The 121896-nt window shown below is 39.7% G+C and overlaps 12 protein-coding genes across 16 annotated transcripts; 3 read left to right on the top strand and 9 right to left on the bottom strand.

Annotated features, from left to right (window-relative positions):
- Nucleotides 1–1867: 1867 nt before the first annotated feature.
- On the bottom strand, nt 1868–10779 carry LOC306761873 (clathrin interactor 1-like). The gene is made up of 12 exons (XM_079248200.1): nt 10641–10779; nt 7822–7926; nt 7617–7713; nt 7224–7332; nt 6819–6995; nt 6174–6342; nt 5368–5584; nt 5198–5279; nt 5036–5113; nt 4595–4917; nt 4145–4328; nt 1868–3781 (listed from the first exon to the last, which is right to left on the bottom strand). The coding sequence occupies exons 1-12, from the start codon at nt 10679–10681 to the stop codon at nt 3381–3383; spliced, it is 1983 nt and encodes a 660-aa protein (XP_079104326.1). The 5' UTR covers nt 10682–10779; the 3' UTR covers nt 1868–3380.
- Nucleotides 10780–12513: 1734 nt separating this feature from the next.
- Nucleotides 12514–26297, bottom strand: LOC306761028 (protein-tyrosine sulfotransferase 1-like). Its single transcript, XM_079247104.1, has 6 exons — nt 26134–26297; nt 21534–22239; nt 18054–18212; nt 17501–17754; nt 13989–14190; nt 12514–12904 (listed from the first exon to the last, which is right to left on the bottom strand). The coding sequence occupies exons 2-6, from the start codon at nt 21942–21944 to the stop codon at nt 12869–12871; spliced, it is 1062 nt and encodes a 353-aa protein (XP_079103230.1). The 5' UTR covers nt 21945–22239; nt 26134–26297; the 3' UTR covers nt 12514–12868.
- A 1627-nt stretch (nt 26298–27924) lies between these two features.
- crcp (calcitonin gene-related peptide-receptor component protein) lies at nt 27925–33527 on the bottom strand. 2 transcript variants are annotated; one of them, XM_079248029.1, is made up of 6 exons: nt 33422–33527; nt 32810–32846; nt 32626–32724; nt 32443–32537; nt 32277–32334; nt 27925–30006 (listed from the first exon to the last, which is right to left on the bottom strand). In XM_079248029.1, the coding sequence occupies exons 1-6, from the start codon at nt 33427–33429 to the stop codon at nt 29860–29862; spliced, it is 444 nt and encodes a 147-aa protein (XP_079104155.1). In that variant the 5' UTR covers nt 33430–33527; the 3' UTR covers nt 27925–29859. The 2 variants fall into 2 exon arrangements, with proteins under 2 accessions (XP_079104155.1, XP_079104156.1); XM_079248030.1 differs by lacking the exon at nt 33422–33527 and adding an exon at nt 32967–32994.
- Nucleotides 33528–34817: 1290 nt separating this feature from the next.
- LOC306761231 (serine protease FAM111A-like) lies at nt 34818–37432 on the bottom strand (the record flags this gene model as incomplete). The annotated part of the gene is made up of 3 exons (XM_079247340.1): nt 34818–36656; nt 37068–37077; nt 37389–37432. The coding sequence occupies 3 exons, from the start codon at nt 37430–37432 to the stop codon at nt 34818–34820; spliced, it is 1893 nt and encodes a 630-aa protein (XP_079103466.1).
- Nucleotides 36635–55852, bottom strand: ca4c (carbonic anhydrase IV c; the record flags this gene model as incomplete). The annotated part of the gene is made up of 10 exons (XM_079248089.1): nt 36635–36656; nt 37389–37457; nt 50242–50350; nt 50667–50830; nt 51115–51181; nt 51284–51376; nt 52121–52266; nt 52370–52531; nt 53286–53330; nt 55798–55852. The coding sequence occupies 9 exons, from the start codon at nt 55850–55852 to the stop codon at nt 37435–37437; spliced, it is 864 nt and encodes a 287-aa protein (XP_079104215.1). The 3' UTR covers nt 36635–36656; nt 37389–37434.
- On the top strand, nt 38022–45332 carry asl (argininosuccinate lyase). The gene is made up of 17 exons (XM_079247298.1): nt 38022–38157; nt 38428–38666; nt 38830–39024; nt 39436–39519; nt 39900–39956; nt 40229–40326; nt 40429–40506; nt 40595–40672; nt 40753–40805; nt 40911–40973; nt 41039–41153; nt 42487–42571; nt 43680–43739; nt 43825–43908; nt 44217–44297; nt 44662–44768; nt 44922–45332. The coding sequence occupies exons 2-17, from the start codon at nt 38613–38615 to the stop codon at nt 45064–45066; spliced, it is 1437 nt and encodes a 478-aa protein (XP_079103424.1). The 5' UTR covers nt 38022–38157; nt 38428–38612; the 3' UTR covers nt 45067–45332.
- Nucleotides 55853–63796: 7944 nt separating the features above from the next.
- LOC306761632 (uncharacterized protein) lies at nt 63797–76092 on the bottom strand. 2 transcript variants are annotated; one of them, XM_079247882.1, is made up of 6 exons: nt 74692–76092; nt 74299–74451; nt 66965–67015; nt 66107–66251; nt 65587–65704; nt 63797–64617 (listed from the first exon to the last, which is right to left on the bottom strand). In XM_079247882.1, exons 1-6 carry the CDS (start codon nt 76070–76072, stop codon nt 63847–63849), a joined length of 2619 nt encoding a protein of 872 aa, XP_079104008.1. In that variant the 5' UTR covers nt 76073–76092; the 3' UTR covers nt 63797–63846. The 2 variants fall into 2 exon arrangements, with proteins under 2 accessions (XP_079104008.1, XP_079104007.1); XM_079247881.1 differs by having other exon boundaries at nt 74266–74451.
- Nucleotides 76093–77343: 1251 nt separating this feature from the next.
- On the bottom strand, nt 77344–88141 carry LOC306761232 (histone-lysine N-methyltransferase set-1-like; the record flags this gene model as incomplete). The annotated part of the gene is made up of 7 exons (XM_079247341.1): nt 88032–88141; nt 87616–87726; nt 84138–84279; nt 79144–79336; nt 77752–77811; nt 77393–77464; nt 77344–77349 (listed from the first exon to the last, which is right to left on the bottom strand). Exons 2-7 carry the CDS (start codon nt 87719–87721, stop codon nt 77344–77346), a joined length of 579 nt encoding a protein of 192 aa, XP_079103467.1. The 5' UTR covers nt 87722–87726; nt 88032–88141.
- A 1583-nt stretch (nt 88142–89724) lies between these two features.
- Nucleotides 89725–104931, bottom strand: LOC306761134 (aldehyde dehydrogenase family 3 member A2-like). 3 transcript variants are annotated; one of them, XM_079247230.1, is made up of 11 exons: nt 104798–104931; nt 97383–97545; nt 95853–96084; nt 94136–94221; nt 93630–93838; nt 93367–93484; nt 93076–93217; nt 92800–92966; nt 92617–92716; nt 91772–92010; nt 89725–90611 (listed from the first exon to the last, which is right to left on the bottom strand). In XM_079247230.1, exons 2-11 carry the CDS (start codon nt 97542–97544, stop codon nt 90597–90599), a joined length of 1470 nt encoding a protein of 489 aa, XP_079103356.1. In that variant the 5' UTR covers nt 97545; nt 104798–104931; the 3' UTR covers nt 89725–90596. The 3 variants fall into 3 exon arrangements, with proteins under 3 accessions (XP_079103356.1, XP_079103354.1, XP_079103355.1); XM_079247228.1 differs by lacking the exon at nt 104798–104931 and adding an exon at nt 99434–99555; XM_079247229.1 differs by lacking the exon at nt 104798–104931 and adding an exon at nt 99434–99544 and having other exon boundaries at nt 97383–97548.
- LOC306761233 (uncharacterized protein) lies at nt 104104–105286 on the top strand (the record flags this gene model as incomplete). The annotated part of the gene is made up of 3 exons (XM_079247342.1): nt 104104–104233; nt 104421–104596; nt 104696–105286. The coding sequence occupies 3 exons, from the start codon at nt 104104–104106 to the stop codon at nt 105284–105286; spliced, it is 897 nt and encodes a 298-aa protein (XP_079103468.1).
- Nucleotides 105287–106486: 1200 nt separating this feature from the next.
- On the bottom strand, nt 106487–110798 carry vtnb (vitronectin b; the record flags this gene model as incomplete). Its single annotated transcript, XM_079248164.1, has 8 exons — nt 106487–106623; nt 106778–107107; nt 107203–107361; nt 107781–107937; nt 109019–109158; nt 109640–109879; nt 109973–110089; nt 110735–110798. 8 exons carry the CDS (start codon nt 110796–110798, stop codon nt 106487–106489), a joined length of 1344 nt encoding a protein of 447 aa, XP_079104290.1.
- A 2952-nt stretch (nt 110799–113750) lies between these two features.
- slc13a2 (solute carrier family 13 member 2) lies at nt 113751–121592 on the top strand (the record flags this gene model as incomplete). Its single annotated transcript, XM_079248195.1, has 12 exons — nt 113751–113852; nt 116272–116400; nt 116814–116950; nt 117181–117437; nt 117516–117693; nt 117791–117913; nt 119159–119362; nt 120051–120151; nt 120297–120412; nt 120941–121102; nt 121194–121331; nt 121461–121592. 12 exons carry the CDS (start codon nt 113751–113753, stop codon nt 121590–121592), a joined length of 1779 nt encoding a protein of 592 aa, XP_079104321.1.
- Between the last annotated feature and the right edge of the window lie 304 nt (nt 121593–121896).

Genomic DNA, 121896 nt, shown 5'->3' on the forward strand with positions numbered 1-121896 from the left:
TGTCAGTAGAAGTAGTTATAGTAGTATATATAGTGATTAGGTGGGTTGTGTCATAATACTGACATTTGAAAAAGTTATAATTTTAACAGTGATTTATAATAATAGAAATAATAACTGCTTAATTTCTACGGTATTAAATGTACCTTCCTCTTTGGGAGGAATGGTAAAATTGATGAATGGATCGTGGTCTCTCTGAATGGTAAAGGGATGAGCTTGTATTTCACATGGCTTCCCAGGTTCCTCAGCAGCACTGTACTGTGGTATTTTAACCACATGTTGACCTGGAAAGAGACTAAATTTAGGCCAGTTTGTAGGACTTTTATCCCAAAGAAAGAGGGTCATTCGACACTCACCTTCACTTTTTGACTCTGAACATATATTTTTCGAGGTAGGAAACTCCTCGACTTTAGGCCACGTAGTTTTCTTAAAAGCGTTGTAATCATTTTCGGTCCCGAAAAGCCACCCAACACGGGCCTCGTCCACAGTACCACGGTACCCATCCACTGGGTTGGGTACATGTTGCCCCAGTTCTTTGTTTGGCATACAGTCTTTAGGAGCGTTTTCTACTTTAACCTTTTTTATTTGCATGTGGTCCATTGCAATCCCAGTTATTTAGGTGTGATGAATAGGATTACTTGAATTTGGCCGCATTTAAAATACGCTGAATTGAAAACTGTTGCTAGGCAACAGAAAACGTTCAGTAAGTCATCAGAACGTTCAAGTTAACGACTCTGAACAAAATTTGGTTTCATAACAGAATAGATAATTGCGAGACTGATGCATCACGGTATATTTCAATCAGCAGATAAATAATTAATTAAAATCTCTTCAAAACTTTACCGACACGCAGCACGTCATATGCTCCAGATGATAGACACAGTTGTGAAAAAAAATTACATCCTCTTTCATTAATGATTTTTTTTGTTTAAAAGAAAATCTTGTGGTCCACTGTGTCCGTACCAGTTCTTAAAATTTGACAAATATGCCCCTCGATACGCAGTACTATAACATTGCGTCAATTGTTCAACAAAATGTAAACCAGAATGCACAAGCAGTACATAGAAAAAAATTTGGTGCAACCATATTTCTTGCACAATTAAGAGGGCAAATTTGCTCATCAAATGAACCTAAATAACTGATCAGCAACAAGGAGCGCCCACAAAACAAACAAACAGAAAAAACTGAGGCTTTGGCAATTTGAAGCTTTAAAGTGTGTCACTACAATGCTCAAGACGAAAGATGACAATGATCAGGGTGCTGTCCATCAGTTTGAGAAGGGTAATGAGACCTCTAAGACATAAAGGTTATAAGGCCATTTCCAGTAAGTTTGTAGTAAATCACTACTGCCAAAGTTCAGTTCTGCAGTTGTAAGACCTGGTAAGCACAAAATGACCTTTAATTATGTTGTGATATAGGCCTATAACAGCTAGGTTTAACTCTAAGACAAAGAAAAAAACACTATTTGAGAGGATCATGGACAACCAGTTCAGCAAACATGTCTAATATAATTAGCTTTTTAGATTTTAAATACATGTTTTAAATTATGTCAAATGTTTTCATTCCCTAGAGTGCCATTTTTTCCAGCATACCTCAAGCCGTTCACTTTACTACCACTCAGATTCAACTATAAGCTGGTACGTAGAGGAAAAAATGAACTAACCAGAAGTTCAATGTTATAATTTAATTTAATGTTGAATGAAGTACAGAAAATATAGAGTATAATCAAATCAAAAGGTCTGTACTAAAGAAAAAAAAAAGATGATTCAAGTAAACTACTGTTAGCTGTAACTCTCCCATATGAACATAACCTTCCAAGTAAACTAATAAAATATTAAACTAAAAGCTATGGAATTATCCTTCTGAGAGTAACAAAATAAAGATTTGGTCATTTGGAGGGCAGTGCCTCAGAAAATGACAAGAGGCTCTGCTTAGCTGTGTTTGCACATCAAACAGAGAAAACTATACCCATACAGAAAGTCACACGCGCACACACACACACACACACACACACACACACACACACACACACACACACTCATTTGCTTATTTCACACTCAAAACCCCCCAAACCCTTTGGATTGGTATTGAATAACCCAAGCAATGATCTTTGTAAACTTAATAAATGAAATTTGTTTTTTTTTGGATATAATCTATGGGAAATGAAGGGGAAGTTGAGTAGGTTGAGGTGCAGGTATGCAACCTGTGTTTCAAGTGACCACCAAGTGAGGTGTTCAGGTGAAAAATGTTTGCTTGGAACAAAAACACAATACCACAAGGACTTCAGGTTAACAGCCGAGTTATCCAAACACATTCTACAGTCATGGCTGCAGACATGAAATTTAGCAGCTTGTGAGTTTAGGTTATGTGGGATGTGACTCTTTCCCTTGCAGCTAGTAGGAAAACACTGTCTTTACCTCCATTCACAAGCAGTTTACATATTGAAAAGCCAACAGTACTCTAAATAAAATACTGACCAGCCTTTTAATCGGGCAGAAATCCGGCAAGTGCATCCAGAATGTCCAGCAGAGGATGGGTATCTCTTAACAGTAAATGTCTAAAGAGCCCAACACATTTTTAGGTGCATCTACAAATAATTCTTTTTAAATAACTACATTTTATTGATCTACTGACTATTACTTTGTAGAGAAAAGTCACAACCTGTCAGAAAAAGTAGAGGGCAGACCAATAACACGAAAATGAAAAAATTTAATCAAAATTAAATAAGAAAAAAAAAGCATTTAATTTGACCTGTTATGGCTCAAGTAGAAAAGCAACTATCCAGTTCTGTTGAAACGTGTATACTCATTCAGCTCTCTGCTGGAGGACCACAGTACACACGCTTCACATTGTTATGGAGTCATAGTAATAATTGAATGGCTTAAATATGCTTTTTGAATTCCACTAAAAACAAGTCACGCTACAACGGAAAATTAAGGCAGTAGTGCCATTTTTCACTGAACTGAATGCATTCTTTGTGCAGTTATAGAGACAAACTGAATGAAGTGGGATATACTGAAGTTATATCGAACGTGAAGGCATAGATTCTTCCCCTGGGGGGAAGTAATGACTACACGCTGTGTGTTGACATCTTGACAGCACTTCTGGTTTTGTTTGTGTGATAATATATCAAATTACCACTGAGTGAGGAGCATCGGTAAGTGCTCCTCTACCTTACTGATCATGTCTGCAGATTGGGATGGTGAAAAGTCACTGGTGCCAGCTCACTAAAGAGAGCAAAAGCAGAGAGTGAAACATGCAAGGTTGTCTTCAAGTACAGCAGTCCTTCTGTTGTTCACACTCTCACAGCATCAGACGTGCTCTCTCACTCATTCACAAGCACACATGTTCACACACACACAAATACTCATATTTCCACACCTTTATTTCCCAAAGTTGCCAAAGTTAGCAAAGGCATCTTGTTTAGGAGGGACCACTGCTGGGGCAATGGAGTGATTTAGGCCCATTCCTACTCCAGGCATCCCCATGCCTGCCATACCTCCCATCATCATAGGAGCAGCCATGCCCATATTCATGCTCATGTTCATTCCCATCATGCCTTGATTTACAGGGATTCCGCCCTGTAAACCTGTGGTCATTGAAGGTGGCATACCCGCTGCTAGGGAAGCAGGCATGCCAGTTGCCATTGATGTTGGCATGCCCACTGTCATGGCATTGCTGGTCATCATAGGATTGGCTGGTGGTCTTATGGATGTCACATGGGGTGGTGAGGTGAGGTTGATTCCTCCAAAATTCTGGGCCAAGAGGTTGACGGGAGGTACTCCTGTGAAAATGCATATGAGTACAACTGAATCCAATTTGTTAATGATTAAGAGTCTTCAGAATTTGTAATAAGGGGACCAAATTTGACACAAACAACTATGTTATCTGCTCAAATTATCATAAAGCAAAGAAAATCTAGGCTTCTAGTTCAAAATTAACCCTGAAATTTGACAACATTCCCCAAAAATCATGACAAAGGGCATCTCTACCTAAATGTGCACAATATGCCACATTCTCGCCAAATCGATAAAAACAAATGAACTAAAATTCACACTAGTCCCAGTAAAAATAGTTTTAACACTATAACAGTTCAACGTTATGTTGCATTTATGCAGAAAATAATATTTATCCTAGAATACAGTACCTTGCTGCTGGATAATGTTGTTGAGGGTGGGTGGCGTCTTCGTGGGGTTAAGACCCGCTGAAAGGAAGTCCAGGCTGATGTTGACAGAGGGATCAGACCAAGTTGACCCCAACGATCCCTGTCCCCCCACACCGACCTTCTGCTGTTGTCCTACTGGTTGCTGAGAAACCATGCTACCCAAATTCTGAGAAAAATGACAAAAAATTTTCACATGGTGTAGTTAAGTTCATGGTGAATGCGAACTGAACTTATAAATATGAAGTCTAACAGGAGAGCAAAAGTAACATACTGTCAGGATTGTTTACTTAAACTAAATACTTGATATATCTGGCAATTCAACATATATTTACTGAACATAATTATTATTTTCTGAGCTGCATTATTAATTAACCTGAGAACACCATGGATGTTTATATAATTCAAATGAAACTTTTCTTCTGTGATGTGTACCTGTTGAGAACGAGATATGGGCATTGTAGGCATGGCAACAGATGCTCCTGGCGTCACCCCTCCCAGAGAGAAAGTCATGCTCTGTGAGGCACTGAGTGTTGTGTGTGGATTGTTTAGTTGATGGTTAACGCCACCCATCAGGTCAAAGAGCTCAGCAGATGGTGGGACAGGGGTGGGGTTAGAGGCTGGTGTAGTGGGAGACTGAGCATTGCCAAAGAGGTCATTGACAGGCTGGGAAGGAGCAGAGCTAGAAGAAGCTGGAGGATTTCCAGAAAAGGCATTCCAGTCCCCGAATTCCCCGTTTCCATGAGATGATGCTGTAGCTGGTCACAAGACAAAAGAGACATTTTTAATTGTAAGTAAAACAGTCACCCTTATAACGATCATATTAAACCAACAGAGGTTCACTACAATGTGTTGTGAGAAAGAAAATAAGCTTACCAGTAGAGGTGGGGAGGCTGGCAGAGGCTGCAGGTGATGAGAAGTCAGCGAAGCCACCGATGAGGTCTGAACTGCCTCCTATGAAGATGAAACAAACATAAATGTGTGCATCCATAATGTTGAAGTTTCTTATGTAACAGTGACAAAAGGTACAGTAGTTACCTGTTGTATCACTATGACTGGATGAAGGGTCAATCACTAGCAGGTCAGCTAAACCACTACTTGAAGACTGTCTGACTGAAGGCTGAATAGAGTAGGGGCACAGCGATTTAGCACACGAACAAGATGAAATTGTGTGTAGATAAGAAAAGAAAGCAAAATTCTGTAGATACCTTTTCCTCCAGACTCTTGTCTCCAGTGTAGTGGGCTGCGGCGCCCAGGTCCAGTGTCTTGCTGCTCACTCCTCCGCTGCGTTTCCGTGTGGTGGTGGTTGTGGTTTCTGTTGCTTGTGTGATCTGGATGCTCTTTGTTGTGACAGTTTCCTCCTCATCTTTAAACTCAAGTGTTTCCTGCCTCCCGTTTCTTGATGCTCGGTCCTCCTCGTTGTCACTACAGCAACCAGACACAGGATGGATAAGCACTCTAGAGGTTGTGCTGTTGTTTGGTTGCTCTACTGTTTTTGTATATCTAAGAGCAGTGATCTGTGTATATTACAGTTTGGTTATACAATGGATAATCCAAGTTTTACACACACACACACACACACACACACACACACACACACACACACACACACACACACACACACACACACACACACACACACACACACACACAAATCAATGGCATACAAGTTATAGGTCAGGGGGCATCTGATGTGCAATAAGTGGGTGTCTCTTTTCCCCCATTTTTTCTTTACTACAGTCTGAATCGTCAGTTAGCTGCATCATTTTAAATACAATTTTGAGCATAATTTGTTTATAATACAGGAGTGTCCAAAGTCAATCCTCAAAGACCGCTGTCCTGCAGGTTTTCAGAGTTTCCCGCCTTCAACACACCTGACTAAAATTAAATGGATCAACTGCTTGGGCAGTGAACCATTGAAAACCTGCAGGATTATAGCTCTTGAGGACTGCTGGAGCTGCTGTAATCTCCTCCTCCTCCTCCTCCACTCTCTTGCTATAATATAAATGCTCACCTGATTCTGTCAGGTGAGTCGTCTCGTTCTTTTTTTCTGAACTTGTTGAGTGTGTCGTCGATGGTGCTGCCTATTTTATCACTTATTTCTCCCAGCTTTTCACTGAAGGGGAAAGCTCCTCTGCTCTTGTCCCAGTCTTCGTCCCACTTACTCCGATCCAACTCATTAGCTGTAAAGGAGTTATCAGAAATGATGTTTTTGGTTACACTTGAATTTATCAAAAATGAAAATAAACTTCAAAATTCAACATATTGTGTAATATCTATAATCTTATGTAAAATAACTATGTATGATTAGATCAGAGCTACAATTTTTTAAATTGTTTTTTCTCATCAAATCTAAAAGGAAAGGATTTAAAATTCCCAAATATATTTAAGTGTAACTAAATGAGCAGATAAGGAAAAATACTTAGTTTTACTGGAATAACATTTATGAATTGAAGTAAAAATATGTGAAGCTAAGAGAAACTTAGTTACCTACAATACTGTCTTGAAATAATTTAACTCACGATTCTCAAACTCATTATTTAAGTTAACAAGCTTCAAGAACATAGAAAGCCCTGAATAATAAATTTCCAAATGGGAAGTATCATTACTCTTTTAATCAACGTTTAAGTGTCAAAAAAAAACTTAATTGGTTACTTACAGCCCTTAAAGTTTCCCCCTCCTCCACCCATACTGTCTGATGAAACTCCAATGTATTTATCTTTGTTCTTCTTGGCTTTTTTTCTCTCCTCTCTCAGTCTGTCATCGTCCTGGATGAACTCCACCATCTCTTTAACCTTTTGACGCACATTGATACCCTGATCCTTACCATTTTCATCTGGATATAGACAGAAAAAAATATCGCACAATAACAATGAAAGTTTTCAACAACAGGTGTACTGTCCAGACTGTAGGCTCATTTTTAGTAAATAGTAGTTCTTGTGACATACCATTTTTTTTCCTCTGTCATCCACACTAGTTACTGGCAAAATTCCCTGATCTGAATGCTGTATTTCTAGTCGGATGTAAGCATAAATGTACATGTATATTTCAATGAGTCTCTTACCAATGAAGTGGTAGTTTTCTAGAGAACGCAGGTCATAGATATGTTCTCTGGCGCTGGTCACAACTCTCTCTGAGCCATTCCTGATCAGATAGGCCAGTAGGAGCAAGGCCTGTGTGGGGGAGATGGATACTAAAGAATGAGAAAGCTGAAGGGGAAAAAAAAGAGAGATCTATAGGGAGATTAGTATAGTGAGCACTGGCTAGTCTTAGTAATATTCTTCCTGTGAACTCCATCTAAAAGTTCTCTAAATACTCTTGGATTATTTTGCATCTTTGTTAATGTGTGCCTGACACCAAGATACACTGGAAAATTGCAACCAAACATACAGAAACAAGGATTCCAGCCCAACACATCCCACACAGGCACAACCATTGAAAACCAGCGGAATTGTACCTTATATACTCGTCTCCAGTTCTTCTTGTTGTCCTTCAGCATCCTGGTCCATAACATGTTCATTACCTCTGGGAACTGCTCATACATAAAGGTAGATCTGCACATACACATGCATGTGAAGTATGTCAAGAGGACAAAGCCAAACTGCATTGGGTTTATTCAGAAGTGTAAATAAAGTAGCCGTGTGTGAGTGTCTTACACCTACTTAGCTATCTCTCCCATTAATTGACCAGATGGTCCCCAGGGGTCGTCATTGGTGGCTTCTCGAACCTTGGACTCTATCTCTGAGTAGTTCATCACCACATTGGTGCTGTGGAAGCAAATATTATCTTAATAAAATTACAAGGAAAAGCACACAAATTATTAGTAGAATAAGAATAATACAAATGTAAAGTTATTATTATTTGTCATATATATCACAATTAATTTGTGTCAGTTTGGCCAAATGTTTTCTGGACAGTTTGACAATCCACTTGTCAGGTTTCTAGAGCCTAACTATACCATAAGGCATGTAGTATAACATTCATACACATACACAAAAAATCAAAAAAGACAAAACAAAATTTCTGTGAGGTTTAACTGTCACATCAGCTCTGTTAAAATCTTAATTATGAACAAATAAAAGTAATTTAAAAAATACTATATTAATCCCAGAGTGAAATTGCAAATTATGCAATCAATGTTACGATTATCATATTTAATCAGCTCTTGTGTTATATTCACCACACAAAACAAAAACTAAATAATGGAAAATGAATGTTTTTCTGGTAACAAGAAGAGACAAAAATCCTGTTTGGTATCTGCAGTATTTTAAAAGATAGATGTACATCATGTAGTATGATATGCAAACGTTTCAGGGCATAAAGGGAGAAGAGGTAATGCGTGCATAAAAAGTGAGATTAACCAGGGCTGTGTGTTAGGAGTGTGTGTGGAGAAGAATGAGGAACACACAACCAGACCTCTCCGTCAGCTATGCCTGCTTCCTGCCCTCTTTGTTTCTGTGGCTCAGCTGCTGCTGTTTGTTTTTATCTCCTGGTGAACAGTGTTTGATCTACAGGCAACTGAGACTATACAAACCAAAGCCATAGTATTGATACTTAAAAAACATCTTTTCTCAAATATCTTCTACTATTTCATTTTTTTTTTCAATTTCCTTTTGTCTCCTTTCTCCTTCTTTATTCCAACTTCCCCTGATCTTCAATCTAATCAATGCTCTTTTAGAGTAAAACGTGCGTCATCCCCCTGACTTTCCATCTCTTTGTCAAAGATACGGTATACTCCCAGCTAAAAGGAATAACAGGCATCTGTATATGAGAGTGACTGCCTTTGACCACATTAATACCAGTGGCTACAGCAGGAGCGATATATCAGTGTGACTCAATCTGCGAAAAAAGAAATGGTGTTGATGCCAGCTCGGTGGAGTCAGATCAATGAGAGTTTATTCATCGTGCTCAGCCAGACACAATCAGCAGCTGACAAAAGCTGTTGTCTGTTATTCCCGGTTAGGCTCCATGCTTCATGATGCTCCCGCTTCTTATCACCAGTGGCTTGCCTATACCATTATCCTTTTCCATCAATACTATTTTCACTGTACTACAGGCTCAACCTTTTAAAGAATAACCAAGCTTATATGCGATTGCAGCATCTTAAACGGTAAAACAAGCAATAGTGTCTTTTGCTAGAACAATTTCACTCAAAAACCTAATTGTCCTTATTAAAACACTTTACTCTAAGTTAGTGAATTTATGCTTTTCAATTACAAATATCAAAATATAGTATTACTATTGTTTTAAGGATAAATAAAAAATTTTAACATCATAGTACAACATATTTTATGTCTTCTAACCTGATGAGAAGAACAAAATGGTGTTAAACACCACTCAGTTATAGCTAGTTCTTTATGGTAATTGGAAATGAAGCTGAGCTTTAGTTCATAAAGTTGTGCCACATGTTACTAAGGCCAGTAGTCAAACTACATTATATAAGAAGTCAGCAAAACTTTATGAATGCGTTTAATTTTTGTTTGGAAATCATTTTTCCAAACTGTACTCAAAACTTTTTTTTCTCACCTGTTTTGTTTTACATGGAGGAGATTATTCTAATAAACACATTTATTTATCAAGATTTAATCTTGTGGGACCTGGTTTTGGGTTTTACTGAACAAATGTGCTGTGCAATCCTGTTTGCCTGTGGAAGCAAACAGAACAGGAAGAGTCTCTTCTCCCCCTTGTTTCTAGACGACACAACAATGACTGTGTAAATTATGCAGCATCATAAAGACATCACAATGAGGCAAGCTTGGTCCACTACATAAAAAACAACGTAATGTAGGAGTGTTACATCACTAGTTCGGACTATATTACAGCTTGATGTAGTTGTGGCTAAGCAGCTTCGTTGTTTGCGACCAGGGGGTATGGGCCTCGACAGACCGGTGCTGCTGTTGCAAATCATTGAAAGCTGCTGTGAAGGATATGGATCACAGCAGTCAATTCATTTGCCACCTTCCCCATCAACCCACTATTGATGGTTAACCTTCTTTTCGGTGTATAATAATGGTTGATTACACAGTAGAGGTAGTGGGCATCCTCATCAGGGTGGGACGGGGCGTGAATCTGCTGCAGCACTTACAGGAACAGTACACACACATAACAGACCTGACCTGGGCTTAGCGTTGCTAACGGAATTAGCTAACTGGATAGCATCCGTAATATATCCTCTACAAATTCAAAATTTCCAGTTAGATATTCCTATTAAATTAGGGGTGTAAAAATACCATAGAAAGAAGAACAGTGGGAGACACCGCAACGAGATACACAATCTTATTTCTAAACAAGGTTAAGGATTGGCAAATAGCCAGCTAGCTAAAGCTAACAGCTGAAGGCTACGGCCGTGACGTCACAGCCCGTTTCCGCTCCGCCATCAGCGGTAAATGCTGCTGATGCTGCCCCGCTGATGCCGCACGGCTGGTCGGTGAGCTCTGCAGCCACTTAGCGCTTTAGCTTCCGCTAACGCATCAGTACTCACGCTTTGTCCACTAGCTCCCTGACTTTCCACATGTTCAGCATCTCCGCACGGAACTGCGGGCTTGCCGCCTCAACACCGCGTCGTCCTCGTGCCTGTAAGCCCCACAAGCCAGAGGTTGTATCCGGTAACCGAACCACAATCCCTTCACCTCTCGATGAGCTCCGGTAGCGCGGCTGCTGCTGCTGCGCGAAACCGACCGGAGTTGCTACGGAGACGTCGTCCTTTGCCGACGTCACTGAAGCGTCGTGATGTACCCTCACTGACTGAATCATAGTAAATTCAAATGAATGAGAAATGCATGATGCTTTATTTTACTCGCACCGAGTGGTGTAAACTTTACTGGGCAAAGTGAGTGATGGAGCTATTCAATCGAGATGGACAACATGAAAAGACAACCATTTTTGCATCTTCAGTTGGGCTTTAGGGACAATTGGATGGAAACATCACAGGATAAAAGCTGACTAATCAAAGGTTGAATACCTTTAGAAATAGTTCAGCAACTATGTCTGGTTAATATTAAACATTCAGTCCCATTCCCTTTTTTTCTGTTGTCATCCCTACATTGGAGCATGATGGTGGCAGCATCATGACTTGGAACTAAATATTTTTAAGGATGAAAAAAAAATGCAGATAAATTCAATTCACATCTGGTCAACTTGAGAACAGCTAAGCCAGTCAAGTCAGATTTTCTAAACAGGAAACAGCTGTAGGCCGCCCCCCCCCCCAAAAGGGTTGAAGTTTTTTGGGTTTTTTTTTAGCCAGCCAGTTTGTGTTAAGTTTCTTCATTTCACTCCTGAAGTTTACTAAAATGGCAAAACTGACGTTTTAGTAACAAGAGAAAAAAAATTAACTACACTAGTAGCATGGTGATTAGCTTGAATGCCTTTACCTGGCAGGGGTTTCTGTAGAAGTCAGCTTTTGAGGGCAAAATTTTACTGTTTAATTGTTACATTCAAGATATTAAAAAAGTCAAGAGAGAGACAGAACAAAAAAACTTAACTTTGGTTTGATTGATAAAATTCAAAGTAATCAGCCAGAATGCATCATTTGTGGCAGGAAGCTAGTTAATGAAGGCATAAAACCAAGCATGGTCTCAGAACACAGCACACGGTGGTCCTCAAGAAAAATAGGTTGGAAACCAAAACAGATCAGTGTTTCTCATTCTTTGTCATCAGGACCCATTGAACTGCGTTTTATGTTACCCTACTTTGTAACACCAAGTGGAAATAAGGCATTGTTAAAAAGCCTCTGCAGAACTTGATAAGCATCAGGGGTGATCCTTCTTTTGAATAACTTTTTATTCATTAAGGGAATGCAAAACTATGATATATATTATTTCACTTGTACAATAATTTACTTTGTACGCACATCTTGACAGTTGCCTTACCCCATACAGACAAAACAGTCCAGTTCTGATTAAAATGTCACGTGACCTCTGTTGAACACCTAATGATTTTTCATGGTTGGGAAAGCACCACTGCTGTGAAATCTGTCTGATGCATTTTCGTCTGGCTGAGGCCCAATTACAACTCCTCTGAGCATATTTACACTTTATAATGTATTAATCCCAACAGTACACATCTTTAACATCTTCAATATGATGAATTCACGTTTTAGTGCAACTCTTAATTCTCCAGGTTCTCTACTTGTATCTTTGCTCAATCAGGTGCGAGTGTCACGCTATCAAGCCACCACTGGAGGGCGCTGCGGACTGTGTAACTGAATTCGCTGGTAACACGTTAACAGTTTAGCCAACAATAAAAATTCTTCAATGAATGGACGACACCAAAATAATTTATTAAGAAAATAAACGCACATCTTAAAAAATATGCAGTCACAATGCTTCATGAACACTGAACTTTCAGTGGGAAATTGCCTGAAGACACATTCACATTGTAATGAAGTCAAAACAACTTACAGACATGTTGAAATACTCTCTGGTAGGAGGTAACAGGATGTGTCAAAATGAAATATGGTACTGATCACCATTGAGATGATGAAGCATGAGAATAGGTCAACTTCTCAGAGCAGGAGGTCTGCTCGAGATAAAAGTATCAAGACGTAAACCTTAAACAGTTTGATGAGTCCATAATTTCAACACTCCACCAGTGTGGATTCATGGACACTGCACACAATTCTTGTGAAGAAATATTTAATGCACAACGCTCTCTTGTGAGATTAATTACTGCTGAACCAGAAGTTCACGTTGCAGAAGACCACCTGAGAATTTAACTGGTGGGAGGAGCATCTGCTGCTTTCACTCTCTGTGGAAAGAAAAGGCAGTGTTCACTGATGGCAGGAGACATTATCAAGGCTGAAAGAAGAAACCAGGAGGATTTATGGGAATAAGGGAGATTGTCTTCCCAGTGACATATCACTAAAAGGGGGAATGATTTTTTTTTTCTTCTTGAAAAAGTGATTAAAACAGCTTTAATACAATCTTCTTTTGTCAAAAATTGCAGCCTCCCAAGTTGATGTGCACCTTTAATTACCACAGATTACATAGAACAGATTTATGATGCATCACTATTGTGGAAAAGTGAATTGAAAATATGTTGGAGATAAGTGCAACCAGAGTCCACACAATAATAACTGGGAGAAGTATATAAGGACACAGTAGCAGAGGAGATACAATATCTTCCCTGCAAGAACTGTGACTTATCAGTGCTTGCAATCAGTGGTGAGGCTAAAAACAGTTTTTCCTTAATCCTGGTCCTTGTGAACGACCACCCTGCATGTTTTAGATGTTTCAATATTTTTACAAACCTGACTTGAATAAATAGCATATCAGCAGGCCTGCAGAGAATTTGAACAGTTCAATAAGGTGTGCTAGAGTTGGAAAGGGCAGTGGACCAGGACTGAAAAACACTGGGCTGAAGGAAGGAACTTAGGGAAGTTTACATATGATATTTACAAATAGTGATCTTTAGACATTGAACATCTTCATGTTATTAATTTTAATATTGATCATGTTTCATATTGTTCACATAGGAGTAAAACCTTTTGTTACCAATGATAGCAACTGCATGTGACTACCAATAAAAAGTTTTGACACAATTTTGAATTTAATAGAAAAATATGTCCAGTCTATAAAATATGTCTTTTGACTGGTGGTGTATGTGGGGAAACATGTTAAATGAAGGGGTCAAATAATACAATTTCCTTTCATGAGGACAAATCACAAATGTAATGTGATAGAATAGTTAATATATTACATTCAAACCTTTGATTAATATAACAAAAATAAAGAAAAAGCAACACAAACAAATGAAATGAATAAGATCATCTTCTATTGTAAGAGAACAAATGTAAACAACGAGAAATTATTCTCAGCTTGTTCCAACTTACCTGCGAGTAATTGAGTGGAGACGGCATGGGCTCTGCTTTCGTGTAGTCGGGAGGGTTGGCGTGGGGGTCATAGCCCAGCCGAGCCAGCATGGGGGCAATTTCATCCATGTAGCTGATCACATCAGAAGGAATGTGTCCCACCCACTTCGAGAGGGCTTCTGTGTTGACTGGCTTCATCACCTGGTCTGTCGAACGCTCAACCCTGAACAAAGATGAACACTGAGCTGATGTGTGTGTAATTTTGATCATAACAATTATATTATTTAGAAGATGCAATGTCCCTCAATAAATAATACTCAAAGTAACTGACTAGAAATTTAAAAAAAATTTGTTTTGTTTTTATCATAGCTTTAAACATGTAAATCTCACTGTGGCAGAAAGTCTAATTTCCAAGACCAAGCTGTACTAGTGCACCATTATCTGATGAAATGTGGGAATCGAGATCTATTCATAGCTTTTTATTTGTTATGGTTAAAAGCAAAATCTATTTTTCCATTCAAAAAAACATTTAATAACTACTAGATTAAAACAAAGTTCAACAAAATCTTATTACATTAGACAAGGAACTTTGATAGAATTACATGAAAAAAAGAAAAATGTAAATGAAAAAATATAATTTCTATTAAGGCAAAAATATAAATAAAAAGCAGAAATCCAAAAGACTGCCATTTATAGGTTTGTTGGATGAAAGGTACTGAAAGGAAAAAGTTAAAAAGCATAAAAATATCAGGGAGGACTAAACAAAGAAATACCTCCTGGGCATAGATCTAAAAATATGCCTTTCAGAAAATAGTATTTTCAGAAAAGAAAAAAAATGTAAGCATTTATATTCACGTTTCAGATGGGCACCATGCCATAATGAGGGATAATATATTTCTGAAGTGGTTATAAAACATCTGTGTGACTAACACTGCACCAGTTGTTGCATAACTAATAAAAAAATAAGGGTGCTAATTCTTACAAAATCCGGCCTAAATCCTTCAAATACACACCGGGTTTGGGTTTAGCAGTGTACAGCCACTGGATCCCCACCAAATCCCCCTGAGCTGCGCAAAGGGATGCTCTGCTTAAATCACGACAAACAAGCAGATCAACGTAAATTAATAATCTGCTGCTGGAGGTCCGTAAGCTCTGCCTGACCTTGAGAGCTTTGCTGCTTTAGAAGCAAACTGGATTCTCAGCGACTTAGTCAGCTCAAGTACACGAGTATAACTGTATTTAAATCTTCCTCAAAACTTGTGATGCGTTTTACTTTTAATGAGGGGGAGGAGCCGAGTTTGGTACAATTAATGAAATTGGGTCAAAACAAAACAAATGAAAACAAAACCATTTACAGTCCTAAAGGCCGCTGATCTCTCAGTGCTGCCATTTAAGTTGTCTTGTGGGTGAATGCACAACCCCCAAGCTGCATCTTTTATCAAGTTTGTGGGAATCAAGATTTGCATCCTCACATTGCTACATCATCATGAGGTAATCCCTCTAAGATGTTGACTAAAACAATTAAAATTAAAAAAAGCGACATATTCATTTCCCTATTAAAAAAGAAATGTGTAACTTAAACTGGTCTAATACAGTAAGAGTTATCAGATGGGACTGCAGGGGAAAATCGTGCAGTCCTGTGTCACTTTGAAGTTTTTAGTTGCCACTTTCAGGATATGGCTGTTTTCAGTGAGCAACTTGTCATGATCTGTTCTTGAGAACAGTGGATCAAAAATGTCATCAAATTCAAATGTAAAGTAAGCCATCGGGTCACTCTGTGGGTCACTCTTTATCATATGGCCTGAGGAAGTGGAACTGGTTTTATTTTATATCAATCAATGCAGCTTTAAATTACACGTCACCTTTCTTTCATCTGCACACAGTACTGTCATTTACAGAGGACAAATGACATTTAGATTACAAACCCATACAGACATTTCCGACCATACGGATTTTCTCTGATGAAGAACGGTTAAACGTTATTTACTAACTCCAAAGCAGCACAGAAAAGGTTCAGGATACATTTTCCTGCAGACAGAGGTGTGCAAGTTGTGACAATCGCAGCTGCCCTTCAGAAGCCTGTATAACAGAGCACATTTAACCCTGAAATCAAAGTATTAATGCCAGCAGAGTGGTATTTAAGTAGACAGATTAATAATTCTGTAATGGTCAATCACGTGGAAAACTGTATGCTGAGCCCCTAAAAAGTTTGAGTCGATTTAAAAACCCATTCAGAACAGAAAGGGACCGTTTACAGATTTTCTGTTTGGTCTTTGACGTTGATGCTGATGGCTACTTACAAAAGCAGAACAGGACAGAACTTATATCATCGTCTGGTTTTAAGTATTAACCCATAACACTGACCTGAACAAACACACAAATATTCTAAACTATAAAGTCAGCTGCCTCGGCATAAAGCGCCGTTTCTCCACAGTCTCAGTCTCTACAGTCAATTCTCAGATACTAATAGATAACAAAATTTAGTATCACGTTAGATCAACAAGCACATGTATTCTCATTTGCACCTTGGAGCCTGCTGGTTCACATGAAGTATACCTCTACCCATTTTCAACAGGCACCGCGGCACACAGCTGCTACCTGGTGGGCCTGTTGTTCGGTGTTACCAACTTAGTGACTTAGTTGCCATGTTTAATAAGTTTTCTAAGCCCGACTAGCAACTCATTTTCAAAAAAACAACTAGTGAATGTACACGGTTGTAGGTCTACTTAATTTAAAACCTTATCATTTCTACTGCAGACTACCCAGTGAAGCTGATGGAAAAATCTTGTAGTTATGATCTTGTTGAGCCTCTGTAGAGGACAGACAGAATGACTTAAGCAGAATACTGGTTGTAGAAGTCCTTATCTCCTACTTCAAAGTATCTCTGAAATGAGAACAACTACATAAGAACATTATAACCCCCTGTTGTTGTTGTAAACCTCACTCTGGGGGTTCTTACAACAAGGACTGAGATAACAATGTTCCCAGATGGAGTTGGGGGAAGGAAAGTATATAAGGGGGTCATTCTAAGTGTACCTTCTCACTGATCTGAGCGTCTGTCGTTCATTGAGAGATTTTTTGTTCTCCAACAGAAACATTAAAATTCCCCTGGAGAAACTAAATGAAAATATGTCCATTATCTCTTTCTACACAATATTGTGTCTCCACCCACTGTGTGATGGTCTATGCTTCATATCACTTTACATGAAAGTATATGATGATGATGAATTTTTTTATTTGTTCACTTCAATATTTGGAATATCTAAAAGTGTTTTTAAGAGTAAAAAGTTTCCTTGCAGTATGGAAATGAAAAATAGTTCAGTAAAATAATAATTTGGCCCTTTATTTATTTTAGAACTTTTATATTAAGCAGATTTAGACAACTTATTTTAACCAGAAATTTAAAAAATGTTGGAATTAAAGGATCTCAAAATACCTCAAATCAGTCTAAAACTGAAAACATCTGGATTGCTTAAAATCACAAAAGATAAGTAGTAAGCTTGGTACAGCCCCATTTCATTGCACATACTCACTTTGACAGTGACACACCACCAGCCTTTCCAATCAGCTCTTCATGGTGCAACACTGATGGATCCCATTGCAGCTCTAGGAAGTTGAGCAACTTCCTCATTTCCTGTTCTGGGTGGAGAACGAGCTGTTCATAGCGAACAGGCATACATCTGGTTTCCCCAGCTGCCTGGCACTGGGTGAACATGGTCTCTACTGCACTGCTCCACTTGGTCAGACAGTCCCTGTAGCTGCTCAGGTCAAAACCTGATATAGTCACCTGTGAGGATAGATATGGGAAGCCTGTCATCCATCCATTTTCCATGTTTGCTTTATCCCGTACAGGGTGATAATGAGCTGGAGAGGATCTCAGCTCTTAAAGGGTGAGAGTATTTAAATGTTGTCCTCTCTGCACAGGACAATATATAAGTACAAACAACCAGCCAATCAATCACCAACATGCAACAACTTTTAAAACACTTATTCATCAAAGACTATGCAGGAATTTGTTCCTGCTTGAAAGGATAAGCTGGAAAGGAAATTTTGACTGCTTGAAAGAAAACGAGAGAGAGAGCTTACTTTGCGTGATATCATAGAGTGGACTGTTGCCCGTCCATCTCGTAGCATGAGCACAAATTTTGCTTTCGGGAAGATGCGAGCCAAATAGGACAGAGACTTGAGTGCAAATGGGTCCTTGTTGCAAAGACGAGGAGCAGGCTCCCCATGACCAACTATCACCTGAAATACACGCATAAAAAAGTGTATATTAACATCACATTATTCACAGTGTTAAATTAACTCAGGTTTTTCAAATAATAAGTTAATCCTTCAAAAAAAATTGTGCAGTGGGACCGTCATAAAGGCAAGTAGAAAAAAAAAAAAAACCCTGGCTATTGGGCGATAAATATAAACAATGTGAAGGGAATCCTGGTGGATGCTGAGAAGTTTGAGGGCACACACAAAAAAATGGAAGATTATATTTGTGGTATACAGAGGTAAAACGGCATGTGAATGTCTTTTGCTTAAGAAGCAAAGAAATTAACTGATGAAGTGAACTGGGATATGCAGAATGTGATGGGCCTCACTTCCAGTTGTTGTCTTTAGTTTGCTTTGCCAGAGCTGCAAGACGATTATCATGCATTCCACGTGTCTTTCGGAGCTCTTTTTCAGAAGGCATTTTTGGCAGAAATGACAAAATGACCTTTTTTGATTAGAGAACTCGTAATTCGCAGAGGACCCAGAGACTCCAGATTTAAAGATGGCTGTCCCCTGTTGGCCCCTAAAATGTTTTGTGTTCTATTAATTTTTTGTGGTCATATATGTGGTTTATTGATCAATATCGCTAAAATTGACTTGTGTTCTAATGGTGAACATGGTCACGAGGCAAATAGGTGGACCATTAGTGACATGAGCTACACCTGAGCAAGCGCTCATGTCATTCTCACACCAGAACAGACAGGCTCTGACTGGGGATTCAGTTCATGTGGGGTGTGCATAGGGCTGGGCGATATGACCAAAATCTCATATCACGATATCGCTCATTTTAAATATACATAACAATATAAAATTGTGCAATTTTGTGTCAGTCATCAGTTATGTGTCAGATGTGCGTCGCAGCAGTGATCTCCTTTCATCTGCGGGAACTATGGCTGTATGCAGTGGTATAGTGGTTCCTCAAGAAGTGGTATAGAAGTATACTCAGAGTATACTCAAGAAGTATACTCTCAATGATTCATCCTTTCTTTAAAAACAGAAAAAAGTAGCCCATAAAAACTGTTTCAGAAAAAGTGACATGTAAGACTACCCTAGTTGTGTATATATATATATACACATATATCTTTATTACGTCACTGTTCAGGCTAAAGTTAACACAGCTGATGGCTAACGGCACCAGTGTAGCTTAAATAACTTTAGCTGAGCTGCTGGGCGACGTAGGTGCATATGAAGGGATGCTTGTAAAAGCAGCATCATAGTGGGTTTAGAAGTGGATATACTCAATGCTTACGGAAAAAGAAGTGGCTATACTGTGCATACCTGCGTACACCCAGGACTAAATGGTAAATGGACTTGTACTTCTATAGCGCTTTTCTAGTCATACAGACCACTCAAAGCGCTTTACACTACTTGTCACATTTGCGCACACACTCACTCAACACACTCATACCCCGATAGGCACATTGGGGGGCAGTTTGGGGTTCAGTGTCTTGCCCTAGGACACTTCGGCATTTCAGGGGAAGCCTGGAATCGATCCCCCAACTTACCAGTTGAAGGACAACTGCTCTTCCTCCTGAGCTACAGCCGCCCCAACAGACTACAACACTGGCCGTGTGACATTTCACGGGTAAATGCTTGTTGCAGTGTTCAGTTTATTATGAGCGCTTTCGCCACCACTTGACGTTGCATTTTGTGGCTTTTGCTCTTTGACTATTTTTTTTTATTCTGTATTCTTTATCCAAATTCTTGCTAAAATGAGTTACTGGTAGTTGTGTCAGGGTTTGTTGTTGGGACTGTGAGCTAGTCTTGTCGGTTCCACGTCGGTCTTTTTATATCCAAACCGAATCCATGTAACAGAAATTTCCCCTCTTTTATGAACCAGCTCATCAGTTTTTGGTTGGCTGGTCATTTTTTAGCAAATTATCCTGCTCTGAAACACGTCTGCTACAGTCTTTCTCCATGTTTGTTTATATATTGCAGCGTGCATGCTGTAAAGCGCATCTTGACAGAAAATACTGCAGTAAAGCGCCTTAATGTGGCGTAAACAATAGAGCCTCATATTGAACGATAGACATTTTCGATCGTCCAAACGATATATATCGTCATATCGCCCAGCCCTAGGTGAGCAATATTCTTCAGGACCGAGACTTTGCACTTCTCAAACTAATCCAACCTTTTAAATGACATGTTCCACTCTGTCATATGCAGTGCTGCACCAAGAATTAGTGAGAGAAGATAAGAAACACAATGAAGAAGAAAACTTGTTCATCTATTGGTTAATGCAGGACAACTTTGGTTTGTAGTACATAGCAGCTAAATATGGAACTGCACCAGATGCTAATGGTCTTGGGTTGATCAGATTTCTATCAGAACATTTGCAGAATTCTTCCACATCTGACTACAAGCTATTTCTCCTGTCCAGAGTTGCCTCCTGCTCTACACGTGCAAATATTCTGGTTGCGTCTACCTATGATGCAATGCACTTAGTTTTACCCTGCATTTGCAGGCAGAATAAGTTTGCTTCTTTGATACAAATCAGTTCATTTGTGCATTCACAGTACCCCAAATGAAATTAAGTTTTCTGAACAACCACGCTAAGATTCAAATAAAAAAGGCACCCTTAGGATCCTCTCCAGTCTGTGGTCCATGTGTCTCTTTCTGGTTAATCATTCTGGAAGATCACCCTGCTTCTGACGGCTCAGCATGTCGTTTCGCACTCCATCCATCCATGCCTCCCTTTACTGATACAGACATCTACATGTTTAATATTTTCTTTGAGAATAAACTACATTTTTTTGTCAAGCTTCGCACTTGTGCTTGTCTTCTGTCTTTGTTGCAGTTTTGAGCCAAGTTGTAACAAAACGTAGAAAACAATACACACTGGTATGGTTTTTAATAGATACAAAATTTTTTTTTGCTGAAGATGCTTAGTGATTCATTCCACTAATAAAGACGTGTTTAATTGCTACATAAAGGCAAAGACAGCATTCATGATGCTGTAACTCTGATATCTTATAGTGGCAGTGGTTGCAACCATGTTGAGAACATTTACACTGAATATTTGTGGCCAGAAGAGTTGTACACCAGCTGCCACAGGTTTCAGAGTGGTTAAATAAATGCGGTCAACATGACTGCCATCTCCAGCTTTATGGCTACGTACCAGTAACTGACACTCTCTCGACAGTGTTTTCATATTTAATTGACAAATAGTGGATTAGCTCTTTGCTATGTGTACTTAACTATGTGAAACTATCTGTGATAACTGCGTGTGTAAACACATCACACTTCAACAGGCAAGCATGCTACAGACATCGAAGGTGTCCAAAGCAGGGCGGATCAACTCACTTCTAACAGGAATGCTCGCACAGCTGAGTCCAACACCTGGTCAGTGACCCCGGCCTCGTCCAATCGTATTCTCTCCTTAACAGACCGGCTCCAAGTGGCTCTCATGGCCAAGAGACGAGGAATCACTCGAGTCTCCTCTCCACACCGCACAGCATTGTGGGCATCCACCATGACACGCATCAGAGTGGTGCCACTCCTCGGAAAGCCACCAATGAAGATGATGGGCGTGTCTTCAGGGAAGTGTTCAGTCAGGGACGTGCTCTGATTGCCGGAGCCAAGGTTGAGCTCCATCCATCGGTAGCGATGACTTTTTGGGGGGCAGTCTATCCCACTCATTCCCAAGTAGAGGAGGGAGGCGGAGCAGAGAAGCACACATCCCAGCAGCAGGTTTGTTCTGGAGCTTCTCATCATTGTTGGGCGTGTTTGGGAGTCAGCAAGACATAAAATAGGGAACTGAACTGAAGCCGGTGGCTGGAATCAGATGTAACTGTAGCCACATCAAAAATTTCAGTGAAGTTGGCTTAGATGCAACCTGACAGTTAGGGAAATAATGAATCCAAGAGGGACAATCTGAAATGAGGCTGAAGAAGTTGTGGACTGGTACACCTTCTCACTCCTCTGCAGCTCCTACATTTTGTTGCTGAAGAGTCGGATCTAAGCCTACCACGCTCCACCGCCAGCCATGTGTTGTACCCATGACGTTCACCTAAACAAAACAAAAAAGTTAAGACATATTACACACCCACTGAACACTTCAGAGACTTAAGATGTTAAAGCAGGCCAGACTAGCCACTAAGCTTACAGGTGAACTTCTACAGGAGCACAACAGATAACATCTTCGGTCAGGGTGTTACAGTGTGGTTTACCAGATACTCAGCAGAAGACATAAAACAGCTGACATGTGTGGCTAGAATGGCAAAGGATTTAGGGATTTACACTTTCAGACTTTCATGCTAGGTATGTTAACTATTTAATTAACATAAGCAGAGACTAGGCACACACAGGTCACCAACTGTCTACCCCCTTCCCTTAAGAGAGATACCAGAACATCAAAACCCAGATAAACAGGTTAAGGACCAACTTCTTAGGCAGGTCTATAGCCTTTATTAGCCCTTTCATTCCCCCAACATAAACACACACACATATATGTGAATAAATTATAAGAACTGATGTAAAAGATTAACAAATGCATAAGTCTGGAAATTTTGCACTAAAATAAAGTAGTTTCTCATTTTCATACTTTAATGCTTTTAATAGGTCTCTTAACTCTCCTTCATCCTCTTTTATCTCCAGCTACTCGTTGATTAAGAGTCATCAGATAAAATTTTGTTGTATCCTTTTAAAATGACAAAGATTCTTATCTTGTCTTGTCTTACAATTTAGAAAGAGCTGCACCAGAATCACTTCCTTTTACTGGTTATGAAACAAATAGTGCTTTTTTCCCCCCCCTTCATAGATGTTGTGGTAAAAGAGGGATAATTTCCCTAATTTCGTAACTTCCTGAGAAATAAAAAGCAGAAATTATGATAATTTAAATTTCTATTTGAAAACTCCAAATATTAGCCACTGTCTGGTATGGGTGAGCCATCACAGCTGGGAGTGATGGTAAATGTTGCTTTGCCAGGAGCATTTGTGCAGACTTTCACAAGGGCTGAAATGCATCCAGTTTGAGATCACAAAGCAGCTATTTAGCATTTTTCCTCTGGGGAGCCACTGACTGTTGAGCCATATCAAAGTTCACTGTGGCATGCCGCACAGGCACACATTTAGGCAACATATATGGAGCCACTAATTACAGCTCCCTCATGTTTTTATTCTCACTGACAGTTTCTGTCACACCGAAATGCAATTTAATACTTGTTAAAGCTCATATTACTATTGACCAAATGAGACATTCGACAACTTCCACATTTCTCTTCTGAGATATTAACGGTTTCAGCCGTTTACATCCTACACTTCCTCTTATGAACATGTATACTTAAAAAGGCTTGTAAAAGATAGCAAATCAGCTGAAAATGTTGATTAAACAAGCAGCTGAGTGAAGTTGTAAGCTTCATTTTGCAACAACATATTATGCTTTTCTTTTTGAAAGGGTAAATTTGAATGTTGACTCCATTTTCTTGGTTTTCTGCCAATTCTTTTGTTCATACTGATTATGGATAGAAACCTCACATATGGTGGCCATGTGGGGAGCCCTACCCAGCTCGGGTAAGGCTGGTATAGTCTGCCTGAAAAACCTCTGATGATTAGAGTAAAAAGAAAAATTCCTTCATATAAAGAAATCTGGACCTGGCTAAGACACAAGGTCATGCCTTAAGCTATGCTACTACTTAAGTCTACCTTCATCCACAAGCTTTACACGTAAAATAATTTTTATGTTTTTGTTGGGGGGTTGGGCCACTTGGAATTTGCTGTCAATTGCAAAACCAACTTTTCAATTTCAATAACCTCTATGCAGTTTAAATTAAACATATTTAATTGACGACCAAGTATAAAGAAACAGGAGATGTTTAACATGTTTTGCAAGATATATTACTTACAGAGATAGTTGTAGATCATATTTCTTTCATTACCTGCTGCTGTTTCATTTTACTTATGGCGTCAACTGCTAATGAAACTAGTTGTGGAGTCATTTGTCCAGATAGAATTTGATATTTCATTCAATAGTGTTATTTTTTGCACCACAATAGAACAATAGACTGAGTTGTTTGAAACACATAACACTGAAAATTTGGAAATCAAAAAACTGCTCTGAAACACTTTCAGAGACAATTTTACCATATAAAGTACAACAGTATTTTCCAAAAGGAGAGCTGAATTTGTTTTTTGTTTTTTTATTATGCAAGGGCAACAAAACACTCCAACTTCATTACAACATAAAAACCTTTGAGAAATCCATCTGAAAACAGAGGCAGGCAAGTAAAAACCTATCTGCGCTACTGGGCAACATTACAAGTAAATATTGAAAAAAAGGAGGTTTCAGGGCAGATAATCAATGCGTGCCTTCTCAGATAAATCTACAAACTAACCTTGAAAAGACCAAAATGTTCACTCACACAAGCTGACAAACAAGTTGATAATGAGCACAAAATTATGACCTTTGATCAGTCTCCCAGTGTTTGATATAGCTGTGGGACATGAAAATAAGGTTGTCAAGGAACACAAATTCTTTTTTTTACCTGTGTCCAGCTTTGTTAAAGAGAAAAGAAACACAACAAATGCACTTCCTGCCAAACTTATGGGGTGAAAAGTGAAACAAGATTATCATCTTAGCAGTTTCCATGAATGTGGCTTTTCTTCTCCAGAAAAAGATAATGAGAGCACTTAATAAATACATACGCATACAAAACTGAAATAATTGAAATTCAAAGACCTAATCAATTTCAATTGTCCAAATCATGTACAATTTAAAAATAGTCAATTGTCAAACACTCACCAAATGTGTGTAACATTTAGGGAGAGTAATTTTTGTTATATATGTTTAAAAAAAAAAAAAAAAAAAAAAAAAAAAAAGATTCAGAACAAACTCAAGAGTTACATCCCCACAAGAAAGGTTGAGTTGTGTAACTGCTGCAGCAAGGATATACAACTGGAATTTTTAAATGAAATAATTAATATCTAAAACAAAAACAATATTACACAATTAATTAGACTTATTGACAGCAATGTATATTGTGTATCATGATTTATTGTGAGACGATATTAGTATCATTGTGCATTTTTTTTGTGACGTACTTTAACATCCTTATGAAATGCTGGGAAAGTGTAAATATTCAAGTTCTTTTTAACAAACGTGTTTTGTTCTATTTAAGTATTTAACTTCATCCTATACCCTTTTATAACTTAATTTTGTGTTTTTAATGTTCATCTTTTTTTATTTTTTACTTTTAAATAAAATAAAAGCTACGTACTGATATACATTTATGCAATAACCATCTCTCTTTTTTTTTTTATGGTGCATGCCAATACACGTGGCATAAAAGCTAATTTACTATAAAGCTACAAGCAGTCCTGAGTTTCCACCAGGTGAAATGAGCTTCTCGTTGTATTTCAACTATGACTAATTATTACAGTCTCTTCTCCAGCTTTAACCAATTCATTAGAAGTCTTATATCGTGTTATTGTACAAGCCATTTCCCTCCTCTGATGCATGTTTCCCCATTATATTAATACTCGTGAAGTGGACATTTTCCAACAGCTTCATACTAATTTATTTCCTCTTTATGGCGCTGTGCGTAGGTGGGATTTTTTTTTTTTTTTTTTAAAGGTCAACCCTATCATCGTCGTTTATCTGTATAAATAGGATTAACATAAGATTGCAGAACACAGGCCCAGCCGCCAGGAACATCTGGCATGGCTGACGCTGCTTCCCGTCTGTAGAGAAAAATTCACCCTGAAGGAGGCGACCAGCAGGTAAATGATCTGCTAGCAAATATACCGTGACAGCCCAGCAGCTACCTATGGCTCAGATTTACCGCGAGACAGCAGGTCACGGCACTATTTAACCATGTTTACCTGGTAAGAGTGGACTCACTTTGCGTTTAATTGGCTAACAGCGTTGTGGGTTTTTGCTATTTGAATACAAATGGTTTTAACTTACCAGCGGAGGTAGCCGATATGCAAAAGAAAAACAAAACACATTCACAAGAACCTTGACTGAAAAGACCGAAACGTGCTGCTCCTGACTTATCACACACGCATCGTTTCCTTTTTCCCGCTAGTCGGAAGGGAGTACATATCAGTTACGTCCACAAGTTGTCATAGAAAAATAACACACGCAGTCACACGACGTTTATCTGGAGATTCAGGCGTAAACTTCAGACCGAGAAGTGAAGGAGCCTCTGCCGCTGAGAGTGAGAGAGAGAGAGAGAGAGAGAGGTAGAGAGGTGGACACGAGCGCTAAACCTGGCTGCTGATTGGTCAACAGACGGACTGACTTCTGCTTGTGCAGCTTCTATTGGTGGAAGTGTTAAAGGGCAATTCAACTGATATGCTGGACCACCCCCCTTCTTAAAACACTCAAGGCTAAATTACTTTACCACATCGATTGGTATGCTCTCAGTAAAAGCCCACCGGGAAAATTTAATCACAGTGTGGGATTTAGTGGGGGTTAAAGCCGCCTCATTTAATTTACCCATCTTTTCATTAGCAAAGGATTTTGGTTGCTCTTTTCGAGTTACAAGGATCCACATCATAGATTAAGACCTCTGAGGAAGACCAAGTGTGACCAAAGTACACGAATAAGCCTGTCCAAATGCAATGAATTAAACATTAATTGCTACTGAAGTTCATGGATAAGTAATGAAAAGTATAAATAATGTAATACGTTAGTTAAAAATACAAGTGCTTACATGAGGAAATAGTGGCTTTTTATTTACATTAACAGTAATATCGTACCCCTATCATCCATAATATAATATGGATGTATTTCTTAGTACAATTTACAGGTATCCTCTTTTCTAGATTAATGTCATGTTGTCAGTCCTGTTAAAAAGCAGAGTAATTGTATACCATGAGCCCAAAGTATATCTTTGGATCTGTATGTTAAAGCAATCTGAAACGGTGTTCCACCAGTGTAGCCACAGGAGTAAAAATGAGCTGCAAGTCTTCTCTTAACTCTGTGATGGACTGACAACCTGTGTGCACCCTGCCTCTTGCCCAATGATCGCTGCGATAAGCTTCCATTTCTCTGCAACCCTTAATTGGACTAAGTGGTTAAGAAAATGGATGGATGGATGGCTTCTTTTAACCCTGTTATAGCCTGAGTACTTATTCTTTGGATTTCTATTGGATTTTGCAACATTTTCACAGAAAACTTTTGCAAGTTTGGGTAAAAATTCGCACTATTATAACCTCTGTGGCCTAGTGCAACTGACAACCATGCATTTCAACTGATGTGCAAAACACAAAATAAAATTACATTTTGTTAAACATGAATTTAAAAACTACGGTAGATCATTTTAATATTTCTTTAAATATTGTACTCTGATATGCATCTTACTTTGCAATGTGACTTCTTTTGTTAGCTGTACTTTCTTAAATGTGTTTTCTGAACCCATGCTATGAAGCAGGATTAAGGCTTAGTAAGGTGACGTCAGGTTGAACTCTGGGTTTTAAATGTCACAAAGGCTGTTCACATTTTTACTCTGCACATGTAAGGGCATGGCCTATTGAGCAATAAATGACAATCAAATAAATAAAAAATCCAAAGTGGGCGGCTATTTTCATTTTGCCATCTCAGCCACCATACTAGACCTTTGGCCTTCTGATGAGTAACTTTCTACACATCATCTACTGAACAGAGCATACCATCCACTTATAACTGATGAAAGGTTCACAAGGTTAGCAAATAATGTTGAAATACCTTTATTCAAAGTACCCTACATGACACTTGAAAGTAAACTTTACTTACATTTTCTTGCCCTTTTTAAAATGTACTTTTGCATTTCCAAACAAAAGCACTGATAAGATGCTGAGCTCCACACCTCTAGCCTCTGGCTTTAAATAATGAGCAAAAATCCCAAACTGCTTCAGCCTCTTCAAGTCAGATGGATTCTGCTCAGTCATGAAGTCATGCCACAGATTTCCAGTTTGATTGAAGACAAGGTTTTGAATAAATTGAACACATTTAATCAGTTTCCCTAAACGCTTAAACACATTGTCCAACTAAATGATGAACCTCAGTTGAATTGTCTAATCTATGAAAGACAAAAAGAAGATTTTCCTCAAGAATTTCCCCTTAGCTTTGTCCACCATCACATTACACCTGATAAGCTCCAGATGAACACACATCACATCAGCATGTTGCCACTATGCCCCACTGTGGGGAAGTTTGAACTCATTCCCATATGTTGGTGAAGTCTCCCACTTGACTTATTGAGAACTCTTTATGATCTTTCTTATTTTCTTTTTGTAAGCAATGACTTTTGTTACCACTTCTCCTAAATGCCCAGCTCTGTAGAGTGTACACCTTATAATGTCTGCTGCAGTGATTCAGTTCTTTTGGAGTCACTTTTTTAAAAGCTTTTCTTCTTTTATTAATGACTTTCTTGCCTAGTCTGAGTTTAGCCAACCCTGTTCAGGCAAATTTGTTGTCAAACAATTGTTTTAATGCTACTCCACTGGGATTTTTAAAGTTTCAGAAAGTTTTTTCAAACCCAACCTGATTTCTACTCATCTTTGTCCCTGAAAATTTTGGGGAACTACTTGATGTTCATAGAGTCACTTCCTTGGTGGTGCCGCTTGACCATTTAGTAGAGTTGCTGACTCAGAACAGGTTTGTGTAGTGTATATTGACCCCCTGAATTGTGCACATGGGGCCTTATTTAACTAATTATGTAACTTCTGAAGGTAAGTGGTAGCATCAGAGATTATTGGGGAGCTTCACAGCAAAGGAAGGGAATAAATATGGACACATTTTTCTGGGAGAAAAAATTGTTTCATTTGGATTAAATAACATTAAAACATTAAATATGTGTGCAAAAAAACAATTAAAAAAAACCCCCACTACAGGCTGTATTGGTCATTAAGCAGATTTGTTTAGTCAAGTCTTTATGTTATAGTTTATACTCTTAACAAAATACCATTTAAAAAGATTTCAGAGGCACAGCAGTTCCTGTGTTTACTTCAAGCACAAGCAATTTCATTTTACTGGTCCAAAACCAGTCGACCAGTCCATGTGACTTTCACTTTGCTCTGGTATCCCAATTATACAATATGATCAGTAAGCACAGGAAACCCATTGATATTCTAACAGGAAGCCCAAAACAGAAAGGTATACGCAGTCTAACCAGCACATCCTTCCTCTTCTGTGACACAGCAGCTCAAAAAACAAATCCTGATCTGGCAGCTGAAGATTGTGTGCATATAAAACCTGCTGGGTGTGATCTGTGTTAACGTCTGAGTGCTGTTAGAAATAAATCAGCGTGGACAGTTTTGCCTTACAATACTGACTATGGTTAAGTATTCTCCTAAAATAATCAGGGAAAAAATGACACAGTTAAAGAAAACAAAATGAGTAATGTGGTATTTTCATGAACATAGTCAGAAACCATCTGCATCCCTTCCTGAAAGCAGATGTTGAGCTGTTAACTGCCCTCATGGCTGATCACATCATTTAAAGTGAGACGCAATTCAGCTACTTGTTTCTAAATCAACCCAGGTTCAACCTATTTATTAACATATCAGATCAATAAGTGACTAGAAACAATTTTGTCCTCATAGCAGACATCTAATAGTCCACATACTTTCCATCTGTCCATATTTGCACCAAGTTACCACCTTATCTCCAGTGCTCTACATTGAGTTTTGGCCTTGTGTCGCTGTGTTACGACTGTTCACCCTCTTCATCCATTTGTGCATCTGCTGTGACAGCGTTTTCTTGCTCTGGGTCACCTGGAAGGACACCTGCAACTGTCTGAATGAGCTCCTCAATCTGCTCCTCTGAAAGGCGCTCTTCGCTTTCTTCTACCATCTGAACACAAAAAGGAGAAAAAAAAGCCACAATTAAAAATTTCCCGAAGGGTCAAGTTATTCTTAAAGTGGTCATGAAAACTGGAAATTCCAACACGCAAACTTTTTCTAAGCTTACAAAACTCAAGAGAGCTATCAAGTATCAGTACTGAAGGTCAAACTGGCCTGGATATGAAATATTGTATTCTTTATTTCCCAATAAAATGTTTTGTTTGTAGATCCATTGTGATCTGTAAGCTGCAACGTGCATGTAAATGATAAACTGAAGCAAAATATTGTTGAAATTACATGTTTTTTTCCTCAAGAAATTTCAGATTGTCCATTTGAATTATAAAATTCAGTTAAATTGAAACATCTTAATAGTGAAATTGTGCTTCTCTGCACTAAAAAAGGAAGAAATTTGTAATTCTCATTATTTCTAGATTATCATGCAATCATTTTACTGGCTTGTTCCACTTGAGATCAGATTGTATGTGGTCCCTGAGTCTCACATCTCTACACTATAGGTTTTAAATTGCCGTTTCCACAATCAACAATAAATGCATTTACTTAACAGAGCACTGTAAAAGTTTACTGTGGCAAAGAGACACTGAAATGATACTTTTAAGAAATATACATAGGGATGTTGTCTATATAGACATTCTGAATGATGAAAGATTGACAGTCTGTGACCTAAATTCAGCATTTATTCTGAATCTGAGCTGCAGCAGAGATACTTTTGCATTTCCAACACTGATGTTACTGGGACTAAAAACAACCAAATTCTTCATCAACAATCAGTACAGTGCATTTTTTGCAGGGAGCTGCAGCTTAGTGTTGTGAAATTGTGATGTGAATTGTTACGTTGCAAGAGCCTCAGCAGGGTTGATGTCATATTGATCTCCCTTTAAAAATGGAATCAGTGCAGCCACGTTAACTTAAAAAATGTCATAATCACCGATTTGACACTTTAGTTGACTTAAAAAAAAGTGCCTGTGAGTTGTAGCTTAGATTTATCAAAGGACAGGAATGGTACTATCTTTGTCTTATACAGTGATTATTATCTTACATCCACGCCATAAAATGAGAGCGAGAAAAACATTTATTCTCTGTACAATGTTATCAGTGGTGCCTAAAGCAAATCCATTCTTACCAAAAAGGAATTCAGCTAGGCATTATAGTTTTTAGTAAGCAGAAGGAAAACAGAGAAAGTAGTGCATCTGGAACATCCAAGTTCATCTACAGATACAAAAGATTTTCTTCCATAAAACATGCAGCTTAGAAAATACAACTATGTTAAAAATAATGAGGTATAATTTCAGCCAGTTCATGTTAGGAGCTCACTTTTGAATTTAGACACTTCATAGAATTAACTGAAACACACACACACACACACACACACACACACACATATATATATATATATATATATATATATATATATATATATATATATATATATATATATATATATGTATGTATATGTATATATGTGTGTGTATGTATGTATATATGTATATATATATATATATATATATTATATATGTGTGTGTGTAAAGCGAATGAAAATGCATATTAACAAGTTTCTTTGAACATTACTGCAAAAAAAACAACAACAACACAACAAAATAAAAAGGAAACAGGGGTGAATAGCACAGGCAACAGCAGTATTTGAAAGTTCAACTATAAACAAAATCTGTTCCTTATTTAACATTTAAGCCATGTCCACAGTGGACGGGTAATTTGACTAACGCTGATTTTTCTCTACGTCTGGAAATACAAAACACAACTGCGGTGTTTCAGCGCTGAAAGCAAACTTTTACACTTTTCTGGGTGAAAATTTCTAGATAACCCATGATCATCATGTCTTCAGAAGCAGGAGCTAGATCCCAACTTTTTTATTTGACTTGCTCCTGACAAGATTTCAATTCTGGCCGGAGGGAAAACAATTTAGTAACCTGCCCATGTTTGTGTGAACACAGCCGCAGTTTAACCCCCAAAGCAAAAGATCTTTGTCCACCTTGACTTCTTAATCCCCTGCAGCAATGATAAAAGATTCTATAGCAGCACCAACACAACCAGGAGCGGCCGAGTGCTCAAACTGTTCCACATATTTCTGTTTCTACTTTCAAGCTGCACCAAAATGCTATAATATATCAGCATTCATCTATAAAGTCACAATGCAGAGAGGGTGCAATGGTATGTTCAGACCATTACAGTCAGTATGTAATGTCTACTTAATAATTCAGATAAGTAAAAGTCGATAACACAAATTAAAATGAAAAGACTCACTAGCTGAATTTCCACTGCAGTCTGTGGCCGGTGATTCAGTAGCTGCAGTTTTTCTGCCCTAAGTTAGAAGAGATTAAAGTGTATATGTTTACAGTGCTTATTGACAGGATGATTAGTTGGTGCATTCCACAAAATGAAAACCGGAAAATAGTCGAATTGTACTGACTTTGTGAGCTTGTGAGGCATCATAGTGGTAAGAAACTCTTTGACGATCTCAGGGCTCTGTCTGCTACACGGCATCTTTGACAGATAATTCAGCGTCTGAGAGAAAATGCAGAAGAGGATGTTGTCATACATTTCCAATGAGTGAAACAAAAGAAGATGGAGAAGAAGACAGCTTTGTGCCCACCTCATAGATGATGGTGTTGAGATTCTGCTGTCCAATGCTGTGTTTGCTCTTACCACTGTCTTTCCTCTGTTCCTTCAGGTCTGAGAGGAGTCTGAACACCTGAGAAACACATAGAGAGAAACAAATAAATCTCTCTTAAATAAACAGCAAAAAGACAGAATAAAGAAGAAACACATTAGCTTACCTCATAGTTACTGAGCATTGCAGCGTTTCCATTTTTCCTGAGGAAAAGAATCAAATAAGGTTTCAGATGAAAAGTTCATTATGTATCAAATCAATCTGAGCTGCTCCGAACTTAGGAGTTAAGAGTTTTTACAGAAATCTCAGCGTGCAACATTCACCTGGTTAAATAGGTTACATTGTGATTCATGAAGACTGTTGGGCAGAAATAACATTTCTAATGTGAGAAGTAAAATAAAGGGTAGAAATGAACATAGAAGTAATATAAAGGGTAGAAATAAGCATAGTTTCATCGATCACTAACTATATAGATTATGTTTTCTGTCGATAATTGACTGATTTATTATTGGCACTGCCAGATTTTCTTTTCTCTTACAGTCGTGTACTCGTGGATCTTGATCAGAAACTAAAACAGCAGCGCAGTTGTTACGTTTTTAAAAACATTTATGCGCATCTCATATAAACTGTTTAACATATTCTCTTTTGAATATATATATATATATATATATATATATATATATATATATATATATATATATATATATATATATATATATATATATATATATATATATATATATAATGTACTTTTTTTAAAAAATCGGGAGATTCTCACACTTCCATTGCTCCAGGCGGCTTGGTCCGTTGCTACACTTCCCGTGTAGAAACTGTAAACCGTGCCACATGTTCCACTAACAAAAACCTGACATAAAAAAATAAACATATACCCTGCCGCTCTACTTATGTTGCCTTCTTCTTTTTAATCTTTAGTCTGCTTAATCATTAAAATTTTTTTCAAATAATAAAAAAAAGTAAAGAAAGGCAGCTTCAGAGTGATAAAACAGCGCCTCCTTGTGTGCGATCAGAGTCACTGCAGAAAAGTCCAAGCAGTTGCAGGATGAATAAATGAATCGACTTAAAATTAACCCATTAACTACTCGGCTACTTAGATCGGCCGAATAATAAACGCCAATTTCTAGGTGTCAATAAGAGATGGTCAGTCTAATCACTTTACAGCAAAAACTTTACTATATTTAGGATCAAGAACCTTATCATCGTATAATGTAAATTTTCTACAATCAGTTAAATAGTTTTGTACTCTGTTCAATGTTTCCTTTTTCTTCACTGCTCTTATACACTATTTTTTTTTTTTATCCGAGTTTAGAGATATGATTCATAAAACAAAAAAAAAAAAAAAACATAAAACAAAAAAACACACACACACACAAAACACATCCAGCTTTATATTGTGTGGTGAATATTTAATTAGACATGTTTTCCAGTTACCAAGCAGTAGTTTTTAATGTAACCATATAAAAAACCTTTTGGAAATTCCAGTATTTTAGAACATTACACATTAGAACAACAATATGACATTTCTGCATTATTCAATTATGATCGATGGCTTTAAAAAGAGTCATACTTTGAAAACACAATGTTCCAAATGCAGGAAAGTAAAAAATATGTAAAATATTTTTTTTTAAAAATAAATAAAAAGAATCAGAAACAGGTGACCTCTGGTACCCAAAACATATTCCTAGGGCTGTTATCAGTGCAAATAATCCACAGGCTTCGAACGCCCCAAGTTTTAAAGGACTGTAAATGTCTTGGTAAGACACATTTAACATTAAATATGATCACTTATTAAAACTGACTTTTGTTCTGTTCAGATATATTTTACAGTCTTATTTCTCCAAACCTGTTCTCCCATTTACAGTGTATCAGATACGACAGAACTTTGATGGACAGTTTTCTTGTTTTCAACATCAAAACCAAGATTGAAAGTATTTTTAATGATAGAAAGTCAACATATGACAGCAGATCAAATAAAAACAGATAAACTAAAAATATGTTCAAATGGTTATAAGTGAACCCTTATTCTACAACTAAAACTAAAAATGAGAACAGAATAACAAGGTGATCAGATATTTACCATGAAAAAGAAAAAAAGACATTTGATGCATCCCCAAAAGGGACATTGCCATTTTTCTATAAAATCAAGTTTATCATTTTCACACTTCAATCTCCATGGGGACAGGTTCCTCTTTTAGTAAGAAAAACTCAAAGAACAACTTTAAACTGTTATCTATGTTCTCTAGACGGCTGACGTCTTTTACCACACTTTTAAAAGTTATGAAATTTCTGCTCTCAACCAGCTTCTTCACACCATCCATAATGGTTTTGTGCTGAGTGTAACTGCAAGCAAGATATTCTTTTAAGACATCCAACATGTTTCTTTCCACCAGCTGGATGATGATTTGTTCCATTATGTCATGCAAAGGCTGACCAAACTCGATCACACTCTGGTTTTCACCTGTTTTTCCAGGGTAGACATATCCACCGGTATGCATTGCAACAACCTTGCAATCTGCATCAAAAACAGGAGAGCCAGAGGAGCCGAAATAAAAACAAGACTCGTAAGTCAAAGCCTTGTTTTGTTCAACAGATCTTTCCACGTGCTTAAAGAACGAGGAAGTAACCAACTGAACATGCCCCAGATTTTCACTGTAATGTCTCTCCACAACCATGTTGCGGTTTGGAGGGAGAACAATCAAACATGGATCTATTTTTTTCACACCGCCATTAGGATGCCCAATAATGCAGATCCCCCCATGTTGGGGAAGGAAGCCAAAGTGTTTCAACAGACCAACAGGTAATGTCTCATTCTCATCAGCACTGAACCTCAACAAAGCCCAGTCGCGGCCAGAAACATCAGGATAGTAATCGGCACAAACAACGTCTTCCACGTCAAAGCCTCTATCAGGCTGCTCAATGCTTTCATATGAGAAATGAACAGAAACCTTCCCCAAAAGCTGACTCCTTTTCTCATCATAAATATCTTTAATAACATGGAAGTTTGTCAGGGCGTATTCGAAAAACAAGAGAAAGCCACTGCCCCGGGGACTCCCATTTACTCTCACCTGACAAACAGAACTACTAAGATCCATCAACTTCTTCATGGTTTTCACTTCTCTGCACATCTGAGTGTTCTGACCAAACTCCACACGGAGCACATTCTGGACACGAGACAGCCTACGGGCTTGGGGTTTTAGCTTTTCCACACAATGTGTAAACTGTGAGGACAAAAGGCCCAGTGTCGTTTTTGAACAAGGCATTTCCTGAAGTCCTTTGTCTGGTTTCATGTTACCATTAAGGTCTGGTCCAGTTTTCTGTGTGCTGCCATTTTCTGACTCCAGCTGACTCTCCGTTTCATTTCTCACAATATAGGCATCGTCAAGACTGCCAGGCTGACTGTCTGGTGGATCTGACTTATTGAGCAGTACAATCTGGAAAGTTTCACCATCAAGGTCATCAACAAGACTGGACAGTTCAGTTTTCACTTCAGTGCTTTTGTGAGAGAGCGCGCAGTTCTTTTTAAATATGGTCTTTTGAAAACGTCCATCTCTTCTGAGAGCTTGCTTCACCTTTTCACCTTTATACGCATAAACAGTAGCTTCATGTATTTGTGTTAGAGCTGGATTTTCCATGATTTTAACAATGTTTTTACCCCCCTTTGCCAACACATGAAACATCACCAGCTCACAAGGTGTATTTTTCCTGTCACAAACTATTTGAGCTCTAGGCTGTTTCTTTGGACGTACAGCTTTCACAAACTTCACAGTCAGAAACTCCTTGTTTTTGAGTAAAAAACATGGAAAGTGTGGACTGATAGCTTTTCCATCTCTTATAATAACAAGCTCTTTGTCTTTATTCTTCTTCGCAAGATTGCTAAACTGTAGGCTTTTCCTCAGCGAGTTCTCAACAGTTCCAGCTTCATTACATGTTGCAGTAATGATTCCCTGGTTAGCCCAGCGCCACTGAAAAGAATGGACCGGATGCAGCTTGCTTTCCTAGGAAAGAGAGAGACAAGAAACATTTAGTCAGCTTTTTAAAATCCTAACAAAACACTGAGTAAATATCTTAAAATGTGTATTATGTATAAATAAATGCTGTGTCAATAAAATGAAGTGGTGCTATACAAATAAAGCTGAACTGAATTAAGTTCAGGTCATGAATTTTTGTTGTCAATATCCAAGCCGCTGAAGTAATAGGAGCACTTCCGGTTTGGCGAGTGAGGGAGGAGAGCAGAAAGGTGAGCAGCTTCGTAAGAAACGAAACAAAAAGCAAAAAAAACAACAGAGGACAGGTAACTTTTTGTAATGCAAAATAACTAAAGCCTTTGGAGATGATTCTTTTATTTTATTGTTTTTATTTTATTTATTTATGCTGTTTTGAATAAATGTTTATTTTACAGAATTTACCGGGACCTGACTGGAGGAGATAGAAAAAGGATATAAAGAGAAAGGAAAGTAGACAGAAAACAAGACGAGCCCGTGATACACTTCATAGGAAACAGAGCCCACACTAAAAGGTAAAAGGAATTTTTTTTTTTTTTTTTGTTTACATAAAGTTTAAAATGTAAAAACCCATGGCTAAAAAGCTGTATTTAAAAATGAAGCAAACAAACAAAAAACTCTGATTATTATTCAAAGCACAGAATGTATAAAAACTACTATGACTGAAATGTTTATTGAAATGGCTTTTTAACTTCCCAACAAAGATTTAAATAAAATGTAACAAACCTGTTGTGCTTGTTGCAGATTAGTAGGTGGATTGTTATCCTCATTCTTAGCCATTTTTTCCATTGAGCACTAGACAGAAATGTTACCAACAGTTATAAACATACATTATAAAGATCACAAATCAGGCTTTAAAAATCTACAATGCTTCACCAATTGGTATTACTAAAAGGTGAGAAATAATAGACCAAACACAGATTCCCTTCACAAGTGCATGCTAGATTTACTTTTTACTCGTTTCCTCAATTCTAGATGTTTGAATTGAAGTGATTAAAAAGTTATTTCTGGCACGAGTTTTACAAATGTGTCAAAGTAAAACAGTTTTTTTTAATCCTTAAAATCACCTGTAGATCACGTCTTGGTGCAGGTTTCGCTGATAGTAGGCTAGGCCATAAGCTGGGTCGGACCAAATAAATTTAAAACTTACAGTATCTGGAGAAAATTACCTCTGATGGACACGATCATATAAAAACTTAATGGTGGCGTGACTCCTTTCGCTTCTAGCAAATTCACATTCCGCGCGCCTTTTTTTTTTTTTTTTTCCCTCTGCTTCTTCTTCTTCTTTTGTTTTAGTTTCCTGAAGCTCTTCAACAAGGTTATATGGGCAACACTGTCACCTGTCCGCCGGAGTGGTGAACAACATCAAGATTTTACCTTGTCCACAACCCACACCGACACAAACTCTCTTTATAACCTACAAACTGGACAGCAGCAGCTAAATTAATGTATGTAAAATCCTTACATTAAATCACGAAGGGGAAAAAAAGTGATGGTGAGTTCATTATGATTTCAAATTTCTTTTGAGATTAGGAAAGAAGCGCTTTAGACAAAATGCTGTTTTAGTTTCCATTTTAAAAACTGTGCCAAAAATAAAATGACCAGGCACGTGCTAAAAATAAGAGACTGACCAACATATCAGGTGGTGGTAAAACAGAGACAGGGGGTGTAAACTGAACGGCTAGCATTTTCTGATCTACTTTGGGTTTTCACTCGCAAACCAGTAATAATTCATGCATTTACTGGCAGTTCTGTGTGTCTGCAGCATTCATAGACCAGCAGCCATCCTGGCCGGCAGCCTGCGGTCCCTTGCAGCCTCGCTGACGGACTGCTACGTAGCAGCAGAAGAAGCGGGACGTCTCCGCTGACGCTTTTTAAAGCGACACCAGTAGTTCAAATAAAACCTGCCTCGTTCCCACCGCTCTCTCTGCTGGTTTCCAGTCATCTCTCATGCAGACTATCCAACCAGGCAAAGAAATATCAAGTATTATGGCAAACGTGGAGGTAAGAGAAGACAACGATCGCCTGGTGATCTGGTGGTTTTGTTGTTTTTAGCTTCCAGCTGAAGGCTGTCAAAGCTCAGGACAAACTCAGGACAGCAATAGCTAACCTCTGGTTGAGTGTTTCACATAGTTATTAGAGTTCATGTTTTCTCTCTTTGTCTTAGGGGAGTAAACTTTGGGGAGGTCGATTTGTGGGCGACACGGATCCCATCATGGAGAAGTTCAATGCATCCATCGCATATGATCAGAGGATGTGGGATGCAGACATCCGAGGGAGCAAAGCTTATGTTAGAGCTCTTGAAAAGGCCAAGCTGGTCAACAGGGATGAAATGGAGCAAATCTTACACGGGATGGATCAGGTAAGGACAGTTCAGCAGGAGCCACACAAGTCCAAGCTGACACATTAAAGCTGTTTGACTTAGTATGAAACTTGCACGTGTGTTTATGCACACAAATGGTTTTTTGTGGTTAATAAATGGCAGCTGAAAATGTGCCATGGTGCAGAATTCCTGTATTCTGCTGAGTGTGTTGTGAACAATAGTATCATCATGTGATATGTGTCGGCTGCCAGACAGCTCTGTCATTAGGTATGTCCTCTCTGCCCTGATATTTTCCTGATGAACAATACACATAATGATTACAGTTTTTTTGGAAATAAAAATAGTTGGCAAATTCTGCCAAGGATTAAAGAAAAAAAATGAAGCACCTGCTGAATCACAGTGTATGAATTAAAGCCCATCAGCTGACTGAGTCCTCATTTTCTGCCGCAGATTTCTGAGGAGTGGTCTAAAGGTGTTTTTGTGATCAAACCTGGAGATGAAGATATTCATACCGCCAATGAGCGCAGGCTAAAGGTGATATACGCTGATAATCCATACATCCATGTGGTTTTTGTGTTTAAGGAGCTAGAATATTGTTTTCTCTATCAGTGAAACATAATCAAGTGCATTTATTCTAATCCTTTTACTTAACACATTAAAACCTGATACAGAATGCATATATCGTCTCCCTCTCTCCCCTTTTCTACCCTGATGTTACCTGTGCAAGTTTTTAAAAGTGTAATTATTCTTGAAATGCAAGAATATTTGGGCAATTTCAGTAAGTTACCATGGCCATAAAGAGAAGTTGAACATATATGGAGTATTTGATAAAGGAATGTAGTTACATTGTTTAACTTAATTTCTGTCCTATGAAAAGGTGGAATCAGAGATGTCACTGTCATTTGTTTTCTCAGGAACTGATTGGTGCTCCTGCAGGGAAGCTGCACACTGGCAGGAGCAGAAATGATCAGGTGTGTATTTACAACAGGGGTGTCCAAAGTCAGTCTTCAAGGGCCGCTGTCCTGCAGGTATTCGGTATTCGATGAATTCCTGCTTCAACGCACCTCACTCAAATGAAATGGATCAAACACTTCAGCATGACTCAATAATTTGAGTTAGACAGGAATTTATCGGAAACCTGCAGGATTGTGGGCCTCCAGGACCAGAGCTGGACTCCCCTTATATACAAGATAAAAAAAAAAAAGATTGATGGTGTATTTTGCTGTGTATGTTGCTTGGCCAGGTGGTTACTGACATGAGGCTGTGGCTACGAGATGCTATCACAACTCTGACAGATAATTCCCTGCAGCTCATATCTACCATGGTGGAGCGAGCAGCTGTGTAAGAAACACACACAAACACATGAAAATAAAGTTGTATCTATAATGCTGCTCTATAAAACTGTGTCTCTTGTGTTTTCTGTCATGTCTTTTATGACCACAGAGAAATTGATGTTCTTTTTCCTGGTTACACCCATATGCAGAGGGCTCAACCAATCAGGTGGAGCCACTGGATTCTAAGGTGATCCTCCAGAGGGAAAATGTAAAGGACTTGGCTCTCGTTTTTACTGTTAGATGGTCATGTCAGTCTTCTCCCTCTCTTTTCCCAGTCATGCTGTTGCTTTGAGCAGAGATGTAGACAGGCTTCTGGAGATCAAGAAACGAGTTAATATCTTACCTCTCGGCAGGTACGCTGGGAAACACCCATTGACTGATACGGACTTTCATTTACAGACATGATAATAATAACAAGTAATACTGGTTTCAGTGGTGCCATAGCTGGGACCCCATTTGACATTGACAGGGAGCTGCTGCGGAAAGGTAAGGCCAGTCACGCTGTGGCTGTCTTTTACCTGGGACTTGCTTATGAAATATATATGTTTCTACAAATTTAGTCACACAGTTTCTCCCGCTCTTTATTTGTAGAGTTGGGATTTGATGGCATTAGTCTAAATAGCATGGACGCCACAGGCCAAAGAGACTTTGTTGGTATGTAAATCATACACATTTAGTCCATTTTCTCCCTTCTTATTAATTAATTAATGTGTTTCCAGTGGAGTTCTTGTTCTGGGCTTCCTTGTGTTTGACTCACCTCAGTAAGATGGCAGAGGACCTCATGCTGTACAGCACAAAGGAGTTCTCGTTTGTCACACTCTCTGATGCCTACAGGTCAGTTTGTGTTCCTATGCTGAGGCTGAATAACATTTTGTCATGTTCACAGAACGGCAAACCTGTAGATTAAACTTGTGCTAAACTCCAAATGTGAGACAAAGAAGTGAATTAATACACTGAATGAAATGAAAACATCTCGACCACTCGCAGATGAATCATATAGATGCAGATTGTCTCGTAACAGGAATGCGTGTCATGATCTGTACGATCAATATTCGGTGAACAATCAGGTCTGTTACCTTTTCTTTGTGAGGTGATGTTTTGAAGATGGATAAGAGGAGAACTCCTATTGTGGCTTTGAGTCGGCAGCAGTAATAAAGAGGCATGAGTGAAAGGAGAGCTAGTATGTTGGAGGGCACCACTGTAGACATCAGCACCATCGGGTTTCACAGCTATGCATCTAGTTGCACAACGGCAGTGTGCTAATTGAAAGCTCTCATACTGGGATGATATGACACAACCTCTGGTTCAGTGAGAATATTAATGTGGCATGGTGATGCAGTCTTATGACTGGCAAACCACTGCAGATTGAATCCGTTCAGTTTCTGTAGTTCTGTCAGATCCCTGCTGGTAACCAGTGGTTTCAGTAAACTAAAAATGTTGAACTCAGAGCTGAAAACTGCTGCTTAAGGTTTAATTTACTTTATGTTCTGTTGTATAATGAAATCTGTAGGTCTACTTATTTATGTACATGTTTAAACAGGAACAAATGTGTACATGATCGCTTCATAAAAACATATTAAGTAAATGTGTACAAGTTTCTAGTCAGGGCTAATTTGCATCCCTTGTCCCTGGTTTGACTTCCAGAATTAAATCAAACATTAAAACAATACTGGACTAAAAATACTACAACCATTAAAAAAAATACAAAAGGTTAATGTTTAAAATAAAGTATAAGCTGCATAAAGTGAGAAGCAGCACATATATAGAGATGGGAGTGTGTGTGTGTGTGCTTGCATGTATTCAGTTGTGTGTGTACATGCATGTATGAGTGTGATCTGTTACCTGTCAATATTCTTAGTTTTACATCTCTTACTGAAAATAGTTGATTGAAGGTTTGTCCGACGTCCTGCCATCAGACAGTTTCCACTATCTGCACCTCTAGTTCTAAATCCATGTATCTGTTCGATATTTGAGATCATATTTCTGGTGAATAAATAATTGTAAACCTCACCATGTAAAAGTAAATAATAAGGTGTAAGAATTGCTTTACAAAACTTCATGCTCCACACTTTGTGACCCCATCTGGTAAATTTTTTTCCAGGTTAACTATGCTGGCATTCTGCTCTGGTGTATTTTTCATGTCCCTCTCCTGTGTTTGTGTGTGTAGTACGGGCAGCAGTCTGATGCCCCAGAAGAAGAATGCTGACAGTCTGGAGCTGATCAGGAGTAAAGCAGGTCGTGTCTTCGGCAGAGTAAGACTCATTGTTATAGATTGACCACCCTCCACCTTTAGTAATTTTTGTATCATGTTTGTAAAAAGTCTCCTTGAATTTAATGTCTTCCTGTGTATATATTGTCCACACTTTCTACGGCTGCTTTTCCTGGCCACATATAAACATTTCAACAAGAATGACAAAAAAGCTTTTTGCAATCTTTGAAATGAAGTTTAACCATTAAGACATAATGACCAAAACGGTCCCGTTTATGCCTCTAGTGTCTATTATTTTAAATTTATGAACAAAAGTTTGTGTTTGGAGGACTTTTAATGAATATTTCTCTGTTTCTACAATTAGCAAAATGTTTTTCTCTGCAGAACCAGCACTCCCATTTGTCTTAAATAAAATAAAATGGGAACAAAATTTCTACAATAAGTATACATATAAACTTAACTTCCCTGCTTTACACATTATAGTATATTACAAGTTTAAGTCATTGTAGTGCAAACGTTCTGCTAGAATGTGACGGTGTTAAATACTTCTAGCTGACATTTAGTTAAATGTCTCTGTAACGTCAAAGTTTTATGATGAATTAACTTAAACAGTTTGATATTTGTATTGTTTGAAGATCTCAGGACGCTGCAGCACCATCCTACACGTCCAGACTGATTCTGTTAACCTTTAAGGTGTGATAATATATGATATCAAGCATTTAGTTTAAAAGTTTTTTTAGCCATACGTTTCATGACAGGGATTCCCAAAAGATTAAAAGGCAGAGTCATATTCCGTTTGTTTTGTTTTTTTTTCTTCATCTGTCTAAAACTGGTTAAAGTGATTAATACTTTGATTCGGATATATAAAATGTTTAAGCATCTTTCTGATTCCCTTAAACCCATAAAACCATTACAATTGATCATGCTGAAGGTAGGGAGGTGTTCATATCAGTGGAAGAGACAAACAAAACCCAGTATTATCAAAGTGTTCACTGAAGGCATGGTGAGTAGTCCTGACACAATAAACCTTTCTGTATCCCAGATTTTTATGCTTTTACCTTTCAGAGGCAGAAAGGAACAGTTTTGCTCCAACACAGTTTAAATTCTTCTTCTGCATTTATGTCTCTTCTCAGTTCTCCTTGTTTTTCCAGTGTGCAGGGTTCATGATGACACTGAAAGGCCTTCCCAGCACTTATAACAAAGACTTGCAGGTTTCAAATTTAATCTGTGCATCATTACATTTTATGAGACGTCTTCAGGATAACTTTTAACATGCTGCTGTTTGTTACTTTGCAGGAGGATAAGGAGGCCATGTTTGACTGCTATGATACTGTTCATGCTGTGCTGCAGGTGACAACTGGAGTCATGTCAACTCTAAAGGTTAGAGATCTATCTGATCCACTGCTCTTTGTTTTAAAAACTTAAATTACAGAGAAACTTCAGGACTGTTGTTCCTGGATGCCTTCATCTTTTTACGTGCACTGATACATGTCTTGATTTAGTTTAATGAACATTACATTAACTATTTGCAACACAGTGACGTTCTTTATTTAACATCATTAGATGATAACAAAGAAAGGGAAAGTGAGATTTTGGGTTCATTTTTATTGGCAAAATGCAAATTTAACAAATCAGCTGTGGCCACACAAAGTTTGTTTGTTTTTAAGTTAGTTTGGACTGTGTTTCAGATTAACCAGAGTGAGATGGAAGCTGCCCTGAGTCCTGACATGTTGGCAACTGATCTGGCCTACTTTCTTGTGAGGAAGGGGGTGAGCAGAAGTTATTACTGAGACAACTATTTTATTAAAGTTGTGTGTGGTTTCAGAGGTAAAGGACTCGGTTGGGATTTGCTTAAAAAGCTGAATTTGCACAGGTTCACATAATGGGTCTAAATATGGCAGTATTCACCGTGTACTAACTGTATTATTTATTTTGTGTAAGCTGTCTGATCAGGAGCAGACATGTCTTCTTTGCTTTGCAAAATAGAAATGGAAGTAGGCAGCTATAGTGAAATGGGGAAAAAATCTTTCAATAAAGGACAATGAATAACTATTCATTTGTGGTATAGCTAATCTGCACAAAAAGGAGCTTTGTGTGTGTGTTGGAGTGTAACTTTTGTGTTTTGTGTTGCAGGTGCCGTTCAGAGAGGCTCACAGTTTGTCTGGTAAAGCTGTGTTTACAGCTGAATGCAAAAACATTGCCCTGAATCAACTCACTGCAGCAGACCTCACTTCTGTTAGGTGACCGGCTTCTTCTCATACTTTCCAACAAAGCACACTGATTTATGCTTCATTGTAATTTACCTTTGCCTTTTATTTGCCTATTTAATTTGCCTTTTTTATGATTTATAATCTCTTCCTTTTCTCCTCTTTGTTCATGTTATTTAACTCCAGTCCTCTGTTCGCAAACGACGTATCCTCAGTGTGGGACTACAGGAGCAGTGTGGAGCAGTACAGCGCTGCTGGAGGCACAGCTAAGAGCAGCATTGTTGAACAAGTGGAGCACCTGAGGAACTGGCTAAAGAATCAGGCACAGTGAACCACACCCTTCCCAAATACCGCCTTGAAATTCTGAATCAGGTTTACTGTAACAAATTAGATGAGTATAAACCATCAGACTGACATCCAAGTCACTTATTTATCAACGAAAAAACCTACTTTGCCTCTCAAACAATCTACTTTTTCCATTGTAATTACTCAAAGTGGCCTGTTGGATGGTATAAAATCTCAGGATGTTTTTATTGATCATGTATAAGTCTTACCTGACCACTGGCTGGCAAAATGAAAAGTTATTAAAGTCTGCACTATGAACACTGACTGACTGATTTCACTGTGGACCACTGGAAGAGACTAATCTTCCTTATTTCCCAGATATACCTCTCTTTGTGGGCTCAAAGTTACAGTCTTAACAGTGGCTTTATTTAATAATAACATACAGAATACAGAAATCGTCTCCAAACTTTGTTGGTACTGTAAAAACCTTCACAGTTTATTTTCAGCGAGCTGTTAGGATTAAAGCTTATTATAAAAATAAGAAGGCAGAGTTTAATTTAGGTAAATTTTGACTCTATCTTTCATTTTAACACAACTTTAAAAAAAACAAAACAAAAAACTTTAATGGCAAAGAAAGCCAAATTAGGGCAAGATTAGTGTGCAGTTCATTTCAAAGGTAAATTTCTGAAGACACAATGCATGAAGTGGTTTAACTGTTCATTTATTGTTTATTATAAATCTGGTGTCACATTTCTCTTCAATTAAATTTTATGGTTATGAATTACATTTAAAATAGTGCAATACAGAGTTTAAATGACATGTCAAATAAACAGTGGAAAAGAAACTTGCTTTGCACTGGGAAGAGCCGTATGCATTTACATCTAGAACCTATTTCATCTTCCAAGACAGAAAGAGAACTACATTACATTTAGTAAGGGACCTAATGATCTGAAACTTAGTTGAAATATATTATTTATATAAAGTGATACCAGCTGTTGATTAGATGTTTTATGGTAGCAGTAAATATTTCATATTTAAGTCCCTTAACATGTAAATAAAAGGAAAGGACAAAACAATATCAACACCTACATTTATAGTTAAACTCATGAAGTGTCTGAAAAGACACATCTAGCAAAGCAGATTAAAATTCATTTAAAGCCTTAATGAGTGAATATAAAATTTAAAGAGCAAAGAATGAAAGAATTTTAACAAACACGCTGCTAAGAAATTAAAACTTGGGTTGTGATCATTTACTTACTGTTACTCATACATGTTATTCATACTGTTTAGTATGAATAATTTTATTACACTACCCATAAAACATTAGCATTCTAACAATATTTCATTGATACTAAACATAGGGTACATCTGAGGCTGATACAAAACCCATTACATACCTGATAATGACCTAATAATGTCAACATCAACATTGATTTTAAGTAAGAAGAGTAATTTATGGGACTTTCTCCTCAGGGGCAGGGGAGGGTTGGGCAAGATGAACCATTTGGGAACATCTGTTCCTCTTTTGGCAAAAATCTGGCAAAATAAACTTTTACCTCCATTATTCATCCATGATGGTAAGTTACATATGCAGCCTGATGGCAGTGTTGCCAGATTGGGCGGTTTTCCGCCCATGTGGGCTACTTTTGGTTACACCAGGCAGGGGGGAAATGCATTGGGTGGGTGTAAAACATTTGGGCTGCTTTTGCTCACATATGGTGGGTTTTTAGTATTGTGAAAACAGCACAACATACTGACTCTGAAGGCACGTGGAAGAAATACGCTTTAAAATGTCAGGCACGGGTCTGCAGGCACTTATAAAGGGGGCCCCTGTGCCAGGCACGTGATTGGTCTGTCTTGGACAAACTTGGTGGTAATAGAGCTTTTCGTGATTGGTCACGCCAGAGGGTGCTTCCCATCGTGAGATACCTCACTCAGTTTTCAGAGAACCGGGGTTACCATAGTAACCTAACGTTTTCAGCACTGTGTGGAAAGAGCTGCTGGCGTCCCTAGCGACATATTAATCATAGCAATGGCGTGTTTTACAACATATGTAGCCTATTTGGTTGATTTACTGTGCTCTTTGTTGGTTGCAATTTGCGATAAAATATTTGTCAACCATTTATCTGTAGCCATTTGATGCAGATAGGAAGCTCTGGATACTTATGAGTGTTTTCTATTGTCTGTGTAAATATTTTAGGGTTTTACATGGTTGTCTGGCAACGTGGTTTGGGCTGGTTTTTATTGGATTCGGCGGGTTTTAAGCTATGATTGGGCTGGAAACTGTCAATCTCATCTGGCAACACTGCCTGACAGAAACGTGGCAACAAGTGTGTGCAAATGGTCTCTCCAACCATCACTGAAACATTTATAGTCATTCATACAACAGCAATGCCAACACTGGAGGCAAGGAGGGTGAGCCGTCTTGCCCAAAGACACAACACCAGATGACTGAAGAAATGGGATTAGAATGGGATTTGAACCACCAACCTTCAGGTTGTTGGAATGATCTGCTCTCGCAGCGACTGCTGCACGACCACAGAAGTCCAATGAAGGTATTTGATCAAATTTAAGGATGTTTCCTATCATTTTACATATTTTTAATAGACTACAAAAACACATTCTTTTAATAATAAAGGAAGCGGACGTGGCTCAATTTGTCCCAGGTAGGAGTCAAATGATGCAAATGAGGGGGTAATTTGATTTGTCTGGGGCCAGACCACTCATTTCAATTAATCCAAGTTAAAACACACATTTTGTTTTAGATTATTAATGTAATAAAGTCTGACCCCGAAACTCTGCTTCCGTCTCATTTTAATGGCCCACTGCCATTCATTATTGACATTCCTGGAGTCATTGTTGGCATGCAGCACTTTGAGGATGAGAAACCTCACTTCACAATTTTTTTTTTCTCAGCCCGTGTGACACATGACAGCTGTGTTTGGCTGTACACCACAGTGTCACTTGTCAACAACAGGGCATCGACACCATGGTCGCCCATCATGCCTTCAGTAAAGGAAATTTAGAGGACATGATTGAAGGAAGTGAGGAAGAGAGAAAGCAACAGAGAAAGAGAAAAGACGAGTTAACGTTTAACTGAACGTTACTGGCAGGAAGGAGCTTAAAGGTGCAACAGGATGCAAGAAAATATGCTGAATTAGTTTTAGTTAAAAGAGTGAAAATATTCTAAGTTCAGTACTAAGCATCTAAAATCTAACTCAATCTAAATAAACCTAAACAGATTATGTTTAAATTTTAGGCTTAATTTTTACGATTTCTGATATGTGCATTTATGATGTTGAACCTTGTCAAGTAAAAACAGACTACATACACATGTTTTTGTTATTCAAAAGAACCAATTTAGAAAAGGACTGAAACTAATAAATACTCAAGTCAAAAGATGTCATCAAAGGCTAAATCAAATTAACATGCACCTAATTTATGTCACATGAAAATTATTTCCACTTTGCTTTTGAGATCGTCCAATAAAAACAGTCCTTACAGACCACTTAAAGACCAGTTTAAATGATTGATCAGCATTAAATAATTGATTTTTAAGGGAAATGTGTTTTTGTTGCTTGCTATTTCTCTATTTTTTCTAGGCCCCATCCTGGCTGAACTTACACAAAGCATTTAGTTCGCTTTACCCTGCAGGCACCATTTATTTCACCAGTTCAGACTGAAAAACCAAGATGTTTGGTAATGATAAACTGGCATTCACCACCAAGTGTCATGAATATTTCTCAACCAGGATAATTTGCTTTTGATGTTGCAGTCATTGCATCTGATATGGTAAAATCTGACTTAAATAAGTCAAAACAGGTTTTAAAGGAAATCATTGTTTATTACTTCTCCCATGTGTTTAACCTTTTTATAGAGTGGCAAAAATTATGGATTATACCACTATTTATTGCACTTGATAAAGGGAGTGGGTTGGTTTGCCCCCTGGCTTACCACGCTCTCTCTAGTATTACATTGCATAGCACGTTATAGAAAGTTTTTCAGTCGAAGTTTCTCTTCTTTTTCAGATACCTCTTCTTAAATATATCAAAATAGAATCTCATAGTAGTGGTCTCAGGGGATGCAGGCTGTCAGTAAAGCGGTTTTCACACATGAACACCTTAGAATGTGGAGATAATTTGGTCTAGACTTCCTACAGCTGCTAGTCACACATATTCACACAACACAAGAATTCCTGCCAGAGATGTTTTCACAGCAAGCAATACAACAAGAGTAGGCAGAACTCACAGGAAAGCACATTTTACAATTTCTATGCAGTATTTTGTTTACAAGACTTTTTTTTTTTTATTGCTGAAATCTTTTGAACAATAAGATTGTGTGAGTGAAAAGTAGCACACAAATCAGTAATGAAGTATATACACTCACGATCTGGAGCAGTATCTCAATGTGAAACCATCCAGAGATATTACTGGACAGGTGGTTGAATAATTGGGAAACAACTCTAGAGCAAACTGGTTGTGGACCAATTCACACAGACTATGTATTGAAAATTTCAGAGCTATGGTGTGTGTGTGTGTGTATGTGAAAACACCTTAAAATCATGAGATATCATGACTATCTCTCTGGTGGAGCTTTGTTTAAGCCAAACAAAGCTCTGAAAAGTCAAAGCACTTGGCAGTATAAACATCACCATGCTCTCACACGGGTTGCTACTCTCGCCCCGAAATAACATCTTCGTCTCTGGTCATTTGTGAGTGAAAACACTGGGACTATGTCTATGTTAAAGACCATTCATCTTCAAAATTTGTGCCAACTTAAACACAAAACAGTAGCTTCGAGCCCTCAGTGAATAACGCTGGGACGTCTTTGTTCTTTCCATTTTCTCACACATCTATTACCTCTGGTCCACATAGGAAGGTCGGGTTGCATTATTTGTGTCATAATTTGTGATTTGTAATAGATATGTAGCTGACTGAAGAAGACAAGAGGTCAGATTATAACTATGGTACAATAGGTCTGTATGATTGAAGGCAGTAGTTCTGTCTTGGTTAAGATTATTGCTGTAGGTACTTGGACATAAACATCAACTAGTTTCCCACTGTGATGCTGCGAAGGCTCTGTACAAATGTGCCAATATTTCAATAGAGTTGCTTTGTCTTCGTCAAACCGGGTATGTTGGGTTAGTGTATCATTGCACTTGTCATAAGCACAACTGAGAAAATGCATAAGCGCAAACTGATCATACTCCTCTGAGCTGTACCAGACTTGGAGCTGTACACAACTCTGCCATCCAGAGGTTGTGTGGGTCTGAAGATGTCTGTCATGGGCAGGCCTGTCCAAAACCGACACTGGCTGACAACTGCATCCAGCTATAGACAAAGGGAAAAAAAAGGGTTACTGGGAAGCTCAAGAGATTTTTTGTTTCATCAGGAAAATTAGCATTTAGAAACAAAGTTTTATAATTATTCATGTTAAGAGTTGAGTCACCATGTCTTCAGTACATTCCACGTTTACTTTCCATTTACATCTAGTGGACTTAGTGGAAGTTTTGACAAGAGACTTCAGAAACATCTTAATGTCACAGATGTGCAAGTCTGAGAAACATTTTTCTTGAACATTATATCAAGTTAATGCCATGGATAATTTACAGAATTGCCAATGCTTGTATATACAAAGTTTGCTCACCTGTCGACCACTGATGGAGAGTGTCCTGTCAAACAAAGTCCACGCAACTGCCTGCTCACATCCGGGAGTTGTCATGGAGCCGACGTAGCGGTAGTAACTGTGAAGGTCCTTAGCAGCTGGGATGATGTCGCTGAGGCGAAAGTTTGGGATCACTGTGCTGCTGCCTTGACACAGAAAGAAAAATACCAAAAAAAAAAAAAAAAAGCAGAGAATGCAAAATTAAGCTTAAAATTCAAGCATGGATAGAGTAAACAACAACAGACCTCTCTGCACAACTTTTTGCACGAGACTAGTTGAATTATTACTAACTTTTGTTTTTGTTCCCATTTTTGCAACATCTTGGTTATGAGTGTCTTTGGTCATTTTTTTCTCCTGTTTTGCTACTTAAATGTCTCGTATATACTTACATATAATTATTGTTTTATATTAGTAAAAGAAAAACCCATACCATTGTTTGGTACTTGGCCCAGAGCAGCTATCACTGGGTCTAAATTGGGATTATCATCTGTTGTTTCCTGTAAGGAAGACAGTATAAGTAATATGGCAACCTCTTTACAAGTAATTTGTTTTTCTTCCAAGAACGCAGATTTGAAGATGAAAACATCCTGATATGTTACCTCAAACAGGAAGGCGAGCAGAGCTATACCTGCCATGTCATGTTCTGCTTCTGCCAGGGAGCCATACGGCTCCTTGATGTGAACTATATGCAGCTGTAGTGAGAGAGGAAGGGAGGGTCGAAGTGTACAAAAGTTACCTTTTTTCTGCAGAGTGCACAACACTATTCAAACATCTTACATAAATAACAGGAAGTCACAATTTTCTGATGCTAACTCAGATTTTTTCATTCATTCATTAATATAACAGAGGCAAATCTGTTGCTAAAATGTATTAAAATTTACTTTAGATTTGATCCGACAGAAAACAAAACGGCAGGAAAAGAATGAATGACCAGTGGTGTTTTAGTATTTAAAATGATTTACATCAAAATCTTACATACATACCCATCCTTTTTTTCTTTTTAAAGAATCTGTATATAATCATATACTAACACAGCTACCATGTGAAGATTTGCATGTATGTCCAATGTGAATATTACTTCATAAAGGTTTTATTTTAATTTCCTCTTTCGCTTATTCCAAGCAATTAGCAGAATGCACCCCGGACAGATCACCAGTCCATTGCAGGGTCAACACAGAGAAACAACCATCCATCCTAGGGTGAATTTAGGGAGACCACTGTTTAAACTCCTCTCTAGCCAAGGTTCAAACCAATGACCATCTTGTTATAAAGCTGTATTTTTAACCAATACAGCTTTAGCTCTTTATTTAGTGCTACTATAAAGTCTCGAAAACTTATGATAAAAATGATGAGATATCTGACAGAAACTTTCACTGGCCAAACCAGTGAAGGTAACATTTTTATTCCAGTCACGTGTTAGATGAGGGCTCCTGTACCTCCATGGGGAATCTCTCTCCATCGATTGTGTGCTCTGATCCTGGTCTCCCATTCCCTCCCCAGTGGAAGTGAAACTGGGCGGCTCTGTAATGACCTGGCAGATCTCCTCCAGTCAGTCTAACCGACTGCGGCAAAGCAAAGTGGGCTACAGAGAAGGAAGACTGTCAGTCTAAACAAATCAAATGAAATGCGTTTTTAAAGTACTGGTGTGGAGGCAAAGACAAATGATAAAATTAGCTTATCATTACCAGAGTGTCCTTTGTTTTCCACTGTGACGTTGATTATGTCAGTGTGACCGATGAAGCTGAAAGGTGGCAGGGCTGTGTTGTGCACTTTGCTGGTTACAATGTTGATTGGTGACTGGCGTAAACCACCACAGCGGGGAAACTCTGTTGCCCATTTGTTTGGATCTAAAGAACACAAATTGCATTTGTAAATTTTACACCTCATGAGAAGTATTATCTCATAAATACTCCTATGTTTCCCCCTTTGAGAAAGCAAAAGGGTCCTTACAGTTTTCTGGCAAAGTATTACTAAAGTTCTGTATATCATTGCACTTTGCTAATGGCCACATCAGGTTCAACATTTATCCTGCCAACTGATATGTTTTTTTTAATTTGTTAAATCAAATTGACAGTTTTGGGATATCTGTGTATCTAATCTAAAAAAAATTGTATCAAACAAACAAAAAGTCATGGGCATTATCTTTTCTTTTCCTCTTCTCTCTATGGGGCATTTATATTCCTGCAGTCATGTTATGTTATGGCACAAAATGTGCAGGTTTTTGAAAAAAAACCCAAACTTTTTTGAGTTAAAAAAATGTGACTGTGTCGTGAAAACATGAGTAGTTTAAGCACATAAAAGGAGGAAAATTCTGAAGAATGTTTTAATCCTTTATTTGATGGTTTTCTTAAGCTTACCTCGGGACACACTACTCACTTCAGTTGGAGTAGCCATACCAGCTAATTAGCAGAAAAAAATAAATAAATCTTACAAAATAAAAAAAGATAAAAATAATTGAAATGAGGATAAAGTTTTATTGTGATGAATGGATTAAAAGGTCAAAGTTTACGAAAGTCCATGTCAAATTTAAGATACTTTTAGGTTTCCTGTCTTTCAGTTTCATTTCCTAAAATTCCCAGCTGTCTTTCCACTTGGTCCTACCTTTGCATGTGTCATCGCAGTACTGGCTCTGGTAACACCACTGAGCTGGGGGGAAAGCATAGCATTCAGTACAGATAAATACAGTACCTTAACTTCAACATACCAATGTTGAAGTTAATGTTCTCATCATGCCTAACAAGCAGGCTGTCTAAAGTTAATAAATGAGTATTAATTGAGCTGACTTTCACGCTCCATTAGAGTCCTGCAGAGTTTTTCTGTGTCAGCAGCCTCATGAGCTGATCTGCTTATGTTTTTTTTTTTTCTCTGCAACTGAACTTTGAGATGTCAGACAAACATTGATAAAGAAGGCAATTTACTTTAATTTGAGTATTTTCTCTTCATAAACATATAATGTATCACACTAAAAGGACTATATCACTGACTTTTCCATCATCTGCTACATACAGACTGTTGAGACTAATTTACTCTTTAGATAAAGTTATACATTAGTTGAAAGTAACAGTTCAAGAACAAATTTTCCATGTTGAACCAAACATGCTTAGTTAAATGGACAGAATTTTATGTTCTTTTATAAAGTAGAACACCTAAATATTTACATCAACAGCTGGTTTGCCATGGTGATAAATATCCATTTACTTTTGTTTGCACTGTGTGTTTAAATTATGTTTTGAATAAAACTCCATGGACAGTAATCAGAATAATAAAAAAGAACATTACAAACAGAAAATAAACCCCCCAAACCCCATAAAATTAGACCTGGGATCTTGAAAGCCTGAAACCGTAAACTTGCAATCAGTTTGGAAAAACACTTTCACACCATTGTTTCATTTTTTATTATTTCCTGGCTGCCTTTTGGATCAATACTACTTTATTCTGACACTTCAAAGTAAGCTAAGGTAACCAGAAGTAGCTGACTTTGCAGGAGAAGGATCCATGTGCTGAACGGGCCTGCATGCAGTCCAGACCTTTCACCAACAGGAAAGATTGTGAGAAATGAAAAATCCAGCAATCTGTGTGCATTACTGCTGTGCAGCTGGAATACAGTTTACACATCAGACCACAATGGGACAAAGTTTCTCTCCTAAAACTCCAGCAACTGGCCTCCTCACTTCCTAGATATGTTAGACAGTTGTTAAATGACACCATCAAATGCTAAATTAGTTACCATTTCCCATGAAACAGTAAAATACGTCTGTTTCAACATCTAATATGTTCTGTGGAAAATAAAATATGGATTTATGAGATTTTTAAATTCTTACCCTCTTACGTTATTTTACACCTCACTAACTTTTGAGGAATTGTTATAAAAATAATTCTCATTTTCCTCACTGCTTCACAAGCGTTCCAAGTTTCACTTCTAATGTCTGATTAAATGCAGCAAATTAAACGCTGTTACAAATCAGCAGGACAAATAGGAATGTTATAAAAGTCCTCAGTGAGGCAAAACTGTTTTCCTTTTCATGCCTTTTTTTCTTATGATGGTGATTTTATGTCTGATTTTGGTCTGGGTGTTAAGTAGCAGTTATCACAGTGATTGCATTCAGTGAAGTGGATATCCAACTTCTCCTCTGCCTCCACACATCATGAATGTGTCCCTCCATCAGGTGCTGATGAAGTCATTTAGTGTTTTGCTGCGGTTGAACATTGTGTTGCTGAAGTGAATGAAAGTCCAGTGTCTGACTCTGCGGTGGGAATGAAAGCTGCTATAGAGAACCTTTTAGCTAATACAGGAACACAGATTAACTCAGCTGCGTCCCACAATGCCTTTCTTTGAAAAGGGACAGCAGTTCTCACAAGGTGAGAACAATGCACAGGTGGGGGCTGGCTTTACTCCACCTGGCTCATACACCTGTGTTAGACTGAAGAGTAAAGAAAAGACAATCCACTCATTAACCAATAGCTTTAGCATGTTTTCTTTTGATTCCTTTATATTTGATCCTCTTACGTGATACTTTCAGACCATCTTACAAGAAGAATTTGTCCAATAAATCAGTGAATTCAGACTACTTTAGTCTTTGAAAAGGTTTAGATTGTTTTTAAAGTGAGCAATGTGTTCAGATGAGTTCAACCCACAAGCAGCAGAAAAATGCTATTATCAGAAAAGTTGCTTTTATTACAACAGGTTTTAGATGCTGTGTGACAAATAGTGTTGAAAAACCTTTTTGACAAAAATTTGACAGATTTTGCGACTCTTTTCTTGTGACAACCAACCCTGTCACTGATTACATCATTAGTGAACTGCAACTGTCCAGATGACCAATTTTTTAGATTTAACAAGTATGTTTCTTTTCTTTTTTTTTTTTTGTAATTTTACTTGTCTGAAGGAGGAAAGCAGAAAAGAATAAAGGCAATGAGCATGTTATGAATCAGCAATGGAAATCATTTACATGACACCTTGTTTGAAATAACTTTTAGTATTAGAAGTCATATTTGTAAGATATTGACACATTGCTTATCATTTTTAATCAAAAATTAAATCAGAAAGAAATCAGTTACTGCTCTATCTATTTCAGTAATTGTCCAGATACTTAAACATGTATGCATGACCTACCTGTGCACTGAGAGAGCAGAGCTATCAGAGTTAGGAGGTAGAGAGAAAAACCCATGATCGGGACCAGTGCAAGGACGAGAGAAGCTCCTCGTGGACTGTCTGTTGCCTTCACATGCCACTCAAAGCAGCATTAGAGGGCAGGGGGGTGGTCAAGAGTTTGACAAAAAAGTGTGTGTGTGTGTGTGTGTGTGTGTGTGTGTGTGTGTGTGTGTGTGTGTTAAAGGCAGACACCAGGAAAGAAGTGACTTTGAACACTTGCCTGTTTTCATGAAAGAGAAAAGACAGACACCTGATGGTAAAATCAGACATTATGGTCAGCTGAATGTCTTTAAGCCATCATCCTTTTTCTCGAACAGTCAATCTCATTAAATTAGTCATATACATTTAAAAGAGCTTTTTTTCCCCCATAACATTGTCATATATCAAGAGGAACCCAGGTCACCCACTGCTAAACTGGTCATTCTCGAGGATGTTGCAGGAAGCTGAATGTCCTCCATGGCATCTCCAGACTCTTTCAAGTCTGTCTTGCATACTCAAAGTAACCCTAATCCCTAAGAGCACAGGCTACTGATGGCAAATCTGTCAGTCATGGTTTCTCTGGCAAATACAAATCAGACTCCATGGTGTCGAGCTCAAGCCCCAATTGTGGATGTGAGGCTGTCATTCCACCTACAAGAAGTCAGTTTCTGACAGTTTGAGCAGAAATATACACATTAGTATCCTGTTAGAGGCCATTTTGTAGGGCTCTGGCAGTGCTCCTCCAGTTCGTCCTTGCACAAAGGAGGAGTGTAATCCCTTTTTTGGGTTGTCCTCCTCCTATGCACTACAAAAAAATCCAACTTGTATTGTTTGGCCTGAAACAGTCATTTAAGTCGGTAAAATTTGAAAATATAAACAAACAACAAAACAAGCAAGTTGTTTGCTCCAAAACAATTTGGTAAGTTGATAAAAAAAAATGTCTTTAAGTTGGAGTTCAATACAAAGGACAACAGTTCTACTAACCTTTGTTTCTTTGTTGTAAAATGCAGGAAAGCCAACTTTTTGAGTTTGCAATTTTCACTTGAAGTCTAGCTATGCTACCTCGAGCTGGACTCCATGCAGGTAAGTTTTATTTTTAATTAAGTTTAAATGGTATGGGAAATATTGATTAGTGTTGTGTAGCATGTTGTAGATTTATGTAGGAGGAAATCAAAACATTTTCATCATTTAAACACAAACAGCTTTCCACTCACGCTGTAAAAAAGAAAAAGTTGGGTGAACTTAAAACAAACTTTGATAAAATTTTAAGTCGAACAGCTAAACTAAATATTTTAAGTTTTGCTTTTGAGTTTGCTCAACTCTAAATTAGGATTTTTTACAACTCAATTGTAAGTTCCACTAAATTATAATTTTATATTGTAATAACTTTTCATCTTTACTTCTGGTAACTGTTCCACAAGCTGTACTAATTTAAAAATGTACATGGTTATAACTTTTAATCCTTACTTGCTCTAACTCTTTCATAAGTTATAATAATGTATCATTTTACACTGTAATAACTCAAATTCTTTCACAAAATCCACTTGAATTTGATTTAGAATTGCAGAATAATTTAAGACTAATTTAAAATTGCACACTGCAAATGTAACGCAACTTCATAATTTCATTTCAATAACTTCTAATCAAATGCATAAATAATTACAGATGCAACATACATCCTCAAAACCTTAGTTTTATTTAAACTAGCAGTATTGAATCCCTTCCAACGTGGGCGAGGCAAATGATAAACAGCTTGTGCTTTTATCAATATAAGAAAAATGAAAGACAACTTGTGCTTACATTAAAAAAAGAACAGTTGGACACTCCTATGCAGTCTTTGACTCAGGAACTGTGTCTGGATGCTCCCCTGATTTCCAGGATGTGGCATAGGTTGCAGACTTTGGCCTAAGAGGAGACCTGGACCTGCATTCAAGTCTGGACCTCGCCCATCCCCTTCTGGTTGCTGAGGGGGTCCTCTTCCTCCCAGGACCTCCAACTAATGGCTGCAGCACAACAGAAATGGATGTCTCTTCCTCATCTTCTTTAGGAGAAGGAGCATAGGGTCAAGTCCCTCCTGGTAGGCCACCTCCTCATTTGTCAGGAATGACTGAGACACTGGTTAGATTTAGTTCCAGTTCATTACCACCACAATTCAAGACTAAATCCTTTGCTTCACCAACAGTGAACCACCGTTTTCTACTCGCCATAGTACTGAGAAGAACTTTCCCTTATCAAAGTACTGTAGGTCTTTATCAATAAAATTAACCACTCAAAAAACACTAACCTTTGTCTCAGACTATTAAGTTCTATTAAGTTCTGTTTTGTGGTTCCTGAGATATTTTGCAAAGTGTTGACGCTGTCGTTTTAGATCGGCGCCGAACCAGATGATTTCTGAAAGTTAAAACATGTTAGGTATAGCCTGTTCAGATAAAACAGTTGTGCAGAAACCTGATTTAAAATGGTTAAGTGGTCTGCTAAGGTGATTGTAACACAAGTAATTTCATTCAGCAGTATTGAGATTGATGTTAGATTTATGTTGTGCAACAATAGTCTGAGAAAGATGCGAATTAGGCCAAGAAAGAAAATCTGGTTGAAGATTTCAGAGCTGTTTCTTCATACAGGTCAGGTTTTTTAGTCGGAGTTAAAGATCCATGTGGACGACTCTGAAGGCTTCCAGCTAATTCCAGTAGATGGCGAGCCACCCAACTTGTATCAAGAAAACCAGGATCTACATGTCTACTCGAGAAGCAGACAGAACCATCTGTTGTAGTTGGATTGTGCCATTACCTTAAGTAGCACCAAGTGCGTCACACGATAGAAAGAGTGCACTCCAATGATCCTTTAGACTTTGGATTCCCTAATTTTGACCTGAAACGGATCCAAATAACTGACCCTGGACGATTTGACTTTGACATTTAAATGCGCTTGACTGAGAGAAAAATAAAAACTCAACAGAAGACTATTTCTTGTATTTAAAAAAAAAAAAAAAGAAAGAAACATAACAAGCTTAACATACTCCACGAGAAACTTTTTTCTTGTTCTCGAGGTTCTGAGAAGAGAAAAAAAAAAGGTTATTTTTTTTCTAACAGACGTGTTTGAAGACAGTTCTCGACACATCGGGCTGGCAGAACTTTTTTCTTGCTGGGCTGCGAGACGTATCGTGTGATTGGTCGGACATTTGAAGTGGGCGTGGTTAACACGGAGAAAGCATGAAGCGGAGTTGCTGCTTTCGTGTGTTTGCTGTTGCCGGCAAAACGGATTGTTTTGATAAAACAGCTGATCGAGATGGTGAGAAACTACATTCACATTTTTACATGTGGCATTAAAACACTCTGACCTAGCCGCGTGCACAACCCGCCCTGCCGCGGACGAAGCTGCTCGTTAAATATGAAACTAGAAACTCGGAGAGCGGAAACTCCGCCAAGCACAATTTTAAAGAATCCTTTAAAAAATCGGATCGGCGGGTATTGGCTCCGTGACGGGTGGCCGTGCCGCTGTGGGGTGGGCGGGGTGCGGGTCCTGGGCTCCGGTGCCCGGGGCTGTCCCCTGCTTCTCGAGGATGGGGGGTCGGCCCTGCCGTGGGGGGGGGGGGGGGGGGGGGGGGGTTGGGCTGACCTGGACCTGCCGCTGCAGTGGGGGCGGGTCCGTGCCCTGGTGCCCGGCAGAGGGACCCGGGCCCAAGATAGTTGAGGAATGGGGGGGTGCCTGTGTATATATGGGGTGTGTATGGAGGACTGTAGTGGTACATGAATGTATGGGGGGTAGGGGTGCGTGTATGTGGGAGTGTGTTGAGGCATGTATGTGTGGGATTGTACGTATGAGGGAGTGCGGTGGTGTATATGCGGGGTGTGTATAGAGGATTGTAGCGGTACATGAAGGTATAGGGGGTGAGGGGTGTGTGTATGCGGGAGTGTGTGAGGGGTGTTGGGGTGGAGGTTTAGGGGACCGTGATAGTACATGAGTGTGTGGGGTGTAGGAGGTGTGTGGTGGTTTATATGTGGGGGATTTATGGGGAGTGTAGTGGAGCATGAGTTTGTGGGGGTAGGGTTGTGTGTAAGGGGGAGTGTGTTAGGGCATGTAGGTGTGGGGGTGGAGGTTTTGGGGCGTGTGATAGTACATGATTGTATGGGGGGTTGGGGTTGTGAATGAGGGAGTGGGTGGTGTGTGTGTGTGTGTGTGTGTGGGAAGGGGTAAGGGCTTGTGTGTGGATAATCTGGTGTTAAATGCATGGGATATAGGGGTGTGTATATAGAGGAGTATTGAGATGCATGTGTATGGGGGGTAGTGGCCCGTGTGTAGGGGGTAGTGGGGGGGTGCATGTGTATGTAGGTGTATAGGGGGGTGAAGGGTCATGATTATGAAGGGGGTAGGACTTCAGTGAGAGAAGTGGGGAGTTGTGGTGGTGGTTTGTTCTAGGGTAGGTAGAATGAGAAGGGGTGTTTTGTGATGGGCAGGGAGGTGAGTGGGATGTAGGGTTTTGGAGGTGGACTAATCTTTTTGCCGTGTATCTGTTAGAATGGGTGTGTATGTGTATAGATGTATGTGTGGGTCTGTAGGTGTGTGTGTGTGTGTGTAGATGTGTGTGTATACCAGGCTGATGGTGAGGGGGTGTGAATGTGTTGGTGTGTAAAGGAGAAGGGAATGCAACGTGTCTCTGGGTGGGGGCGTCTCCTAGGGGTGTGGGGGCGGTGGGCCCTTGGTCTGTCTCTCCTTCTCCCGCCCCCCCACTTTTGCATGTGGTTCGTTGGTGCCTTCTGAGGCCAGTGGCGGCTCCTTTGTTGGTGTTGCTGAGGGCCCTGGTTGTTGGGGCAGCTGCCCTTGGCCTGTCCTGGCCTTCGGGGGCCCCGGGAATGGGAGACGTGCCTCGTGCCGCAGGTGGCTCATCTTCTTGAGGGAGGCGCGCTTCCCTCGGGACCTAAATCCCCGGACCCCCTTCCTTCCCTTCTTCAACCACACACAGGCAGGGCGTTGGGAGGTGGACACGTTGATCTGGATGGTGAGAGAGGCCATCAAGGTGGTTTCGATCGCTGCACCCAGCATCGGTTCACCTCCCAGTTTTAATTACACTTAGTCAACATAACACAAAAAACACACACTGACAACACATGGACATATTTTGGGGGGCGGGCCATGCAGTGTGCGGTGGGCGGGGCTGCTTTGGTGGTCCCGCTCCCAACATGATGTGGTTACTTCTTCCCAATTTTAATTGTAAACAACACACACTTCACAATCATTCATAAGCTGGGAGGGAGGGGGTGACAATGGGGTCCTGCCACAGGGGGCCTGGGTCTGGGCTGGCCTGGCGGGGGTGGGACTGCTGCTGGCCCTGGGTGGTGCTGGATCGGCTGCATGTGTGGAGTGGTGGGGGGGCAGTTGTGGGGCCCTGATCGGGGCCCTCCTATCCCCTGCTCCCCCGGGGGTATCTCACAGGGGACACGTTGGGAAAGAAAGGTGAGGGCGTGCATGAGCCAATGGATGAAGTGGTGAATGAATGTTAGGGTAGAGGGGGGGTGGGGGGATCAGGGTGAAAGAATTTAGGAAAGTGGATGGCCGCTGGGATAGGAGGAAGGGAGGGTGTATGCAGATGGGTGGGGGTGCGTATGTGGGGTTATGTTGGTGGTACAGGGAAGTGATGGGGTGGGTGTACAATGAGGACTGTGAATGTGGATAGAGGGGTGTAGGGAGGTATGTGTGTGTGTAGAGTGGGGTATGCGTGTATGGAAGAATGGGTGATTATAGAGGGAGCAGGGATGTGTGTGTGAGGGGGTGTGTGTGTATAAAGAACGGGGGTAGGAGAGTGTGAGTTTGAGCGTGTGTAAGAGAATGGGTGTATAGGGTGTGTTTAAGGAGGAAGTGTGGATGCGTGTGGGTGTGGGTGGGGGTAGGTGGGTGGGTGCATGTGTGTGTGTGTGTGTGTGCACACGTGTGTGCGTGTACACGTGTGTGCGTATGTGTGTGTTTGTGTGCGTGGGTGCGTGGAGGGTCTTGGTGCTCGGGGAGCGCTGGGGTGCGGCCTGGCTGCCGCTCGGTGGCGGTCTGGGGATCCCGGCCCTCCGTCGGTGTGGGCTGGGCCCTCTGCCTGCGGGGGTGGGGGGTTGCTTCTGGGCTCTTGGGGCCGTGGGGCCCGCGCTCTGTTTGCCCTGGGTGGCCGGTGCCCGGCGGGACCGGTCCTCGCTGGTCCGGGCCTGCTGGGGCCTGTTCCCCCTGACTGCGAGGGACTCTGGCTGGGACCCCCCTCTGCCTCCTCCTGGGTCGGTGCATGGGTGGGGTGGTTGGGGTCTGCGCCTGGGGATGGCTGCCGATGGCCCTGGTCTCGGGGGTACTCCTGGCGTGCCTCTTGCCTTTGTGTGGGAAGGGTCACACTGGCATGATCACCTTTTCCGGAACACGTTCCACTCTGCATGTTCTGCATGTGACACAGTCACCGAGTCGTCACGCAGTTTTATTCACTAACAGCAGCTGGTTTTCTCATTTCTGTTTGTTTCTCATTTATATTTAACTTTTTAGATTCATAGTTTAGTTACTATGATCTAAAGTTGGCTTGTATGTGTATGTATATGTGTTAATACTGGCAAGTGCGTATATGTTTGTACGTATGTATGTGTGTGTATGTGTGTGCATAGAGGTGTGTGTGTATATGTATGTATGTGTATATGTATATGTGTACATATGTATATATATGTGTATAAATATATATTATGTGTGTATACGTGTGTGTATATGTATGAGTTTGTATGCGTGTGTATGTGTGTGTATATGTATGTGTCTATGTATACATCTGTAGGTTGTTTTCTTTTTGTTTTTGGGTTATTTTTTAGTTGTTTTTTTCTCTCCCTTTTCTCTCCCTTTATCTCTTTCCCTTTTCTTATGAGGTGTTTCTTCTCCTTTCTCTTTCTGTCTTTTGTCTGTCCTCTCTGGTCCAGCAGTACAAACTCTACAATTCAAACAATACAAAATAAACATAGAAATAAAATAAAAATTCAGAAAGTCAAGGGGATCATTATATCTATAAAGCTTCCCTTGGCAGAGAAAATTTGCTCAGCAGAACACAGCATCCAGACCATCATTCTGCTTGCCTAAATGCTGGACAAGACAAAAAAAAAAGAAAAAAAAAAGAATCCTTTAAAAAAACATCCTGGATCCAAACGGTGATCCTGATCACCACCAGAATTTAATCAGTTCTTCATTTTTACATTTGCAACAACTCTTGAAATATTTATAAAATCCCTCCGTAACCTTTTAAGTTATTTTAAGCAAAAAGACGCCTCGGCGGAGGTAACAACCGGGTTCATTGCACATAAAGCAGACATCTGCCCCCAGCAGTGATCCCTCCCCGCTGCAGACGTGCTTCTTGTGTATGTATGGACCTGCCGAACAAGACGTTTTTTTCTTGTTCTTGCAGCCTCGAGAACAAGAACTCAGTTCTTGCTTCTCGTGGAATATGTAACAAGCTTTAGTGCTGCTCTATTTCAAATGTTACAATTGTATTGCTCTAATTTGCACTTTGGCATGAATATCCAAATCTATTTTGATTTTATTATCAGTGTTATTATCATTACTATTGTGATTACTGTTATGTTACTTTTATATTGTATTACTACCTATGTTTTGATGTTATTGAAATGATAAAGCCCTGTTAAATCATTTTGAAGTAACAGGGCATCATTGGTCCTGATTTAAACATATGGTGGGTGTGTAGACCTATTCAGAGACACAGGTTGGAAAATGTTACTCTTACTTCAGTCAAAGATCACTGTCAAAATACTACATGCTGGTGGAGGCACACCAACAATAAGGCAAAACAGTTTGTTAAAAAGAAATGTATTTAATACTCAAATTGACATTGAGATATTCATATTTGTAAGAGAGTTTGGTGTACTAAATCAGAGTATAGATCATTGTAATTTACACAATTCATTTTTGAAAGAAAAATTAACAGTATATAAAAATGTGATAATTTTCATTTGAAATGAAACTGGGGCATAAGATTGGGTGACAACAAGGTGTAAGCATGTGTAACCACATCCACCTCTACTTGAACTGTGGCCTCTTTGTCCAAGCCTTTACAAGAGGCCCATTTTCATAGTTTGTCAGGAGACAAGCAACAGTGTACAGCTGATTGATGTTGCCAAACAGCTGAAGAGGGATCTCTGAGTCAAAGATCTTATGTTCCTTCACTCTGCGTATGCAGCGCTCAACATGCACCCTGAGGTGTGCAATTTCTTGTTTTTCCCTGACCTCAGGAGCAGACATCTGGGATCTGCCAAAGAGAAACGGTGGCCTGTAGATCTTACATGGCACGAGCTCATCGACAAGAAAATCTCTGTCCACCATGATGGCCATTTCCGGTCTCAGCAGGGAGATTATTCCAGATTCTCGCATGATCTGCTTGTCACCGATTGATCCTGCATACAGTGGAGAGATGAATGTGATCGCCCCATGTGGAGATATACCAATCAATCCTTTGAGGGTGCAGTGAGACTTATTTCCAGAGAACATTTCACTCTGGAGTACAGGAGATGATGGGCACTGGCATCTCAGCTCAGTGCAGTCCAGGATAACGGTAGTGTCTGCATAATCTGGTTTAAACTCTGCTGGCATGTGTTCCTTTACTTTCTCTGCTGGGATCCATATTCTAATTGCACCAAGGACAGTGTAGAGGAAGTTGCTCCAGGTTGTGATGATCCAGCTGACTGTGGATTGGTGAACTCCATAACGGTCGGCTAGGTCATGCTGTTTGGAACCCAGGGCCAGGAAGTTGAGAAATAGAAACAACTCATTTATGGGTTGCAGGGATTGTGCCTGTTCAAAAGAAATTCAAAGTAACATGAAGCAACTCTATATGACATTCACTGATACATAATAAAAATAAAAAAAGAATCACAGTTGGATCCCTGATCACTCATGTGCTGGCACTGCAAAGGTTTTTTTTTTTTTATTATTTAAACATTAACCAATCTTGCATTATATGGTTTTAATGTACAACATAGTCTAGAACACCATAATGTGCAGCAGAAGTGCATTAAAACCCTATATAATAAACAGAGGTTTAATCTGATTTTACCCTAGTGTCAATTTTTTTTAACAAATGTTTCTTCTGTTTTTTTTTTTTGCTAAAAATTCTGCAGCATAGGAAATATTTTATATTGACCTTGATGTACTTTTGATGGAAAACAACTGTTGTCACATTTCTCTCATTTACCTGTCAACAGACAGCTGATCCTAACCAACTGATATGCAGTTGTTGCTATGGGGACACCCAGAACTAGGTGATATAGTAATTTAACTTGTTAAACTACTTATGCATATATAAAGAAATAATGCACTCAGTTAGCATTCAGATTCTCACTGACCATAATAATTATCTTTACTTGTAGTAATACTTTTTATAGTAACCAGAGGTTACTGTCAATGTTATTTCACAATTTTTATTTCACAATTACACATGTGCAACCTGAAAATAGCTGCCAACATGTCTCATTGTAGAAAAAGGAACACACTTAAAAACTGCTTGTAAACAGGGCTCCTTACACCCACAACCCAAATCATGGTGTACCATTGACAATTTAGCTCAGTCAAAGTATCTACTTAGTGTTAGTCCTGCCAGTAGTGCTGCCACAGCTTGGTGGACGCATTTTTTTTACTTTATTATTAGTGAACAAGTAAAGAAATATATTGACATTTTAGTTCACTTCTTTCCATTAATCCTGAGCATCATAATTTAGTTCATAAATCATCATGTAATGGTCGTTTATTGTAAATAGTACTTACTGATGTTGAATTGTGCTCTGGGAAAGTTCTTTGGTGTGCATGTCTCACATGGACCATTAATGGCAATGCAGGCTCTATCAAGGCCCAGAAGTGCATGAAGGAGGAATAGGATGCGAACCTTAAAAGTTTACATTTCGTAATATTAGCATTTAAATTTGTATTGCGTTGAATACAGATTTAGAGATATGATAATCACAAATGATCAACACTTGATAGGAGAATAGATACACTTCCCCTCACCACCACACACAGCTATCACTAAAGTTACTGACGTATTACAACAACCAAGGATGTAAAGTAAGGAAATTTGTATTTATTTAGCATCTGTCAAGCTAAAAATTGCAAAGTGATTCACAATGTAAAGCAAAATAATTCAAAGAACATAAAACAAACCAAAACTAAAGCCAATAGATAATATGAAAAATAAGGACATTGGAAATAGCAAACAAGGATCATCACTACTTGATACTGTAGCTGCAGGCTTAACATAGGCCTAAATGAGCCTAGATGGAGTATTTACCTGGTGAAAAACCAAATGTCTTGGTCTGAGTGGGCGAAACGGTGGATGCCAAATCGTTGCCTCAATGCCACTGATGCAGTCTCTTCCTCCAAGTGGTTGATCTCCTCTCCGAGAAAGCCGTTTTCATCAAGAGGAACATCTACAACTGCAGGATTGGGGGGGCGGCATATTCATTTTTAGTGGCAGAACTTATACTAACTTCATCCTCCTCTGATGGATTTGACTGCTCACATGAGTACAGTTGGTCACTATGAAGTTGTCCCTGGGAATAGCTGAAGCCATTTTCCTTCTGGTTTCAGGATCAGCAGGTACAGAGTGAAAACTAATCACTGAGTTTTACCTACTTGACACCTGACACAGAGGAACACAATGCTCTGTAGGAGAACTACTTGTTACTTTCTGAAATTTGAATTTCTTGGGTTGAGCCATTAGCAAGATTAGTTGACAATATAAATAGCCTGCAACACGTTGCAGAAGTGGCTGCACTGGCAGAAAATCTAGCAGAAATACATCATCAATGGGTCTGGCATATGCCCCATACATGTCGATCTAGACGCACACTCACACACTAAAAACAAAGCTCTATCCAATCACAGTTTGATAAACATACTTTAGTGGTAGCTTCGCTATGGAGTGACTTCATAAGAACATGAAACAGACTTTGTCAAAACTGTATGAATACTTACTCTTGATGGGACTAAACAGTTCTAAAATATCTGAAATGGTGTCAAAAGCAACCCAGCTGATAGTCACCTATGACTACTTGTCAAGTTAATGGTGCCTGGTTTTAGAATACCTAAACAGATGTGATGAAGTCACTGCTTTGTAGCAGGTCTGAAGTAGATAAAAGAAACGTACCTTTGCAACTCTTGGCCTCATTCTGGGTCGATAGCCTTCTTTTTCTTTTCCCTGAAACAAACAGAACTTCTAAATGATCCTGTGTAACAATTGTGAAGGCCGACTTATTACTAGCAACATAATGTACAAGATTATTCTAACTCCAAAGTGACAAGTATTTATTTATTAATTGAAAACATACAGTAATAATATAATATGGATCCAAACATTTGACTAGTAATGTATAATGAGTATATTAAATTCCCTTTGGCATTAACTGTAGAAATATGGAGCATAAGACCAGTCTTTATGCTGATGATGTATTACTTTTCCTTCAAAATTCACAATCATCCATCTGTCAGACAATCGCACTCATCAATAAATTCTCATCAATTTCTGAATATTCCATTAATTGGTCTAAAACCACCGTTCTACCCATCAACTGTTCCTTCCATAATACTCCTGACACTGCTTTACAGTCAGGAGATATTAGATACTTGGGAATAAACATCTCACCCAGACTGTCAGACCTTATAAAGCTAAATTATGTCCCTCTACTAAAAACAATTGAGGACGATCTCACACGGTGGAAATCTTTACCCATATCACTAATGGGAAGAGTTGCAACTATAAAAATGATGATTCTACCTAAAATCAATTATGTTTTCAATGATCCCCATTAAACCTCCCTCCACCTGGTTTAAATCGCTGGACTCTAATGTTACTAGATTTCTCTGGAAAGACAAACCACCACGGATTAGTCTAAAAACACTCCAGAAGACTAAAGATAGCGGTGGCTTAGACTTGCCTAATTTCCAAAATTACTTTATAAGCAATAGACTACAATACATCTCTAAATGGCTTAAACCTAGCTATCTAGATGAACCATGGCTTAATATAGAAGAAGCTATGTGTGAGGATATGGCAATTTCAGACCTGCCATTTATCAGCACAGCTGTCAAACGCCAAAAATGCTTTAAAAGCATTAATATCAGCTCCTCACTAATGGCCTGGTGGGAATTTCTTAAACTAACCAAATCCTTGCTTATTCCATGCAAACTTACACCTATTTGGAACAATCCCGACATCCAGCAAAACCGGAAAATGATAAACTTCCCTCAGTGGAAGAATAAAGGAATAAAACAGTTAGAACATTTAATAGAAAATGGGAACTTTCTCCCTTTTGATACAATTACTTCACGATATGAAATCAGCAGCACAAAATTCTTAGAATACCACCAACTTAAATCTATTATAGGTAAGAAATACACCCCTGATCAATTAAACTTGCAGCTACCTATCAGGGCTGCAGAATTCTTAAATCTCAATGCCCCGAAACTGTTATCCAAAATATATAGATTACTATCAAAGCTAGACGATTCCATATGTCTCCCAACTTCTAAATGGGAAGCAGACTTATCCAGTAACTTTGACCAAAATGAATGGTCACAAATCTGTTCAAATACATTTACAATGACTAAGAATTCAAACATGCAACTAATACAATTTAAAATTCTGCATAGAACTCATTATACAGGACACAGGATGTTCAGGATGGGTCTGTCACAATCAAACATCTGTCCACACTGCACTGGCAACACGACTGACAGCTACTACCATGCTTTGTGGTCTTGCCCACCTGTCCAGGAATTCTGGTTTCAGGTATGTAAAGATCTGTCAAATTGCTTCAAATGTAACATCCCTACAAACCCCAAACTGGGCCTACTGGGTTACTTGGGTGAAATTAACATAGAATTTAATTCTGCAAACTTAATCCTCACCAGTTTATGTATCGCAAAGAAAACTATCCTTCTAAACTGGAAAAGCAAACAAAGTCTGTGTATCCAGCAGTTCAGAAATCTCTTATTAGATCACATCAGTGTCGAGATGATGTCTGCCTCCTCAAGAGATCAGTCAGCTGAACTTTATTCCCTCTGGTCCCCTGTGATCAGCTCCATCACTTAGTATGGGGGGGAGAATGTGACCTTATTGCGCTCGGGGTTGGTGGCCGGTTGGGGTTCTCTGGGGGCTGTGGGTCTGTGGTGGGCTCCTGGGGGGGGATTTTGACTGCTCCATTGCTGGAGTGGCTAGGTTTCTAGCCCTACTGTGGACCTGGATGGGCCAGCGGCTGGAGTTGCCGCGCAGCGGCGGGGCGAGGTCGCTGGCGGGGGATGGGTTGGCGGGCGTGACTCCGTAACGGGCGCCTGTGCCGCCGTGGGGTGGGCTGGGCGGGGTCCCGGGCTCCGGTGCCCGGGGTTGTCCCCTGTCTCTTGGGGGTGGGGGGTCGGCTTGTGCCGGGGGGGGGGCTGGGCTGACCTGGACCTGCCGCTGCGGCGGCAGGCAGGTATGTGCTCTGGTGCCTGGTTGCGACCCTGGGACTTGTTGAGTGGGGGGTGTTTGATAGTGTGGATGGGATGTGAGTGTGTATGGAGGGATGTGTGTAGGGGGTGTGCGTTGAGGACTGGTGGCGGTACATAGGTATGTGGATGTGTGTGGGTGGGGAAGTGTGATGATGCGTGTGTGGGGGGGGTGTCGTGGTGTCTGTGGGGGGGGTAGTGCCGTGTGTGTAGGGGAGTGGGGTGATGCGTGTATGTGGGGAGTGGCGGTGGTGCATGTATACGGATGTGTGTGTGGGGGGGGAGGAGGGGGGAGGGGGGGCGTGCTGTCTGTGTGTGTGTATGTGTGGGGGGGGGGGGGGGGGCAGGGGTGTATGTATGGGGGAGTGGGTGGTGCATGTGTGTGGTAGGTTGGTGGATAAGTGTAGATATGATGGATGGGAGTGGGGGAGATTTGGATGTGACGTGGGGGTCAGGAGGATGGTTTTAAGGGTGGGCTGAACGGGTGGCTGGGTAGACCTGAATGTGTCCGGAAGTGTGTGTGTGTGTGTGTGGCTGTAGGTGTGTGCTGAGACAGTGTGAAGTGCCGATGTGTGGACAAGGGGGGACTTCATGTCCCCAGGTGGGGGTGTCCTCTGTGAGTGAGGGGGCGGTGGACAATCGGTCTGGGATTCCCCTTCTGCCGCCCCGCCTCCTCTTTGTCCTCGTGCCCCCCTTCTGCATGTGGTGAGTTGGTCCCCTCTTGGGTCGGTGATGACTCTCTGGTTAGAGTCGCCGAAGGCTCTGGTTACGGGGATGGCTGTCCCCGGCTTGTCCTGGTCCTTGGGGGGCCCTGGGAGTAGGGGGCATGCCCAGTGCCGCGGGCGGCTCACCTTCTGGAGGGAAGCTCACTTTCCTCCAGACTTAAATCCCTCAACCCCTCTTCCTCCCCACTCCCCATCACACACAGGCAGGGTATTGGGAGGTGTGCACGTGGCGCTGGGTGGTGAGAAAGGCCATCAAGGTGGTCTTGATCGCTGCACCCAGCCTCGGCTCACCTCCCAGTTTTAATTACACTTAGACACCAAACACCAAAACACTGACGACTCACATGATTAGGGGGAAGAGCATGCGGTGTATGGTGGGCGGGGCTGCTTAGGTGGTCCCTCTCCCAACACCGCGTGGCACTTCCCTCAATTTTAATTGCAACTAATACATACTTCACAATCAGTCATAAGCGGGGGGGAGGCAGGGACGATAGGGTCTTCTCATGCCCCTGCTCTCGGGGCTTTACTGGGGGGGGGGGCACGGGTGGGGGAAGAGTGCCGTCCATTAGGCCTAAGTCTGGGCTGGCCTGGCTGTAGGAGGGTTGTCGCCGGCCCTGGGGGGGTGCTGTGTCGGCTGCATCTGTGGGGTGGTGGGGGGGACGCTGGGAGTGGTGGGCGGTAATTATGGGGGCCCTGATCGGGGCCATCCTGTCCTCTGCCCCCTCTGAGGTATCTCACATGGGACATGATGGAGGGGTGAGGTGAGGATGTGTGGGAGTGGGTGTATGGGGTTACAGATGGATGGTGGGATGGCTGGGGGGGGATTAGGGTTGGGGATATAGGTGGGTAGGGGATAGGGATGTGTGAGGATGAGTAGATGTGTGTGTGGAGGGGTATGTTGGCGCGTGGGTTGTATTGGGGTGTGCCTGTGTTGGAGGAGTGAGGGTGTGTGTGTGTGTGTGTGTGTGTGTGTGTGTGTGGGGGGTGGGGGGGGGTGGGGGGGGGGTGTATATGCGGAATGGGATGTGTGAGTGAGGGTGAAGTTTGGAGGGGGGCTATGGGTGGTGGAGGGGTATTTGGTGGGGCATGTGTGGTTGGGTAGAAGTAGAGGGATGGGGTGGCGGGGTGTGAGCGTGTGTGTGGGGGGGGTGACTGTGTGTGGGGGCGGGGGCGATTGGGGTTCGTGTGACTTGGTATGGGTGAGTGAGTAGAGGTGGGGTGGGGTTGTATATGTGATGGATGATGTGCATGGATTGCAGAGGGTTGTGTGGATGGGGGTTGAGAGGGGAGTGCGTGTTTGGGGGGGGGGGGGGGGGGGGGGGGTAATGCATGTATATGTGTGAGGGCAGTGCGTGTTGGGGGGGGGGGGTATGCATGTATATGTGTGTGTGGTTTGGTGGTGGTGGGGTGGTGTCCTGTACCCGGGGGCGCAGCTGGTGCGCTGGGGTGCGACCTGGCTGCCGCTGGGTGGCGGTCTGGGGATCCTGGTCCTCCGTCGGTGTGGGCTGTGGGCTGTGCCCTCTGCCTGCGGGGGCGGGGGGCTCTTGGGGCCCTGGGGCCTGTGCTCTGTCTGCCCTAGGTGGCCGGTGCCCGGCGGGATCGGCCCTTGCCGGCCTGGGCCTGCTGGGGCCTGTTCCCCCTGACTGCGGGGGACTCTGGTTGGGCACCTCCTTCGCCACCTCCTGGGCAGATGCATGGCTGGCTCTGGAGTGGGGGGGTTGGGATCTGTACCTGGGGGTGACTGTCGGTTACCCGGGTCTCTGGGTTCTCCTGGCCTTCCTCTAGCTGTAGGCGGGCGGGGTCACATTGGCATGATCACTCTTCTCTAAACACGTTCCACTCTGAATGTTCTGCATGAATGTTCTGCATGTGTCACAGTCACTGAGTCATCCAGCAAGTTTATTCACTAACAGCAGGTAGCTCTCTTTCTGTCTTTTTGACTTAACTTGCTAGTTTCTGGTCCTCATGATTGTCAACGGTTTTGTTCTCCACGAATCTAGAGTTGGCTTGTGTGGGTGTATATATTTATGTGTGTGGGTGGGTATGTGTGTGTACTTATGTGTATGTGTATGTATGTATGTGTATGGATATGTATGCATATGTGTGAGTGTATGTGTATGTATGTATATGTATGTGTATGTGTATATGTATGTATGTGAGTATGTATATGTGTATATATGTATATATATATATATATATATATATATATATATATATGTGTGTGTGTGTATGTATGTGTATATGTATGTATGTATATCTATCTTTATGTATGCATGTATGTGTACATGTGTGTGTATGCATGTGTATGTATGTGTATATGTATGTATGTATGTATATATGTATATATATAATGTATGTGCGAGTGTATATACATATATATGTAGGTGGGTATGTATGTGCATATACATGTATGCATTGATCTCTTTCTTTTGTTTTTTTTTTGTTTTTTTCTGTTCTCTTTCTGCCCCTTTCCTGTCCTTTCCGGTCGGGTCCAGCAGCATAAACTCTGTAATACAAGCTATTATCCAAAACAAATTGAAAAATAAAATAAGAATCAAGAAATACAAGGGGATCATTACATCTACAAAAGTTCCCCTTGGCAAAATAAATTTGCTCAGCAGAACACAGCATCCAGAACATCAGTCTGCTTGCTTAAATGCTGGACAAGACAAGAAAAAAAAGAAAAAAAAATAATTCCCTTTGCCACTACAGTGCTATTTTTGCTCCCACATGCAGCACACTGCACTGTCTGTGATGTAGCGAGAAAGAAAGATGTTTTTACCCCACACATTACCAGAGGTACCACAGCAGGTTGGATTGAGACCAGAATTGTTTCTGTAAGTTACCTGTCAGAAACATCTTGCTTAGTGGTAAATGTTTTTCTACTAGTAAACAGCTCACAGCTCTTCTAGTTCAGCAGAGTCCCATCTCTGCTTTACTACTGCTGGGTGAAGAGAGGGAACCTAACATGGCAGCTAGCTGCAGTTTCAGCTTGAAATCTCCTCTCCTCTGTCCACAACCTCGGTTTGGAGGCAGGAAAGTTTATCAGCTGTTTCATTCTGAGTTTTTCCCGATAGTAAGGCAACATGGAGCAACACAGTTACTATGGTTACCCAACCCTCAGAAATATTGAATGAGGAACCAAAAGACAAGACAAAGAGAAGAAAAATAACTTTTTTTTTTGCTACTAAATGCTACTGTGGATATGGTTTTAGTTAACCCCAAATAAAACCAACTCGACCAGGTTCAGTCCTGACATCTCCCTGATCCACTTCTCATTTACCTGCTGTACAATAAAGCGCACTAGAGCCCACACAATGATAAAACTTTAACACTGACAACACCTTACATGTTAGGCTATTCTCATTTGAAAATATGATAGTGTTGTTAGATACCTGAAGGGATTTAGTTTTTTTTTTTTGTTGTTTTTTTTTAACTATGTAGAGGGAAACCACATATATTTGTATCGAAGAGTAGGTCAGTATCAGTATATTGGATATCAGTGTAAAAAAAAAAAAAAGCCAGTATCAAACATCCCCTAGTGCATACTTGTATCACATACAGTCGTTTTCAAATGTGTTCATACCCTTCCATTAGAGAAAGAAAAAAAAAACCCAGAAAACAGCTGCCTGGGAAACAAGCTGAAATTGACAAAAGTAATAAATAATTTTATGTAAATAGTTACATTATTTTCTGATTCACCAAAATTTGTTTAAAAAGCAAACAAATATGATAAAATATTATGTTTCATCACTTAAAACTAATATTTAGTTGAACAATCCTTAGATGTTTCCATTACAGTCAGGTGTTTTCTGTACCTCTCAATCAGACTTCTGCACCTGTTAGCAGGTATTTTGTCCACTGTTCATCAGAAAAGTGCTCTAATTTGTCCAGGACCAATTTGTTTTTATTTTTTTCTTCAACTCAAATAAAAACATTATGTCTTATCCCGAAATGATAATTTAGGCAATTTTTAGTTATTCTTTTTACAGTCTCCATTTATTTGAGTGACTGTTGTAAATTCAGCTTTTCCTTTAAAGAAAAGGTATGAATAAATTTGAGGATGACCGTAAGTACCGTAAAGTGTAGAACGACACCATGGACTTCACCCTGATGGCCTCATTTAGATAATTGTCAGGTCTATTTAACATGGCAACTGTGAACCCTGCTGGCTTTGTGGTAATATTAAAGCAACGACGACAAACTAACAAGAAAATACTGGAATATTTTCAACATTCACCCTTTCGTCGAAGGGCACAATCCGACGACTCACTGCTTCCGTCTTTTACATCTCCAACGCCTTCACCATCTCTACCACCGTCTTCTCCACCGCTGTCATTGTCCTGCATAGTGTCATCTCCTACAGCTTGGACGTCTCCATCATCTTTGTCATCTCCATTATGCATTTCACCTTCGTCCATTTCATCTATAGAAAAGCATGATTGATGCAAATACTTTATTACAAGGTTGTACTCCTGACATTTTTTGTAAAATTTAGCAAAGTATGGAATCTTTATTTTATATATTCTACGTCTATTTACATGTTCCAAATTCATTCCAAAAATTCTGCATAAAACTATTTTTATTAGTTTCAAATTTGTTGTTGAATTTATACTGTCCATGTAACAATTATGCTTAATTTCTTTTTTTTTTAACCACCACATACCTTCAACCTCAATCTTGTCAAGACCCTTTCCTTGGAATTCTCCAAGCATTCCTTTCTCCATTGCCAGGAAAAGCTTTGATATTTTTGCCATTTCAATAGTTGCTTCTGGGAGACGATAAAGGTCGCTGTAGAGACTTTTGTTGTGTCCTAAAAAGTTGGCAAGTTGCTCCAGCTCATGATTCTTGAAACTAAGGATTTGTGAAAATGTTGCTATGTGCTTGCGAAGATGTGTAGACCTCAGATTTTCAGGATTCTTTGCACCACACATTTGTGCAAATACTTTCATGCAGTCCTGTCCTCTGTAGTAGCTTGTGAAGGGACACGGTGGCCGACCAAATAGGTAGGGATTATCCTTGTACACATTACACGCGTCTCTTTTCTCTACAAGAAGCATTGCTGCATGAACAACATCAGGGTTTAACAAAACGGCAACTTTTCTCCCTCTTTTGCCAATAATTTCCACCCTGCTGAAGTGTCTGGCTAGCTTTTGTTCAAACAGTGACTGGCTAGCAGCAACGTCACTTTGAAGCTCAGTTTGGTCTCTTTTTTTGAAAGACTCAAGTGTTATTTTTGAGACTTCACTTGCCCGCCATCTATTAAAGAGGATTATTTGAGCAAGCGTCACCCTAGCAAGTTCTGAGTATGCCTGGGAAGACTGATGCCCTTTCAGATTTTCAATGGCACCCGCCGATTTCTCTTCCAGATACTTGTGCAAAAGTTGAACATCCTCTGTGAATGGTATGCTGGATGGTTTATTGAACTTTGACTTACTCAAAGCAGCCAGTGCAGTGTGTGAGACTTGTCCTGCCCATTCTTTTGTGCAGAGTTTTCTGAATCGTTCAGCTGCTTTGATTGAAATTTCATCTTGTGCCGAGCTGGCCCTGCTGAGCATAATATCACTGACCTTCTTGAGCGAGCGTCCCAATTTCGGGGCAAGACTTGGTGTGGAATATGAGCGCTTCTCTTCATCATACCCAGCAACTGTTTTAACAGCTCCAATGACTTTGCAAAAATTGTTTGGTTTTACAGCATCTTCAAAGCTAAATATGGAATATTTCTCTCTTAAGGTCAGTAAAAGTCTGCCCATTTCTCGAACCGTAGTTCTGATGTACTCAAATTTTGTTGGATTGCTCTCATGCTTCTTATAGAGAGACTGGGCCAGCAGCAGGATAAGAAAGTCCTTCCGTACTACAGATGCTATCTCATCTTGCCTCATTTTTCCAAGGACCTTCCACACTCCTGTGGAAATTGCCTGGGTCCAGTCTGACGCCCCATTATTGGCCTGAGCTAAGACTGTGCTCTCAACACTAGCTTCAATTTCTGAGACTGTCTTCAACGGGCATCTTCGCGTGTGGCGCCACAGCTCTTTACGGACAAACATACCTTTACAATATGTACAGGGCACATACATTTTGGTATCCACAGAGATTTTTGATGGTCCCTGTCTCCTTTTTACTTTAAGGCTCCCAGTTTTACTTTTCATAACATGTTGATTATGTTCATAATTCCCCTTGTTCCGCAATTTCTCTAGCAACCTTTTTCTCTCTTTAGAACTCTTTGGCAGCAAGAAAGCTTCTGCAATGGCAGGCTCTGCTTTTTCATGTTTTTTAAAATGACGAGCAATTTTAGATTGTGGTTTTTTACAAACAAAACAATAATTTTTCTTGGTGCTAGAAGAAACTTCTTGAGCTGTTGAGGTCTCAGTAGATAAAGTCTTGGATGCTTCTGCTAAATGCGTTTGGATATTGTCTCTATTAGTGGTGCAGGTAGATTCATCATCAGAACAAGGTTGAGCAGGTATGGGATCATTTTCCTCAATTTGATCAGTGCTGGACACATGACAGCTTTTAGGTATGCAATCATCAGATGAACCAGAACTAATTTCTGATTTAGAAACATGCTCATCCGGTGCAGCATCCTAGGCAGGAAAAAATGCAACAACTTCACATTAAACCAAAAGAATCCAAAATTGAATATGCCACAATGCAACACACCCACACAATTAAAATAGTGTAAAAGACAATGTACATACCAGTGAAGAAATATTGACAATGCAGGATTTGTGCCATGTTCTTAAACACACTAAAAGCACATTGAAATGAATTAGCAAGCTGTGCTAGAGCTATTGTTACAGTTTAACAAAGTAATACATTAAACCTTGATAAAAACTGTATTTGAGTGATGTAATACCAACATTTGCATGTGTAACCAAGCCACTGGGAGGAGGACACAGATCCTGAGGAATCTGCACAATTGTTCAAGTCGTTGACAGTTGCACAGGTTATTATATGATGGCACTATGAAGACAAAAAAATAAAAATGACAAGTAAAAAAAGAAAAGAAAAAAAAACTTGTCACAAAAGGTGTCCTCATATCAAGCATGTCAGGTGAACATCTTATAGGCTACTGTAAACGTGACAAAACACCTAATACTGAACAAACACTTTCCTCAATCCTTTGTGAAAGTCATGTAATTCTGTAGTGCTTAGAGGGTGTCAGGTGAAAGTCTAACAAGCAACTCAGCTTGCTGCCTACTAGTCAAGAAGTTTATTCCTGTCCATATTGTTTCCTCACAGTCCTGTGCTATGTCAGATAGTTAACATTCAACAGCGTCTGGACTCCTCAGCATGGTCTCATCGTCAAACAACAGTATTATGACTGGAGGTAAAAGCATGACATCACAAGAATGTAGCCCACTTACAGAGTCATCCTTTGATTTTTCCAGACTGGAGCTGTCTCCGATCACCGAGTCATGCGTTCTATCAGAGGCTACCTGTGAACCAGTCAATGAGAGAAACAAATCTAAGGTTACTTTAAGCAGAAACTATCCTTTCTTTCCAAAATAAAAAGTGCTGATTATGACACTGGCCATGTTTATTGCAGAAATGTCAATAAACACATTTATTGACATTTCTGTCACTAAATGTCAATATTGACAATATTTCCTTTTCTCAGCAGAGAAAAAGAAAGACAGGAGAAATGGGCCGATAAAGATTTGAAGGATCCAAACCAACTGAAATATACTGAGGCAAGTAACTGAGGGTAGAAGGAGCTACTTGCCTTTTCTGGTATCATCTTGCTTTTGTCATCTTTAGGGTCACATTGTGCTTCACAGTGTACCTGAAATTGCACATAGGAAATGCAGTGTTGTCTCGTCACACTGTCACGTAACAGTTAAAGAGAAGACAGGGGAAAAAAAATCACGTGACCTATATTTTGGGGGCATACAACCAATTTCTACACATGGATGTTTTCAGTTGTGCACATGCCTACAATGACCCGTTGGGCCATCTACTGCACATATGCTGCAAAACTTTTCATAGTTTCAATAATTTGATATTCCATGACTTTTGCAGAACCTCTATGATCATGAAAACCTTTAACATAATCTTGGATGTGAAACATAACCAACTTTTGCATCCTAATATCTGAAGGAATATATAAGAGGCTTTGTCACAAAAGGTGTCCCCATAATTCAGGTGTATCAGGTAAACATCTGACACACACTTGTTTGGTCCATGATCAACATGTAGGTGGGGGAGGGTATTGGTGAGAAAACATTAACCCGGCATATCAGGTGAATATCTTATAGGTACTATAGATGTGACAGCCCCACCACCACTTTGGTTTCTGTTTAGTGTTTGCAGGTAATCCTGCAAATCCTAATCAGTGGCATGAGCCACACCTGCACCTGGTGTACTCTGCCACAGTTTTAAGACCTCCAGACCTCCTGAGCCTGAGCTCAGTGTGTGCCCAAGGCTTGGGCTGGGAGATCACCCTGACTGTGTGCAGCCATGGCACCTTATGATTTTTTCTGTTGTTTTCCTTGGTCTTATTTTGGTTAAGTTTCTATATCTTCTTATGTTTCTTTAATAAAGTCTATTTTTGTACTTGACCACGTTGTGCCCGGCTCTCTTTTTGGTTACAGCCTTTGAACAATCCTATGTGAAAGTCATGGAATGCTGTTGTGCTTAGAGGGTGTCAGGTGAAAAATCTAACAAGCAACTCAGCTTGCTGCTGCCTACTAGTCAAGAAGTTTGTTCCTATCCACGCTGTGTGTCATCACAGTCCTGTGCCGTGTCAGGTAACATTCAACAGTGTTTGTCACATCAAACACAACAGAATTATGACTGGAGGTAAAAGCATCACAAGAATGTTGCCCACTTGCAGAGTCAGAGTATACCTGAAATTGCAGAGGAAATGTGTTGTCTCAGCACTGTATCACTTAGCGGTCATTAAAAAGGAAACTGGAAATGAGTGATGCATAGACGTGCATATGCCTTTAATGAGTCAGCTAGCCCTCTACTACACCTAATGCTTTGAACCTGTTCTAGATCCATGCATTAAATATGACAGAGGTAATACTGTTGTGCTGGACATCAGCATGGTTATGATTTAGTTGTAGGGATGCCCAAAATTAACAAGTGCAAAAATATATATAGTTTTACTCACCACTGAGCGCCACGGCAAAGAGGAATCACCATATTTGTATGTTATTTCTTCTTCTGGAAAGATTTCTCTGACAGCAAATAAGCACAAGTGTGGCCTCCCATTCCCCATTATTATCTTGACTTTGCAGTTGGGATGTACATGATCATTATTAACTAGTCGTCCCAGTGTCCCGTCGTCTTTTGAAGCATCTATGCTGTAAGATAAATATATCACAGATAAACTTGGCTGAAGATATTGATATATGACTGCTACTGAAAGTTACTGAGCTATGGAGTAGAGAACTGGGGCTGTGTCTCAATTCAGGGTCTGCACACTTCAAAGTGTGGATTCATCAGCCGCACCCTTCAAATCCGCACTTCGTTTGGCTCCAGATTAGCTTAAAACAAAGGCTACAAGCAATCTATCCTAAGCGCTCTCTTATCCCAGAATTCATTGCGCTCCTGATATAAAAGAATAAGCAAGCAGAGCGCCACCAATGAGACCGTTTATTTTTATGTATACACACACACAAATTTGTCTCAGCAGACAAGCTGGGAGGACAGCGGTATTGTGTCCATCCATCCATCCATCTTTTGCCGCTTATCCGGGGTCGGGTCGCGGGGGCAGCAGCCTAAGCAGGGAAGCCCAGACTTCCCTCTCCCCAGCCACATTTGCCAACTCTGCGGGGGGGATCCCGAGGAGTTCCCAGGCCAGCCGAGAGATATAATCCCTCCAGCGTGTCCTGGGTCTTCCCCTGGGACTCCTCCCAGAGGGACGTGCCTGGAACACCTCACCAGGGAGGCGTCCAGGAGGCATCCTGACCAGATGCCCGAGCCACCTCAACTGGCTCCTCTCGACGCGGAGGAGCAGCTGCTCTACTCTGAGCCCCTCCCGGATGACCAAGCTCCTCACCCTATCTCCAAGGGTGAGCCCGGCCACCCCGCGGAGGAAACCCACCTCAGCCGCCTGTATACGAGATCTCGTTCTTTCGGTCACAACCCACAGCTCATGACCATAGGTGAGGGTAGGAACGTAGATCGACTGGTAAATCGAGAGCTTCGCCTTCTGGCTCAGCTCCTTCTTCACCACGACAGACCGGCGCAGAGCCCGCATTACTGCAGACGCCGCACCGATCCGTCTGTCGACCTCGCGCTCCATCCTTCCCTCACTCGTGAACAAGACCCCAACATATTTAAACTCCTCCACTTGAGGCAGGACCTGACTCCCGACCCGGAGAGGGCAATCCACCCTATTCCGGCTTAGGACCATGGTCTCAGATTTGGAGGTGCTGATTCTCATCCCAGCCGCTTCACACTCGGCCGCGAATCGCTCAAGCGAGAGCTGGAGATCACGACCAGATGAAGCCAACAGGACCACGTCATCCGCAAAAAGCAGGGACCCAAGCAGGGACCCATAAAAGTTATGAACAGAATCGGTGATAAAGGGCAGCCTTGGCGGAGTCCAACCCTCACCGGAAACGAATCCGACTTACTACCGGCAATGCGGACCAAGCTCTGACACCTGTTGTACAGGGACCGGACAGCCCTTACAAGGGGGTCCGGTACCCCATACTCCCGGAGTACCCCCCCACAGGAGCCCCCGGGGGACACGGTCGAATGCCTTCTCCAGGTCCACAAAACACATGTAGACTGGTTGGGCAAACTCCCATGCCCCCTCCAGGACCCCAAAGAGGGTATAGAGCTGGTCCACTGTTCCGCGACCAGGACGAAAACCACACTGCTCCTCCTCAATCCGGGATTCGACTATCCGGCGGACCCTCCTCTCCAGGACCCCTGAATAGACCTTACCAGGGAGGCTGAGGAGTGTGATTCCCCTGTAATTTGAACACACCCTCCGGTCCCCCCTTCTTAAAAAGGGGGACCACCACCCCAGTCTGCCAATCCAGCGGTACTGCCCCTGATGTCCACGCAATGCTGCAGAGGCGTGTCAGCCAGGACAGCCCCACAGCATCCAGAGCCTTAAGGAACTCCGGGCGGATCTCATCCACCCCCGGGGCCTTGCCGCCAAGGAGCTTTTTGACCACCTCAGCGACTTCAGCCCCAGAGATAGGAGAGTCCACCCCTGAGTCCGCCAGCTCTGCTTCCTCATCGGAAGACGTGTTGGTAGGATTGAGGAGGTCTTCGAAGTATTCCTTCCACCGACCCACTACGTCCCGAGTTGAGGTCAGCAGCTCCCCACCTCCACTGTACACAGGACTCGTTGGTGGACACCAACAGTGAGGGATGCCGTCAAGCTGAAGAAGGAGTCCTATCGGGCCTTCTTGGCCTGTGGGACTCTGGAGGCAGCTGATGGGTACCGGCGGGCTAAGTGGCATGCGGCTTCGACTGTTGCCAAGGCAAAAACTCGGGCATGGGAGGAGTTCGGCGAGGCCATGGAGAAAGACTTCCGGACGAATTCGAGGAGATTCTGGTCCACCATCCGGCAGCTCAGGAGGGGGAAGCAGTGCTCCATCAATACTGTGGTATTGTGTCCAATAACCACAAATGAATTTCATTACAGTCGTCCTCAAATGTCTTCATCCCGTTTCATTTAAGAAAAGGCTGAATTGATTACAGTAACTCAATTAATTGGAGACTGAAATAAGGAACGATATTTAAAAATGTGCTAAATTATAATTCAGTGATATAAGACATTGTTTTGTCATTTAATTAAGTTAAAGAAAACCAACCAGTCCTGGACAAATTAGAGCACTTTTCTCATGAACAATGGGACAAAATAACTCAACAGGTGCAGAAGTCTGACTGGGAGGAACAGAAAACATCTGACTGTAGTGGAAACAAAGGATTTTTAAAATATTAGTTTATGAGTGATGTAACATATACCATATTTGTTTGCTTTTTAAAAAATCTTGCGATTGAACCAGAATTAGAAAATGTCATGATTTTCATAAAACTTCATCATTACTTTTGTCAATTTCACCTTATTTCCCAGGCAGCTGTTTTCTTCTTCTTTAATGGGAGGGTACGAATATATATGAGGATGACTGTAAATGCATCTAATAACAACCAATTTTCACTGAAGTTAACGTCAGTGTGACAGGATGAGCTGTTAGCCAGAGGAGAGCTCGTCTGGTCCGCCTGCCTCCTCCACGTTTGTAATTTAGCCACAAAGGAAAATTAAAATAAAAATTAAAGGCACCATTTTCTGTAATTTTAAAAATATTTTTTTTGTTTTTTGTGGAACAATGGGATCAGCAATTAGATAAACTTGACTTATTGCTAAACAACAGAGGACTGGAGCACTATGGGTAATTAGCGTACACTAAATAGGCCGTCCCATTTCATTGACAGTAAGCGCACTTTGGAGTGTGTAGACTATGTCTAATACTTTGTGGTCTATGCAGTCTCCGCACTTAGAAGTGTGCAGACCCTAAATTGAGACACAGCCTGGGTCTTGACTGGAAAATTAGCTACTTGTCAAGGGATATCAGGTCAGAGTTGGCAATAAAGAGCTGGATTGAATGCTTCTAGAGAAGCAGGCTGTGGAGATGATTGGCTAATTCTTATCACATAACATGTCCTGCACCTGTTGCAATTGAAAAAGATTTGAATTATTCACTCAGTGCACTGTGACAGTGCATCACAGCTGCTTTATCAGTACCCCACTTTGGTCTCACCATGGATTTGGGCTGCAACAATTACTCGGGTAACGCGAGTACGGTGAGTAAAAAAAAAAAATGAATCGAGGCAAATTATTTGTCTCGAGGCTCCGTTTAATTAATATCACGTGGTGATACATTTTAATTTTTGCATCATTGCGGCATTCTCAGACTACTGCGTTGTTCGGAGGGATTACATCATTGTTTCAGTAAACATAAAATATTTAAACATTTATAAAATATATAAAAACAATCTGTCGCCTACAGTATGTGTACAGTACGACTGTTTCACCCAAACCGATGACGGACATTAAAACAGCGGTGACGAGCGGTTTGCTTTCTGTCTGTAGATTCTCGTTGGTTTGGTCGACTAATGGCAGAGAATGAAGAAGAGGGGAGGAAAAGACTGAAAAGGTCGCAAGTGTGGGACCATTTCCCACTCAAAAGGGAAAAAAAAATGTAGTGCAGTGTGTGTGTGCTGTAATGCACGTCATCAATGTCGCAGCACCTGAAACAAAAACACCCCCCACTACATCACTCCAGGCGGAGATTTAGCTTTCTGATTTATATCAACAGCAGCAGCACCTTTTAAAATGTACAGTGTTATAACCCGTGATATTAGTCAGCAGTGACGAGGCATGGCAAGTTGTAGGCTGCTCACTCATGTGAACAGTCTTGTAACCCATCTCTCATCTGTCTCTCCCTTACACACGCAGAGTCAAAGCGCATGTTTTAGGCAGCGTGTGACAGCAGACTTAGCCTCTGTCCCTGCACAGAAAACTTTTGTTCCGCATTAAACAGACACACTTAACAGGCGTGTCATCCACGAAGACATAGGCTAGTTCTTAGATACTTTGGACATGTTTACAAATCAGTCCTCCTTCCTACGTGAATTCTTCTTTTAAAACTTTTAAATCTTTTAAAAGGCAGGACTTCGTGATTGGTTGAGAATTTTTTCTCCACACATTGAGCGCATGCACAAACACGTTGGCTGCACCAAAGTATCACATTTTCCTCATGCATTAGGTTGTAACAACCCATGCAACAGCATCACAAACAAATTAGTTTCTAGTATGTGTTTTACAAATTATAATAAAAAAATATAATCATTAGAGTACTCGATTACTCGTAGAAATACCTGATACTTCAGAGTACCAGATTCGTGGTATTCGTTTAAAAGTGCTCGATAGTTGCAGCTTTGCCACGGATCATTGAAAATAATGGATTTGTATGCTCAAAAGATGTAATGAAATCAAGATTAATCAATTGATTAAATCCAGGCTTTCACAGATTCAAATATGTAACCGCATGCCAACACAAATAAAAAAATAGAAATATATTATGTAACAGTCTCTTTTTCTGGTCATTTTAGTAAATGCTCATGCAGGATACTTACCAATATTGTTTCCCATTCCACATGAAATCAAATACGTATTTGTTGTTTTTGTTGTCTGCCCCTTCACTCTGAGAGAAAACTCCGCGGTATTCCACCACAAAACTTTTTGGTTTGATGTACTCTCTTGTAAACACGCCTCTCCCTGAGGAAAAGAAACATTAATAACCTCAAATAACCACTTATTTTTCACTGTCTTTTCCAGCCAGATTTTAAATAGACTGTTTAAATCAAATCAAATTTTATTTGTACAGCACTTTGCCTACAAAAGCATATCAAAGTGCTTAACATAAAAAAAAAAAAAAAAACCCAGTTTCACACTTAACACACATGCACGTTACTCACACAAAATCCAACCCTTCCCCTGACCATTAATGTCAAAATAAAAATGAATAACTTCAGGATTCTGTCTCTGAATCTTGCTTGAAACTGCTGCATGGAAACGACATCTGGGGAAATTGTCCATGCCAAAAGCCAACCCAGGAATGACCAACAGAGAGCCACAGGGAACGCCCGGGCCAGAGTCCACACAGAACCCCTACCAACACCTCGGCCACAACGACCCCATCGGTCAAATAGGCGCACCCCCCCACCCCAACATGGAAGATCCATGAGGTGCTTCCCCAATAACAAACCCTGGATCACCAGTGACCTGAAAAAGCTGCTGAATATCAAAAATAAAGCCCTCAGGGATGGAGACAGGGAGTTATTGAGGGCAACACAAAAACAACTTAAAACACAAACTAAGAAGTGCAAGGAGGACTACAGGAAAAAGTTAGAAAGTCAGCTCCAGCAGAATAACATGAGGGATGTGTAATCTGGAATGAAGATCACCAGCTTCAAGTTAAAGGGGGACCAGCCTGATGGAGGTCTGGACAGAGCGAATGAGCTGAACATATTCTTCAACAGGTTCAGTTCACCCCTTACCTCCAGCCCAACAGACCACACACCCTCCATAAGCCCACTGCTTTCCTGTCACGCCTCCAATCTGTCACCCTGCAGCTCAGTCATGGACCAGAACACAGCTTCATCTCCCTCCACATCAGGACATCCTGAGACCTCCACCTTGTTTCTCTCCTGCAATCAGGTTATGAAGTAACTTGAGAAACTGAACCAGAACAAGGCTGCAGGTCCAGATGGTGTGAGTCCCAGAGTTCTCAAGACCTGCTCAGAACAACTATGTCCAATTCTCCAGCACCTTTTCAACACCAGTCTGAGACTAAATAGAGTCCCAGTGCTGTGGAAAACCTCCTGCCTTGTTCCAGTGCCTAAAAAAACACAACCAGCTGAACCAAGTGACTACAGACCAGTTGCCCTGACATCTCACATCATGAAAGTCCTGTAGAGACTAACTGGCTCACCTCAACAAGCAAGTAAACACCTTTCAGGACCCATTACAGTTTGCATATCGTAATGGACTTGGGGTTGAAGATGCCATCATATACCTGCTCCAGAGAGCACACTCTCATCTGGACCATTCAGGCAGCACTCTGAGGGTCATGTTCTTTGATTTCTCAAGTGCTTTTAATACCATTCAGCCTCCTTTGTTATGTGAAAAGCTCCATAAATTTCAGGTGGATACCTCCACAACCACCTGGATCTATGACTACCTCACAAACAGACCACAGTTTGTGAGACTGAAAGGTTGTGTGTCTGAGATGGAGGTCAGCAGCACTGGTGCACCACAAGGAACTGTACTCGCGTCATTCCTCTTCACTCTGTACACCTCAGACTTCCAGTACAACTCTGAGTCCTGTCATCTGCAGAAAAACTCTGATGACTCTGCAGTTGTGGGGTGTATCAGTGATGGACAAGAAGCAGAGTACAGAGAACTGGTCAGTCAGTTTGTTATATGGTGCAGTGACAATCATCTCATGTTAAATACCAGCAAAAGAATATACAAAGCACTGTTTCCATCCTGGGAGGGGAGGTGGTGGAGGAATACAAGTATCTTGGAGTTCAGCTGAACAACAAACTGGACTGGAAATGCAACACTGAATACATCTACAAGAAAGGTCAGAGCAGACTGTACTCCTGAAGGAAGCTGATATCGTTTAACGTCTGCACCAAAATGTTGCATATATTCTATAAGTCTGTTGTGGAGAGTGCAGTCAGCTTAGCAGCATCTGCTGGGGTAGTAGCATCAGAACCAGAGACTTGAAGAGAATCAATAAACTGATCAAGAAAGCTGGTTCTGTAAGCCAGCAGCTCCAGTTTACAGAACCAGCTTTCTTGATCAGTTTGTTGATTCAGGAAGAGGCTTCTTCAGGTCCAATACAAGACTGAAAGATACAGAAGATCATTCCTGCCAGCAGCCATCAGCCTCCGGAACAAGAGCTCCTCAAGTTAATTATATACTACAATATTGAATTTTCCTTTGGGGATTAAAAGAGTATCCTCCCCCCCCATTTCATCAGCAATTTGGTCTGTCGGATCTAGTGTAGGTTGGATATCCTCCTCTCTAGTTCAGATATTTTGTCAGCCACAGTCACAGCCAGATGAGAATGAAGAGGTAAGTGGAGTCATAATGATGTATGGTTAACGTTAGCTGCTGGGACCGGTTGACAGGAACTTTCCCATCTGTCAGTTCAGCGGTAAAAAGTTGCAGATCATAAAATAAAATGTCCTTCTCCTCTGTTAAGTCGTGATCCTGTATGGTACTGATGGTTGTTGATTTCATTTTTCTACAACACTGTGGATTAAAACTAAAAACACAGTGTAAGTGATGTTTTTCTGAGTCAACTGTGATGCTGTGTGCTTAAGGAGACTTGGATTCCGTTACACAGGCAGTTCAGAGCGATTCAAGATTTTCAAAGTGGTTTCACAACTTCATTTATTCATTTTTACACAAAACATGTTGCCATAGATTTCTGCTCTTTCAAAAGATACTGCAAATGTTTTCCTCTTCATTGTGCAGAAAGGGACTGATTGATTGATTGATTATAAAATAAAACAAACTAAGTAGCACATGGGTAAGTTCATAATGTGAAGTTGTGGTCTGCAAATTTGTGGTTGGGAATGGCTAAAGTCACATCCCTGAGACAGTCTGTATTGAGGATAAGGGTGGACAAGCTTCTTCTTGATGTTGTGTTTTCTGTTCCAAAGCCCAGTATCCATGTGCCTTTCAAAAACTGTTCATCTTTTTTAATTCAAATTAATTACACTTACCATAAATAGCACCTGATTGTTTTACCTAATTTTAATAAGTAAAATAAAGCTATTGTCGACATTTAAAAAAAGGTATGTAATATGTCATTTGGATGGTTGCAGCCTGATTGTACAACCTAAACAATGTGAAGAGCTAAAGGAATCACATAAATCCATTCTCTCTATTGGCTGCAGTCCTGCAAAGGATTTGACCTATCACAGCCATCAGGTCTGAATGGGAAGTTTGCTTTTTTTTGCGCACTTTACACCAGAATAAGATTTTAAAATGACTACAGCAGTGGAAAAACATGTATATTCTGGATGAAAAACTTACCTTTATACTCATTTATAAACCTTCCCTCTAGGGATGCTTTATCCTCTCCTTGAACAATATGTGCCAGCGCATCTTGGTCAGGAGCCTTTCTCCTCCTATCAGTCATCTTTCCTGTGATAATGGCCAGAAAAGAACATAACATTTCAAACGAGCTTTAATAAATACCATGTCAGATTTGGCATGCTTCTCAACACTAAATTGCTACGTTGAGATTGAATTCCTGTTCATCCAATTTAAACTGATGAAATTACCGTGTAAACATTTAATTCCTAAAGCTTCTATTTGATATTAAACTTAATTTTGATGTAAGTGGCTGGTTTATTCGCATTTTAATTCGATTTAATTCCTCTGTCATGTAAACCCTAATTCCGCTTTAATTCCGAGTTAATTCCGGTTGTTCTGCACATGCTCGTTACCTTGTCCTGTCCCGATGACGCGCTTTGTTTTGCTTCTCGTGTTCGGTGGTCTGTCTTTCGTCTACTTCTCAGTTGCTGCAAAAAGTGAGGTTGTATGCTCGTGTTGAGCCGGTACTTCAAATTTATCATAAAAATAGCGGTGAAACTGATACTTCTTATGTAGTTTTTACAAGTTACGACTGAGAAGACGAGAAGCAGGGAACCAACTATACCGTATATCTCCGGTATACGTCATATGTAACGTGCACCTTCTGTCCAATCAGAACCCTTCCCAACCCGCCGCTCTAAAGAGGGAAGTGATGTCTTTCATGTAAATCTTCATTCAGAACTATCCTTTTCATGTAAACTCGGAGGATATGTTAATTCTGAATTTAAAAACAAAACAAACAAACACCATTTAACCTTACCCTCTGTTCAGTCAAGTATAAGTAATGTCAGACATTCAACATTAAACATGTTTCTCTGGGTAATTTAAAAAGGACAACTGGAATTAGCTTTAGATTTAAGCATTTTACCTGGACAAGTGAGAATTTGTAAACATTAAACATGTTAACATTGAAGATAAATAGATGAATAAAGATCCAAGTCCCACACTTTAGCTGACTGGTTTCCCGTTTTTCAATGAGTAAGAACGTGAGTAATTTGCATACGATTGATACCAGTTAAAGCACATAAATAAACCTCCACACACTTTCCACAAGCCTGAAATATTTATCCTTATTAAGGCTTCGGCGTCATGAAATGAAATGGCCGCCATTGTTGAGGCTCCTCGTGCATCAGTCATTTGTTGAACGCTTCGTTATATAAAAATAAATAAATAAAAAAAAACCCAGCATTTTATTTCTTCATTCGTCACCTTCAATACGTTTCTCTTCGCGAGATTTAACCTCACAAACAACAAATGTCCAACAAGCTTAAGCTTCGCGTGCGTTGTTATCCAGAAAGTGGTTTAACTTGTACACTTTTATTTGGTTTCTGCAGGTAGCTAGCTATGGTAGTTAGCTCAGGTAGTCTTCTCCAAAGGTTCATCAGCCAAGTGAACAAAAAGCCTGTTACCGTCAATATTTGTGTTTGTTAGCTTCGTAAAAGTGAACAAAAAGCAGCAAATTTAAAGTTAACAATCTAAAACGAGTAAACCAGCTATCAAACATTGTTCTTTACCTCTTATTCATCTACTTCGCGTTAAAGCTCCTGTGATTAGCAGCTGCGTGGTGGGAGGAGTTGTCCGGCACAAGGTGGGCGTTTCCAAGTGCAGCCAATCACTGAGCGGGATGTCGCTGAAACGCTGAACCAATGAATTGTGCTCATCTTTTGTGTGGAGTGCCGCCAAATCGTGTATGAATCATACAGTCTATGGTATAAATCGAAGTGGCGGTCAAAAAACACCGCGCGCATAACTTTGTGTAACACAAAAAAATGTCATGTTTCAGAACATGTGAGGACAAATCGAGAAAAAGAGCGGTCCGCTTTATGGTGACCTCCTGAATGCGTCTACGGTCTACAGTCTTTGTATTATGGGGACACAGGGGTTGTCCTCATAATTCCCAGATGTTTTTGTTCAATTTGAGTGCCTAGTCTGACAAAAAATGTCCCTATAATCCGGAAGCACCAACACGAGCACCCCCATACACACATGCATACAACATGTAATAAAAATGCCCAAACTTGCACAAGTAGGAATACATTTTTTATTATAGATTTTAAAATACATATAATGAAGGATTTTACTTATTAATTACAAAGTTTTGAAATGTTAATGTGTGATTTGCTTTAAACTGATCACAAAACAGTTGTTGAGAATAAAGGCTACATTTGTTTGAGGCATTTGGTGCTAGAGGAGCTGAATAAAAAAAATGCTTCGCTTGTGCCTATTTTGATGAACCAAAAAAAAACTGAAAAAACAACAACAAAACACTCATGTGCTGTGCTGATATGAACACACCAGTGTCAAGTTAACGGCAAAACCATTGCAGATACTGGATTCATATTTGACTAATTGAATCTTTCCAGTCCTTCATGTAAACATTCATTGTTTCTTAAACTTGTAAAATCTTTTATTAGCTTGAAACACATTCAATTCCTTCATAAAAACTAGAACCCTAAGTTTGGAATAAAATATTTTTAAAACTGTGAACATGCAAGCCTGATCTAACAAGTTACAAGGGAACGTAGTGATGCTTAATACAAATATAAGAGCCATACATGACAATAAATATTTCCCTTCATTATAATAAGTTGTCTTCGATGGACTTGCAGTCTGTCCAGGGTGTATCCTGCCTCTCACCTGCTAATTGCTGGGATATGCTCCAGTTTCTCTGCAACCCTATATTGGAATAAGTTGTATAGAAAATAAACAGCTTCATGAATGATTAGTTGATTCCTAAAATGAGCTCCATGACACTTCATCAGTGTTATGAAAAAGGAAAGATTAAGGCAACACCCAAAACATCCTGTGTTCTGCTACAGATCCTGATTTGATTTCCGATGACTTGTTATGAATTTCATTCTCCTCTGGCAAAGTGAAGAAGATGGCAGACTTGCCGTGCAGGAAGCAGAGATGTATCTTCATTGGAAATATCTCTGGAAAAAGAAAGAACTCAGTTAATTCTAATGGCTTGGAAAAGTGTCTCAGTGGTAAACTGGGATATTTTTGCCCAGTAGAGTATAAAATCCTGCATCTGTGTGGACTCCCAGGTTGTTTTCTCCAAAACATAACCAGACGAAGTATGAAATTGAAATAAGCTACAAAGTAGAATGCACACATTTAGCATGTTAGCTTTTAGTTCTTCCCACTCTGGAAGTTTCAATAAGCAGCATGTACATTTCTGTTGGATCAGATTTAATAGACCTTCAGCTCATGAACAGTCTGTTCATAAGCTGTTTGTTCAATATCATCACCGTTTTCTTTTTCTTTGCTTTGTTATTTACTGGGAACACAAAGCTGAAAAGAGCCTGGGTTTGTGTAAAGTTTGAGGATGTAAATTTCATTTAACAAAATGACTATTTAATACAAACAAATACAAGCAAATTTCACCTGGTGAGCTTGCGGTGGTGTAATAAAAGATATGATTGGCTTATGTGTGTGTCTTTGTTTTTTGTTTGAAGATGATGACTGGTTTCAGTCTCCCACTGGAAGCTTTTGATTCTACTAACACAACATGCTTTCTCATGTAATCTCTCCTTCTTTGGCTTGGAAATCATTCCAGTTTTTACGTGAACATCAACAAAGCAGAGGTGAAGACTGAGAAGGTTTATAAAGGAGCTCAGAGGAAGAAAACATCTGTTTCATATGTGAAGGATTCATCAAGTGGTGTGAAACCTCATGCCTGAACATGTAGCACATATTTTAGACTGATGCAAGGAAACCAAGAATTTTTTATTTGGCCTTTTCAGCCCATAGCATCTCTTTTACATCTGCCCGAGGAGCTAAGCTGGAAACATTAATATAACAATAGTTGCTCCTCCTCTGGTGGTCTAAATAATAGACAGCTGAAGGAATTTTTTCATCTTGCTTTGCTCCTTTAAGAATTAAGTTAGTCACTTTTATATTTTCAAGTGTGCTAAGATTTACTTTCTTTTAGTTTGATTTTAAGGGAAATCTTTTCATTGTTAAACGTCTGTTGAGTCAGAGTTTCCTCTTTGCCTGGTTATAACTTGAAGAAATTCCAGATTTTTTTGCAGTAACTGACTGAGAGAGATTAACCTTAATGGCGCCTTGCTTGGTTATCAGTTTCTCTCACCTGCAGCACAGCAGCAGCCACCACAGCCAGCACGGCAAAGAGAGCCATTCGCCCAATCCAGCCTAGGTCCACGGTCTTCAGGATGAAAAAGCGTGCCCAGCCCAGTTTCTTGGGTGTGTGAGGTGGATAGCGCATGTCATTAACCCCCTCCATCTTCAGCTTTTTGATGAGACAACTACGCAGGTGACTCAGCTGGTCAAAGCTGTGCTTGCCATGGTAGCAGCCCATCCCGCTGTTTCCTGCAAGTGAATATAACAGGAAGTGAAAAACACAAATATTGGCATCAAGTTAAATGGTTTCAAATCAAAATGATTCACTTGTAACTATAAACATGAAGTCACTGTCGCTAGAAATATTCTCTGTTAATACAGTTTATACCCAGTGAGAACAGCTTGTGCTGTTTTTTTTGTTCCCTTTTAATTTTTGTTTTCGCATTGTCTTAAAGTCTTTTGAAGTATTGGAGTGCTTCATGAGCTAAAAACATACCAAAACCGGATGTTTAAAAGGAATGAAAACAGCTTGAAAATCTGCTATTCCTTTATCAATGATGCGTTACATCCATTATTTGTATTGAATAAGCTTGAAACAGTCAGAGTGTTTAGTCTCCTCAAGGCACATGTTTATGCCCATAGTTTAGTGAAATGCTTGCGAAACCATCATTTAATCATATATGTTTGTGCTAACATCACAACATTTATCTTTTCATAATGCCACACTAGAGGGCACCATAACGCTTTAAAATAGATATGTACTTTTCACACCTTTGCCCCAGGGTAAATTAAAAGAGAAGAAAGCACATTTGTCTTTGTAGATAATCTTGTTTGTAGCAGTGTGAGTGTACTCACCCACTCCTCCGAAAGGCAGTGAGCTGACAGAAAAGTGAACAAGACAGTCATTGGCCAGGAATCCTCCACTGGATGTTTCGTCTCTCATTTTGTTGATGACCTTCAGAGAGAGAAGTCATGTTAGCCACAAGTCAGACTAAATCTTAATTCTTGTCTCCATTTGTTATTTTGCTGTGAACAGACCTTTTCATCTGGTGAGAAGACATACAGGGCCAAAGGTTTCTCTCCTTTATTGATGAATTTTATCGCTTCAGCCAAGCTACTGACAGGCAAGATAGGAAGAACGGGTCCAAATATCTCCTCCTGCATCACCTTTGCCTCAGGTTTCACATCCCGCAGAACTGTTGGGGCTAAGCACAACACAAAAACACACTATTTACTACATGACAGCTGTAATTCCCTGAAAGAAAATCTCTACAGGGGGGAGAATTCCTCATGTAAAAATCTGGTGGTTGGTACCAATGTAGCAGTTTGACTCATCGCTGTCTCCTCCTGCTGCAATGGTGCTGTCCTCCAACATGGCCATGATCCTCTTGAAGTGGCGCTGGTTGATTATCCGTCCATAGTCAGGGCAGGTCTTTGGATTGTCCGTGTAGAAATCCTGCAGAAATCAATGCAAGCATCAAATAAAGCACTTTCTGACACCATGCGTTTCTGTATTTAGTCATGTGCTTTTATTTCTCGACCAATTTTTACAGTGGATTAATTGTGTGAGAACTTTTCCTTAGATGTGTTTCAAGTCTTTTATACCTTGATGGACTTCTTGACCTCTTCAATGACGCGGCCCTGGATGCTGGGATCACAAAGGATGTAGTCGGGGGCAATGCAGGTCTGACCACAGTTAGTGTATTTTCCCCAGGTGATACGCCTGCACAGCCACGCACAGTTAAAATAGCGTCAGCAAGAAGCAGAAACAGTATAAACAACACTAGAGTTAAAAACACAATAAATACAAGAAAACATTACAGTTGAGAGTAATAAAGAGTTAAAGTGATGCCAACAAAGACTCTGACCTGCAGGCTACACTGATGTCACAGTTCTTGTCGATGTAGCAGGGGCTTTTGCCACCTAGCTCCAGGGTGACAGGTGTCAGGTTTTTGGCAGCTGCCTCCATGATCACTTTGCCCACCATGCTGTTGCCGGTGTAAAAGATGTGATCGAACCTTTGTCGCAGCAACTCCTGGGTCTCTGGCACTCCTCCGGTCACTACAGGATACAGCTCCTGACACACAATCAGGCGGCTCAAAGTTTGGATGTTTTTTTAAGCATTGGAAGTTTCAGTGAAAACATGACAGTTTTGTTTCACTTTAGTTGGCATTTACATGCTCAGCAAACATGTTCTAACAAGCACTTTAAAAACACATATTCAGCTGTTATGAGCCTTTGCAATGAAAGTTGGCATATTTTTTTTTAAATTTTGGAATCATTTTTACAACCAATATATTAGTCCATACAGACTGCAGACACAGCTCATGAACTAAATTGAAACAGCTCATTTTCAAACTTGACCCACACTTACTTTGTCAATATAAAGTGGCAGCAGGTCTTCCATGACTTTGGAAGTGTGAACACAGATCTCTGAGGGCTTCACCACAGCTGCATTGCCTGGACAGGTAAACAAGAGTTGCAGCAGTGAGCATATGGGGAGACAGACACACCCAGAAACAGCAACAGAGACAAACAGCTGATTAATGTTGTTTATCGGGTGAGTCAGCCACAAACTTAAGCAACACGGGGTGGATAATAATTCACTTTAAAAGGGCAGATGAATTTCATTTTGTACAATAAAACAGAAAAGCATCTATGAATCAGTTCTCGAGCAATAGCAAACTTTATCAATGCTGGCAGCCTCAGTTTCATGTTTTATGGATTTCTATATAGACTTTTTTTTACAGTTGCTTTATAAATCTGTCTAAAAGTTTGTCTGTAGAAAAAAAAAAAGTTAAACCCAACTTTCTATTAAGTTTTATCTGATAGTTCCAACCAGGTATTTTATATATATATATATATATATATATAATATGAATTCAAGACATTTTACCTGCTTATTGCATAATGACAAGTCAGTGAATTGTGATTATCTACTTTACAGAGATTAGTCAGAGTGTTTCTGCTGATATAAGCGCACACATGAATAAACTCATTCTAAAAAATCACCCCACCAAGATTTACGGTTTATTTGTTTCACTGACTGAGCTCCTTAAACTTAAAAAACGTTTCTGAATGTCTACAATTTCTTAAATGTGCAAATAAAGGATTCATTTGGTGCTGATACTGACTTTTGACCTAAAACTTTTCTTTCTGTTTATGATCTGTATCATGCATAACTTTATCAAAGACTTATGACCCACTGGACTGACACAAGCATTTGTGCAAGATCTGATACTGTCAGAGCAAAGCACAAAGTCCATGCTGTGCAAACATTTGCTGCTGCAGAGCTCATTCCTTTGGCCTGGAGTGTTTCAGTCTAAGCAGGATTTTTCTCACAGGAATTACAAACCAGCAGCTGCAGCCATTCTTCTTTCACTAATATGTAATTAATCTCATTTTTAAAAATACTGCAGCGTCATGCTGAACAGTGACGAAGCAACTTTCTACACTAAGATTTGTACTACAAAGATGCCAGAGCAGAGCTAAAATGTTTAATTTTGAGCCTCTTCACTAACAAATAGCTGCCTTTGAGACAGAAATCTATTATCAGGAGATAATTCATTACCTTGTAGTAACAAGCATTTGCACCTGTGCAAAGTCCACATTACATTACGCAAAATTATAAGTATGACAAATAAATACCAGTATTTCTTTGTTTGTTTGCTTTTTTTTATTGAGACCTGTTGTTAATCTTTAAAACTTTGCTCTGACTGTGGTAGCGAGTTCACACAGTAACCTTTGATCCATTAGCCGGAGGAAAATACAGAGCATTTGGTTATGCCTTGACAAAAAGGGGAACTGGAGTGGTTATGATCACAAGACATATGATCACAAACTCACGGCCACAAACACTGGACACCAAAATCTAGACTGATATGTTTGCTGCTGTGTTTGTTAGACTTGTGTGAAAACAGATTTGCAGAAAGTTGCACATTACTGAGTTTTGTCTGAGTATCTCTTAAGTTGTTAAAACACTTTGTGCATGTCTGGTGAACACAAGTCCGAAATCAGATATAAGTATGAACTTAAATGCCTCACACCTGTCCCTTTCACACACCCAACACACACCCAGCATGGTACAGTACCGGCAGCAATGGCTCCAACGAGTGGCTGGATTGTGACAGCCCAAGGATAGTTCCAGGCCCCGATGATCAGCACTACCCCCAGCGGCTCAGGCTGGATGTATACCGTGTCTGAGAGGGTCAGCAGGTTCTTCTCCACGGGCCGGGGCGCTGCCCATTCCTTCAGCTTCCTGATGGCCAGGCCAATTTCTCCTTCCAGACCCAGAGTTTCATACAGCTGCGTTCCCACCTCACTCTGAGGAAGAAGACAACATCGTTGGGTTGGCTTGTAGCTGATGTTAATCTATTATCCACTGAATATCAGTCAAAGACATGAAATCCCTCTATTGCCAAAAGATGACTATTAAAAAAAGCCCAGGACTCAAGTCTCGTACTGTTCCTATAAAAACTCTAAAATATAAAACATATTGTGCAAATAAACATAGGGGCAAGTTACTTGCACCAAATTTATACCATCATAAGATATTAAATATTCTGAAGAAAAAGGACTGAAGTACAAATTATGTGCAGCTTTGTGGACATCAGGGACAGAACATATAAGTAAGAAAATAACCCTAGATGCTTTAAACAGACTCAAATGTGACTTCACACCCCTCATTGCATATGCGCAGTTCAGTTGATATGCAAATTAGCCAACCCCCAGCTTGGCTTAAACTCTTTAGATTGGCCAACGTGACAAACACTAAAGCCAGGTTACCACTCCAAATTCTGATTTTCATCTTGCAGACTTGGACCAAATTTAGTGTTTGCAAGAGCACTGTGGTGATGTGATTTTTGAGGCTGATGGATCCAGACTCAGACCAAGTATCCTGCATGCTAGACATTTTAAAGGAGCTGGAAGAGGATGAGTTGGTGAGCAATGGGTCAGCTGCAAGACAAGGGAAATGAGTAAAACAGAGAGGCTGCAAAACATGGAAAAGGAATATAAGAAACATCCAAGAACAGTGAAGGAAAGGATAAATGACAGTATGAAAATAGTCTTATCTAAACTTGACTCATTGTGCTGCTAAATGGACGAGCTGAATAAGCATGTGCAGCTTGGACATGTTAAGAACATCCTGTGAAGTGATGAGATTGTTCCTCAGGTTTGATTTCTGTCTGATTCTGTACCTCCGAGACTACACAAAGTTTGTGTTCTTGATCGTGGTACGTCCGTCCCTGTGAAAGGCTGAAAAAAGTTCTGACCAGTGTTACAACTATCTGATTAAGAGAAAGAAATGGGTGATTTCTCAGGGCTACAGAGTTTTTCTGGATAACCATGATGTCCACCAGGCATGAGTCTTAAATTTAACAAGAACTTCTCAGAAACAGAAGCCAGATTTATCCAATTTTCCAAGATATTCTCCACCATTTAAACAAAGCTGAATCAGTAAACTCAAGCCTTCATCTCAAATGTCCTTCTTTCTCCAAGAATCCAAGTGAAAGTTTCTGTAATTAAAAACCTATAGTTACAGAGAGACCAAATAAGAAATCCTCTCCCCCGGCTGAGGAAAAAGGCCTGACTGTACTTTCCACTTTGAACTTAGCACTCACCTTATTGAGGTCTTTCTTGATGGCATCTGAAATCTCTTTCTGTCTCTCAATGAATAACTGCTGTAGGTTCTTGAGCTGGTGGAGTCGGTACTCCAGAGGTTTGGACCTGCCTGTTTCGAAGGCTTTCCTGGCACGAGCCACAGCCTGCTGCTCCCTGGACATCCTGCTGACCAAATTTAAGACATGATGGATTCAATCTGCGGTTTCATCAATTTCAAAGCAGCTTCATTCATGGCTTTGATTTATTTATTTGGATTTGGTTTTACTGAAGTGAAAGCTTAATAATTTGTTTGTTATGTATGGAGACAAGAGATCATGTATGACTCCTACCAACAATGACTGAAAACACGCAAGGTTTTTTCCTCAAGATTAGAGTTAATGCTTCAGATTGACAAATGTTTTGACCCATTAATTAGAAATATTGAAGTAAGCAGCCCATGGGCGGTAAGAACTAAAAAACAAACAAACAACATAAAAAACTTGAACTTCATATGATAGTTTATTGGTTTGATTTCTTGGCAGAAGATTTTTTCCATCTAGAGAGGAACATAAGCCATCATTTATCATTTACACTCACGGATGACCAAGGTATCAGTACAGATATGCTTAGTGACAATGCAATAGCACAAAGTACATTACTAAGGACGCAGCACACAAAAATCTTACATTGTCATCAAACATGTGAGGAAGCCCACTAACATCTCAAAGCTGAAGCTCTTCTGAACTAGAAACATACTGAAACTCCTTCAAGATAATCATGATGAGAAACATTTAACTGAAATTAAAACTGCACAAAGCTAATAATCAACTTATTTTTATCAGTTACAAGTGTATAACATTTAATTATTGATAGGTCATAACAGATTAAGTACAACTTTTGTTTTTATCTGTTATATGATATTGTATTGTCTAGTTTTGCAAGCATAAATCATGCTTCATATGAAAACTTCTCTGCTACATTTGGGTTTAGTGTAATAATATATATATATATATATATATATATATATATATATGTATATATATATATATATACATATATATATATATATATATATATATATATATATATATATATATATATATATATATATATATATATATATATACATATATATATATATATATATATATATATATATATATATATATATATATATATATATACACATATATATATATATATATATATATATATATATATATATATATATATATATATATATATATATATGTATATATATTCCCTCACTGGAATTGCAATGCTTGCAATACGCATTACATCACAGTGAGATTTTACCTTGAACACCTGCAGTGAGTAATCGCTTATGAAGAGCAAGTGCAGATAAAAGCCAAAGCAATGTAAAATCAGCCTGCAAAAACTGCTCCAAATAAACAGCAAGACATGTAATTATTATCTTTATTACCTATATTAAACGCAAATACTAAAGATACAGTCATTTTAATTTTTTGTTCTAAGATAACAAAGTAGTTTTCCCATTTTAAAGACAGGATTTTTAGAATAATTGTTATGCAGTGACATGTAGCAGAGAATTTATTACAATGAAGATAATAGCAATCAGCTTTTTCATTTAGATTAGAACCTGAAAGGAGGCATCTCGCTTCATTACCTCCCACTGATTTGCAATGCTGTTTGAACGACTCTCCAGCTTTTGTCTAAGCTGATCTTTGTTTATAGACAACGAATAAGCTGTAATATGAGTGTAGGGGAAACTAACAATAACCCGACAGCATCTGGGTCACAGTTAAAGGCACAGCAATGCTGTATACATGCAGCTATAACATCCGGTTCACGCGGTACTTCATAACGGATCTTTACATTTTACAACAACTTGCAAAGAGGCAAGTTTCCGATCTGTCGGCGACTTGGATCCATCATTTTACAATTAAAGTTACTCTAAGCGTATTTTCGGGGTTTTTCTTTGCAGATCTCGTATTTAGGTTCACTTCCACAGGTCCGTGGGAGGGTTCGTGTTGTCTCCAGCTGCAGAGAAAGAATACGTCACTGGTGCGATGGTTTATTTAACTCCTACCTTCCTTATTTCAGAAAGATCTTTGATGTCTTCGCCGCTTGGATGGTGAGACAACACGGCAGCGAAGGAGCTGAACAATGACAGCAGCCACACAAACAGCCTCTTTCCCCGTTAGGTCCCACCCACTCGGGGCAGGACAGCCACCCCGGCGGGGATTAGTTTACAGCTTCGGCCACAACAGGACTCCTCAGAGCACAGTCACGTGCCCTTTCTCATTTACGATTTCATGAATTACCATTAAAGATCCCAAACGACCTTTTTCTAAATGGTCCTTATTGTTACTGAAGCGCCATGTTGCAATTTGTTCAGTTGCCTGCCGACACTTCCCTATTCACTTTCTCATATCTATCTACATGAATTGTGCTTTTCTTTTTTGTTTTAAAATGATGCTGAAGTGGCAGTGGGTGGCCTGTTGGATTACACATCAGTCATTCATTCATTTTCCGAACCGCTTATTCCAATTCAGGGTCACGGGGAAGCTGGAGCCTATCCCAGCCGGCTTTGGGCGACAGGTAGGGTACACCCTGGACAGCTCGCCAGTCCATCGCAGGGCCACACACAGAGAGATGAACAACCACACTCATGCTCACACTCACTCCTAGGGGCAATTTAGAGTGACCAATTAACCTATCATGCATGTCTTTGGATGGTGGGAGGAAGCCGGAGTACCCGGAGAGAACCCAGAACATGCAAACTCCACACAGAAAGGCCACTGACCAAACCAGCCAAGGTCATCGAACCAGCGACCTTCTTGCTGTGAGGCCACAGTGCTAACCACTGTGCCACCGTGCAGCCCCAGGATTACACATCACTTCAGCAGATTTTGTTCCTTTTGAGCCATGACATCTACTTATTTTGTGACATTGGCAGCTCTGAAGTCTCCTGCTGCCTGTGCAGAGCCGGCTCCCTTTCATCCACAGCCCTGGAATCACACTCAGAAAGCCAGAAAGGCTTTGGCAGCACAAGACAAAGATGATTTTACTCCCTAAAATCGTCCAGGCTGACAGGAGGAGAAAGTGATCTTATCAAACACAAGGTTGAGTTGTGGTGTTTGTGTATTGTGTGGGAGGGAGAGAGGATGTCAGTGAGGTAGAGGATAGCAGAGAGTCATTCACACTAAAGTGTCAAAGCTGATTCCTGTAAGCAGGGAGTGTGGATGCAGAACATCAGTGTGTGTCTGTCTGCACACCTGAGGTTTTAGGTAATAAAAATGTATATTCAGACAGAGAAGGAAGAAAACTTTGTGTATTGTGTGTTTGTTTCATGCTCAAGATTTTTATGCTGATGAAGATGGTCCTTATGTCAGAATTTTTCTTTTAAAAATTTGTTAATATCAGATCATCTAAAGAGTCTAAATCAACTATAAAAGTGTCAGATTACTCATATAATTGTTTTATTGACTTAAGTCACCAGATCTGAGTAAAATTCAGCAAATTAAAGATCTTCTATCTCATGCAGCAGAAATTAAAAAAAATATTTGTCAGCATTTTTTACATAATTTGATTTCTAGTGAGGATGTTGTGAAAACTGCAAACAAATCATGTAATTTGTCTATTTATAGTTCAGAGACATTATGGCAAATGTTGGAACAGAAAAGTCTGATTATGATCATTACAATTATCAGAATCCTTATTTTATTTCTTAAAAGTAATTGACTATCCTCTTCTCCTGCATTTTGAATTTTAAGTCAACAGCAGGTTTAAATTAAACTCAAAACATGCTAAATAAAAAAATAGCTGGAAAAACAATTATTGGAGAATCTCAGTGATTAGCTGGTAAAAGGTCAGTCATGTAACGGAATATCTATTCATTGAAAGGATGTCTTTCAGAAGCAATGACTGAACAATGCTTTGTTAATGACCGCCTAAAATAGTTAAATTTTAACGTTTCTTGGTTTAAAACAGCAAAGAATTTTACTTTTACATGTTTACTTAAAAATGTTAAAGAAATCTTTAAAAAAATCTTAGTACTCAAAGGCAGAGAATATTGAATGGTTGGCTTTCTGGTATGCCACATCAAAAACAGAAGCAATTCTGTTACACAAATCACAGTACAAGTACAGTGACCCTTCAGTAAAACACTTTTCATTACTTCATCTGAAAATATTAAGGCTCTACCATGAAAGTTAATGAAACTCTGCTGCTATTACAAACCCCCAGCTTGCCAGTTTAAAGGGGGGGAGATGTTGGTAAACATTAAACCCACAAATAAGTTCCTTTCACAATAAAAAGGTGTTTATTTGCAGGCAACGTTGTTGTTGCCCATGACAAACAGGCAGGAAGAATGAAACACAAAAATTGTAACAGGCTTTAGGTCACACCCTGAACAACAAAAAGGGTGACAAACTACTCACAAGCAAACCACTGCTTTTAAGACAGTTTATAAATCACCCCTACCGGGCTCAAAAATACAAAGATTCAAAGTACAAATCCGTACTACACCACAAAACCACTTTCCCAGGCTGACAACCAAGCCAAAGTGAGGCAAACTGAGTCATCAACACTCTGCTGCCCTGAATGGTTGCCAGCCTGCTCCTTAAATAGGGCTGACGAGCTGGCCCAGCTGAAGATGATGATGATGATGATGATGAAGCGGATCCTGGAAGGAGCAGTGCAGCCAGTTGTAGGGTGGAAACAAAAGCCATCAACCAATAGTCTAGTGGAGATCACACAGTCAGATTTGCACAAGAAGCACGGGGACGTAACAGCTGCCATCTCTGCACCTCCATGTATGAGACTCTGCACCTCACCTAACCATGATTACCTAGAATGAAAAGCACTGGTCTGCTGCAGGCCAGACTTTTCATCCAATCAACACATTTGATTGTTTATAATAATAAAAAAATATGCAAAAGAAGAGGCCCATATGGTGCAGGAATAGAGACACATTTTATTTTCAGTTTTCAGAATATTGTTAAAAGGAGATGTACAAACGTGCATTAGTCGGTCCCTAAATTTTGTTGTGCCATCTGACAATTTAAACTGAACATCTATTTAAAAGACAAATCCATTATTTATAGGGTGCAAATCATCAGCAGGTAACAGTGTGTGGTGAGTGTCACAACTTTTAAAAGCATGGTGTGGTTAATTTTCAAACTGAACTTTGTTTATTGACCCTGTCGACTCATTTATTTAACTTAGATTAACTAGAAAATAAATATAATGGATGCTTACAACATAAGAATCATTATGTTGTCTAAAATACTGTACAATAAGGAAGTAAATTGTGTCACACTGCCACCCAGTGGACTCTTCTAATCGACCACATCTCGTCCCATCAGAAAAACAAACGCCATTTAAAACAGATTTTATACCGTCTTCAGTCAGCAGTAAAATACGCCAAGAAAACAAACTGTAGCCCGTAGTCTGTCCAGAATACAGCATGAGCTTCATGTGCCAGAGTAAGACTGACTGAACTTACCCCATGGTCCTGTCTATGTGTCATAAGTCAAGAGGTCACAAGACATGGCATGGCTCTGACAGCATGTGACCTATAGTTTCGACAGCCCATTTAGATCATATTGGTTTATAGTATCGATATGTCTTTATTTAAATCTAAGTCATGTGACAACCAGCAGGAGCTTGTGTTTTGGCCTTAATGGCCCATTGTTCAGGTGAACAGGAGTCCAAGCTGAATACTCAATTGCTTATTAATACTGATCATTAACTTAATGCCTATTGCTTTCCTTCCAAGAAAACAACGAAAATGGTATTAATAACTGAAAAAAAGTTAACTCACGTGATCACAGCACTTATGACAATTTTATCTAAAAGAACAATTAAAGTAATAAGTAAATAAATACATAAATAAAAATTTTGAAAATGATTGCTGCTCTGGTTTGTGTATGTAGGTTTAAATTCATACTGTAAAAGTTCATGCGTCGTTTGTAAGTCTGACACCAAGCTGGGAACTGGCTGCGCGCTGGACTACGCGCTATCCGGTGTTTTGATGTGCCGAATCGGTGGAAACGACCAGGAAGAAGTCAAAGTAGCTCGATTTGTCACCTCCACGCATCACACTCCTGAACTTTCTTCAATACACTTTCAACATCAACACACATAGCGTGATCTACTTTTCATGCGCTGCAGGAGGCAGAAGCTGCAGGAGAGGATGTCCCGCAGACTGTGGCGTCACTCTGAAGGGAGTTGTAATTGGTAAAGATGTATTTGTCAATTCCCTCGTCTTTTATGTTTAAAAAAATGCCTTGCCAATTTCTCAACCAGTGGCAATATATTAGTAACACGAGAAAACAATAATAACACAAATAAATAAAAAACACAAATAAATAAAAAAAACACAAATAAATAAATAAATAAATAAATAAAGTTCACATTATTCTGTTTTTTTCTACAAACATAGCTGATGTGAATGGCGTTTTCCAGCGTCTGCAGGTCAGGACACATCCAGTGTTGTCTAAATAGGCATGTTGATGGGTCATCAGGATCAAACAGACAAACATTTAGTCATTAACAGGTGTGTATGCAACCACATCAAAGGCACACGTTTGTAAAAACTGAGAAAATCCAGTGAGATGTGTGAGAGGGTGGGACACTGGCTGGGGTCGTCCCGTATCTGACAAGCAAAGTATAAAACCCTCCAGTCACTTGTGTTTTAGTAGCAAGAAGGCCGGGGACACTATCTTCTGTTCGGTTTCCTTAGAAGGGAAAATAATGGCGTATGGGCCTGATTTTATTCGTGGTAATGTCCCTGAGATGATCACGGATTATTCAGGGCAGTACTGGCCTGCTACATCTCTGAACATGAGCAATGATGATCTTTACGCACACGACTCTAGCAGAGGTGAGTTGTGTTGCAGCATGCAATCATATTTTCACTGCATAACGATCTGCATTCTTCATTTAACTTTGATAAATATAACTTACATTATATTAATTATGATCAAAAGTGACTTAATATTTGTACTAAGATTAACTGAACTGTAGTTGAAACAAGAAAAGATGATGATGCTCATGGTCTCTCGTTTCAGTGCATCAGAAGGCCTTCAGGGCCCACTTGGACCCCAAGCGTCGCCGGAAGCGCACCACCTTCAGCAAATCGCAGCTAAACCAGCTGGAGATGGCCTTCTGCATCACGCAGTACCCCACCATTAAAATGAAAGAGTCTCTCGCTTCCATTACCGGTTTACCCGAGTCAAAAATTCAGGTAAGTGATTCGTTTACACCTTGCCAACACAGATAGTACGTGCCGTGGTCAATCTTTTATTTTAACAACAAACTAAAAACAGTTGATTTTTGTCAACAGGTCTGGTTTCAAAATAGACGCGCACGGTACTTCAAGAACAAGAAACCGACTTTACAGGCCCCAAAATCTTCTGCAGACAACATGCATCATCAGTTCACCTACACTGTTCCGTCCAGTCCCGGTTTTCCTCAGCTGTCTCCTTCACCTACTTCCAGCCTCCCATCTGCACTTGGATACCCTGATCCGACTTCGCCTCAGTCCACCAGGCTGTCCACGATCCTGAACAGCCAGGCCACGTTCGTGCACGCACCCTCAAGCTCCCTGCTTGAAATGCCAAAAGGCTATCACTTCCAAAGCACTGACTGCATGGACTTCTGCCAAAAAAAGTTGTCACAGAGTGAACTTGATGATTGGGATTTCACGGACTTAGAGGCTTTCCTGGCAGGCGCGCAGGGGTCTCACTCAGAGGACAGCTCCCCTTCTGCAGGACAACCTGACTCCACCCAGAGTCTCCAGGGGCACCAGGGGTTCACCAGCACTGATGAGTCCTTAGAAGACCCGTATAACTTATGCTTTCATGACTTGGTGGGTGATTGTAATTTGTCAGATTTAGAAATTTCGGCTGCAATGATTGATTATCTTTTGGGCTGATAAATGCTAAAAACCGTATTGTAAATGATGTAGCACTGTATATATGCTGAGATTGCCTTGAACAATTGAAATGCCATGAGATATTTATTTATAAAAGAGTGTAAAGAACATATTTTACAAATAAAATACAATACTGTATCCCTTCGTTTTGCTTTCAAAATGGCTGTAGTGTGGTGAGCACCACGTGGCGCCGTGGCTTAGTTGGTTAACGCGCCTGTCTAGTAAACAGGAGATCCTGAATTCGAATCCCAGCCGTGCCTTTTGCTTGTTTGTTTACTTGACAAATATGGGATCTCTTCAGGATAGTCCTGTTATTGGTTCTCCCAACGCACAAAATAGCAATGACTGAATCAACGTACTGTGCATCGAGTTATCCTTCATGTTTAAGTTACAAACCTATGAGTCTTGAGGAAAAAAAGAATAAATGAAAAACAATAAACAAACAAATAACTCAAGCAGCTATTGGAACAATTTTCTTATCTGTCATGATGGCATGAACATGGCATACGATTCCAAACCTCGCGGTCGCCTTTGAAGTTCCTCAGCAACACTTTAAAACAAACCTAGCATTGTTATGACAGGATAAAGGACAGTTCCCTCGGTTTGTGAAGTCAATATTGAACTATGTTTACTAACTATGGTTTATATTTGAAACCAATTAACACAATGTATGATGAAAAGGATGTAACATTTTCAATACAGGAAAGGATAAACATTTTAGTGATGTGTTTTGTGGTTGCATTTTGTCCACCAGAAGGCGCAGTTATTTCAAGAAATCAACAACTAATCTGACAGAAGAGGTCAGCACACCATTACAGTGCAGTGCAGTAAAATTTATTCTTGTGGGATGAAAAATGAAATATTACGCATTAGAAACTAGTCCATGCAGATACACTCATCTGACTCACTACATGACAATTTGTTTAACAAATGCAAGTTTTAGATGTTGACATTGTGATGGATTATTGTCAGGAATGAAGGATGCAGCCTATTGGTAGTTCAAGGAATGGACAAGAATTAGAAAACATTCCCATCACGGAAATCTAATTTAGATATGGATAACTACTCAACTTCAAGGATAACAGTGGGATATCTTTAATGTATTCTGACAGCAGAAAAAACACAACAGGCACTATTATCATAAAGCTTATATTCTATGTGTTTGAAAAACAATAGATTTTTCCTCTTATTTCAGCTGGCTTATCTCTTCTCTGCTCTTGTTCCATCAGGGGTGCCCTCATGTTTGCAGCCCAACCAGTACTTTGCAATGGATCGTGGATAAGGAGGGGTGACAGCATCCACACGTTTTGTCTTTAAAGACACTCTGAAGTACTTATCTGCAATCAAAAATAAACAAAAAAAAAAAAAAAAAAAAAAAAAAGAGAAGAGAAGCATACAAACCAAAAGATGTTAGAAGTGCAGAAAAGGAAGCAGAGTGTGCTACAAACTGCCTTACTGTATGAATAAAGAAAAACTCCAGCATATTAATACCTCTCTTGAAGAAGTAAACATTTTGAACTGGGGTGCTTTTGTACTGCAGTGTAGTGCCTTCATCCATGATGTCACTGTAGTCCTCACCAAAACCAAACCAATCATCGTAATGCCACAAATCATCAAACACGTGGCGACTATGGCGTCTTGGCTGCTGACCACGCCTTCTGCTGGGCTTCTTCCTCCGACGGCTCTGCCTTCTTGTTGATGGAGGAGGAGATGTTGGCTTGGGGGTGAAATAGACTCGTCCCACCATGGCAGCGTCGACGGGGGGCCTGACGCCTTGCCAGTCTCTACTGATGAAGCGAGGACCAACATTGAGGCTAGAAGCTAATGAGAGGAGAAAATACATCAAATAAGTCAGGTAGAAAATGAGAAAAGAGAGATTATCAGATGTGCAAAAAGAAATCACAGCTGGTCCTTACAGAAGCTACCAAAGAGCTCTGTGAAGAGATCCTCAAGTGTCTGATCACAATACAGGTCTGTGTATCGTGTGAACAGCAAAGATGGAGAAGTCTTGCTCATCTGAACACATTCCTCATGGGAAGGCTGATGCTTGAACTCATACTGGTAATATTGATCCCCTGTCGAAAGAGATGGAAATTTGATTTTATCCAACATGCATGGCCATACTCTCGTCTGGCATCCCAGAAAATGGCATAACCTTCTTGACTCTTTATTTCACTCTATATTAAATCATCATTTACTAAATGAGTATATTGTTGGATTGAAATTATTTTAAACTACTGAAACTTGAAATAATCTAATGTAGTAATGCCTGATATAAGGAGTAAGATCTTTTTCCTGTTGTCCTTTTTATGTGTGGGCTTCCTTTTACTAGCCCAAGACTCAGCCTCTGCTGGTCACTTCAAAGCCCTGACTCAGCAAATATTTAAAAGCAACTGAGAATACTGCATAATTTGCAGTACCATAACAAGTAGGATGAGTTTAGGACCCAGTGCTCTTGAACACAACAATATATTTCTCATCCTTAAACCAGTACCTTTGAAAAAGTAGGCTTTCTCCTTCCCACGGTGATTTGGTGCTGGTACAGCAAATGCCGCATCAATGTCATTTGGTATGCCATCAAAGCCGACAGAAATGTCCCGCGGGTAGTCCTCATCCAAGACATCACCATCAAACCTCCAGTACTTCTCACCCTTCAACAAAAAATTATGCAGAGCCAAAAGCAACAAGCTTTGATGACTATGAGTGTATTGTGCTTGATGATGGGCAATAAAACATTTTATCAGAGTAAATAACTCATAGAGTAACGACAATTGAATAAGGAAAATTTATTCTTATAAATTACGGTACACAAAAGTGGGACGTGTGCAGCTTTAGTGAACCAGTAATCACTGATAATTGAAAGTAATTACTTTATAAAGCATTTATTGAAGTCACTATGGGATTTTTCAGCATTTGACTGTTACCGTTCCTCAACATAGAGTGGAAAGCTTTCTGACTGATTCATGCACTCATTTTATATACCAGTTAATCCCAATGAGGGTCACTGGGAAGCTGCAGCTTGTTTTAGCAATGAGCAGGTGAGAGTCAGGGTACACCCTGGACAAGTTTCCAGATCACCAATGCAGAGAGACAAACAGCCATTCACACTCACATTCACATCTAGAGACAATTTAGAGTTATCAGTTACCTCACACACACGTCTTTGGATGGTAGGAGGGAGTTAGAAACATGCAATGAAAACAGGCAAATGCCTCTGACTGGTTAAAGAACATTATTTTAACACTCTTTTTGTTTCATTTCATTACCCTCTAAATAAGGTAAAAATAGTTGTATTTCTGCTAATTTGGGTTAGTAAGATTTTTAATCGAAAATTGAATTAGTCAATAAATTCCCCTGGAATTATAGTGTTGTGTTTAACGCAGAAGCATTTTGAACGCAGAAAACACCCCCAAAAATGAAACCAAATAAAACAAAACAAAGTAATTTCTTTTGCTTTAAACTAAAAGAAACAAGATAATAATTCGGATTTAGAAATTCTGTGTTTTAGTATCCAGGACTGTATAATTGCAAGGTGTGTATAATGTATATTGAGAAAAATTTAAAATGTACATTTGTTTGACCTTATATGAATTCTTCTGCTTTGGAAAACTTTGTGTTGAAAGCTAAAACCTATCTAAAGCTGGATTCTAGTTTTATCTAACAGGAAAAAAACTTCTCAGGCTACAGCTTGATAAAAACTAAAAAAAAAAAAAAAATTATGCGAGATTCTACCTTAAAGATGTAGGATTTTCCTTGGCAGTTGATGCGAGTGAAGGCAGCGCTGATTGGTCCAGAGATTCCCCACACATCCTGGATAAGCTTTGGATAACCAGGAAGTATGGATTTATCATCCAGCTCAAAAAAATATTCCCCTGGGAGAAACATAAATATTTCAGTCTCAGTTCAAACGAGTCAACAAAGGCAATTATTTAAACATGCTGTGTGTGCAGTTCCATCCCATTTAGATAAAGTCCTGAAATTAAACTTCACTTTCTAATGGCTGCAAATCACTTTTTTTTTTTTCAAACATGAAGCAAAAGCAGGAAAAAAAAACTTTGTGCACTTTATGGAGGCGTCTATAACATTTCACTCGCTTAGAAATTGAGGGCCAAAAACATGGATAATATAAAAGCTTTTGGGCTCTTTCTCTGTTTTGAAATTTTAAAGGAACAATTATTTTTATACTGTGGAAATTGTTTCTCAATTATTACTTCACAGAACCATCATAATCTGGGTATTGCTATAAACTAGAAAGATGAGACATTAGTTTGTATCATCTTAAGACCTAAAACCTCAAAGCCTTTTGTCATGTTTGGAAGATGAACATGCAGAAATCTTTTTGTCAAGTTTTACCTCTGAATGCATAGATGGATCCATTCTTCAGCTGCAGGAAAGCATCAAAAGGTCGACTGTTGCAGGGCTCTGCGTCAGCGTCAACATGTGGGGTGGGCCCCTGCATGGTGTTGGGTGGAGGAGTCAGAGAAGAAGGAACTGTTGGTGCAATTGTGGGTGGAAAGGACGTGGTGGACTCGTCAAGAGTGGTCTCTGCTTCCGTCACATTCTGTACTTCCTCAAAGTTATCTCCTCGAGCAACTGAGAGAGAGAACATGAACGAGTTGTAACATGATGGTGTTTCAGAAGGCATATAATCTAAAATGAAGCAACATATTCCTTGAATTTACTGACTTTTTTTGGGACAGATGCTGTCAAAGTCCTCACAGCAGCTTCCGTAGTACACACACATGGAGTCACACTGGCATTTGCTCTTTGGACTGAAGGTCCCACAGCGACCCACACAGGACTCTGGAAATGCAGTTTGTTCTGTTTCTCAAATAGGCCGTAAACTTGGACACACTTTACAGTTCAGCATCAAACAGAAATAAAAAGATCTGATTCGTTACTAAAGGAATAACACAAACATCAAAGTGCAAAATACTTCATTTAAAGTAAAACAAATGAGTATTTAAAGTGTATAAGGTACAGAAAAATAATCTGCATAATTTAGCTATAATATAAATAATGTCGTAATAAACCTATTTTCACTGCTGAATATGCAAACTTGGACTATCTATGATTCATCACTGTTTAATGTAAGTAGCCCAGTCTTTAAACTTTAAAAATAAAGTTGTCATGTGTTCTTGACTGCAAAATCAGAATTTTTTTTTTCCAGTAGGCTGTTAATGTGTCATACGTAATGGAAAAGTGCATTTACTTATGAAATGTTGTGACGCATTAAGAAATAGCAGCACAAGAAAAGTACAAATACTTTTAAAGTGCATAAAAGTAGATTAATCTTAAAAACAAACAATACCTAATTTGAATATAAAAAAAGTCTTATAAAAATCTAGTGAGAGACAGTTTTTAGTACCATACGATACATGGACAAAGAACATAGAAGACTGGTTGATCCGATTTTATGTCATAGCATCAATAATTTGTGAGGCTTACCCTCTGCAGCGAAGGTGGTGTCCAGCAGGAGGGCGAGGCCCAGCAGAACCACCGCTGGCTTCATTTCAAGGCCCAGAAAATACTTAAATTTTCCAACAACAGCTGAAAAGTGGATTTGTATCTGTTAATATGGCCACAGATGAATGGACTATCAGATGAGTTTAAGCTGAGTGCCCCACTTTGGGGTGTAGAAACATGTGCAAGTGATCAATAGCTTTTTTTTTTTCAGAATCTGCTGACCCCCTGGCATTTGTACTCCTGATTGGTCAATACTTAGCTGTAATAATCATTGAGCTGTGATGGCCCATCTCTTCCCTGTCTGCCCTGGAAACATCCTCGCAGGATAAAACCAACATGATCACCATGGGCTTCAAAAATCTTCTATCCTGTTTAGCATGAATTTCATAACATCGTCATTTTCTTATCATGTAAAAACTATTTGAAATCTTGTACTGATGGTTTGTTTTAAGTAAAAATAGTTGACTCGCACCATAACAGACTGGAAAATGCAGACGTTTGTTTTTATGTGGAGCAGATATACATATAGGCTGCAGCTTCTGAAGCTTCCAAAGGCAGCAACAACCATCTGAGTTCAGACATTGTGTAACCAGGCTGTCTTTTAATCTATTGATCTTTGGTTTAAATAAACAGTACCAATACAAACACAGAATACTTCTGAGCTTAGCTTTTATAAGTACACTTGTGTATTCATAAAAACAGAGAATAGTGGTTGGTATAATTAATGCAGTGGAAGTCATATTTTAATTTGGGATTAAGACCAGCAGGAGGAATCCACTGATAAAAATCACTTATTGGATTTGGGGCCATGCAAATAGACTCTGCTTACAAACAGAGTGCAGAAATGTTCATTCATCTTTATCACGGAGTGACAGACATTTTTAAGCTTTCACCATCTCTCATTAATGGAAACTAACAAAAAACCAAATAGTTGGTATTTAAACTTTACTCTGAAGCTGAAACATGGCAATCTGGCTGGAGATACACTGTCCCTAACAATACAGGCAGATAGATTGTGTTTAACAGTGTCCAGATATCTTTCATCAAGTACCGGAAAAACCTTCCATAAACCTGCGGAGGACAAATTACAAAGGCACATGGACTTTGGTTATCAGTGTGCAGCGGATATCAGTGAGTACTACTTGGGTTGCTGCTCTCACAGCTCAAAAGAACATAGCTATAGAACTGCTTTGTTATCCACTAGGATGTTCTGATTTTTTAGATTTTTTTTTTAAAATCGCTTGTTGGATTTTTCTTCTTCTTGAATAGCCTGAGTCTGCCATCCCAACTGACAAACATACAGTGGGTCTGCCCAACAACAGCCTCCTGATGTTTTTTATGACTGTGATTCATTACCAAACATTTAGTTAAGCTGAATCTCGCACAAAATGACAGAAAATGTTGCAGCAATTGGGAAGCAGGATTGTAGGTTAAATCGTGACATAATCAGTTTCATCCCTTTGGTTTACATCACCTGATCATCCATGTTATCTGTGTTTTGTATGAATCTGCAGAAATTTGTGAGAGCTTGTTTACTTATTTGTTAGGTCCCCATTGGCTGCTGTCATCTCAGAGCAGCTACTCTTCCTGGGGTTCGACGTTTATTCTGAATGGCATGAACCTTCATTGTCACGCAGGCTTTTCTTAACTTTAAAAAATCATACAAGTTTTTAAATGGAGTCACTGCAAACATTTTTAAATCCTTGAAGCAAAATACAAATTCAACTTTGAGGGTAACAAAATTGGAGTCATTGCTTAAACTGATGTCACCATACAATTTAAGCAGTGCAAATCATTTTACCTGACCATTACCATAGCAACAAAGCAGCAAACTGTTAACTTTGCCATAAAACTGCCTGAGGACCAGCACCAAAATAGATAGCCATCATTGCCATTTCAATAACAAGATTGATTCGTCAGTATGTTAGTACAAGCACACAATATAAGAGGGCTGGGAACATCTTTAAATTGTGTTTTAAGAGATTAATGTCACTCCATTAAAAAAGATTAATCAAACAAGCTTTGCAAAGGTTTTTGAAAGTCTAAAGCTGTCACAGATTTGTGGTGTTTAATTGAGGCACATAGTGACATAAAGGACAAATAGTTTCTTTGTACATTATTGGTATATTATTATACATTATGCATGACAGGCATAGACAGATATGGGCTATGGTTTTATTCTTCACATTTTGTCTTTTTTTAAACGGTAAACCAAGGCAAACCGTTTCCTTGTGTCTCTTTCCTTGTATTAACAAATAAAAAAGTGCAAGTAATAAAATCAGCAAAACGACTCATAATGTGAGTTAGTCAGCAATAGAGTTTGGTGAGCTATCAGGCTAATTAAAGGTGAAAGAAAACTGCTGACTGCAGAGAACTGAACAAGGTCAGTAACATTGTAAATGCAGGGTTTGAGAGGGACTGCTTTCTTTTAGCATTATTGTGAGATAGCAACATGTCAGAGATGCTACACAGGATCTCTGTGCTGACAGAGGAAAATAAGTGAAAATAGCACAAATTTTCTTCTCTGTTTGCTGAATACAAGTTGCAAAAGCTTACAGTGTACAACTGAGTGTAAGTGGTCTGCAGCTCAGCTGGATCATTCACAGTCTTCGACCTTTGGTTACACATGACTAAGCTGCACTCTTTCACCTGATAAAACTTTCCTATTGTTTGACTCTCTTTCATAAGAGCATCAGGTCCCATTCTGGCAAGGATCACAATGTCTTTGGTGCTGAGTTAATGTTTGATACGCTACCACAGATATAAACAGTAATTTGTCCCTATTTCAGTCTCTACCTCAGAGGCTCTCTGCGAAGTACATCCCTCTTGCTAGACCACCTGACCTCTGATTTTGTCCCCCCGCATTCCCCCCAATTGCTCTCGGTCTCCTTCTGATTCTGGACCAGCATCTGGATCAGCCATCTGCTCCGCTCTACCAGCCAGTCTTCTGGAGAGGTTTTTTATTTCTGGCTTATTTGTTAATTTTTCAAAGAGCATCATGTTTAAATGTTTGAAGTGGTTGTGGTACCACAGAAACTACTTCATCATCATCATCACTCCACTCATCTTGCTTCCCCTGCCAATACTCATTCCTAGATCGGTGAGTTTGCGTGAGTGAGTACATTTAACAGTAAAAATAGGGTTTTTAATGTACAGACAGGTAGTTGTTTCATGTATGTGCATCTGTTTCTAACTCTGTTCTTCCTCATCGCACAGTAGATGTCAAAGAAGCATCCAGTAAAAAGGAACCTGTTTGCAGCTGCAAGACAGGTGGATTCATGAAACCATAATGATCATCAAGTATTTGTCCTGACAATTTGATAACCGTTTTCTGTTCAGTTACCTGCCAAGCTGTCACTTTACTGATGTTTACATATAACTTAGTTAAGCTTGGATCAGTGGCTCCTAATTTGGGCAAAAGTCAACCTTTACTAAAGCAAGCAAATCTTTACTAAATTCTATTTTATCTGAAATGGAAACTCATAAATGATAATTAAAAAGAGACAAAGTACTACTCCCCTTCTTGGTGTTGCATTGATTAAAAACAAAAGAAGGGGGCTGAATTTGTATTTATTTGTACTTTTTGAACCACAAATGTAAAAAATACTATTTTGAAACAAAATTCTTCTTATGTCACACAACTTAATAAAGCTATGACATTAACTTTGTTTGCAACATCTAAAAGTATCCAAATCACACACACGCACGCACGCACGCACGCACGCACGCACGCACACACACACACACACACACACACACACACACACACACACACACACAACATACAGAGGACTCAAATTAGGCCGCTATGAGAAAATTTAGTTTTTTTAGTGTTTTTGGAGTACAGACATACAAAATGTGACAGTATATTTGCTTTCACTTAGTCTAGATCTGCTACACATATGGGTAGCATCCCATTAGACTGAAAAAAGTGTTGCTGTTAATAGACTTTTAACAACCGTATATACATGAAAAAAAAAACCAGCTCGGTATAGTTTGTTATAAGTGAGTTTTTACTATTAAGTTTTGGCAGAGCAGCTTCTGACATCAAATTGATGTTCAACACTCGTAATAAAGACATTATAAATACCCATGCATTTCAGTAAGAAAGAATACAAATACAAATATTTTACTCAAAAGAAATTCTCCTAAATTTATTTTTTTTTTAAATTCATCTGACCATATTTGATCAGTTGAAGTAAAACCCATTAAAATGATAATAATTAACATACAGTATACTTGTTGCCATTGCCGTGAGTTGCCTTAATTCAGCTTAGAAAAAGTGTAAGTGCTACAAAGCAGAAGCTCAAAGAACCTGAGGTGTTGTGATCTTTGTAGTGGAAAGTTTTGGTTAAGTCGTTTAAACACTGTTTGTGATTTTTACTGGAAACCCATAAATGCTATCTTGTGTGACAACAGTACGGCAAGCTGTTTGTTTTATGATCAAGGGTTGATGTTATCTGTACGTGTAAAGTCTTATTGCCTTTTAAAGAGAGGCTGGAGATAACACAAAGGACATAAAAGTTAAATACCTGTGGAATGAAACTGTGTTTTTCTTTGCTTCTGAATGTTTTTACCTGTGCAAACTCTCAACACCAAAATGTGTTTCTCTCTTTTTTATATTATCAGGCATCTGGAAAGTACTGGTGCAAAAATTGTAGAGTGTATAAAACTTCCGAAGTGTTTAAAAGTGAAAGGCAGATGAAAGATGGAGAAACCTTACCAAACAATTACAGAAAATGCAAACTGTAAATCAGGGGTGCCCGGTCCTCGAGGGCCACAATCCTGCAGGTTTTCCATGTATCCAACATATCTGACTCAAACCAATCAGTCAATTTGCAGAACTTCATTGGCTGTTTGATTCATGTAATGGAAGCCAGGTGTGTTGGAACAGGGATACGTTGAAAACCTGCAGGACAGCGGCCTTTGAGGATCAAACATAACAATCTCACATGAGATTCAGGTCCCCATTTCCAAGGTGATAGGTTGGAAAGTAACTTGGTCACATTTGTTAAACATGAGTGATGTTGCTTGAACAATTTCATGACCCATAAATGTAACTTGTATCAGAGATTAATACATACAGAGTACTAATGGAAAATATATCACTATAGTTGCAGATGCACATGCCTGTATCAGACATCTTGATACCATGCATTTACTTTTCAGACTAGTTTGATAGATTTCAAGAACATTAAAAAAAAGTTCTGCTACTGCATCAGCTAAATGTAACTCATTGACAGTACACTTCTATACAGTTCCTTGCACGTGTCACAAGGAAATCCTTAGCTGGACTAAAAGCTGTATGTTGCTAGGAAACACTTAAGCATTGCTCTTCATACAAAATAGGTGGCATGTTTTTAAACAAATTTTTATATTAACAAATTACGTTTACGTAGCGACTTTGTAGACTGGTTACCACGCCTTGCAAAGTCACTATAGCAGTTACCAACACTGCTGGTACCCGACAATATGCTTTATAAATGTCATCTTATGCAATTCCCTCCATGTGTTTACAGGAGGCAAGATGTGGCTATGCAATCATCCTCATGGCTCTGTACTGGTGCACGGAGTGTATGCCTCTGGCTGTGACTGCACTGCTTCCAGTTGTCCTCTTTCCAATGATGGGTATCATGAAGGCTGAAAATGTACAGTCCACATTTATACTTCTTCATATTCGTATGCGACCATATGTTAATGCCTGTAGTACAATGCTGTGGATTCTCTGATATTTTTAATACAAAAACAATGTCTGATTGTAAGATTTCCTCTAGTGTTTCTCTCATAATGTGTGCAAAACATAGACAGAGATGTGCAGTGAAACAATTGGGGACATTCACTCTGTTTAATTGTTAAGAAGCAATGTACCAAAAGTAATTCCCTAGTTCTTCTTGGACACGCTTTTATTATTGGTGCTTTTAGAACATCTATTGATCCCAGTGTTGCACTTTATTACTCATAAAAACGCATGTAGTGGTAAATTATTTTGCATTTACATCTTCACAGGTTACTATGTTGCAACTTTTAAATACCTTCTTAAGTTGGTGTTGTTGTGATTCAGGTCAGCATTGAGTATCTAAAAGACTCAAATATGCTGTTCATCGGCGGCCTCCTGGTGGCTATTGCGGTGGAGTACTGGAACCTCCATAAACGTATCGCCCTCCGAGTTTTGCTGGTGGTTGGTGTTCGTCCATCTCTGTAAGTGACTCTTTATGTATATATATATATATACATACATACATCAAAATCAATCAAAAGAGTTGAGAAAGGTTTAAATGTTTATGGCAAAAACAATGAAGTAAGCTCACAGAAATGTAGTCCTGATGACTCAGAAGTAGATTAATCAATACATATTCTGCTTTATATTAATCCTTTTCAACACACATGACCATGATCATCATCATCTTCTTCACTCCCCTTTGACTCAGGTTAATGATAGGCTTCATGGTTGTCTCAGCCTTCCTGTCCATGTGGATCAGCAACACGGCCACAACGGCCATGATGCTGCCCATCGCTAAAGCTGTACTCATGCAGCTGAAAGCAACAGAAATTCAGGGAGATGAACAAGACTTTCGGGCTGCAGCAGAGGACAACCATGGATTTGAACTTGAGGTTACACAAACCAAGGTGGACGTGACAGATGAAAAGAAGACAGACCCAAATCCTCCTCTGGAAAATGGAAAATGTACGTTTTCTACCATCATTGTAGATTGGTTACTTAAAAGCCACAAATCTCATAACCTTCTTGTGTTTCTGGGTCCAGGTCAGAATGAGTGGAATTCAGAGTCTCTTAGAGAATTAAGGATGAAAGAAATGGATGAAAAGTACGACCTTCTGACTAAAGGGATGAGCCTGAGTGTGTGCTACTCAGCCAGTATTGGAGGCACAGCTACTCTTACTGGCACAACCCCTAACATCATTCTCAAGGGTCAAGTTGACAAGTGAGGCCTTATAAAATAAGAACTTCGGCACAAATGATAAATACACTAATCAATCCTGTTTTTGATTCTCTCATCTCTGTTTTTTCTTTCTCTGAAGGCTTTTTCCCGGCAACGGTGAGGTGATCAATTTTGCCAGCTGGTTTGGCTTTGCTTTTCCGAACATGTTGCTCATGCTGGTGATCTCCTGGTTCTGGCTTCAGTTTATGTTTCTTGGCTTCAAGTAAGACATCTTCAGTTGTCCACCCTTGTGTAAATAATAAAAGTCTGGTGATTCGTCACATAACCAGCATCACATTTGAATAAAAATACGTTTTTAACACCTGAAGGTAGGCAGATAGTTTTCCTGAAAGACTTAGTAGACTGGGTAATTATTGCATTGGCAGTGACCATTTTAATTGGGTAATCAGTTTTGATGGCTACACATACTAACTTTTAATTAACTTCTGTGTAAATTGTGTGGTTTTGCTCCAAAACAGATACTTTAAAAGTTTTGATTAAAACGGCTCATTGTAAAGGTGCAATTTTTGGAAGATTATTTGTCAAAACGTTTGTTACTGTTTGAGATAAATATCCCTGACATACCAAAGTGATTTTTATCCTGATTTTTACAACTGTATTGATGTGTGAGAGAGCATTAGCGCCACGACAAATCAGCTGTCTGTGGAAAGGCTGAAAATAAACTTTCAGTCTCTTCTCCCACTTATCCTGCTCACCAGTGGCAATTCAGTCAGCGTCAATCATCTTTATGTTTAACATTCATTGACGAGAGGTTGGAATCAGAAATTACATAAAATGTAAAATCTGGACAGTCTATCCTTAGTGCAGAAAAGCATTGACGGATTATTGCTTTGTGTAGTATGAAGTGGTATGAAGGTGTAGACTGGCGCCATTAACGTCATTGTATGGATACTGTGTTGAACATAGTAACACTACTAAATCATATTCACTACTGTTTACACTCACGTGCTTATGTCACATGTTAATTCCCAAGCTGTTTTTGCAATGTCTGAAATGTCCTCTGCTAGAAGACAGTTCAAATTCTTCCATTTCTAGCACCCAGAGGAAGAGCATTTCTGTGACAATAATGGATTATTTCGCTAGCTAACATCTAGTATGTAACTAATACATCATAGTATCTATAAAGGTCCAATGTCAGTGCTGAAGTTGTTTTTGTTCACCTCATACTCATTCTCACAGTATCACAGAAATGAGATTTGCTTCAAAATATTTTAAAGTAAAGTAAATGGATGAAAAACTGTTTGGTAATGCAAATTCACAATTTAGAAAAACACAGTTCTCTGCCATGTAACCTGTTTTGGTATCCATTGTCTAAGACATACAACATCTTTCCCTGCAAAATGTCTTAATTTGCTTTCTTGTACATTAACTGACTGATTTTCAGCATCTGATTATTATTTGTGGACTTATCTGTCATATCCCTGCACTTTGTGGTTTTTCCCCTCAGTTTGAAGAAGTCATTTGGTTGCGGTGTGAAAAGCAACAGAGACAAGGAGGCATATGCAGTCATGCGACAGGAGTACAAAAAGTTGGGAGGCATGAAGTTTGCCGAGGCCGCAGTGCTCACCGTTTTTGTCTTGCTTGTACTCCTTTGGTTCACCAGGGAGCCGGGTTTCATACCTGGCTGGGCTTCAGCGCTCTTCAAAAAAGAGTGAGTCTTTTGCTGTTATTGAGCATGACTTTAGAAGATAAATCCAGTTAATGTTCAATATTTTCCATGCAGCAATGAACAAATTCTGCACATACCGTCAGAATGTTTGCATGTATGTGTGTGTTTTTGTGTTGGTGTTTACATTATGAATGTATATAATATAAAATGCTATAGTGGGTTATACAGTCATTAAATCTTCCTTTTACAGAAAACATAAATGTAGTAAACTTTTACCTAAATGTAATAACAAATTCACTGTTTATTGTTTTAGTAATATTTAATGATAAGAAACTTATTAAACTATCCTTCCAAAATGAGACAAAGTGACTTAATGTTTGTCACTTAATGGCATTATTGTTTTTAAATCCTAATATATGAAATATTGAGCTCTATTTATCTCAAAATGTGCATAGATTCAAACCCTAATCTGTAATTAAACCTGATCTGGAGACACACATCAACATACTCTAGGTCTGAGATGGGAGGCCAAAAGAAAGTCCAGTTACCTTCAATCCAAGCTATTGGTATTTACATGACCTGGAAGACTGAAAATCTACACTGACATACATAAAAAAAAAAAAAAAAAGATATTTGTGTTTTGTTTTCTAGCTCATGTGTTTTCATTGGCAGCACAGAACAGACAAAATAACCATATTTAAATAAATAAGTGATATGTTTTATCCTTTAGGTATGTGTCAGATGGAAGCGTTGCCATCTTAATGTCAATACTCTTCTTCGTCATCCCGTCTCGAATGCCCACATATGGCAGCTATGGTACCAATGAGGAAGGTGAGGTCTTAACCACACTCTTTCTTTCTTTCTTTCTTTCTTTCTTTCTTTCTTTCTTTCTTTCTTTCTTTCTTTCCCAGCAGACATGACTCTTATATTTGATCATAATTACAGCTTTATGCTCAAACTTCCCCTGGTTTCACAGGTAAGGCAATAAAGGCTCCTGCAACTCTACTGAACTGGCAGGTGGTCCATGAGCGGATGCCCTGGAACATCATCCTGCTGCTGGGAGGAGGATTTGCTCTGGCTGCAGCCAGTGAGGTGATTACAATGCTGTTTCCACTCATGACTTTATGCTCCATTTTATTCTGGCAGGGGCTTCAGGAGGGCAGTTTTAGAAGATGGCTGCTTGTTCTGTTATTCATGTGTTTTTTATTTCAGCTTTCAAAATGTGAGGAGTTCCTGCTCTTCTGTTTCAGATCAGTTTAAATCATGCTATTTGTGTCTCGGGGTATTTGTAAAGATGAAATAACAAGGTATCACACTGGGCGAAGGTCTATCATTAGATTTTTGTTGCACAGTGTGATGTTACATAGACTTCAGAAATAAATTGATTGTTTTCACGTTATCGAGTAAAAACCAGTGGGGGTCTACATCCCCATGTTTTATCATTTTACTTAAAGGACTCTCCTCAAATTGGTGTTGACATGTTTCACTGACAAGCAGGTGATCTATATATAGAGTTTGTGTTCAAGCAAGACCATTTTTTGTCACATGCAGGACATTCAATCCAAGCTTCTTCTGTAAAGACCAAAGATCAACGTTTCTGTTTAAAAATGCTTTTTTCAGGAATCAGGTTTGTCCAAGTGGCTGGGAGATAGCTTGGCACCTCTACAGAAAATCCCTCCCTTTGCCATCTCATTGCTGCTCTCTATGCTCGTGGCGACATTCACAGAGTGCTCCAGCAACACAGCCACCACCACCCTTTTCCTGCCCATTCTGGCTTCAATGGTAAACTGAGCATAAATCCAAACAAAAACACATGTGTGTGCTCACAAATATTCTGAATGTACACAAATGTGCTGTGTTTTGGTTCTCCTAGGCATCAGCCATTCAGCTACACCCTCTTTATGTGATGCTGCCCTGCACCATCGCTGCTTCTCTGGCCTTCATGCTGCCTGTTGCCACACCGCCCAATGCCATCGCCTTCTCCTTTGGAAACCTCAAAGTCATAGATATGGTGAGCTTCAGAAACACATATAGCCCATAGTACACAGTTGAGACCAACTTTAATCTAAATTCACTACTTGCTGTTTTAAATGATTTAACTTCCACAGTGTCCTGATCAGTGACTTATGTGTTCCTTCAGGTGAAAGCTGGCTTCATGCTGAACATCACTGGGATCCTGTGCATTAATTTAGGCATCAACACCTGGGGATACGTCATGTTTAACATGGGCACATTTCCACAGTGGGCCAACACTACACACAGTCAGCCTTGATGCAAAGGCACTGCACAACAGAATTAGCTTTAAAAGCTCTGAAAGTACAGTATGTCTCCATTATACAGCTTAAATTATTCCACCAAAACCAGCTAAACTGTAAAGTCATCTATTGTTACTAATGTCTAAATGATTAAAAGAGGAAAACTAAAAATTGGGCTGTGATAGAAACTCAGAAAATAACACAGTGACATAGAACAAAAACTGCTCATGTAAATTAGCAGAAGAAAAAGTTTAAGTAGGAAACAGTTTGTTTTTTGGGGTCCCATCATATGTGCTGATGGACACAAACTTTAATGGTCTT

This window comes from Telmatherina bonti (assembly GCF_933228915.1).
Source record: "Telmatherina bonti genome assembly, chromosome: 10".
Classification (NCBI taxonomy): Eukaryota; Metazoa; Chordata; class Actinopteri; order Atheriniformes; family Telmatherinidae; genus Telmatherina; species Telmatherina bonti.

Excerpts from the sequence above, each read along its gene's own strand:
- LOC306761873 (XM_079248200.1), bottom strand. The coding sequence starts at position 10,681 with ATGCTGAACATGTGGAAAGTCAGGGAGCTAGTGGACAAAGC. Across the intron at positions 7,927-10,640 it reads AGGGAGCTAGTGGACAAAGC|CACCAATGTGGTGATGAACT; the intron begins GTGAGTACTGAT and ends TTGCTTCCACAG. Across the intron at positions 4,329-4,594 it reads CCATATCTCGTTCTCAACAG|AATTTGGGTAGCATGGTTTC; the intron begins GTACACATCACA and ends CATTTTTCTCAG.
- LOC306761028 (XM_079247104.1), bottom strand. The coding sequence starts at position 21,944 with ATGATGAGAAGCTCCAGAACAAACCTGCTGCTGGGATGTGTGCTTCTC. Across the intron at positions 18,213-21,533 it reads TGCGAGCATTCCTGTTAGAA|GTGATAGTTGGTCATGGGGA; the intron begins GTGAGTTGATCC and ends CGTGTATTTCAG. Across the intron at positions 12,905-13,988 it reads CTCCACTCAATTACTCGCAG|AGAGTGAAAGCAGCAGATGC; the intron begins GTAAGTTGGAAC and ends TTCTTTCCACAG.
- crcp (XM_079248029.1), bottom strand. Across the intron at positions 32,335-32,442 it reads ATGCCTCACAAGCTCACAAA|GGCAGAAAAACTGCAGCTAC; the intron begins GTCAGTACAATT and ends CTTCTAACTTAG. Across the intron at positions 30,007-32,276 it reads CTGCAGTGGAAATTCAGCTA|ATGGTAGAAGAAAGCGAAGA; the intron begins GTGAGTCTTTTC and ends TTTTGTGTTCAG.
- asl (XM_079247298.1), top strand. The coding sequence starts at position 38,613 with ATGCAGACTATCCAACCAGGCAAAGAAATATCAAGTATTATGGCAAAC. Across the intron at positions 39,520-39,899 it reads CCAATGAGCGCAGGCTAAAG|GAACTGATTGGTGCTCCTGC; the intron begins GTGATATACGCT and ends TTGTTTTCTCAG. Across the intron at positions 40,673-40,752 it reads AATATCTTACCTCTCGGCAG|TGGTGCCATAGCTGGGACCC; the intron begins GTACGCTGGGAA and ends TACTGGTTTCAG.
- LOC306761632 (XM_079247881.1), bottom strand. The coding sequence starts at position 76,072 with ATGTTTGTCCGTAAAGAGCTGTGGCGCCACACGCGAAGATGCCCGTTG. Across the intron at positions 67,016-74,265 it reads TTGTGCCCTTCGACGAAAGG|GGAAAAGAAAAAGAAGGCTA; the intron begins GTGAATGTTGAA and ends TGTTTGTTTCAG. Across the intron at positions 66,252-66,964 it reads TGAGGCCAAGAGTTGCAAAG|TTGTAGATGTTCCTCTTGAT; the intron begins GTACGTTTCTTT and ends CCAATCCTGCAG.
- LOC306761134 (XM_079247230.1), bottom strand. The coding sequence starts at position 97,544 with ATGTCCAGGGAGCAGCAGGCTGTGGCTCGTGCCAGGAAAGCCTTCGAA. Across the intron at positions 94,222-95,852 it reads CGTTGGAGCCATTGCTGCCG|GCAATGCAGCTGTGGTGAAG; the intron begins GTACTGTACCAT and ends TTACCTGTCCAG. Across the intron at positions 93,218-93,366 it reads AGGTCAAGAAGTCCATCAAG|GATTTCTACACGGACAATCC; the intron begins GTATAAAAGACT and ends TGATTTCTGCAG.